The 144,179-nt window shown below is 36.3% G+C and overlaps 5 protein-coding genes and 1 pseudogene across 7 annotated transcripts in view; 3 read left to right on the top strand and 3 right to left on the bottom strand.

The window, feature by feature from the left end:
* LOC143616520 (putative LRR receptor-like serine/threonine-protein kinase At1g63430) overlaps nucleotides 1-182 on the top strand; it is a 7,669-nt gene extending 7,487 nt beyond the window's left edge. Inside the window, exon 13 of the mRNA XM_077089331.1 lies at nucleotides 1-182. This exon is cut by the window's left edge and continues 184 nt beyond it. Within this exon, the coding sequence (XP_076945446.1) occupies nucleotides 1-62 (62 nt within the window). The 3' untranslated portion in view covers nucleotides 63-182.
* Nucleotides 183-4,321: 4,139 nt separating this feature from the next.
* LOC143616509 (uncharacterized) lies at nucleotides 4,322-13,335 on the bottom strand. Its single transcript, XM_077089325.1, has 16 exons — nucleotides 13,242-13,335; nucleotides 11,587-11,682; nucleotides 11,364-11,501; nucleotides 10,168-10,317; nucleotides 9,951-10,091; nucleotides 8,782-8,895; nucleotides 8,611-8,697; nucleotides 8,391-8,519; nucleotides 7,263-7,397; nucleotides 7,042-7,164; nucleotides 6,851-6,949; nucleotides 6,433-6,549; nucleotides 6,232-6,324; nucleotides 6,013-6,141; nucleotides 5,741-5,804; nucleotides 4,322-4,831 (listed from the first exon to the last, which is right to left on the bottom strand). Exons 1-16 carry the CDS (start codon nucleotides 13,323-13,325, stop codon nucleotides 4,434-4,436), a joined length of 2,097 nt encoding a protein of 698 aa, XP_076945440.1. The 5' UTR covers nucleotides 13,326-13,335; the 3' UTR covers nucleotides 4,322-4,433.
* A 36,776-nt stretch (nucleotides 13,336-50,111) lies between these two features.
* On the bottom strand, nucleotides 50,112-54,378 carry LOC143616042 (protein IQ-DOMAIN 22-like). 2 transcript variants are annotated; one of them, XM_077089004.1, is made up of 4 exons: nucleotides 53,974-54,378; nucleotides 51,239-51,433; nucleotides 51,092-51,160; nucleotides 50,112-50,682 (listed from the first exon to the last, which is right to left on the bottom strand). In XM_077089004.1, exons 1-4 carry the CDS (start codon nucleotides 54,352-54,354, stop codon nucleotides 50,128-50,130), a joined length of 1,200 nt encoding a protein of 399 aa, XP_076945119.1. In that variant the 5' UTR covers nucleotides 54,355-54,378; the 3' UTR covers nucleotides 50,112-50,127. The 2 variants fall into 2 exon arrangements, with proteins under 2 accessions (XP_076945119.1, XP_076945123.1); XM_077089008.1 differs by lacking the exon at nucleotides 51,092-51,160.
* Nucleotides 54,379-74,440: 20,062 nt separating this feature from the next.
* On the top strand, nucleotides 74,441-85,878 carry LOC143616505 (putative NOT transcription complex subunit VIP2). Of its 2 annotated transcripts, none has more exons than XM_077089321.1 (14): nucleotides 74,441-74,527; nucleotides 74,636-74,753; nucleotides 74,825-74,997; nucleotides 75,578-75,626; nucleotides 75,693-75,842; nucleotides 76,342-76,545; nucleotides 76,637-76,732; nucleotides 77,986-78,074; nucleotides 78,159-78,293; nucleotides 79,161-79,574; nucleotides 85,095-85,147; nucleotides 85,228-85,269; nucleotides 85,387-85,531; nucleotides 85,616-85,878. In XM_077089321.1, exons 1-14 carry the CDS (start codon nucleotides 74,510-74,512, stop codon nucleotides 85,673-85,675), a joined length of 1,746 nt encoding a protein of 581 aa, XP_076945436.1. In that variant the 5' UTR covers nucleotides 74,441-74,509; the 3' UTR covers nucleotides 85,676-85,878. The 2 variants fall into 2 exon arrangements, with proteins under 2 accessions (XP_076945436.1, XP_076945435.1); XM_077089320.1 differs by having other exon boundaries at nucleotides 77,983-78,074.
* An 891-nt stretch (nucleotides 85,879-86,769) lies between these two features.
* LOC143615169 (receptor-like protein EIX2) lies at nucleotides 86,770-89,539 on the bottom strand (annotated as a pseudogene).
* Nucleotides 89,540-107,245: 17,706 nt separating this feature from the next.
* Nucleotides 107,246-114,382, top strand: LOC143616496 (plant UBX domain-containing protein 8-like). The gene is made up of 10 exons (XM_077089313.1): nucleotides 107,246-107,377; nucleotides 109,631-109,692; nucleotides 109,790-110,375; nucleotides 110,447-110,565; nucleotides 111,682-111,892; nucleotides 111,970-112,185; nucleotides 112,273-112,404; nucleotides 113,108-113,251; nucleotides 113,392-113,448; nucleotides 114,199-114,382. The coding sequence occupies exons 1-10, from the start codon at nucleotides 107,294-107,296 to the stop codon at nucleotides 114,304-114,306; spliced, it is 1,719 nt and encodes a 572-aa protein (XP_076945428.1). The 5' UTR covers nucleotides 107,246-107,293; the 3' UTR covers nucleotides 114,307-114,382.
* Nucleotides 114,383-144,179: the final 29,797 nt, after the last annotated feature.

The following is a 144,179-nucleotide window of genomic DNA, read 5'->3' as shown; positions in this document are numbered from 1 at the left end:
CGGTTTCTTCAGAGCTCAAGGCATCCTCGTTAGCTTGGGCTGAGCTTGCGCTTTCTTCTTGATTTGAGTAATAAAAGCTAACATACTGTAAATTAAACATATATAATGTGTTGTTAACTATTAATACCCGATTAAAGATTGTTGTTTTATTGATCGTTCGGTATATTTATGTAAATTTTCGCCTAATGTAAGAGTGAGTATAAGGTGAGTTACATGCTGACAAAGCTCCTTGTCTTTCTTTGTATTCTACTCTACTTGTCAGTTTTAAAGTTATGAAATTTTTGTCACTTATTGTTTCGTAAAAAATGTTGCATGTCATTCTTTTCTTCTTGTTAGATATTTGACTCCAAATAGCATGATTGTCAAAGCAATAGGAGATTTATGTATTTAATAGAAAAGGCTATGGTTAGCCTACATTCAATTTACTCATCATGGCAATACATTATTGGGGCTATGAGGGAGGTCAAGTTGTCCATTTGCCTATGGCTTTTATTGTTAATATAATTACTTTTTCATGTTACACCTAACAACACATTATTGGGGCTATGAAGGAAGGAGCACTAACCTACTGTCGATAAGCCGACTCAATTGGCTCTAATAAAGGAGGGGACGCGTGGCAATGCTTACTGGGTGATAAGGTTAGAAACCTTATAGAGAAAAGAAAGCTAAGAGATAGAAGAAATTGACTCAAATTCTGGATACCCTCCAGTAGGTGATATTCATTATATAAAAACTAGAGTTACAAATATAGCCCTCAAACAAATAGAAAACAACCCATATTACCCCTATAGAATGCAAACTACTTAAAACCCCAATAAACTAAAAATGACACGTAACAATACTCCACCCTTAAACGATTCTTGACCCCAAGAATCACAAAAGAAATTAAAATAAAATAAACTGCAGCATCCGCATACTCTTTGGTTCAGCCCGTTCCATGGTGCACGCCACTTAGTTCCTCTAATGATATTTGGATAAATTGTCACACAATACCACGGGGATGCCACTCGAATCTTCCTTGACATTCGGAGCTTTTTTTAGTTACACGCCACGGAGGGTACCATTCACGTTCCCTAACTACACCAACAATGTCTTCATTCATCTTATCACCATCAGGTGCCTCATCCCTTAGCAAGTAGTGTACCATAAAATGTAATATTACAACCCATGTTGCAAAGAGTAGGTCTCTCACCATAAATATGAGCACAACTCCAACAAAGAATACAACTCCAACATTAGCCGTAAGTTGTTTATCACCAATTCCTAATTGAATCTTAGAATGAGTAACATGAATTAGATGGCAGCGGGCGGAAATAAAGGCTGCAATATCCCTTACTTCATCTTTGTCTCCATCATACCATGCCAAAATAAAATAAGTTTCACCAACCAGGAAAATCTTAACTAGTGTACCATTGAATTGTTCTGAATTTAACCTAATAAGAGTGGACTTCCCTTGATGCAAGCAATCTGATGAATTAAAGAACAAAAACCCAAAATTGCAAGTCATATTTTTTATTCTCGATCGCTGCTCTCTGGTGTACTTTTCCAATGACTTGTTGACTAGATGATCTTGAAATTTCCAACTATGCTCGGTAAATTTAGCATATAAAATAATCTCTTTCTTTTGAGGAAGCGTATGCTCAACATCTCCTTTATTTCTTTTGAGAAAATATGTACACACTACCACATACAACCTCCATGCTTCAGCAATTTCCTCGTTAATGGATTTGTCATAGAATGCAAACGATGACTCACATTTTTCATGGAATAAAAAAATATAAGGCATGATGAAGTTGAGCGATGACCAGCATTCTGCTAAATTGTTAGTGTGGTTGAAGTTATTTGTGACTAGTTCCTGTTCAGTCACAACTTTTGTTTTGCTATCAATTAGCATTCTACTTTTCCAAGCAAAGTTTCCTCTCATGTACGCTCCCACAAATTCAATATGAGCTTGAGGTGCATGCCTAATCTTATTAGGTGAGCTGATAACCGTGACTTCCTGACTTTCCCGTTGACTAGTAGCTGAACAATGGTTATCTTGTAAGTTCAAATCTAATACTTGTAAGTCCATATATTTCCATTGTTGTTCCAGGACTAGTTCCTGCTTATAAACTGTTTGTGTTATCCCAACAAAATACCATGTTGCCTGTATTAAGCGCTTGACCTCAAGCAACAAAACTCTATTATCCCAGGTCATATTGGCTCGGTATCTTGAGGAGTGAATTAAGCCAAAAGTCTGACCCAGGTACAAAAATCGCTTTGTTGCAAATGTTGTCACCCTTACAAGCATACCACATTCTACTGCAAACTGAATATTTTTTCCATGCATATCATTTTGATCTGTAGACATATTTAGTGCATTCCTTGCAATTAGATAGGCACTAAAACTTGGTACACCACATTCAACGCCTAGTGCAACCAGAGTAGGATTTCCATATACAATATCTGGAATCATCTTTGAAATCAGATAGAAGTACTGTTATATTCTGTTAATAAACTGTGCATCACCTTTTGAAAACCTAGTTTAATCCTTGTCTACTGTGTTGAGATTTCTACCCGAATTTTCAAACCATCCCCATCCTGTATCAGTCCAATTCAAACATTTAGTCCATTCCCATGAAGGTAATTCTTTCATTAAACCCAAGACTCCAATGTTTTCATCAGATTTAACATGACTATCTAACCCAAAACTGAACTTATCTAACCAGGGGCTAAATTGCACCTTCCCATAAATTGTATTTTCCATATCCTTTTCATATTGAACGTTCTTGTGTGTAACAACCCAATGTTCTAAATTAGTATCAAAAGAAACACCAATGGTTTCTTGAATCTTATCCCTAATATCAAATTCATCAATAAATTCTTTGAATGGCATTTCATCGAACACCTTAGTTTTTGTAAATTGAGATGATTCAAAAATTCTTTCGTTATTACGTTCATTATCACTAGAGGTAACTGAACTATTTTTCTGATGAGAAACAGGTATGCTTACTTGAGAATACGTAGACACTTCTTGTATCCAGGCTAAGGAAAACGCCTCCTTCAAAGTTAAATTGCTTCCGATATTGTGATACCCCTCAGCGATTTCTGGTTTAAGACCCGAGATATACGGCATACACATCGCAGATATTAAACCAGGCCTCAAATGCATCGCAATACTCTTGGATTGGATTGTTCCTTCTTGACTAATTAAGGGATAAAACTTCCTCAAAATCATTTTCCATTGTATTGCAATACCGTGTGTTGCCAAGAGGATAGATAGGCTCTCATACCCTTGATAAGGTTATAGAAAAAGAAAACTAAGAGATAGTAGAAATTTACTCGATTATATAAAAACTAGAGTTACAAATATAGCCCTCAAACAAATAGAAAACAACCCATATTATCCCTATAGAATGCAAACTACTTAAAACGACACGTAACACTGGTGTCGGTTAACAAGTAGCCATCGTCCCACGTGGTTTTTTTTTTCATTAGCTCCTAAAAGCACCTGCTAATGTTAAAAGTCCTGTGCCTGCGGCTAAGGGTGTGCCCACATTCCACTTGGTTGATTTTGGTTGGTTCTAAGGTGGGTCCCATAGGAGAAGATAAGCATAAATTTACGGCCAACATCATACACATGAATCCACATATTATTTTTTTCTTGAACGACCATTTGAATCACTGACGGGCTGACCCGATCATCTTCATTTTCCAAGTATGGAATCATGGGGTGCTAGACTGGCACGTCCCTAAAAAGAAGCTCATGCAGCCCCATCAGTTCTGACCCAGAGAGAAGAAACCCACCATAAAAATCTACTTGAACTTGAGCTCACAACCTCCCCTCTATTTAAATGGAGTTTTTGAGTACCTTATCTTAATTATTGGAGTTTTTGAGTACCTTATCTTAACTATTTGCGTTAGGGATCATTGGCAAAGATCTCTAAATAAATTGTGTAAGAAATTATTTGTTTGAAATACTTATTTAATCAACAAATAAACTTAAAGTGCTTACACATCATTCAATCCACATAACAATTAAAATGAGTTGAATTAAAATAAATCTATAATCATTTCTACTTTACTAATGTTCCATCATGATTCACCATTTTTAATCTTTCCTACCACATTAAACTCCTTATTACACCTCATGATTCTCTATTATAATCCTCCTACAACATTGCACTAAAAGGTACTATATTGTATGATAATTAAGATCAATACTCAAAATAAGACGAAAGAAAACTTTTTGTTCGACACTTCATCGGTCATACCAGTACTTCATATTCAAACCTAAGACTCGGGTTTCCTCAGCGACAGTGACACAAGTTGGTTCATTATTATACAAACACCAATTACACTACCTTATGTTAACCACAAATCCATAATCATATTTAACTAGATAATAGAATCACTAATCACTTGAGAAACCCACAGTACGCCATCATCACACATCAGTTGACCTTAGTTGGAGTCTCATTCTTGTCCTCCTGAAAACCACTAGGCCCATTCAATGGTTGACCATTAAACAAGATTTCATTTGCAAGTGTTTTGACTGCAAAGTCAATGCACTGGTCAGTCCAACCATCATCCTCTGGGATGTCATAGGCCAGGTTGCCATCATCAGCAGGTTGTTTTTCCAGATTCACCCATGGTGCCGGTTTTGCTTGACCCGACTTGTTACCCTCACTTGTGGGGTTAGGCCCGGGATCTATCCCTTTTTGGCGTTTTGAAGAACGTTGTCCAGGCGAACTGGCTGCGGGGTTGTTTTGCTGCTTTGTGCTCTTGCGCTTTGCGTTGTCGGCAGTTTGATTCTCTTCGTGATTTTCAGTTGGCGCGTCGCCGTCTTTGTCTATTATGTTAACAAGTTGATATGAGAACCAGATATGAGAACCAGATATATAAATCGATTAACCAAACCTAAAGAACCAAACCAAAAACAGACCTAAACGAATAGCAGATGGTTCGGTTTCGTTATGACTCGCCTCAATGAACCAAATTCCAAAATTGAACCGCACGTCAAGTTTATTATTTTTGGCCAAAATCTTCAAGTCCAAATTCATTGATAGGTGGCTTAAAAAAATTTAGACCAAAAGTTTTAGGCCAAAAGTTACTATTTTGGGCCTATTTTTCAGGCCAAACAGTTTAAGCTCAAATGCAAAAATCGAAAGCCAACCATAAACTGAACCCATACGAAAAACCAAAGCCGAACAGTTTTCCTAAACCAACCTATGCACACCCCTAGTTAATAGCATAAAAACCACTATACTTTCTTATTGTTTTGCAAAAAAGTTTGATTGGTTAAATTCCTACTTCTAAAAAATAAAAAATAAAAAGCCACTAAACTAGTCCATAAATCAGTCGAAGATACACAAACTTTTTATTTAAATTAGTCTAAGATGCACATACTTCTGCCTCTCTTTAAACAATGACTTGTAATTCTGAAATTGAATAAAATAAAATAAGCCCGTATATCTTTTTTGCAAAAACGTTGAATGTCACTTAACCAAATTTTATTAATTTAAGTATTAACAAGTCACTATTTTATAAAAAGTACATGCATTTAAGACATGTTAGGGGACTTAAATATACAACAATTAGTGACTTTTTCTTGTATTTCTACAATTTGATGGATTTTAATATCAAAATTGGGGGACTTTTTCATGAAAAATGAGATATATCCTGGATTTTTATGATACTAAAAGCATAATAAACACAATAATAGCATCTAAAGGGAAGATTTGAATCGTTTATCCCATACCTTCAAGGGGCTGTTTCCCTGTTGTGGGTTTCGCTGGTTTCTGCGCAGCATTTGTAGATACAAACTGCCAAATAAAAAGTATTTAGTGTCAACCAAGCAGAATTCCCACCCAATCATTCTTTTTTTAAATATTTAGTGTCAAGCATGATTACAAAACTATATTCAACAGTAACCTAACTTCTATAATAACAGATTATAGAAGCTTTGTGCATTAAGAGTACACTTTAGGTGATGCTCAACACATTTGACCAGATTACAAGTGGAGGACTTACAACTTCCTTTCCATTTTCATCCTTAACTTTGGGTCTAATAGCACACAAGTTCACATCTCCAGTGTCCAAATAGCGCATAGCATCCATTTTTGAGCGAAAGATATACCCACTCTCAGGGTCCGTGTAGAACTGCATGATACACAATGATAAATTTGCAGAAAGGTCTATCAATATCAGATTTCATAAAATAACAAAAAAGAGTAAAAAAATTACAAGTACCGGATCGCTTCTTTTGTGAGTTGCATATATTTTAGTTCTGACTTCTTTTATCCATCCCGGCGGCAGCCCATCTGCTGCTGATGTTGTGATAATCTAGACATCGTTCCAATATCAGGCGACTAAGAATAAAATTAAAATAATAATAACAATAATAGCAGTAATAATATATTTTGCATTATCTGCAAGGGAAAAGAAACAGACTTCTTGGAAATCAGAGTTCTTGTTGTCATCAGTCTTCTTACTGGATCTTTTGGGGCGTGTGGCATCAGCAGGTGTCGGGCTTGAGGTTGAACCAGGCACAGCAGAGGGTTTACGTTCCTTGAATATTGAGACAAAAATGGAGTAATAACAAGTCATGTAAAAACAATGCGACAAATGAAAATTAAAATATGCGATGAACGAACCGAACATTCAGAAACATTTTAGTGAACCAACATAAACAAGTTTTATTTTCGTTTAGTAAATGAACGAGCACGAACAAGTTTAACGTTCACTCAAATATGTTTGCGAATGTTTTTCAAATATTATATGCATACATAACAAGTATATTAATAATTTTGATGATATATTATTTATGCCTATAGGTGAACATGCAAATAAGAAAATGAATATAACATACTTTTCTCTTTATGGAATTGCTGCTACTGCCACCACCAAGATAGTTCAACACCTGCGGTTTAGAATAGAACTTTTTCCCAGTTGCAACCTCCTTGAAAACCTACAACAAATAAAAAAATTTAATTATAACAAGTCAACGAAAACCACAATGTTTATAACATTATCAAGATTGAAACCATAGTTTATGATTACCTTAAATTTCATTCCAGAATTTTTATAGTTTATTTCAACAGCCCATCCATCAGGTAGCCAATCAGAATTTTTCTCTTCATCTGGTGAATTGAAAACTCCTCCGGTTATAGAGCGAAGCCGTTTCTGAATCACAAAATTATTCTTGTTCTTTTAGTTTCGCGAAGTAAATAATGTATGCGTTATTATATAACAAAAATGATCCAAAATAACTTGTGCTTTACCGGGCTCTGTGTACCGCTTTCGTTTGTTTTAGACTCTTCTACAGAAGCATTTGGCAACTTTTTGGGCGTTTCAGTTACTTTGGGTGGACTAGGTGGAATCAATTCTTCTATGCTCGCACTCAAATTAGCATTATGCTGAACACAAAAAGAATTACTTGGACTATGTTAACAGAAATAAGTTAAAAGCAATTCAAGTACAGATAACTCAACTAGTTAAAAAATGGGGTAAAAAGTATCAACTTAATGCCCTAAATCACTGGAATACTCTAATTTTCATGAAAAAGACTCTCGACTTGTAAATAATACAAGTAGAAGTCACTAAACTAACTTTTTTACATTAAAATCCCTAAACTTGTCTAAAATGCAAGTACTGTATTCATCAGTATTCATCATTAACAGATACAATGAATCTATGTCGTCTTCCAATACCATTGCATAACAATAGATGAATGTTAAATATTCACGCCTGATATTGAAAAAAGTTCTTTTACATGTCCTTATTGGTTCTTCCTATTTTGAATATTCCAATTATTTGCTTACATTTTGAATATTCAAAATAGAAAATACCAATTAACAAGGACAAATAAGAGAACTTTTTTTCAATATTAAACGAGGATGTTTATACTAACTATCACTTGTTTAGCATAATGTTAGACGAGGATGTTTATAATAACTATCATTTGTTTAACATAATGTTGTTGGGAGACAATGAGGAAACATTGCATCCATTAGCAATGAATTTAAAGCCAAAGTATTTACATTGTAGACAGCTTTAGGAACTCTAATATATAAGAGTTAGTTTCCTGACTTCTACATGATTTTCACAAATTACGGTACTGTAAATCTGTAATATAAAAATGTTAGTTTTACTGGCATCAACGTGTACTTTTACAGTTTGCATGACTTTAATGTACCAAAACTTGGTTGAGAGACTTCTTCATGAAAAATAACAAAGTATAGTGGCTTTTATGGTAATAACCCAAAAAATATGAAGTAAAAGATCAAGATATATAAATATAAAACTTTACACGTAACCTTCAAAAAGAAGGAAATTCAGTTAAACAAAATAAAATAAAAAAATAAGTAACAAAAACAACAATTTTCTTTTTAATGTAACTAAGAACTTACGATATCATCATTATTCACATCCCTTAAAATCGGTTTCATGACGCAACTCCTTACATCCCCAGTTTCCAGATAGCGCAAAGCATCCTTTTTCGAGAAAAAGGCGTATTCACTTAACGGGTCGAGGTAATACTGCACCGATACAAACACATAATTATAGAATGTTGCATTATAAAATTTTATTGCCTTTAAAATAAAGTTTATTTTAATAAACAATGATTACCGGATCCTTTTTATTGGTATTTTTTCTTAATCGGTCTTCTTTTATCCATCCTGCAGGCAACCCTTCTACAGGAGTCCTTGAGATGACCTATATACATATATAAACTTGGCATTTGACAAATGCAAAATTCAAACTTAAAAACATGTTTTTGGGGGGTTTAATGGAATAAACCTCATAGTCCGAGGACAAGCGGACACTTTTTACCGTGATTCCGGTTCCAGTCTTCTTGACTTTAGTGGCTTCATTTGTCTTGGACTTGTCAGGTTCTGTAGTGGATTTCCCTTGCTTTAAGAGTTAAGGTGCATGTTAGCATCAATCGGTTTGTTAACCAAATTAACAATAATTAACATGTTATAACTTGAACAGTTGATAGGGTGGCAATTTCCAACACACGAAAATAAACAGTTTTTGGGCTGGCATATCTAACCTGTTTAAAAGACAGGTTGCATTTGGGTTGGCCTTTTTAACCTGTTTAGTTAAAACAGATCGACAAGCCAACCCATTTGGTTAAACAGGTTTATGTACTAGCCCATTTATGACCCTATTTTTTACAGCCCGTCAGCTGATTAACACGTTTACATGATTATTACCCGCCAACTCGTTTGGCGCGTTTAGATAAATGGTTTAAACGGGTCGTGTTTGAGACTTTGGGTTACATGATTTCAAGTGTGTGTGGGTTACGATTGATGTTTTTGACGCTAATAAGTCAACCAACCTCACACGATTGGCACCCCTAGTTGGTACCAGAGCTGGCAAGATGAGCAATATGGGTTACGGGCCGAAACAGATCATGTTTAAACATGACATAATTTATTACGGGTTAAAATGGGTCATTTGTCATTTTCGATGTTATAAAAGTGTGTAGGTTGAATATGATTAAAAAATAATATCACTACAATAATGATCTTAATCACCAAATGAAACGATTTAGTAGGTTGTACGCATAATAGTGTTTTACTTGTTCAACCCCTTTAGCGCTATCCTAATTTAATATTGTTTCATCTGCATTTTCATTTCTAGATAATTAGCTACTTTCTAGTTTTACAATTAAATTACACGGTTAAATAAAAGTTAGATCACTATGGGGTAGTAATTAGATAGCAACTGAGATTGCTTCTGTATCACTGTATGTCAACATAATCACAAGTTTAACTATTAATGAAAAAACAATCTGCTTCCTAGCTCTTAAAAGATAAAATACTTTACCCGTTCCAATTAGCTAACTTTTTTAATTGACCAGTTAGAGCTAAACAAAGCCGAAATCGACCCATTTAAATTGCAACCTCTAGTTGACACTATGGTGGGATAAAAATGTAAAAATGAAACAAAAAAATGAATACCCAAGCTGATATCGGGGTAGCGATAATAGGTTCCGTTAACACTTCTTTCTGTTTACCCGCACTCCTGTTTGTTTTGGCAAGATGATGCAGAACTTGCGGCTTTGAGAAGAACTTCTGTCCAGTTTCAGGATCCGTGTAACACTACAATAACAGCACAGTAAAAACTGTCATAAAAAGTCCTAACAGAAAAAACATTTGGCGTATCTTTTAAAATTACCTTATATCTCATTCCAGTACTGCTACCACCTTGCCTAACCTTCACTTCCACGGTCCACCCTTCAGGTAGCCAAGAATCTTTATCTGTTCTTTCGGATGATAAAGGCTCAGACGCAGATCCATGATTCGCCATTGCATCTTCAGATAGATTCTATAATAGATGACATGGGTGAGTATAAAAATGAATAACTGAACCATAACCGAAATAACCAAGCCAGTTGAGGAATTATTGATGGTTCGGTTATGGTTTTTTATAACCAGTTTTTGTGGGTCTGTTATGGTTATATGCATATGAATAACCGAGCCAACATTAAAACCAACCTTTATATATTTTTGTTTTTATAAATAATAGATTATGTATCGTGAAAGTTTTGTCTCATTTTGTAATAAATAACATCATCTGTCACTCATTCTCCTTAATAAATTATCATGTTTGTGGCTTTTTTTATTTGAACCATAACCGAACCAGTTGAGAAACCGCTGATTGTTAGGTTTTGAATTTTTGATAACCAGTTTATGGTTCAGCTATAGTTATATGTGTAAGAATAACCAAATTACATGAACCAACTGAGAAACCACTGATGGTTCGTTATGGCTTTTTGATTACCGTTTACTATAGTTCAGTTATGGTTATATATGTATAAATAACCAAATTAACCGAACCAACATTATAACCAACCTTATGCTTTTTAGTTTTTATAAATAATATATTATATGTCGTAAAAGTTTTCTTGATAAAATAAATATTACTCGCCCCTCAATCTCCTTTATAAATTATAATATTGTTTTCTTATTTGAACCGAAGTATAATTGGATTTATTAGCTGAAACGAGCTTGAATCGACGCACATCCGAAACCGGTTAACCGAATTAACGAACTGCCATTAAAACAAATCTTTATATTTTTTATAAAAGTTTTGTTACAACTTTTTTATTACCAACATATTACTCGACCCTTAACTCTCCCTTATAAAATAGCATGTTTGTTACCTTTTTATTTGAACCAAAATATAACTAGATTTATTAATTAAAATGAACTGGAATCGACCCACGTTTAAAGCAGCGGTTAACTGAATTAACTGAACCATTTTTTTATATAACCAGACTGTTTTTAACCGAAACATCGGTCAGAAGTTCAGTTTTGACCCATAAAATGAATTTAACCGATGACACGAGTAAGTAAAGCCTGGTTTAATACCCTTGAATTGGATTTCCGTCTGCTAGTTCTAGGTGTCAGTTTTGTGGGCCGTCCGCCAGGTAAGGATTCAGAAGCTTCATTAGTATGGGGAGCATTTAGATCAGCAGATAAGTCTATAGTTGAGTCATCTGCATTTTGCTGAACAAAATATAGGACTTTAATGCTAGGGGTAAACAGAAATATGTTAAAAGTGAAAACTAACTGAAAAAAATGTGGGAATTACAGTATTCTCATTAGCTGCACTTTTGCCGATCTTCTTAAGATAGGCGAGCACATCCGGCTTAGAATAGAATGTGTGCCCTTTAGAATCATCATAACACTGCAACATCAACAATGTCAAAATGGCATATTTTCAGTTTCAAGTTTCAACGATAACGGATTCTTAAAAAAAAAATAGCATGACACCTGTTCAAAACTTCAAATATAATGATGATTTTGATGCAAAGTGGAAGCATGAAAATATAAACTTTTGATAGAAACCGGTATATTATTGAATGAATAATAAGATATTATATCAACGTCCTTTTTTGTCTCTTTGGAAGCAGCACCTCTATCCTCATGGATAGAGGTAAGGTCTGCCTACATCACACCCTCCCCAGACCCTACCAATAGTTTTTGCTATTTGTGGGATTTACTGGGTACGTTTGTTGTTGTTTCAAGGTCCTTTTTATAAAAAATTATGAATTGGTAGGTTTTGTCAGATATTCAAAATTGAAAACTAATAACTAATTAGTGAAATTAAAGACATAAATAAACAGGTAAATTTAGATAATCAATTATTTATGTGTTTTAACAGTAAAATTAGAATGATCAGAACCTTGCTAAAATTGGGGAGATTCTTCGATATAGAAATTTGCTAAATGATGGAATCCGGGTCTACTAGTTTGGTCAAACCATCTACGACCATTTGCCACATGATCCGGCTCGTTAAGACCTTTCTGTCCACTTTCCACTGCTTATGGGCTTGTATGGCTGCAAACAAGCTGAGCTGCTCGCGAGCTACTCGAGCTACGATCTATAAAAGGCTCGGCCGAGTTCAAGCCGAGTCTCGACCTCAAATACAACTTGTTCAGTCATCGAGCCCAAGCTTGAGCCTTGTATGGGAAGATCTTTTAGACTGGTCGAGCCTTAACGAGCCTTGTGTATTTCTAAGTTGTACCTATTTTGAACTTCTATGTATTAATTTCACACTCCACACCCGAGCTTGAGCCAAGCTTTGGCTTGTTTAAGGTACGACACAAGCACTGCCTCGTTTATGGTTTTCTCAAAATATATAAAAATAATTAAAAACATATATAAATATTAATAAATAATAAACAAGCCGAGCCCAAGCTTGAAAAAAGAAATCACAAGTTAAGCTCGAGCTTAGGAAAAGAGCTCGAAACGAGCCGAGGTCGGGGTCGGATGGGCTTGTTTACACTCCTAGGGCTCATAACTCCAGTTGTAGAACAAGTTATCCCTGTCCATCCTATCTATCCGGTCCAGGTAGGAGTCTGCTAACTCTTGGATCTACTTAGTATCGCATCTACCATTTAATAACTTTGTAATGTACATTTGGTTTACATTTACAGGACGCCGATTCAAGAGCTAGCAGACTCAAATGCCGGAGTCAAGACCCCTAAATAGTGGACGAAAACGTCTCATCGTGCCGGATCCCAACGCGTTCCATCCCCTAGATCCCCAATTCCACACTCAAAACCATTTCCCCCAATTTATTTATAATATTATCAATTTCCACAAAAAAGCTAGATTCACCCAAAATGGAAACCGATCAACCTTCGGAGTTACACAATTCACAAGGAAACACAGTAAACACCGCATGCAAGTACTCGTATGTCTAAACCAAACCAAATCAGATAAAAGACAAGAAGCAATTACCTTGACAGTTCGTCCATCGATCTTCCTAATATTAACCATCCAGTCGAAGGGAAGCCAGTCCGGCCAGTCGTCGTCGGCACCCATTTCCGGTGGAATTTGACGGTAGGAGATTGATTTTTTGTGAGTGAAAGAAGGAAAGGGGGTAAAAGAAGAAGGAAGATGTTTATCCAATCCAGGACAGGAGCTTAAGTTGGGAAGTAGGTGTATTTATTGTGTGTGTAACCGGTAACGGACAGAAATGACTGGCACGTGTCCGGTATAACTATAACGTACGTGTCAGATTTAGTTGCAACTCAAGTACTGTATCACAGATGTGTTTCTTTGTTATGGTAAAAAGTATCTTTTTTTTGTTATTAAAAGAGAGATTGTTGGATATTAATAATAATTCTAACCGAGTTTCAAATTTAAAAAGGTTTACCCTTAATGTTCTCTCTTATTAACGATGTTATATTTTTTTCCAAATTTTAAACTAATGTTTTTAGGTTTTTAATCGAAAGGATAATACGAGTTAAAATTTACCTCGAAACAGTGATTCAAACTGTTTTGGTCAAAAATTGCCGAAGCAAATTAATGAACAAATTCGATAAGTAAGTGTGATAAATGTAAAGGGTTGATACACGATGTGGCGAGGTAAAACCTTAGATCCCGGTGAGGATCCTTGGAAAAAAAATACTTTAGGAGGGAAAAAATATCCATTGCCTCAATTTATAAGTAAAAAGATAGGCTACAGCTCGAGAACTGATTGCAAGCGACGTCTAGAGTATAGAGAGCAGTGTTGTTGGTGAGCACAATGTGTCCTATATCATTTGCAAAGCCCCTTTATATAGAAAATAAAAATAACTAAAAGTCCTACAAATCCGGGAACCCTAGCTCATGTGACTGTTAGGAAGACTTATTATTTTTCCCACATGTGCTTCAACTGGTTCTCCGAAATTCAGGCGAGACTTGGTCATCTTAGTCGTTATAAGCTGTTACACATTAGAGTAGCCTGTAAGCAAGAATAAATATAATTTATAGTCGGTTGGTTCGTGATCCTTTACAACTTAACTAATCTTAATTGGTATTTTAAGTATAATACAAAAGTTATTTTTACTAAAAGATTAAGGAAAATTCACTTAGTCATTTAAGGGATCGTCTCATCTTTAAAGTAAGTTATCTTATGAATACTTAATATAAACCACTTGCTTACATAAAATGATGTTTTAATGGAGATCATGAAGTTATGCATGTATCTTTCTTTAATTATTATGGAATAACATGAGTTAAAAATAAGGTGTTATTCTCACATTTAATTACCAAAGTAAGTTTATATCACGTGTTTACCAATTAATTGTTAAACTAAGTTAAGAGGAGTTTTAACCAAGATGATACACTTTTATTTTTGATCATCTCGATAAAAATATAAAAACCCAAAAATATTGTTTTTAGTTTATGTCTTTAAATTTATTTTAAAATTACTTGTTACACCAAAACTACTATAATGTTCATTTCCGAATAAACCAAATACGACGATTTAGTAGTAAAAATCAAACAAGTGTGTCCGTTGATCGATACTTAGTTCTTACTCATACTATACCACATATACGATAGATACACTTGCCTAGTTGTGTGTGGTTTATTTAAGATAGAATCATTTTTATAAATTTAAAGTTCTACTTTGTGTGAAGTAAAACATTTTGAAAAACTAACAATTTTTCATACCACTCACACATCACATCAGCTACACATCAAAGTATATTCAATGTGATTACTATGCACTTATGTTGTATTTGATTTCCACTAGATGGTTACAAACCTCAGTGTGTGTCTCTTCATCGATCATTGATTGAAAAACCCTAGAAATTAATGGCTGGTAGGGTTTTTGTCGTAAGTATTTTTTCTTGCCTCATTGAATTTAATCAATTAGTTGTAATGTTGATTCACTGAATGATTCGGTTCATAACTGATTTGTATCACCAATTACATTGGTTTTCAGTATCCGTATTATTTTTGATTAATTCTTGGAATGTTGTACTTGTATTTTAGAAGTTGTGATTACTTCGGCTTTTACTGGTTTTGTTTTTTTAGGTCAAGAGAAACTGTTTGAGATGATGGGTATGATGGTTGGAGTGAATAAGGAACTTCATACATTTAACTTGTTTAAAGACATTGGATTGGTATAGAGTTCACTGATTTCTGATGGCAGTTATGATGTTGACGCATCAAGATCTCATATTAGCCATGTGTAAGTTTCTTTAGGTTACTTTTACTAAACCTTATTGCTTAATTGGTTTAGCTTTGAGCTCATATATCCTTTCTAAGTTCATGTCAATTAAGAAAGACAAAGTGGTTTATTATATTAACTCTATAACTTTACTTGAAGCTCATTTGATTAACCACTGTAACTTTGCTTGAAAATAAATAGTGTATATAGAATAAGATATATTGAAAAGTGACAACTCTGTGCTCAATCGTCCTAAACGGTTGAGCCAAGGTTTTCATTTTTCATGCATTATTAAGATCCTTAAAAAATAGTTTGTGTAGGGGATCTTATTGTTTCATACTTTTATGATCTTAGAAGTTAACACCATGCATATTTTTATAAACTCATTTGAATGTATATAAACTTTTATTGTGGCTACTCTACGTGATGATTTCTTGTGAGCATGTTTGTTGTGGTTGTAGAAGAATCAATCAAACTAAACTTTCTTCACAAGCAGGTTGGACAAATCACGAGGTTCATTACTGGCTATTGGATTGAAGTTTCATTATTGGTTTGTTTATGCAGTTTAATAGTAGCGGGAACAACTTTAGTAACATTTTTGTTGTAGCATAATCACATGAGAATTTAAACAATCTAATATTAGAACCCGGGGAAAAACCGGTGAAAACAATACCCGGCCAGGGAATTCCGTGAACCCACTTCAATGGTCAAATGACCGTTAACCTTAAAAAAAAATTAATTAACCCTATACATATAAGATCAGGATGGAAGAACTTTTTAGGAATTGAGAACTATGAAAACTATTTTTGACAACAAAAAAACCCAAAAATAAAAAAAATCATAAAACAAAAAAAAAACACAAAAATAAAAAAAGTAAAAACACCAAAGTTCTTATTTATCATCCCGGTTTATAAAAAAACGTAAAAAAAAATTTCTCGGTTTAGCTAAATTAAACATATATGTATAATATGTACACACATGTTTTTTTTTCCTATACACATATGTATAATTTAAGGAAAATGATAATGTACATATGTGTACATTACGTAACTAGAGATTAAATGAAAGTATACATATGTATATAGGTATAACACGAATTAAAAAAAATCGGTTTTTTTTATTATACTTATATGTATAATATGTACACACATATTTTTTCTATACACATATGTATAATTTAAGGTAAATGATAATGTATGTATGTGTACATTACGTAACTAGAGATTAAATGAAAGTATGCATATTTGTATAGGTATAATACGAATTAAAAAGAAAAAAAATTCGGTTTTTTTTCATGAAACCGGAATGAAATATAAGAATTTTGGTTTTTTTACTTTTTTAAAATTTTCTTTTTTTTTTATTTTATAATTTTTTAAATATTTTTTTAGTGGTCCAAAATGGTTCTCAAAGTTCACAATTTGTCAATGGTTCTCTTAAGATCTTTACCCTATATATATATATATATATATATATAGCAGTCATTTTACTTGATATTTTCACATATTTCTACTATCTCAGCTCTCTACCCTTAATTTACAAAAATCTATATAGAGCAACCAAATCCCATTCCTGAACCGAGAATTAGGAGAACTCCGCGAACATGGAGCTACAAAGAAGAAGTGGCGTTCGGAAAGGCTTGGGTCCATGTTTCCGAAGACTTGGATCCCATGGACCAACGAATGCTGAGTTTTTGGCAACGGGTTTTCAACTATTTTGAGAGAGAGAGAGAGAGAGAATCAACATATCGCAACGTGGACTAAATGTATTCGAAATGGCAAAATATGATGACACAAATTAACACTCGTGATAAGAACATGCTAGAATTGAAAACGAAAGTTAAAAGCTGATAGAATTGAGAATAATGTTTTAACGTATTTTTTATTAATTAATGAATAAGTATCGTTTAATTGTTCATGTACTTTTTTTAATCAAATACTTTATGTATTTAAAAAAATAAATCAAAACGGTGAAAACCGGGACAAAATGGGACAACACCCGAGCTGCTTGGGGAAAAGTGGGAAGAAGTTTGGGAAAAAATGAAAATTGCTGATGTGGCATGAATGATAAACGGGGGAAATGGAAACTTTAGGGACCACTCCCTGTGCTCTTATGTATATGCTAAATTTAACATAATAATTAGAGAAAATTATTTTTTATGTCCGTATGGTTTTATGACGGATGCACAATGAGTTTTCAGAAAAAATGAACTGGTTGAGTCTCTTTGGTTTCATAAATGAACTATTTATATCCTGATGTTACTTAACTGTGTTAATTTCAGGGTATATTCAACATTTCACCTCTCTCTATATATACATGGTCACTTTGAGTCTAATAACTTTCATAATTGGTTACCTTGAGCCCATACCCCTTTAATATAAATAATCAAACCAAACTGCTTTTTAACAAAAATAAACAAACCGAACTAATTTTTTAACAAAAATAAAAGAACCGAATTACTTTTTTTTAACAAAAATAAATGAACGGAACTACTTTTTTTTACTAATATAAACGAATCGGACCACTTTTTTAACATGTAGTTCAGATCGTTTAACAAAAATAAATGAATCAAATTACTTTTATAGCAAAAATAAATGAACCAAAATTATTTTTTAACAAAACTAAATGAATCGAGCTACTATTTTAACAAAAATAAATGAACCAAACTTATTTTTTAACAAAAAAACGGACCGAACTACTTTTTTAACAAAAGTAAATTAACCAAACTATTTTTTTTACTAATCTAAACGAACCTACTTTTTTTAACAAGTAGTTTAGTTCGTTTAACAAAAATAAACGAATCGAACTACTTTTTTAACAAAAATATATGAACCAAACTTATTTTTGTAACAAAAATAAACAAACCAGACTACTTTTTTAACAAAAATAAATGAACCGGAATACTTTTTTAACAAAAATAAACGAACAAGACAACTTTTTTGGCATTACTAAACGAACCAAACTACTTTTTGACAAATATAAATGAACTGAAGTATTTTTATTTTTAAAATAAACGAACCAAACTATTTTTTACTAAACCTAAACGAAACAAAAAATAGTTCTTCGTTTATTTTTGTTAAAAAGTAAGTTCGGATTGTTTATTTTCGTTAAAAAAAAGTAATTCCGTTCGTTTACTTTTGTTAAAAAGTGATTCGATTAGCTTGTTTATGTTAAAAAAAATAGTCTGTTTCTTTATTTTTGTTAAAAACATAAGTTCTCTTCGTTTATTTTTGTTTAAAAAAAAGTTTGATTCCTTTATTTTTGTTAAAAAAAAGTATCCTGGTTCGTTACTTTTGTTGAAAAAAGTCTGGTTGGTTTATTTTTGTTAAAAAAAAAGTAGTTCAGTTCGTTTATTTTTGCTAAAAAATTAGTTCGGTTAATTTTTTTTGTTACAAAAGTAGTTTCGTTCATTTATTTTTGTTAAGTTTTTTTTTATTTAAAAAGTAGTTTGCCTAGTTTATTTTGTTAAAAAAAAGTTTGGTTAGTTTATTTTTGTTAAAAAATATAGTTCGGTTAGTTTACTTTTGTTAAAAAAAGTTTGGCTCGTTTACTTATGTTAAAAAAAAAGTTCGTTCGTTTATTTTTGCTTAGTTGATTATGGTTTGGTTGGTTGATTGTTGGTTAATTATAGGTTGATTGGTTATAGTTTGAAGGTTAATTTTTGAATTTCAAGAGAATTTTTTTTGTAAGGGACTAAACTGAGCAATTACTTTAATCACATGAACTCATACAAATCATAAGAAAGGGCAAACTAGTAATTCCACATTTTCCATCAATGGTTAGTTAACGGCAGGGACTCAAATAGTTCATTTTTTGAAACCACATAGACTCAACCAGTTCATTTTGTTTCTAGAATTTATTGTGCCTCCGCCCTAAAACCATAGGGACGTAAACAACATTTTTCTCTAATAAATATTGCTAATTCAAAAGCAAAACACGTACACTCATGTATTTATTTCAGGATAATTTGTTAACTGTGGCAATGCAGAAATATAAGGGGGCATTTGGTTCGTGGATTATATGGGAATTGGAATTGGAATTTAAATAGGAATGGAATTTGAATTGGAATTTAATGGATTCCTTAAGAATCCATAATGTGTTTGGTTTATATAATTTGTTAATGGAATTGGAATGTAAAAATACCCAAAAAGACAAAATTGCCCCAATAAATTAATTCTGTTGGGGACACCCCAGACACCCCTTTATATGCCGTGTATAGCACTATACGTGGCGTATAGGGTACAATCAAACATAGGACTGATTATGACAGTCCTAGGTTGTCAAGTCGTACCTTATACGCAGGGCGTATTATGCCCATTTGAATTACTGAGCACACCGGCTCTCCATCCCTTCTCTTTATTATTATATATCACAACATACACACATATCGCATACACCTGAGAATCACATACACCCGAGAAGCGAGAAGCAAAAAAAATGTCGTTGTTCAACCATTTATTTCCATACTCGAACGAGGAGGAGCCGGGTTACGCGCTTAACGATCAGCCTAGCACGCCGGCGTTACCAAATTTGAACCAGGTTTCGTTGTATATTTATTTAGTATTAAGTCGTTAGTTGCTTTTTTAACTAAGACATGTTACATTAAGTTTGTCAGGAGTATTTCGGTTATGATATCCAACCTGAACAGTCTTACGGTCAGTCTAGTATGCCGGGGTTACCAAATAAACAAAAAATAGTTCTTCGTTTATTTTTGTTAAAAAGTAAGTTCGGATTGTTTATTTTCGTTAAAAAAAAGTAATTCCGTTCGTTTACTTTTGTTAAAAAGTGATTCGATTAGCTTGTTTATGTTAAAAAAAATAGTCTGTTTCTTTATTTTTGTTAAAAACATAAGTTCTCTTCGTTTATTTTTGTTTAAAAAAAAGTTTGATTCCTTTATTTTTGTTAAAAAAAAGTATCCTGGTTCGTTACTTTTGTTGAAAAAAGTCTGGTTGGTTTATTTTTGTTAAAAAAAAAGTAGTTCAGTTCGTTTATTTTTGCTAAAAAATTAGTTCGGTTAATTTTTTTTGTTACAAAAGTAGTTTCGTTCATTTATTTTTGTTAAGTTTTTTTTTATTTAAAAAGTAGTTTGCCTAGTTTATTTTGTTAAAAAAAAGTTTGGTTAGTTTATTTTTGTTAAAAAATATAGTTCGGTTAGTTTACTTTTGTTAAAAAAAGTTTGGCTCGTTTACTTATGTTAAAAAAAAAGTTCGTTCGTTTATTTTTGCTTAGTTGATTATGGTTTGGTTGGTTGATTGTTGGTTAATTATAGGTTGATTGGTTATAGTTTGAAGGTTAATTTTTGAATTTCAAGAGAATTTTTTTTGTAAGGGACTAAACTGAGCAATTACTTTAATCACATGAACTCATACAAATCATAAGAAAGGGCAAACTAGTAATTCCACATTTTCCATCAATGGTTAGTTAACGGCAGGGACTCAAATAGTTCATTTTTTGAAACCACATAGACTCAACCAGTTCATTTTGTTTCTAGAATTTATTGTGCCTCCGCCCTAAAACCATAGGGACGTAAACAACATTTTTCTCTAATAAATATTGCTAATTCAAAAGCAAAACACGTACACTCATGTATTTATTTCAGGATAATTTGTTAACTGTGGCAATGCAGAAATATAAGGGGGCATTTGGTTCGTGGATTATATGGGAATTGGAATTGGAATTTAAATAGGAATGGAATTTGAATTGGAATTTAATGGATTCCTTAAGAATCCATAATGTGTTTGGTTTATATAATTTGTTAATGGAATTGGAATGTAAAAATACCCAAAAAGACAAAATTGCCCCAATAAATTAATTCTGTTGGGGACACCCCAGACACCCCTTTATATGCCGTGTATAGCACTATACGTGGCGTATAGGGTACAATCAAACATAGGACTGATTATGACAGTCCTAGGTTGTCAAGTCGTACCTTATACGCAGGGCGTATTATGCCCATTTGAATTACTGAGCACACCGGCTCTCCATCCCTTCTCTTTATTATTATATATCACAACATACACACATATCGCATACACCTGAGAATCACATACACCCGAGAAGCGAGAAGCAAAAAAAATGTCGTTGTTCAACCATTTATTTCCATACTCGAACGAGGAGGAGCCGGGTTACGCGCTTAACGATCAGCCTAGCACGCCGGCGTTACCAAATTTGAACCAGGTTTCGTTGTATATTTATTTAGTATTAAGTCGTTAGTTGCTTTTTTAACTAAGACATGTTACATTAAGTTTGTCAGGAGTATTTCGGTTATGATATCCAACCTGAACAGTCTTACGGTCAGTCTAGTATGCCGGGGTTACCAAATAAACAAAAAATAGTTCTTCGTTTATTTTTGTTAAAAAGTAAGTTCGGATTGTTTATTTTCGTTAAAAAAAAGTAATTCCGTTCGTTTACTTTTGTTAAAAAGTGATTCGATTAGCTTGTTTATGTTAAAAAAAATAGTCTGTTTCTTTATTTTTGTTAAAAACATAAGTTCTCTTCGTTTATTTTTGTTTAAAAAAAAGTTTGATTCCTTTATTTTTGTTAAAAAAAAGTATCCTGGTTCGTTACTTTTGTTGAAAAAAGTCTGGTTGGTTTATTTTTGTTAAAAAAAAAGTAGTTCAGTTCGTTTATTTTTGCTAAAAAATTAGTTCGGTTAATTTTTTTTGTTACAAAAGTAGTTTCGTTCATTTATTTTTGTTAAGTTTTTTTTTATTTAAAAAGTAGTTTGCCTAGTTTATTTTGTTAAAAAAAAGTTTGGTTAGTTTATTTTTGTTAAAAAATATAGTTCGGTTAGTTTACTTTTGTTAAAAAAAGTTTGGCTCGTTTACTTATGTTAAAAAAAAAGTTCGTTCGTTTATTTTTGCTTAGTTGATTATGGTTTGGTTGGTTGATTGTTGGTTAATTATAGGTTGATTGGTTATAGTTTGAAGGTTAATTTTTGAATTTCAAGAGAATTTTTTTTGTAAGGGACTAAACTGAGCAATTACTTTAATCACATGAACTCATACAAATCATAAGAAAGGGCAAACTAGTAATTCCACATTTTCCATCAATGGTTAGTTAACGGCAGGGACTCAAATAGTTCATTTTTTGAAACCACATAGACTCAACCAGTTCATTTTGTTTCTAGAATTTATTGTGCCTCCGCCCTAAAACCATAGGGACGTAAACAACATTTTTCTCTAATAAATATTGCTAATTCAAAAGCAAAACACGTACACTCATGTATTTATTTCAGGATAATTTGTTAACTGTGGCAATGCAGAAATATAAGGGGGCATTTGGTTCGTGGATTATATGGGAATTGGAATTGGAATTTAAATAGGAATGGAATTTGAATTGGAATTTAATGGATTCCTTAAGAATCCATAATGTGTTTGGTTTATATAATTTGTTAATGGAATTGGAATGTAAAAATACCCAAAAAGACAAAATTGCCCCAATAAATTAATTCTGTTGGGGACACCCCAGACACCCCTTTATATGCCGTGTATAGCACTATACGTGGCGTATAGGGTACAATCAAACATAGGACTGATTATGACAGTCCTAGGTTGTCAAGTCGTACCTTATACGCAGGGCGTATTATGCCCATTTGAATTACTGAGCACACCGGCTCTCCATCCCTTCTCTTTATTATTATATATCACAACATACACACATATCGCATACACCTGAGAATCACATACACCCGAGAAGCGAGAAGCAAAAAAAATGTCGTTGTTCAACCATTTATTTCCATACTCGAACGAGGAGGAGCCGGGTTACGCGCTTAACGATCAGCCTAGCACGCCGGCGTTACCAAATTTGAACCAGGTTTCGTTGTATATTTATTTAGTATTAAGTCGTTAGTTGCTTTTTTAACTAAGACATGTTACATTAAGTTTGTCAGGAGTATTTCGGTTATGATATCCAACCTGAACAGTCTTACGGTCAGTCTAGTATGCCGGGGTTACCAAATAAACAAAAAATAGTTCTTCGTTTATTTTTGTTAAAAAGTAAGTTCGGATTGTTTATTTTCGTTAAAAAAAAGTAATTCCGTTCGTTTACTTTTGTTAAAAAGTGATTCGATTAGCTTGTTTATGTTAAAAAAAATAGTCTGTTTCTTTATTTTTGTTAAAAACATAAGTTCTCTTCGTTTATTTTTGTTTAAAAAAAAGTTTGATTCCTTTATTTTTGTTAAAAAAAAGTATCCTGGTTCGTTACTTTTGTTGAAAAAAGTCTGGTTGGTTTATTTTTGTTAAAAAAAAAGTAGTTCAGTTCGTTTATTTTTGCTAAAAAATTAGTTCGGTTAATTTTTTTTGTTACAAAAGTAGTTTCGTTCATTTATTTTTGTTAAGTTTTTTTTTATTTAAAAAGTAGTTTGCCTAGTTTATTTTGTTAAAAAAAAGTTTGGTTAGTTTATTTTTGTTAAAAAATATAGTTCGGTTAGTTTACTTTTGTTAAAAAAAGTTTGGCTCGTTTACTTATGTTAAAAAAAAAGTTCGTTCGTTTATTTTTGCTTAGTTGATTATGGTTTGGTTGGTTGATTGTTGGTTAATTATAGGTTGATTGGTTATAGTTTGAAGGTTAATTTTTGAATTTCAAGAGAATTTTTTTTGTAAGGGACTAAACTGAGCAATTACTTTAATCACATGAACTCATACAAATCATAAGAAAGGGCAAACTAGTAATTCCACATTTTCCATCAATGGTTAGTTAACGGCAGGGACTCAAATAGTTCATTTTTTGAAACCACATAGACTCAACCAGTTCATTTTGTTTCTAGAATTTATTGTGCCTCCGCCCTAAAACCATAGGGACGTAAACAACATTTTTCTCTAATAAATATTGCTAATTCAAAAGCAAAACACGTACACTCATGTATTTATTTCAGGATAATTTGTTAACTGTGGCAATGCAGAAATATAAGGGGGCATTTGGTTCGTGGATTATATGGGAATTGGAATTGGAATTTAAATAGGAATGGAATTTGAATTGGAATTTAATGGATTCCTTAAGAATCCATAATGTGTTTGGTTTATATAATTTGTTAATGGAATTGGAATGTAAAAATACCCAAAAAGACAAAATTGCCCCAATAAATTAATTCTGTTGGGGACACCCCAGACACCCCTTTATATGCCGTGTATAGCACTATACGTGGCGTATAGGGTACAATCAAACATAGGACTGATTATGACAGTCCTAGGTTGTCAAGTCGTACCTTATACGCAGGGCGTATTATGCCCATTTGAATTACTGAGCACACCGGCTCTCCATCCCTTCTCTTTATTATTATATATCACAACATACACACATATCGCATACACCTGAGAATCACATACACCCGAGAAGCGAGAAGCAAAAAAAATGTCGTTGTTCAACCATTTATTTCCATACTCGAACGAGGAGGAGCCGGGTTACGCGCTTAACGATCAGCCTAGCACGCCGGCGTTACCAAATTTGAACCAGGTTTCGTTGTATATTTATTTAGTATTAAGTCGTTAGTTGCTTTTTTAACTAAGACATGTTACATTAAGTTTGTCAGGAGTATTTCGGTTATGATATCCAACCTGAACAGTCTTACGGTCAGTCTAGTATGCCGGGGTTACCAAATAAACAAAAAATAGTTCTTCGTTTATTTTTGTTAAAAAGTAAGTTCGGATTGTTTATTTTCGTTAAAAAAAAGTAATTCCGTTCGTTTACTTTTGTTAAAAAGTGATTCGATTAGCTTGTTTATGTTAAAAAAAATAGTCTGTTTCTTTATTTTTGTTAAAAACATAAGTTCTCTTCGTTTATTTTTGTTTAAAAAAAAGTTTGATTCCTTTATTTTTGTTAAAAAAAAGTATCCTGGTTCGTTACTTTTGTTGAAAAAAGTCTGGTTGGTTTATTTTTGTTAAAAAAAAAGTAGTTCAGTTCGTTTATTTTTGCTAAAAAATTAGTTCGGTTAATTTTTTTTGTTACAAAAGTAGTTTCGTTCATTTATTTTTGTTAAGTTTTTTTTTATTTAAAAAGTAGTTTGCCTAGTTTATTTTGTTAAAAAAAAGTTTGGTTAGTTTATTTTTGTTAAAAAATATAGTTCGGTTAGTTTACTTTTGTTAAAAAAAGTTTGGCTCGTTTACTTATGTTAAAAAAAAAGTTCGTTCGTTTATTTTTGCTTAGTTGATTATGGTTTGGTTGGTTGATTGTTGGTTAATTATAGGTTGATTGGTTATAGTTTGAAGGTTAATTTTTGAATTTCAAGAGAATTTTTTTTGTAAGGGACTAAACTGAGCAATTACTTTAATCACATGAACTCATACAAATCATAAGAAAGGGCAAACTAGTAATTCCACATTTTCCATCAATGGTTAGTTAACGGCAGGGACTCAAATAGTTCATTTTTTGAAACCACATAGACTCAACCAGTTCATTTTGTTTCTAGAATTTATTGTGCCTCCGCCCTAAAACCATAGGGACGTAAACAACATTTTTCTCTAATAAATATTGCTAATTCAAAAGCAAAACACGTACACTCATGTATTTATTTCAGGATAATTTGTTAACTGTGGCAATGCAGAAATATAAGGGGGCATTTGGTTCGTGGATTATATGGGAATTGGAATTGGAATTTAAATAGGAATGGAATTTGAATTGGAATTTAATGGATTCCTTAAGAATCCATAATGTGTTTGGTTTATATAATTTGTTAATGGAATTGGAATGTAAAAATACCCAAAAAGACAAAATTGCCCCAATAAATTAATTCTGTTGGGGACACCCCAGACACCCCTTTATATGCCGTGTATAGCACTATACGTGGCGTATAGGGTACAATCAAACATAGGACTGATTATGACAGTCCTAGGTTGTCAAGTCGTACCTTATACGCAGGGCGTATTATGCCCATTTGAATTACTGAGCACACCGGCTCTCCATCCCTTCTCTTTATTATTATATATCACAACATACACACATATCGCATACACCTGAGAATCACATACACCCGAGAAGCGAGAAGCAAAAAAAATGTCGTTGTTCAACCATTTATTTCCATACTCGAACGAGGAGGAGCCGGGTTACGCGCTTAACGATCAGCCTAGCACGCCGGCGTTACCAAATTTGAACCAGGTTTCGTTGTATATTTATTTAGTATTAAGTCGTTAGTTGCTTTTTTAACTAAGACATGTTACATTAAGTTTGTCAGGAGTATTTCGGTTATGATATCCAACCTGAACAGTCTTACGGTCAGTCTAGTATGCCGGGGTTACCAAATAAACAAAAAATAGTTCTTCGTTTATTTTTGTTAAAAAGTAAGTTCGGATTGTTTATTTTCGTTAAAAAAAAGTAATTCCGTTCGTTTACTTTTGTTAAAAAGTGATTCGATTAGCTTGTTTATGTTAAAAAAAATAGTCTGTTTCTTTATTTTTGTTAAAAACATAAGTTCTCTTCGTTTATTTTTGTTTAAAAAAAAGTTTGATTCCTTTATTTTTGTTAAAAAAAAGTATCCTGGTTCGTTACTTTTGTTGAAAAAAGTCTGGTTGGTTTATTTTTGTTAAAAAAAAAGTAGTTCAGTTCGTTTATTTTTGCTAAAAAATTAGTTCGGTTAATTTTTTTTGTTACAAAAGTAGTTTCGTTCATTTATTTTTGTTAAGTTTTTTTTTATTTAAAAAGTAGTTTGCCTAGGTTTTTTTGTTAAAAAAAAGTTTGGTTAGTTTATTTTTGTTAAAAAATATAGTTCGGTTAGTTTACTTTTGTTAAAAAAAGTTTGGCTCGTTTACTTATGTTAAAAAAAAAGTTCGTTCGTTTATTTTTGCTTAGTTGATTATGGTTTGGTTGGTTGATTGTTGGTTAATTATAGGTTGATTGGTTATAGTTTGAAGGTTAATTTTTGAATTTCAAGAGAATTTTTTTTGTAAGGGACTAAACTGAGCAATTACTTTAATCACATGAACTCATACAAATCATAAGAAAGGGCAAACTAGTAATTCCACATTTTCCATCAATGGTTAGTTAACGGCAGGGACTCAAATAGTTCATTTTTTGAAACCACATAGACTCAACCAGTTCATTTTGTTTCTAGAATTTATTGTGCCTCCGCCCTAAAACCATAGGGACGTAAACAACATTTTTCTCTAATAAATATTGCTAATTCAAAAGCAAAACACGTACACTCATGTATTTATTTCAGGATAATTTGTTAACTGTGGCAATGCAGAAATATAAGGGGGCATTTGGTTCGTGGATTATATGGGAATTGGAATTGGAATTTAAATAGGAATGGAATTTGAATTGGAATTTAATGGATTCCTTAAGAATCCATAATGTGTTTGGTTTATATAATTTGTTAATGGAATTGGAATGTAAAAATACCCAAAAAGACAAAATTGCCCCAATAAATTAATTCTGTTGGGGACACCCCAGACACCCCTTTATATGCCGTGTATAGCACTATACGTGGCGTATAGGGTACAATCAAACATAGGACTGATTATGACAGTCCTAGGTTGTCAAGTCGTACCTTATACGCAGGGCGTATTATGCCCATTTGAATTACTGAGCACACCGGCTCTCCATCCCTTCTCTTTATTATTATATATCACAACATACACACATATCGCATACACCTGAGAATCACATACACCCGAGAAGCGAGAAGCAAAAAAAATGTCGTTGTTCAACCATTTATTTCCATACTCGAACGAGGAGGAGCCGGGTTACGCGCTTAACGATCAGCCTAGCACGCCGGCGTTACCAAATTTGAACCAGGTTTCGTTGTATATTTATTTAGTATTAAGTCGTTAGTTGCTTTTTTAACTAAGACATGTTACATTAAGTTTGTCAGGAGTATTTCGGTTATGATATCCAACCTGAACAGTCTTACGGTCAGTCTAGTATGCCGGGGTTACCAAATAAACAAAAAATAGTTCTTCGTTTATTTTTGTTAAAAAGTAAGTTCGGATTGTTTATTTTCGTTAAAAAAAAGTAATTCCGTTCGTTTACTTTTGTTAAAAAGTGATTCGATTAGCTTGTTTATGTTAAAAAAAATAGTCTGTTTCTTTATTTTTGTTAAAAACATAAGTTCTCTTCGTTTATTTTTGTTTAAAAAAAAGTTTGATTCCTTTATTTTTGTTAAAAAAAAGTATCCTGGTTCGTTACTTTTGTTGAAAAAAGTCTGGTTGGTTTATTTTTGTTAAAAAAAAAGTAGTTCAGTTCGTTTATTTTTGCTAAAAAATTAGTTCGGTTAATTTTTTTTGTTACAAAAGTAGTTTCGTTCATTTATTTTTGTTAAGTTTTTTTTTATTTAAAAAGTAGTTTGCCTAGGTTTTTTTGTTAAAAAAAAGTTTGGTTAGTTTATTTTTGTTAAAAAATATAGTTCGGTTAGTTTACTTTTGTTAAAAAAAGTTTGGCTCGTTTACTTATGTTAAAAAAAAAGTTCGTTCGTTTATTTTTGCTTAGTTGATTATGGTTTGGTTGGTTGATTGTTGGTTAATTATAGGTTGATTGGTTATAGTTTGAAGGTTAATTTTTGAATTTCAAGAGAATTTTTTTTGTAAGGGACTAAACTGAGCAATTACTTTAATCACATGAACTCATACAAATCATAAGAAAGGGCAAACTAGTAATTCCACATTTTCCATCAATGGTTAGTTAACGGCAGGGACTCAAATAGTTCATTTTTTGAAACCACATAGACTCAACCAGTTCATTTTGTTTCTAGAATTTATTGTGCCTCCGCCCTAAAACCATAGGGACGTAAACAACATTTTTCTCTAATAAATATTGCTAATTCAAAAGCAAAACACGTACACTCATGTATTTATTTCAGGATAATTTGTTAACTGTGGCAATGCAGAAATATAAGGGGGCATTTGGTTCGTGGATTATATGGGAATTGGAATTGGAATTTAAATAGGAATGGAATTTGAATTGGAATTTAATGGATTCCTTAAGAATCCATAATGTGTTTGGTTTATATAATTTGTTAATGGAATTGGAATGTAAAAATACCCAAAAAGACAAAATTGCCCCAATAAATTAATTCTGTTGGGGACACCCCAGACACCCCTTTATATGCCGTGTATAGCACTATACGTGGCGTATAGGGTACAATCAAACATAGGACTGATTATGACAGTCCTAGGTTGTCAAGTCGTACCTTATACGCAGGGCGTATTATGCCCATTTGAATTACTGAGCACACCGGCTCTCCATCCCTTCTCTTTATTATTATATATCACAACATACACACATATCGCATACACCTGAGAATCACATACACCCGAGAAGCGAGAAGCAAAAAAAATGTCGTTGTTCAACCATTTATTTCCATACTCGAACGAGGAGGAGCCGGGTTACGCGCTTAACGATCAGCCTAGCACGCCGGCGTTACCAAATTTGAACCAGGTTTCGTTGTATATTTATTTAGTATTAAGTCGTTAGTTGCTTTTTTAACTAAGACATGTTACATTAAGTTTGTCAGGAGTATTTCGGTTATGATATCCAACCTGAACAGTCTTACGGTCAGTCTAGTATGCCGGGGTTACCAAATAAACAAAAAATAGTTCTTCGTTTATTTTTGTTAAAAAGTAAGTTCGGATTGTTTATTTTCGTTAAAAAAAAGTAATTCCGTTCGTTTACTTTTGTTAAAAAGTGATTCGATTAGCTTGTTTATGTTAAAAAAAATAGTCTGTTTCTTTATTTTTGTTAAAAACATAAGTTCTCTTCGTTTATTTTTGTTTAAAAAAAAGTTTGATTCCTTTATTTTTGTTAAAAAAAAGTATCCTGGTTCGTTACTTTTGTTGAAAAAAGTCTGGTTGGTTTATTTTTGTTAAAAAAAAAGTAGTTCAGTTCGTTTATTTTTGCTAAAAAATTAGTTCGGTTAATTTTTTTTGTTACAAAAGTAGTTTCGTTCATTTATTTTTGTTAAGTTTTTTTTTATTTAAAAAGTAGTTTGCCTAGTTTATTTTGTTAAAAAAAAGTTTGGTTAGTTTATTTTTGTTAAAAAATATAGTTCGGTTAGTTTACTTTTGTTAAAAAAAGTTTGGCTCGTTTACTTATGTTAAAAAAAAAGTTCGTTCGTTTATTTTTGCTTAGTTGATTATGGTTTGGTTGGTTGATTGTTGGTTAATTATAGGTTGATTGGTTATAGTTTGAAGGTTAATTTTTGAATTTCAAGAGAATTTTTTTTGTAAGGGACTAAACTGAGCAATTACTTTAATCACATGAACTCATACAAATCATAAGAAAGGGCAAACTAGTAATTCCACATTTTCCATCAATGGTTAGTTAACGGCAGGGACTCAAATAGTTCATTTTTTGAAACCACATAGACTCAACCAGTTCATTTTGTTTCTAGAATTTATTGTGCCTCCGCCCTAAAACCATAGGGACGTAAACAACATTTTTCTCTAATAAATATTGCTAATTCAAAAGCAAAACACGTACACTCATGTATTTATTTCAGGATAATTTGTTAACTGTGGCAATGCAGAAATATAAGGGGGCATTTGGTTCGTGGATTATATGGGAATTGGAATTGGAATTTAAATAGGAATGGAATTTGAATTGGAATTTAATGGATTCCTTAAGAATCCATAATGTGTTTGGTTTATATAATTTGTTAATGGAATTGGAATGTAAAAATACCCAAAAAGACAAAATTGCCCCAATAAATTAATTCTGTTGGGGACACCCCAGACACCCCTTTATATGCCGTGTATAGCACTATACGTGGCGTATAGGGTACAATCAAACATAGGACTGATTATGACAGTCCTAGGTTGTCAAGTCGTACCTTATACGCATGGCGTATTATGCCCATTTGAATTACTGAGCACACCGGCTCTCCATCCCTTCTCTTTATTATTATATATCACAACATACACACATATCGCATACACCTGAGAATCACATACACCCGAGAAGCGAGAAGCAAAAAAAATGTCGTTGTTCAACCATTTATTTCCATACTCGAACGAGGAGGAGCCGGGTTACGCGCTTAACGATCAGCCTAGCACGCCGGCGTTACCAAATTTGAACCAGGTTTCGTTGTATATTTATTTAGTATTAAGTCGTTAGTTGCTTTTTTAACTAAGACATGTTACATTAAGTTTGTCAGGAGTATTTCGGTTATGATATCCAACCTGAACAGTCTTACGGTCAGTCTAGTATGCCGGGGTTACCAAATTTGAACCAGGTTTCGTTGTATATTTATTTAATACAAAGTCCTTAGTTGATTTGTAACTAATATATGCTACCATTACGCTTGTCAGGAGTATTTCGGTTACGCTAGTGAGCTTTCTTACCAGTTACCTTATTGTCGGGTCGGATTATGGAAGTCGCTCTTCATCTTCGTACCACTTACCAGTAGTAGAGGCACCGTATTACGGAACCCAGTCTTCGTACCACGTACCAGTGGAAGTGCCACCGTATTACGAGGGAAACGAACATGATGTTGATAATTATTATGCTGGGGGGAAACTCACATGATGAAGATAATTATGATGGTGATTACATATGCGAGCCGACGATTTCGTATAAAACAGATATTATAAGACAGCATATGTTTTGTTTAAGTTATTATTTTTTTGAACATGTTTTAAAAATGAGCTTAAAACTGTTTTAGATTGAGTCCAACAATGAGTTGGAGGATTTGGCCAAAAAGAGAGAACGGGAGCATAGGCGTGTTATGGTGGTCCAACGGTCAAGGAAAAACGGTGTGGATCTTGCATGCAATCGTGGAGGGGAACCGAAACTAAAGGTCACGGTCAGGCGTACCGGTAATGTTAAAAGGTGTTGTCCATTTAAACTCCTAGGGAGGCATAATGCGGCAGGTTATTGTTGGAGGCTTGAAGTAGTAACCAAGACACACAACCACGATCACATTGTCTTTGAGGAAGGGTACGCGCAGCTCAGGAAAATGACAAGCGTTGAACTTGATCTGGTTGCCGCGTTAAACCGGAACGGCTTGAGGCCCAGTCAAATGTCACACCCCAATCCAAGGCCTAGGAGTGTGACCATCAGTTGGTATCTGTTTTGTAAATATATCAGAGTAGCGGGTTTATTTTAGCTGAAGTCTTTAAATATTAAAATATTAATTTACATTATCAAAATTACTCGGGAATTAAACAACCGAGTTTCAGTTTACAAAACCGTGATATTAATAACGCAAGGATTTATAATATTCAAAAACGAGCCATCTCAAGCGACCTTCTATGACTCCAATCCTTGTATATCATCTATTATCATGTAGTTACCTGCAAGGGTGGGAAAAACACGTCAGCTATATGCTGGTGAAACGTTGACTCGATAAAACATTTATAACAGTCGTTAAATACAAACATAGTTTTCTGTTTCACAAACTCAGCAGGAATGCCTGTCCATTCCCGGGATTTGTACCACTGCCCTACACACACAATTCAAAGGTTCCGTGAGTATATAGCCCCTGTTCGAAGACAACCTTCCCCTAGGCTATATAACCCTGTTGGGGAACTGACTAGGTTTTGTATGCCAATTATCAGTTATGTTTGGATCCAGACACATGTGTATTCGGTCTGAGTTGCTTTTTATTATCTATTTTGTATTATAACAATTTTAGAGATTATATCTCATGCAAACATTTATCAGACTCTTTGTAATAAACAACCTTCTATTACAAGAGTAAAATCAGTTCAGACAGTAAAAAGGTTCACGTGTTCACCTCGTATATCAGTGGATAATATCAAACTCCTCTTCTCAGTATGCTTAACAACCTATATTCATAATAGGCATGCATAAGTATCTAGTTGATACTATTCAACAGACTTTAAGTCTGTTTCAGTTCAGCAGACTCAAAGTCTGATCAGCAGACTTAATGTCTGATTCAGTTCAGCAGACTCGAGGTCTGATCAACAAACTTAATGTCTGATTCAGTTCTGCAGACTCGAGGTCTGATCAGCAGACTTAATGTCTGACCTAACCTTAATATAGTTATAGTCGTTTTATGAAAATACCTATAAATTTACATATGACGTTTGGAATAGCACACTTTGGCCTAATAAAGGATATCACGTTGGCAAACTTCTCTAGGTAAGCAAACAGGTCCCGCGGTTGATTGGGATTTGTACGAATTGCTTTCCTTAGGCAAGAAGAGTCTACTAATGATACCCCCCTTCCAGTTACTACATGCCCGTCAAAATAATAATTTTAATAACATTACTTCACGTGGAAGCAACGTCTTTGCTTTAAAAAACATCACTTGAAAATAATTACGGTTTAACGACTATAACTATAACCAGGTGTTATGTTGGGACTTATATTTTAGACCGACGTATCGAATTATTATAATTATGATACCAATTGTGAGAACCGAGCCCCGGTGCAGAAGCGTGAATAAAGGTCGTTATTAACGGTGGAGCTCGCATCTGAGCAAGGATCGAATCGTATTCGCTCTTGAAAGGGGGTTTTGGACGGATGAGTGGTGTTTGGGAGAGAGCCTGAATCGATTACAATAAACAATAGACTGGATGAACAAACATATGCAATCGATTCACAAAGATAAAGAGGTGGCAGTATGATTTTATTAACCAAAAGATTGTCATTACAAATCACTCATACATACACATATACATACAATAAAGATCAGCCACCTCCAGGATAGCTCATCCTGGAGGCGGTGGCTCACTCAAAGAGATAAACCCTAGATCTCACACAATACACAATACACTCATGCTAGACAAATTAGCAAATACATCTATTTATACTAGTCTAGCATGTCTTGGTCTTCAATCCATCCACTCTTGGTTGAGACCAAAAATATTAATTATTTTTCACCCATAATTATAATAATTCGATGCGTCGGTCTAAAATATAAGTCCCAACATGTTAATAACTATATAACAGGCTTACTTAATCCTAATCCTACCTTATCCGGCTAGACGAGAACAAAACATGAGAAATTCAGCAGCAGTTCAGCTCGTATCTTGATTACGAGATCAGCAGTTCGTTAAACAGCGTAACAACGCCCTGTTTCTTTGTGAAATCAGCTCTCGACACTTCAGCACTTCCTGGCACGCTTACCGATGCTAAATGTGTGAAAATGAGTATGAAAATTGGAATGAATGGGCTGAACCCGTAGCTGCCCTTTTATAGGCAGATTTTGAAGAGCATCCCGTAGAGCGATGGCCTTTTTCCTAAGGCCGTCGCGTAGCGCGACGCCGCAATTATCAGAAGCTGCCACGTGGTTAGCCACGTGTCCCGGGTTACTTAACCTGGTCATCGCGTAGCGCGTCGCCCCCCTTTTTCTTGAATTGTGTGATTCTCTGTCGCGTAGCGCAATGAAGTTAGTCAGAGGACCATCGCGTAGCGTGATGGGTCTAAAAACCCAAAATTTTCATTTTCAGTCCTTTAACTTTCGGAATTAGCAGTTTTAGCCCATTAACTTTAAAATCTTGACATTATTGGCCCAAAACTAGATGAGGTATTTTCACGGTGTTACATCAAATTCGCACAGCCGTACGTGAGCAGTTTCCAAGTTCCAAATGTAAAAGCAAGGGCACATACAACGCCTTAAGTAAGATTAAAGATCAGGAGAAAATTGGCGATACCCCCATGAAGGTAGTTGAAAACCTTCCTTGTTTTACTATATAAAATTTGTGTTTATAATATTTATTAAAGTTTTATTAAATCCAATGCAGGTACTGGAAAACTTTTTTCATAACAATGGTTTTGTGTTCTATACCCGGGAAAATTCTTCCACCGACAAAACGGAGGGTATTTTCTTCTGTCATAACAAGTCGCATAAAATTTGGCGTGCATTTCCCGAGGTGTTGTTGTTTGACACGACGTATAATACCAACATGTACAATTGGTCGTTGGTTCAGTTTGTTGGTGTGACGTCGACATCAAAGTCGTTTTGTATTGCCCACACATTTTTAATTAGGGAAACAGAGAAGAACTTCACATGGGCCTTCAAGAAACTTAGAATGCTCGAGAATTGTATGGAGTCATGTGTGATAGTGACTGACGCGGACTGAGCCCTTATGAAATCGTGTAACGTAATCTTCCCTAATGCCACAAAAAATTTATATAGATGGCACATCTCCGAGAACATAAAGAACAAGTTTAAGAGTTTTTATAGAACAGATTCCAGGGAGACTTCGTGTACTGGTGGAAAGTTCTATGCAGGTCTCCGACGACCGAAGACTTCAACAATAATTGCCGTCAGATTGAACGTTATCTAAAAGAACATGAGAGACACGGTATGCCTTTCATGCGTATACAGTTACTAATAGTCTAGATTGACATTTTGTTTAACATTTCCTTTTTATTTTGTTAGAGGTCCAGTTTTATATTCGTGACAACTGGTTAGAGCCATACGAACAAAAGTTTGTAGCTTCCTAGATTGACGACCACCGAAACTACGTCGAGCACACAACAAACCGAGTTGATCTCACACCCCAACCTAAGACGGAATGCCGGGGTGCGAGCCGTTGGTTCACAGCTCACAAGGTATTATCATATAATATAAAATATTACAATATCTATTAATTCATTTATTTCAAACTTTCATATCAAGTGCACAAGTTTCCAAACATAACAATAATAATCCAAAACAAATAAACAATCCCAAACAAAATAATAGAGCAAAAATTCTTTATTTTATTGTCTAGGGTCTTTCTATGCGTTCTTCAACTTAGCCTCAAATCAATTGGTAACCTGCATATGCGTAGAAAATAAACATAGATTTTGTAAACACAAGGTTGAGTGAGATAATTACCAGCTTTTCATCATACAATAATATATATGAGAAATAAGCAAACAAAATAATTGCGAGTAAAAATTCAATAAAATATCGAGCAAATAATGTGTCAGTTGACCGTTGCCTTGCGAATCGGGTATTGGCTACTGTCGGTTGACCATTGCCATGCGAATAGGGGTTGGCTACTAAGACGGCGTATGATCATGCTTTAATGTGATTATGATGGGCCACTCCGAATGAGATAAAATAAACACTTAAGCAAATAGCAATTAGCATTTAATTGGATGCACACAATATTTGCATTTGCTAGTTTGTGAATATATATAATATAAAAATACGAACTAATACGCATATGTCCCCAAAAGTTATTAAAAATCAATAAAATTAGAGGGGAATGATATCTCACCTTATTGCTTAGGTGAGTGTGTAAGAAATAAGAATAAAAGATAGTAAAATAAGCGAATCATTTTTTAACGCGTCGTCTGAGATAAACCGAACAGACATGAAACTTTGAGACAAATAACTACAGTTAAAACCGAGAACATAGCTGCTGGAATCGATCCAAACGGATGTCTAGAACTCCGGTTATGAGATATTTATACTAACCAGAATCCAAACATCAAGTCAGAAGTCGGCTTTTGATCACTAGCCTTAAAATCTCGAAACAAAAATAAAAGTCTTCTGGACCGAAAGTTTGTTTCGACCAGAAGTAACATAAAACAATTGGTCAAAGTTGTAGACCAATATGCCCTTAATGGATTAGAGTCAAATTGACCCGTTAATTCCCCTCAATCTTAGAAATTGATTGAGGGTTGTTGAATAATGAGTAATAATGAACAACTTACAATAAACAACTTACCCAAAAAGTACTTGAATCGATGAGAAAGAAGAGTCAAAGGCCGATAATAAAGCAAAGTCAACACAAATACTTGTAACTTTGAGTAAAATAGCAAGAACGGAGGTGAAATCGGGTGTTTGATAAGGGTGACGGCTGAGAGAGCTTTTATTAGGGTTTAGGGAAGAGTTTGGAAGATGATTAACAGCTTGTTAATATAGGATAGGTAAGCACACGTTAATTTTAATTAAAAAGCTCATTTAAGTAACCGAATATCGTTTAATGACTAAATCAACTGAAAAGTCATCAAATTTTGTTCTTGTTGAAGGGGTTAATGAATGTGGACATGTACCAAGTCTAGATTAGTTTTTTTGGGGCTTAAAACATGCGATTTAATCTAAAAATAACCAATTTTGCATCAAAATATGAACTAGTTGTTAAAATAACAAAAATGAGCCGTGCAGACATGTGGCCACGCCACGCTACCTCCTCACCGTCCATGGCCATGCGGCGCGGCGTGGTCAAGGTGGGGAGGTTTCGTGTTTTGGCAATTTTTAGTCCTTATGCTTTAAAAGTTGTTAATTTTTGATATTTTAGAGGTTTTTGAGCACTAAATGACTAGTTTGAATAACATAAAGGGTACAAAATGAAAACACATCCATGGATACTTATAAATGCATGATTTTATTAATAATAAAGATCCATATTACGTTCTTGAATTGGTTTAAACATAAATGAATACAAATACGAAAAGTCCGAGATGTTACAGTTGAGAGCCAGTACGCCAACTTGAAAAGGTACATCCGAGAAACCAACAATATGCTCGACACCATTGTAAGGTATGCCCTTCAAGTGGTTAATATTCAGATGGCAGAAATCGGTGGAACGTTTGAAGAGTCTCGTTCTAAGGTCATGGATGATCATCGAGTGAGCAACTGGTTACATAAGTTACTTAATAGGGTGTCAATTACGGCTCTTAACCTAATTGTAAACGAGTATGAGTTGCTAGAAAAGATGCGTGACGGCGGAGCTTCGTGCGGCCACCATTTGTTTACGTCTACGAAGTTGCCGTGCGCTTGTCGGATGGAGGGATAGATAGTTAACAACATATGTATTCAACTAAAAGATGTAGACCCATTTTGGAGTAGGCTAAATTTTGATCTAGCGTATCCACAGAATGAAGAAGAAGACTATGAAGCAGGAGTAGATGATATCAAAAAATCACTTTCATTAATAAACGGCCGGAATCAAAAGAAAAGTATATTCTCGAAGCTGATGTCTGTTTTTCCAGGCAAATCAATTAAGAAAGAGCCTGAGAAACGAGAGGACGCTTCGGGGCGTCCAAAAAAACCGGATCTCCCGAGACATAGTTCCTACATCCCTTCATCGTCACGGGTGCCCACACATGAAACTCCTATCCCTACGTTGTCTCGTTCGATGTCTCAGTCTCAGTCCCGGTTTAAAAGCCCGAGCATGCGTCCTAAGATATAGAAATGTTCTTCTATTGAGAAACTGTGAGGAGCTCACCTCGAGTTTCCTTTAATGGATGATCCAAAGCTCGTCCCATTGATAGAAAGGTTTAAGAGCGTTATTCCCAGGTGGACACACCGGTTAATCTCAGACAAAAGAGACGTACAACCAGACGGTAATTGCGGATATCGAGCAGCTGCTGTGGGTTTAGGGATAAATAAGAAACACTGGCTGATGTTAGGCAAAATTGTTGAACGAGATGGACACGAACGAAGCGTGGTGGAGGCTCGTGTTTGATAAAGAGCATGACGAGGTTTATGATACGGTTCATTCCAAACTAGATTGGTTCAATACGGTTAGACTGGCACCAAAGGGTCATTGGTTCCACGTACCCCCGCATGGACACTTGGCAACTCAGGCATATTGGTGTGTTCTAGTGAATCTATATGGCATTATGTAACACCCCAGCTAAAGCGGAAATGCCTGAGTGTGACGTGCAGATTGCTCAAACACACGTGACACTATTAGGTGACCATAAAAACATTATTTCATTTAAATCTTCATGTAACACAAGTTTATCAAATAATACAAGTTGTAACAACTAAATAAACAAAATGATAAGTTTTCTTTGAATATCCTATAAGCATGCTATATGTCTTCTAACTTTCATCCTCGTATCTCTACGCCTGTAACATGTGTATAAAATAAAGTCAGCTACGAACATAGTTGGTGAGATTCCCACAGTTTGATATAATACGTAAAAATCATACAATTCATGGATAAGTGATAAACGAGCAAGTAAAGTCCTTTCTAGTTGGTATCAACCAACGTACTCGGGTAATCGCGCAATTAAGGTCCTTTCTAGTTGGTAACAACCAATGTATTTGGATAATGAGGCCCTTTTCCACTCGATACAATGGAATTGAGTGCAAAGGGGAGCGTATGATCATACTTATTGAGGCTACCACGTGCAAGTAAAATTCGAGCAAGTAATCAAGTAACACACAAGTCCATATAGTGAATTGTAGTTTGAAATCGAAATCGTAATACTTGAATATGTAATAGATACATATGCTACCTCAAAATATGAAAACGTTTAAAAAGGGGTTGTGAGAAACTCACCTTGAAATTGAAGATAAACATTGCAATGACAACCGAAAGCATGATAACGAAACCGAAGTTACTTGTTAAACCGATCTCTCCGATTATTCACGACACTATCTTTCAAGTTACTTGTTAATGTGGGTACTTTTTCATCCCCCGTTTTACATCTTTCGTTTTGGGGGTGACATTGCATACTTATTCAAATTCAAATGATTTATACTTGAGTCTTAAACCACAACACGTATTGTATATGTTTACTTAAATAAATGCTCGATTTGGTGTTATATGCTTTACATGATTATGTGCAAATTCTTGAATGCTAAGGCGGGTAGCCTCTTGAATGCTAAGGCGGGTAGCCTCATCAAAGTATGATCATACGTTAATTCCGAGTATATATGGTATCCCCATATAGAAAGGTGTCGTCAATGTATTCTTATTGACGATTTCATTATTGTCGTCAATGTATTCTTATTGACGGTTTTATTATCTAAATTGTTGCTATTATTTATTGTTTTCATATACTAGTTGTGGATTTCATACTATATATTTATTGTCCAAAACTATGAAAATTGCTCACCAACCTTCGTATTGACAAACTCTATTTTATGCAATGTTACAGGTTTGATGTTAGCTTGATTGGATTACTTGAAGAAACTTATTATCTTGGCTTTAGGATATTAGAAAATAAAAGAACAGGTTATTTGTTTATCTATCTATTTGGCATTTTGTATGAACAATTGATGTGTTATTTATGATGATATGGATTTAAATGAGTTGTTTAAATATTGTAACTTTATAGTGTCATTGTGCAATGAGCAATCATGTCGCGCCTCGATGTTTCCGCCTTCATTGGTTAGGGTGTGACATGTTTCAATTGTATTAAATTGTTCAAAATACTTAATGGGTCATGAATGCCATTGAAGACTTTTAATTGGTCATAAAAATTAAATTGTAACCGACCATTTATATTCAAACACATTTATTATCATCATAAAGAATTTTTTACCAAGATTTAAATATAGTAGGAATGTATTTTTCTTCATCTTTTAAAACTAATAAAGTAAAAAAAAAATGTGACATAATTAAATAATAAAAAATGTACTTCGGTTATGCATAAGTAATGTTATCTATGCGGTATTTGAATAAAGAAACATAATGAGTGTTATAAATTTTGTTTATATATATATATGTAGTGGTTAATATATTTAAATAATATATAACATATGATTGTATTTATAACTAAATGGATCACATTAACTAATAAAACGGATCAATTTTCAAAATACATTTACTCTTTAGTCCTTAAACTTTGAGATGCGATCTATTTGAAATAGAATTTATATAACCTGGATACTTTTATATATTACCCGCATAGTTTGTAAATTGTTTTAACTTTAAAACGTTAACTTTCGTTAATTGCGCAAAATGAATTGAAAGCGACAAATGATAACCGTAAATCCTCGGAATTCAATACGGATAGAAAATGAACATATGATAAATGACGAACAAGCTTACGTTAAAATGACAAACTGGGTCGGTTTAACGAATGCAAATGCAAATTTAAATTCAAATAAAATAAAAATTAACAAACGTTACATGAAACGAAACTTGAGAATATTATATATATATATATATATATATATTATATACAAAACCGAAAATTCGAAATGGGTTGGGTTTTCGGGTTTGAAAAGTAATGAATGTTGCACAGTATTAGTCATTCTTATTTCCCGATGAGACTTGGTCCTAACCAGCTGTCTGAGATTCCGGTTTATAACCATCGTTAATTATGGAGGTAACCACTAGATCAATGTAAAATTGGAAAGAGATTTCAAAATATCGTGGCCAGTAAGTAATTGGGCAAGGTACGCACAACCAGAGGCACAACAGTGGGAAAGATGTTACGAAGACCACATAAATCAGCACAAGAATCTAAGCAAAACTTTGCAAGCCCCCAAAGGTTTCATAGATTTAGGATGACTTAATTATGTATTAAAATTTGTAATATCATTTGTAACAATGTTCGGGTTTTCATATAATCATAATTAAAGGGTTTTCATATAATAATAATTAAAATAATAATAATAATAATAATAATAATAATAATAATTAAAATATTAATAACAATAATAGTAATAAAAATAAAAATAATTATTATTATAATAATAATATCAATAATAATAATTATTAACAACAACAACAATAATAATAATATAGCCCGTTTTAATAAAACGGGAGGTTAAAAGGGGCCATATACGCCGCGTTTAGGGCCCCTTTTAACCTCTCGTTTCCCTATCTGGATCTGCCACAAACACAAACACAAACTCACCAGATTCCAGCCATATTATGTCAACTTCCGAAGCTTCTGACAACCGACACTAGGTACCTTTCATTATTTTATACTTCGATATTGTTATCTCGAATATAGATTTTAGGGTTATAGGGTTCGGGGTTGAATATTATTAAAATTTTGATGATTGTGGATGGGTTTTGGAAGGGACGACAATACGCGGCCGGATTCCGACCAGTCGTTTGGTAGGGAAGATAAGAGGCGGCGTACAGTGCTATACGCCGCTTCTGGTCTATAATATTTTATTATTATTGTTGTTGTTGTTGTTTTTATTATTATTTTTATTACTTTTATTATTATTACTATAACTATTATTATTATTACTGTTATTAATATTGTTATTATTATTATTATTATTGTTATTATTATTATTGTTATTGTTATATTATATTATATGGAGAATGAGGATGTGGAGTAAGAGCAAAAGCACCAGATAGAGGGTGACGGTGTTTTAATTGATTACCCACATCTACAATTTTAGGTCGGTACTGACCATTCCGTCTGGTATCTGCGCCTCCTACGGATGACCCCGCGTTATAACACGGTCATTGTTGGCAGTTTTTAGACGATTGTGTCGTCCGGGATCGGGCGACCGACTACATTGGTGAGGGTACGCCCTAGAGTCGATGTTTATATTATATTATATTATATTATATTATATCAGGCCGCGCGCGGCGGGTACGGGGGAGATCCGAATGAGGCAGCCAGGTGCAGATGTTCGTCACGCGGATTTCGCATGTTCGGGGACGATATCCAACTCTCTATGGAGGAGTTCGTCGTGGCGCATGATTTATACACGGAGGCCGAGGTACGGCTTCCGCTTTACACGGAGAGCATACTCCAATTACCGGACGACGACTTGCAGATCTGGTGGAGCACGATTAGTGATGAGGCTTTCGGGGTTAGGGCCACAAAGAAAAGGTCTCCGCCATCAAGGTCTCATTGCACAGGTACGTGAACATGTGTCTTTGCTGGGTGGCCCGTACGTTACCCAGATTACGATCTCGTTGAGGTACGGAGGGTAGGTAGATGCTTTATCTATCCTAGGGATTCCTCCGCGGCCGTTGCTCGAGCATGCATATTGTTCTGTCGTTTGAGGGGCCAACGGCCCGTACTATCATCTCGTGACCGGGGTTGGGGTGTGCGCCCCCTCCCGGTCCTTTAGTCCAACCTCCCCCATTCACGGCGGCTGAGGTGCAGATTGTCGACTAGCAAGTCGACGAGGGTGCTGAGGCGGGGGCCGGCGCGGATGCGGGTGATGGTGGGAGCACGGCTCCTGATCTGGACACACATGAGGTACGTATATTATATTGTCGTTTAGGGTTATTTTAATTCGTTTAATTATTAAACGTTTTATTATTATTTGACATTAGCCGCCGTCGCAACACGTCCCCCATAATTATCGCGTCGTGCGTTTGGATACCAGCACTAACACCCAGTTACAGCTCATTGAGCGGGGGATGCTACAGATGCAGGTCAGATGACATGGGTCGTTATTTACTTGGGCGCAACTCAACGTGGTGAGATGTACACAGTACCCCCCCCCCCCAACCTAGTTTTGACCACAAGACGAGCACGTGGACGAAGACGATCAAGGATCGGGCGTCAGGCGCGGGGCGACGACCATAGCGACGATCACGATGCGGCGTTTACGGGCAACGACGTTACCAACAATGGGGCGTTTAGATAGATTTTTATATTTTGTTTTATTTGTATGAACTCGTTGTTTTGTATAAAATGCATGTTTTGGTGATATAAGTGTTTATTGTTTTGGTGTATACATGTGTTTATTGTTTTGTACGAACTCCTAGAAATCAAGTTGATTGTTAATAACAACTATTTAAAATTTATTAATAATAAATCAAAAAACAAACCTTTTTAAAAAAAATAGAATATAAAAGCAAGAAATTAGTGGAAAGGAAAAAAAAACATAATAAGACGAAAAAAGATGGGTTTTTGCTAAAAAAAGACTACCAATACGCCGAGTATAGTTATATACGCAGCATATTATGTCCCTAGAATTTCTGATATAAATTCTTATTTAGCCAAGGTAATCTTGACATGGTCTTTCTCTTTAAAGTCGCCAACAACAACCCCCACACACCACAACAACTTTAATCTCTTCGTTTTTGTTCTCTCATCTCAATTTATTTGTATCTCAAAAGCTATCTTATTCTGAAAACCTAATAACTCCGACCATTACTGGAAATCAAAATTGATAACCGGAAAATAAGGACTTTCGGAGGTTCAGATTTGCCGGAAACGCTGGTGGTGCTGGCTGGTGTTTCAAGGTAGGTTTGACAAACCAAAGGGGGCTTGTCGGAAAAACGTGTGTCAGTCACCGGAATTACGCTGGTGGTAGAGGTCGGAGAAAATCTTGGTGGAGGCCGGAATAAAATTTAGTTGACGGTAGAGACTAGGAGATGATAGCCAACCATCTTTCAACTATCAAGGATATTTTTGTAATATTGTAAACATTTCATGGGTTATTGTAACGTCCTTATTTTGAGAATGACTAGATAATAAAATAGGTTTTCGTTTAATTAAATGTCGTGTTACATTATTTAGTATAATTAAATAATATGAAGAGAATGGATAAGATTAGGAGATTTGTATTAGACTTGAAAATGATTATGAGCCCAAAAGCCTTTAGGCTTTTCCTATTTAAAGCCTAAAACCCTAAAACCATTTCTATCCAAGTTCTAAAAGAACCATTTAAGATTTCCAAACATCCAAGACCTAGTTTAATCACATCGAAAGGTAAACATTATAGGTATTCATTTTCATTTCATTCTCTTTTCGTTAAGATTAATAACAAACGAGCCTATAAACCGACTTAACAGAACTCAAAATGAACCAAGCAAAAGAATGGGGTTTTTGGTCAAGACTGATTACACATAATGATATAAGTAATAAAAAATGAATCTGGTTCTCTTGAATGAGGTCTGAGTAACCTCGGGTTAAACTCATTTAGCTCGACATGGGAAGGGGGTTCTAGTCCTACGGCGGTTGAGTGGAGATAAACAAGGAACGGTTCAGGCCACTGGCTCGAGTAGTTAACGTGAAAACATAGAACTGGATCCCAATGGATCGGCCAAAGGCTAAGGAACTCGAGTCATGAGAGGACTCGAACCAAGAAGGGCTGACATGGAACCCAGAACGGCTCGAGTCGCAGGGGAATCAGGTCAAGATACGACTGAACCGGTATGCGACTCGTCTGAGAAGAACCAGTCGCTCGAGCCCCTGTGCAACTCAATCAAACCATTCGCGTGACTTGTTTTCATGCGAATCGTTCTCGTGTGAATTCTTTTATGCGAGTCATTTTCGTGCGAACCCTTTTCATGCGACTCAATTGAGCCTTCCTATGCGAATCGATTTAGAGCTACACTTGGTCCACCCAGTTCCTGTTCACTGTCGTCAAGTGGCCGGAAATGGAGGGGGCGGCGATGGTGCAGAGAGTGAATGATGAAGAAAGAGACGGGGTGGGGGTGGGGAGCATTGGGACACGGGTTAAATACCTAGGTTTAGGAGGGTATTATGGTAATTTCATAATACTAATATTGAAAATAATAATAAAACAAATATGTAAGCTACAAGGACTTAGCCCAAACCTGTAACCCGACTCGTTTAACAACTCGTGACCCGTCTCAAGTAAAAGAGTGGGAGTGGAACATAATAATGAAATAAGTTAAGAATGTGAACTAATAGTAATGAAATAATATAATAATGAAATATGTATAATAATAAATATTGTTAAGAATGTAAACTAATGAAGTCGGTTCAATAATAAAATAAGGTTAAGTATATTGAACTAATACGATCAGTTTAAGGAGGTTATATGTTCGATTTAGTTAACTTAAAAGTTAACTTTGTTAACTTAAGAAATAAATAACAAACAAATATAGAGATTAATACGTGTACGTTATTAACAGTTAGTCGAGCACAGTTGAAGAAAGACATTACAATTAACTCCAAGCGGAACCGACTACAGGTGAGTTCTAGCCCCTTTTCTATGATACGTTTTTCGGGGTTGTGTGCATACTATGATATGTTAGATTAATACACTTACCTTAAATGATAAGTGTATATTAGATATATGATTGTGCATGTGAACGTTATTGAATGATTAATCTAGTATGCATGTAGTTATAATTATTTATATTATAATTGAAGAATGAAAGTATGAAACGAATGAATGTATGATTGTATGGTTGAATGGTTAGTAAGGGTTGCGGACCTTAATAATATATGCGAATAATAGAGGGTTGCGGACCCTAATAATATCTGCTAAGAATAGAGAGATGCATGCCCACATAATATCTGCGAAAAGTAAAGGGTTGCGGACCCTAATAATATCTGCGAAGAATAGAGAGTTGCAGACCCTAATATTATCTGCGAAGATTATAGGGCGAAAGGCTCTTTAAAATATAGAATGAACACGTATGTGTTAATTAAAGAAAGTAAGATAAAGTATGAAGATTGTATGAACGTATGTATGTATTTATGTATGAACGATAGATGAACAGGTAAGTAATTAATACGTATCTTCGGACGCGTGTTAATAAGTAAGTGAATATAATGTATGTTAATTAATTAGAACTAACTCAGCGTAGCTGACTTTAAGTATGCACGCAGGCAAGTTGCTTATAGGGAGACACGTGGCAATAAGACGAAGACTGGCATCGAAGATAAGAGAATACACGTGTTATTTATGTTAAATATTCAAGACTTATGTTATTTCCGTTTAAACAAGTACTTATGTTATGTAAGATTGGTTGACTTTATATTTCGCAATTTGTTTTAATTAACTCTAATTTACGAATTACGTGAATAGGTAAATCTAACCCGAGTAAAAGTAGAGCACCTGAGGTCGGGGGCCTTACAGTTATTCAAGCATTCAATAGAAAAAAAATGAGGGATTTGGAATTCTGTGGATGGGATGATTTGGTTGAAATATAATTCAATTCCAATTTCTTCTTTTAACCAATCAAACATGTTAAAGAATGGAATTTAAATTCCAATTTCCTTTAAAATCCTATGAATTCCTACAAGCCAAACACTTCCTAGAGAAAGAAACTGGAAAAAGATTGGTGAGCTTGCCATCATGCAACAAATATATGTGTGCATAGTGGTTTTTTAACTTTAGTTTCTTCTTTTTTTGTTTTTTGTTTTGTGAAGCTAAACAGATTCTGGGGCGGACAAATGTTCAGTGTTTACATGGAAAAAGTTCTTAATCCTAAAATTATCAAAGGACCATGGACCAAAGAGGTCAAATTAAACTATTTGTTTGCCTGTATTATAGTTATTTTAGTTTATTAATTTTTCATTTATGTTTAGTAAGATGATCATACTATAAAGTCAGTTGACACGCATGATTGTATGAAAATTTATTTTATAATTATCTCAAAATATTAAATAAAAAATTAACTATTAATTTTTTATTTTTATTTTATAGACTTTTTTATATATTTTTGTTATTGATTTTATTATTTTATTTCTTTAAGATCTTATTAAAAGTTTGTTAACTTTTTACATGCATTAAAAGTTTTGCATACTTTCTCTGGATAGTTTTTTATTTTTTATGAAATGTGTTCAAAACAATTTGAAATATATTTTGTTAGATTCGCGTACATGAGATTAATGTTACCCGAGAAAAGAGTTAAATTTGTTTATCAAGTTATATGTTATTTAACCCTTTTATTTAAAAAGAAAAAAGCAATGTGATTTTTTTTTAAAAGAATGTAAACCATCTCATAATTTAAAAAAAAAACGCTCACCAAAAACTCAAAAAGATTAAAATAGGTATAGAAAAAAAAGCATTTTATAAAACAAAAAAAAACAATGTTTTATAAAAATAATAAAAAATGTTTTTCTAAATAAGAAAAAAAATGTTTTGGGTTTTTTTAAAAAATGCTTTTTAATATACATAAAAAGATAAATAGAAAAAAAAACTTTTAAATAAAAATATAAAAAACATGTTTTTTAAAAATAATGATAATAAAAGATAATAAAATGACAAAAGAAACAACAAAAAGGTCTAAGGTATTGTTTGTTATGGAGGAATGAAAGGTTGAATGTAATAAGCCATTCTAAAGGAATGAAAAAAAACTTGTTTGATTACCATGCATGAATGGAATGGATCATTCTAAATGGAATGAAACTCCTTCCATTTTTAGGATTTTCATTCCTTTGGGTATAGGTGTTTTTTTTTCATTCCTTCAAGGAAAGAAAAAGTCAAAAAGTCAACATCATTATTACTATTATAAAATTATAATTATATTATTATTATTTTCTAATTATAGTTATTATATTATCATTATCGTTGTGTATATTATAATATAACTATTATTATATTAGAACTATTACTACATTATCAATATATTTTATTTTTAAATTATATGAGTTAACATTTCACAACGCATATACAGTTTAACGATCTCGTTGTAGCACGAGATCCTAAAAATACTTATTATGAATATTCATTTATTATTAATATTATTTATTTATTTATTATTATTATTACTAATAAAAATATTAATAATGATAAAGTGATTAATCATTCCATTCTTATATGGTAACCAAACATGATAATGGAATGGTAATGATCCATTTCATTCCTTTCTCCATTCCATTACCACGTCCATTCCATTCCCTCATCTATTCCATTACTCCGTACCAAACATACCCTAAGTCTTATTAATGTAAAACTTGAGGGATGAGGTATGTTTAATAAAAATAGACCGGAGGACGGTGCGTTTAGCAGCACCATTGTAATGTACACAACTTGATCACTCGTATTAAAAATGACCTTATTGCATGAAAATGTAATAAACTTTAGCCTAATTACTGAAAAGTTTAATGAACTTTAAAATTTAGCATTTAATGTAACGAAAGTTCATCACATGTTTAGGTAACTATGTTTAAGTTCATTCCATTTTCATGCAGTAGTACCTTTAGAAAGAGATTTATAAATGTCACAACGTATTTTTTTTAATCAAGTTTAGCATATTATATTTGCCAAATCTGTTTGGGCGTTTTTTATTTTTATAAATTGGCAGGTCTTATAATGCAATCAAAAACCATTGGAACTGCTATTTGAAGATCAGGAAGTTGGATTTTAAACACGCCTCCCTTTCTGCCAACTAACAATCAAAGAAAAGTATTAGAAAATGATTCAAATGTTTGCTCAACCAACTTGGCATTAGGCTTTGCTCGATTTGCAAAAGGTTACATAGTTAAACCGTCCCTTATGATGTCTGAACCCTTTAACAGGCGTAAGGTTAATGGTGTCAGTGATTGGAAACTCGGGTCTTAATTCGTTCGTTAGTTCATCTACACTCGGGTTTATTGAAAATGGTGACTCCCCAACTTTTGGAAGCAGTTTTAGACATGAAAACAGTTGGTTTTCGTTCTCGACTCCCCCTGACCTTACATGATTAAAGATAGCGTTTAGCTCAAAAGGCACCTTCGAATGAAGTTGACCATTCCTATCAGTGTACATCTCGTCAACCAAAAGATTACTGGACAAAGTTTAAGGTTGCTGGTTTAGGAAACATGAAGCAAAGTTCAGAATTATGGGTTCATAGACGTCTGGACTATATGTTTAGTTCATACCTAACCATGGTTAAAGGCTACAACTAGCGCTCCATGGCTCCATCACCACATGTGAATACGAGACTATTTGATTCAGTTTAATTAGCGAGTCTTTCTCTAAATTTGTTTAGAGTTAACAGTGTTTGGATGCTGTCATAAACTAATTAACATCCAAACATCGCTTTAATATGTATTGTTTTCTTTTATAGTTTTCATTTCCGGTTATGCTGTGTGCAGATAATAATGAACCACTGAACCCAAATACTTTGGTTCGCTTGTGAATTCAAGGTTTCGAATTGAATGATAAGTTTGTTATCAACCACAACCTCTATAAGGCACAGTGTTTCATACCAAACCGGCTAAAATAACCAAAAACAGTTTAGTTTGCCCAGCCGGGGTGGTTTGACGGTTATGAAAAACTACCAAACAAAAATACAACAAGAAAGAGCTATGCATTTAGAGAGCACCACACATGTTTACAGTAAGCATACTATAGCATCAATTCTGATAAGCAAAAGTATCTTGAATAGACATAGACATGTCTCCTCATGATACAACAAACAAAACATATATATATAAACCTATAACGTACATACAAATTAGCATCAACCACCAACTCCGTTCTATAAAACATTAATTCCAATAACCAACACAAAATTCACTTTCCTTATCGTAGACCGACATCTCAACCGGATCAAGCCGGCCAGACCCATGATATATCTTCTTAGTGTAACTATCACGCGTAGTGGGTCCCCGTTGCATGCCCATAACATATTTGTAACCCAAATCCCTTTTTGTTGAATTAGAAGCCTCAAGTTGAGGCCTTAGTCTTGGAGCACTAACAGACCTTACTTTAGCCCGTGACGACTCTGTGTTAGCCATGTAGTTTGGGTGGTCTGAGTAGCTGCTAATGCAACTTCTGGAATCATAAAAAGAATTCACTTCACAAGATGCACAAGGGCTTGAGCTTGTTGGTTGTTGAAGTGTTGATCCTCTTGATTTGGTCAAACTATGACTATTCCAAAAATTGATTTGGTCAGGTTGATAGAGCTTTCTTCCTTTTGTCATTACATGGGATGTCCCAGTATCTACTTCAACTATCTTGTCAATTTCATGGTTAGTTGAGCTGTCTAGAGACATTCTTTCTTGACCAGTTATACCTCGAACATAAGATTTTGAAGCGTTCCTCTGCATTCAATGGTTGGCTTATGTTAGTATCATGTCTAAGATATCCAAAATCCCACAAAAAAGTCATGTTTGGAACATGGATGGTTCGTACTTCGTGAGTTAACCTGTTTAACACGTTTATATCTATACACGTACTCATAAATAAATATTTTATGTCTTAACTTAAACTGGTGGCTAATTTATGATAGAATTTAAATGATAAATGACTTTGATGTTTTATAGTTCAAATGTAATTATATTATATAAATTTGTAGTTTTTGTTGTCAATTTATAATGTTGTAATAATATGCAAAGAGAAAAGTAAATTAAAGTTTCAGGTAAATGAGTCGTGTTGCATGCATGTCCATGAACACGACCCATTTAACACCCGCAGACTCTTTATGAATGATTATACTTATAGTGAATGTACCCTTGATATGGAGCGATGATAATGTTTCGTATGTGGAAAATGTTCAACCTTTTCCGGAGTTGGAGGTCCCTGAAAATTCAAATTTAGAATATCTGTTATACCAGATTTAAAAAGTTGTGGAGGGTGTAAAGGGTGAAGAAGGCTTACATGTTGCTGAAAGTGAGATGGTTGTTTGGTGGTTGAACCATTGACCTGGGATCGCACTGCGCGTGCACGCGTTTGGGCCCGGATCAAAGCCTGCAAACGTCGCATCATATCCGTGGTTTGCTTCCTCACAATGTGACCTCTCACCACCGCCTGCAACTTCACCAATGCCTTCAAAGCCCTTAGTGCCCTCCTTGCCTGCAAAATCCAATTCAAAATCAATCTTTTGCAGTTTGATTGTTGTACTATACAATAATGTTACAAAATTTTAAAGTAAAAAATTAATATTGTCACAGGCACACAACTTTTATAGTACAACAATAATTACTAGCGACATATAGCGGCCATGATGTAGGAATGTAGCCATGTAGGTGTGTAAATTGTTCAACCAGAAAAAATATTGTTGTATGAATATCTTTTTTATTTAATACACTTGTTATATTGTTAACTGCTTTTTAAAATTTACTAAATGATAAAAATTTTAACTAAACTTATAGATAATATTTGATATGTTAATTATTAGCTCGTTAGATTTAAATAGCGTTTTGATTGTTTTCTAAACTTAATTTGCGTTTTGATTAATTCACTGCAGTTACAGATTTTCTTACTCGATATAAATACTAAATGCAAATAAACTCGTTAAATAACTTCAAAATGCATTGATCAAATATTTATCAAAATGATATGATAATTAAGAAATTAGACACCAAACTTGTAATTTTATCACTTGACATAAGTACCAAATGCGAATAGAGTCGTTATAAACTTAAAAATGTACTAATCAAGTATTTCTAAAAGTGAGATGAAATTGAAAAATTAGACATTAAACTTGTTATTTGTGGTGCATTTTTAACTTATTTTTGTGATTATTTAACAACATATATTTAATATATTATGTGTATTTCAGATAAAAAAATATTTTAGTTTTACAAAGAGAACAATTTGTTTCGTTTTATATAGAAAACAAATGAATCAAAATAAACCACCAATCAGAATTTGATAAATAGTTATATAAACGTCACATCATGATATTACAAATACGCTCATGGAATTATTTGTGCATTTAATTATGGGATATGGTTTAAACCAGAAAGACGATAGTGACCATACAAAAGTTAAGGGTAGTCAGTTTGAGTTGAAAACCATCACAACTTACCTGTCAACTTAATAAAACAAAAGGTATTAAAAGTCATGGGTCATAAGTCATCATGTCTTCCAATAATTTCACACATCATACATCCATCAGTATTAAATTGAAATATTTGCATTTAGACTTGTATAGCGTGGTTTTTATTTTATTTCTAACTACTAACCAGGTTCTTTTTATAAGATTAATTTATAAAACAATTAAAAATAAATCTGCAATCTTGTAAGGGTGTAAATGAGTTGACTAATCTCCAGTTTGACTTGTTTAATATAACTCAAGCTTGACTTATTTAATTAAAGCTTCATATTCAAATATCAAACTCGACTTGTAAGTTTTCAAACTCATTAGCTCGATTAGATATTTAAGAAAATCGATCTTGAATTGCCCACAAACAAGTCTGCTTATTTACGCCCATACAATGTTTTATTAACTAGTGAACATATTATCGGTTAGAAAAAGATCAATGTTCTTGTTACATTATACGGACCGACCAATCAAACTAGAAACGTCTATGTAACACATTTGGTCGATTCGACCTTTATTTTGATTGACCAGCTATCAATCCAGCCGGTTGAACAGATGAACATGCGAAATAGAGAAGTGGTTAATTGGATCGGACTTTCAAATTTTATATTTGTTCTATCTGTTCTTACAAAATCTCTTTTCCTAATAATTATATTACATTACTACTTCAGGCCAGGGGTGTTCTTCAGGTTTGTTTTTTGGGTTTCGAGTTTTTCGGGTCAGGTTCTTCGAGGGTCAAAGTTTAAATCAATACCCGAAACCCAACCCGAATCTCTTACGGTTTTTTCAGATTCGGGTAATTTGGGTTTCGAGGTGGGCTAATTGGGTGTTGAGTATCATAGAAAACAAAACTACAAAATTTAAAAACTACAATACTAAAATTAAAACAACATCTTCTTCTACACCCGTAACATAAATAACCATATAATAAACTAACATCACTCAATCAATCCCAGAAAGTGTAAATTTAACAAAGTCCAAACATAATAAAAATTAGCAAAAATATCGTTTTCAACTGTTTGGATTAGGGTGTTCGATAATAAATCAAGACATAAATTAATAATAAGCAGTCGATCCATTATATATGAAATAGGAACGTAGATTTGGGCTGGATTATTATAACCTTAATGTCCAAGGTTTAATCTATTTATACCTAAAAATATATTTGGTTTTATTATTAAAAATTTATACGGGTTTTTCGAATGACCCGAAACGTTGAATTGAACCCAAAAACCAACCGAAATTACTTTAGTTCGGGTTCGGGTTTTTCAGTTCATGTATGAATTTTCTCGAGTTGGATTTCGGATCAAAGTATACCCTACTTGAGGCTAGATCCTACATTCTTACGTTCATGACACTTTTCATATTTCATGTTAGCATTGTAAATACATATCAAAAGATTAGTTAGTCAAAATTTTTATCTTAAATTCGTTATATATATTTATTTATGAAGTCATCCGTTTCTTAAGCTGGTTGAATATATTCAATACGGTAAGCAATCCGGTTTAAAAAGAATCACAAAAAGACTAGATTAGCCTTATGTAATTATACATACATACATACATACCAGATAAGCTCGGAAACATGACTGAATTTTGACGGCAGCCATTTCATGACGACCACCGTAGCCGACACTTCCACCGGTCATCCGCACCACCTCCGCCGCCGCGTGAGCCGCAGCTACGGCAGCCTCAACTACTGCAGCCGTGGCAGCAGCCAATGCAATCGGTTGCTCGATAGGATCTTCATTCGTGTAGGAATTACGATGATTACTACGAAGCGAGGTTCCATCGATAGATTTGGTACGACGATTATGAGCGTGTGCAGCTGTTCGGGGTTTTCCAAAACTCCAGCGTCGGTTTAGAGGCTTTTTTGGTTGATCTGGTGGTGAGTCTGTGGTGGTTTTGAATCCCAGGAGTGATTTGAAGAACCTTGAAGCCTTACCCATTTGGTGGTTTGGTTACTGGTGGTGAACTGATGGTGGCTCTGGTGACATTTTAGTGAGAGAAGAAGAATATTATGTTTAATGTTTGTGTGTGTGTGTGTGAACTGCAAGAAGAAGTTAGTGTTGGTTGGGGAGAATTTGGAGGCATGGTTGTTAACTTTCTATAAATAAATAAAATAAATACACTTTATTAATTTTTGGCTGTTGAGATTTTTGGCTTTTTTTTTAATTATAGGTTTTGGGTTAAAAAGAATTTTATATTTTTAAACTTTAATAATTAAATCATGAGTATTAAACTGTGAAAGAAGTAGCCACTGTTTGTGACGATACTAGCTTATCATGCTTGAATTTTAAGTGTGTGCCACGATTTATAATTTTATGTCATGTTTATATACAATATTAAGGCTCTACATCTAATTTGATTTGTGAGTATGTAAACATGATGTGATGATGGTCGGTTTATGGTTTTAAATATTACTATATATTTTTTATTAATTGATGAAGATTTAACTACCTCGCTAATATTAATTTGAAGAATCCTTCTGGCTTTAATACTAATTATTCCATATATTAATTTACAAGTTTCTTTTAACTCACATTATCACTGTTGTTTGTATTTGGCGCTATATTTTGTTATACTGTTAGCTTTAAATATTGTACATATGTTTTTCCAAAACATTTTTGTTTTGCGTGCATTTCAAACTCCACTCTAAACCTCTTCCTTCTCCAAGTTCTCAAGAGTCCGTCCAAATCCAAATCCAAATCCAAATCCAAATCCAAATCCTCTTTATCCTACCTCTCTCATCTCAACAATGATGTAGTCAAGGCATAGTTTGATGATGGCGATGGCGATGACAAGGACGAACCATTGTTACCTCTCACCGATATGTCTTTCTTCGAACCTTAATTAATCTTAATTAATCTTAGAAATTTATATATTCTCTTTTCAATGAAAGAATAAAATTGATGATGTTGCAACGACATAAAAAAAAACATATAGAATGACATCCTTTACATTCTTTCTAAACTTGACAATCACTTTAAAAACTGTTATGGAGATTGGATATATTAAAATACTTTAAATTGTTGTGCATTGTTACTTTAGGACACAGAAGATAAATAAATATTAAGAAAGGTTATATATTTGGATGATATAGCGGCACCAAGGCAAAGCATACTAAATGCTCGATAATTGCTTATGTTCTTGACTTTACTTTTAGTATCGCTCGCTGAATTGCTTATGTTCTTAACTAAATTTTTTGACCGCAGCTCTCTAATGGTATTCCGATTGGGCCTTCATTCTTCTTGGTGTGCGACTTTTGTTACCGACGAGCGATGATGGCGCTTTCGTGTAATGATTTTCCTGAACGTCAAGGTAAGTACGAGTTTTTGGTGTATGTTTTAAGAATCTGAATGTATTCCTTTTCAATTTAGTGATGTGATTGTTGTAAAACTGAAAGTTATAATCAATTAATGGGTTGACAATTGAGAATCATCTATATGGGGAAACAATTCTAATCGAATATGGTTTGTATTTGACCCGATTCAGAGAAAACATAACCTAACTACCGAAATAAATCACATTGTATATAAAAGGGTCAAAATGACCATATCTAAAGTCTAATATATAATAGTCAAAAGACTTGATTTACTGTAAATTATTATAGTTTATTTGTTGCTTAATATCTTTATGTATGTTTTTCACATATTCTTTCATGATATTTGCAGTACATGACTGCATGACATAACTATGCACTAAGTTTTCAGGATAGAGTTGAAGATTCATCGAAATTTTACAAAATTTGTTCCTAGAAATTTTGTATTATATTGCATGATCCTATCCAGCAAAAAGTATTCAGTACGTTTTACATGTATGGTACAAGTTAATGGGGATAAACTTTATGCCATCGAGCTGAAGAATGAAGCGATGATAAGCCGCGTACATTCATGTAAGTGGCATCCCTTAAAACTACTGTTTGGTGACCCGTTATAAAGCAGCAAACGGGTCAGTTGGGTTTTATTTCTGAACCCGTTTTGGCCCGTTTTAAAAATACAAACGGGTTGATTTGCATTAAGTTTTACTCTTGATCCAAGTGACGACACCCGTTTTAACATGACTTTTTTATATATTGGTGATCAGGTATGTTAATAATAGAGAGCCTATGAATGCAATGGTTGATTCAGATGGATAGCTTTCTATATCAATATATTTTTCACAATTGCACAAGTTGAAAACTCTATATACTTCAATAGTTTAATTTATAAAAGTATTCCCAAAATGTTCTATAGTATACATGAACTGATAAGCACAGACTCCACAAACAACAAGGTAACAATCCGTCATTAAAATTTTAACATTCCTTAACTTACTATACATTACAATATCATGCCAATGATACTCCTCTAAAAATGGCAGCATCATGGCCCGCATCAAAGCATTGCACGATGCACATTGCTCATAGTGTCCAAAAGATCTTCACCAGGAAGACAGTAACTTTGTTTGCTTCGTCTATGAAGTTCATGACAACGTTGAACCGATATTGAAGCATAGATAAAAGCCAAGGGAAAAAACAAATGAAAGGATAAAAGACATCCGCCTCAACAAAAAAACGACTCTTTTGACAGTAGATTAACACTGTAGCAGTAGACTAAATACAATATGCTTTGTACAACTAAGTAAGGTGTGTCTGTGCATAATATTCTGAAGAATGCACTACCTTTTTGTATAATGCAAAATACGTCTGGTCAGATTTTTTTTTTGTAAACTGCAATATTATAAAACAGCATTAAATGTGAAACAATCAACTTTGAATTACTTTGTCATTTTTCAAAGCCATGATGACCAACATTAAGAAGTTTCGATTGAATCTCAATCACCAAGATCTAAGCCTCGACTATGGTTTCATAACCCATCGCAACGCGTGGGGCGAAAGACTAGTTTAAATTAAATGGAGAAGAGATCCGGCCTCAAATGTTGAATGGAGTGAAATAGGCAAATTGATGGCACCACTTAAGCAAATCACAATAAATGCAAAGGAGGATGTGTGGGCATGATCGAAAGTTTCACATTAATTCTGTCTCTTAAGGAACAAAGTGGTCTTTGGAATTGCTGGGAGCCAACCGTCATGGATATACTCTCTTCAATCAATTGGATACCGCTTAAGGTAAATTGGGCAGGGATGGAAAGAATCCTTATAAAAGATGTTTTGTTATATAGCGATATATACCTTTTAAAGTGGAATGCGTGTTAATGGCAACAGGAGTCGGCAAATCAAATATGTGATTTCTGATTAGCTTGTGAAATCGATCGGAAAGCAAATATGTGCTTGGCTGAAAATCTCAATCGTGGCAGGATTTTCTTCGACCAGACAAATGACGGAAGATCTGAAGATAAGAAAAATGCTATACAGACGTTCATCAAACTACATTTTGGAGATTATGGAAAGCTATAAACGACTGAAAAAGGGAATATCCAATTAGTAATTTTGGTTAGCATTTGTTTGAATTGCCATTTAGTTTGATTGAACCGAGATAATATGCATTTAAATTAACTCCATTTAAGTTCATAATGAATATAATTTGGTTTAATATGGGTCATAATAGTTTTATGTTCCCTAATGTACAACATAACACCATTAATTTTCTTTTACCGATCTATATACAGCCATACAGCTGTTTAAGTAGTCAAGTGTGACTAAGTGACTTAAGAGCTAGTAATTGGAATTGTTAAGGTTATCAGATTTGAAAATATTAAAGTAATAAACTTTGAAATAAATAAAATTATTCATATATAAATTTAAGTAAATTATAAAACCTAAATAATTTTAAAGCAAGATAAAATAAACCAGTGAAGTTAAAAGCATAGAGAAGACACGATAATACAACTATTTTTTTAGAATAATTTAATTTTAAATATGTCCTTTAATTAATCTTCTTGTATCTGTTTACCGATTACAAATAATATTTAAGATAACCTGAACAAAATAGACAACGATTTTTCTCCTTTTGATAACAATAAACTAACACTCAGGTCTACAATTGCCGCCGCCACCTTTCGTGTCTATCACCACCTTCCATCACCAAAGTATTGGCTGGAAATATTCCAATAATGTTTTGAGAGGATATGTGCCGCTCCATGTCAACACTATCAAACTTGACCGAGTAATTCTTTCTAAGACGCCTCGCCTCTTCTCTCCCCTGCCCGGCTCCCCGTCTCACAAATCAGTCATCCTCTCTCATGGCGCACCCTTCCACACATGTGGTCGCGTCCTATGTCCTCTCCACATTTACAAACAAGTTGTTTCTGTCAAGTTTTTTTAATATTAAACTTGACCTAAAATTGATTAAACTACTTATAAATATTAATAAAAATAAATAAGAAATAACAGAAATGTTAAGTTTTTAATGTTATCGACATAATCTTAAATTCAAAATTTATGTCTTTTAGATCTATTTAGGATTTAAGGCAGGTCTTGCTTTTATTAACAACCTTCAGCTTTAAGTGGTAGTTTGAGCTACCAACTCCAACTCAAACATGCTGCGAAAGCATGCGGTCCTGATCTTAACACGAATGTTTGACCCATGCACCTATGATACATCACCGTCACATGCAAATCCAATCCAACCTCTTCAAGTTAATCATGTTCTCATATTTATTTATTTTATTAAATCATCTCCATGTTATATAAAAATAAAACAAGCATAAGTGCATAACAACCAATGATTACGAGATAATATTAACAATAAGAACATATATATATATCCAAAGTCCTGACATGTCCTACTGTCGTTGTAAACTGTAGCTAGTCTTTGTGAGAAAGACCCAAGGAAAATTAATTATTAATGCACCTATAGAAACTTTTTGGTTTGATGTTGGGATAAGATTGGATCACGACACTTATTACAGCTAATATTATTAAAGTTTTAGAGTCTATGACGTTCATACCTTTAGTTATATTAATTTTAAGTGGCGAGTAGAAATATTAAATCTATTATAATTAAATATTAGCTAGTTTATATGTGTGTGTTCATGATTGCTTGCTTTTTTTCTTTTTAAAGGTTAAATCATAAATCAAATCATTAGTAGGTGTTTCTAACATAAAAAAGTTGAACCACACAAAACACTTATACCGGTTTTTGTTTCATATTACGGTATGGGATTCTTCTGTTTTCGTAACACATACATTAATGCTAGCACAAGATGAGCTTACCCAGAACTTCGAAAACTATGTAACATCAAAACGAACATGCTTTTTTTTCCAAAAAAATAAGTTAGTTAACTTATTAAAATGAACAGAAAAAATAGTTTTACACGAATAGAAAAAAACTTCAAATGTAGCGTTTGTAACATATTAGATGCAAAAGGGGGAAATATATATCTTTTAGCGCTCCAAACATAGTTTTTAATTATTTTGTGTTATTCGAATATTTTCTTTAATTTAGTATGTACGATGGAAAGCATGACTAAAGTCATTCACGTGGGAGTGAACCCACATCGTTTTGACTCAGCCCATAAACGTTGATTCACGGTGTCTTGTTATTGGTTATTGTTGTTCCAAGTCAACGGTCAACATCAATTTTATTGAGGCAGGTTCTCGTGGTTGATTATAAAACTACTTTCCTTTAACGTTTGTTGACAAAAATTCTTTTTGAATTTAGTCGGTTTATAAGATCAAATAGAAGATATTTTTTATTCTTGTTTGCTATTTGAAGAAAACTGTGCATCATAAACTGGGGAAGAAACCCTTAAACTCAATTTAAAATTCTAACTATTTTTTTAATGTAATTGTAGGAAGCAAAGGTGTCAATGGACTGGTTAGTGCACCTAGATTGTATAAATCTGTTATTTTGTTGTTGGTCTTAAATTTGTACTTTGAAAAATACGAAATCTTGAATTGACTATGAAGAGAAACGAGAGAATAATTAGATACCTTATAGCAAATTTATATAAAATTAAAATGATACTTCATTTAATAGTAACCAAGTTTTTTTAAAGTGTCTTTAAAAAAAAATTATACCCTTAAATTCACTTAGCTTTCAATATTTCATCTCTTTTTTAAATGTTATAATTTTTTAAAAGTAAGAAAAATAAAATATATAAATCTTGACTATAATTTAAGTATTATTTGAAGTTTATAAACAAATACAGGTTTATTCGGGAACCCCACTCAGATTGAGTTTGTCATGCGGCTAAACCGCCGGCACACATTTTCATTCGGGTATGTCAGGCAGGTAACGCATCGGGGTTCTTTTTGCCGATAATTTGTGAGTGCATGAGCCATTGGAGAACGACTATTATTCCGTTGTAATAATAAAAAAAAGGTTTTTAATCTTTTAAATATCACACTCTTTTTGTCAATTCAATTCACCAAAATCCTATATTTTCTACCAATATTTTACACACACAAAAACTTATCTCTATGCATTCAAAAAAAAAACACACACACACGTTGGTGCTAGTAAGAGGTCTCAATGAGTCAGCGCGAGAAGAGGTGGTTCTAGATTGAGAGGAAGTGGTTCCAGGTCGACTCCAAATCAAAGCCAATCACAACCAATGTTTACACAACACAGGTACCCGTACCCGCACCCGCACCCGCACCCACATCCACAAATGTATCTATTCCAGCCAATTTGCTATCTGATAGTGCCAAGACCTCCTACTCTCATTGTACTAGGCCAATATTAATATTCTTTAGAAGACCAAATGACATTTTTACCATTTAACCCGTATGTGATAAGAAGCCTGACCCTATTAAGGTTTGGGTTTGTCGGGTTCGTGCTAATCAGGTTTCGGGTCAGTTCAGGTTAGTTGGGTTACTCCATATTTTGAGGTTAAATAACAAAAAGGTCATAGATACCCCACACCATGTTTTAATTACAGTATAGTTCAATAATGTCATATTTTAGCAACTGTTAGTCAAATTTAAATAATATCTATATTATATATTAGTGTTACTTGATGAAGACAATGATGGGAAATTTAAAAAATAATAGAAAGCTTTCATGTGTGCCAATGTGCATAATATGCAAATTTTAACCTTTCAGTCGGGTTAAGTCTAACACATGAGGTTGTATGTTTGAAGGTGGCTTGGGAGTCACAGGTATATGGGCGTGGCCTCACACTCAGTGAGTGCCTAGCGGTCTCAGCTATCTACTCTATGAGATGCGGGCGTATGTAATTTATTTTAATGTATACACTGTTTTCTAAAATGGAGCAAAAAAAATTTCGTAACCGTTTGTTTAACCTTTTTTTTCAGTTTAACTGGGCCCCTTATGATGAGAAGATGGACATGTTACCGGAGATGTCACTAGTGACATTGCTAGTTGGAGGTGCCAATGCCCTTTGATTTATTGGGGTGTTGAATTTCATTGCTCACAACGAGTATTAAGACAAATTTTTCATGACTCAACAAATCCCATAACATACACAGATTGAAAAGGAGTATCAAAGGTTATACAAAATAACTCGTTTCGGGAAGTCATACAATGACTGGTTCACTTATGCTTCTATGTGTCTCAACTCTCAATGGGTCACACGTTTAGAAAACATGGTATAGGGACCAAGAAAATATACACCTACGGTAGCGCCAGATTACACCCAATGGTATTAGGATTGTACGGTTCTATATCTTATTCCTCCAATCACCAATGAGGTCCCGCCACCACAATTTGAAGATGACGGAGCCAAATTCAACACCTTGGTTTGTGCACTTGATTTTATTTACCATATTGTTTTATATACATGATAAGAAATTTATAATATTTGTTTTTTATAGGTTGATGGGTTTACTACAACATACCAACATGTTGGTGACTACATGCACATGGCTGCTCCACCATATTCACAACAATTCCAGTGGATTTGGAATACGGCGGATCAAGTATTGGGTATGGTTAATGAACCCAATAGGTTATACTATTCTTCACAGCTTCAGACGGAGCCGGTTGAACTAGGTTCAGATGAAACTCACCACAACATTTGCATAGAGAGGTAGGCGACGAGATGGTCAAAATAATGAAGTTGGTTCCTCTACCGCCCAAAATTGCAAGGGATGGTTACCGTGGGAAAGCTGGCATCGGGAACAACCGTCAATTAACCCACTTACGCCTGCATTTTATTTGGGTGTACAATATCAGAGTCAAGGATCATCAACACAACAACAAGCTTCTTCATTAATGTCAGGTTTCTCCCTAAATTCTCAACCGTTAGATTATCTTTTGATTCCTCAAGACGAGTAACGGTCAAACTATTCAAACATTTCAACAGGTGTTGTTGAACTTGGAATCATCTGGTTGCAGCAATCATTTGACTCGTGAATCTCAAAACTTAATGTGAGGTGAACCGAGACCAACTTAGGAAGTACAACCCCCTAATGGCAATTATTACCCGAGAAGGACAACATGTCCGAACACTGGCGTGGCACTTGATTGTGGTAGCTATAAAGGAAAATACCATCAACATCGTTGATTGCATTCTTGATATTTAGTTATGTAGTTTATTTGAATTTCTAATGTTAGTTGTTTGAATTTTTAGTGTTTATATATTTGCTTTTATATTCTGTTTTATATTTATTTTAGTAAATAAAAACGTATAAAATAAAACATATTATTACACAATAACTTAAACATACAATAAGCAAACTTGTTCATGAGAAACGAAATATCTATACTATTTAATAAATAAACGTTTTGATTTGCCACGTGTCTATCTCTCATCCCTCCTCAATTGTGTAATCCCGCTCATTTTCTTGAACCGAAAAATAGTTTCTCGCGGTCTTCTTATGATCCATACCCGCTTTACATAAACCTTCTTTCAATCGAAACCCTAATCCATCTTTCTATATCTCGCTCCCTCATCAAAGACAACTGCCGGTATCTAACCCTTACCATCTCCGGAGGTACTAATTTTGAATTTATCTTCCTCAAACCCAGGGTTTGGATGATTCAACTTACCCTAAATTTTGATTGTTTTCTCCGTTCGCCATATTATTTTTCAACTTGGATTCAGTTCGTAATTGTTTGTTGCAGTCAAAATTTAATTTGCGGATTTTATTTTAGTCCGTTATTGTTTTTATTTGGATTCAGTTCAAAATCATTTGTTTCAGTCGATTAGGTTGCTTTACGAATTTATTTAGGCATGCTTGATTCTACGATTTGAAAATTAATCTTTTTTTTTAATTTAAGTTGTGTTTGTATTTTCAAATTGAAGCCTCTGTTCATTTAACGCTTTAGCAAATTGGGGGCTATTACTATTGGGGTTGGTTTTCTATTTTTCAATTGAGGATTTCGTTCAATATGCTTGTGCTTTGCTTTGCATAGTGATGAATTCTTTTTTTTTTGGATATTTGGAAACTACTCCACCAAGTATTATGTGAATTTGTTTCTTAGGTGATTTTGTTTCGTTAAGTATATGTTATAGTTATTAGTTGCTAATCATAGTGAAATATAAATGCAAGTAACACTAATATATATTCATCTTAGTTTTTTTTGCCCAGATACCTAAAACCATAGTAGTATTAAATACAGCGATGTTGAGTTGTGTTTTCTTTCTTTCTATTGACTCCCTTTATTGACCACACACTTTTGCAGGGGGGTTCTCGGTTATGTGGTTGCTAACTGACTTCATAATTAACTCTTTTTTCATTGGTGACTCATGTATAAATATACCCTAAATTATAGGTAATTTACTTTTGTTTTTGGTAGTTAAATTTGTTTTATTTGATCATATATATGTTTCTTTTAGTATTCAAACTTGAGTAGAATATGTTGTTAAGTTGGTATGGACCTTCTGTCCTGATGATTTTGATGTTAAATGGCCTAATTAATATATTGGTTTATATCATGGTGTGCTTTTGAAAGCAATTGGTTAACAATGTTTTGTCTGTTGATATAGAAGCCTCTAAGGAAGCATGGGATGGCAACCATAGATATAAATTCGAATCTGTCCACATAAAAATGAATAAATATTATGATGTTTGCATATTTGATCTCAAATGTTAGTTTGGTCATGTTATAGTATACCTGAAGAGAAACATTATGTTATTATAATGTCTGCCACAAATGAATTTATGGGATGATTTTGTAACATTAATAAGCTTTTACTATTCCGGTTAATATTTTAGCTTAACCCATTTGACCGTTACTGTTATTTTTTTAGTTAGATGAATTTTTTGTACATCTAACATGGTAGCTAAAAACTTTGCTCACCATTTTTAACCTTATTGCAAGTTCACCTGCAACATTCTGAATGATCAGACAGCACATGCTGCTCATTATGGACTCAACAACACCTCAGCACCTAAGAAGCCACCACTTTACAGCTTAAGGTTAATTACCATAGTTTTCATACTGGTAATCCAAAGTTCAGCTTGAAGTAATGAAGGATATGAAACTTATGAAGACTCCCATATTGGTTATCATTTCATTTATATTTACTTTCAGTTCAGTCAGGTACTCCCAAATTTGTTAGATTCAACTATATTTTACTTGCGTTTCAGTTCGGTTTGTGATGTATGCCAGCTGTAACCGAACCAATATTGGCCAATCTCAAATCTAAAAGTTGAATATTGGTTAATCGTTTGGTTTGGTTAACCTCAACATTCTTTAAGCTCAACTTTTGTTGTGAGTGTAAATCATTGGCTTGATGTAAGACAGAACTAAAACAGAGCGGATGACAACGTTCCTTCTCAATCTTTATGAGGCTAGGTGAATTACTATGAGTTAGCGAGTTACCGAATTTGCTAGCCCGGGTGAAATAGTTTGTATTTAAATTAAATAATAATAATAATAACATTTAACGACTAAAGGATGATTCAATTCCGGTGTGTAAACTTTTTAATTAACAAAAGTCAAGCTATTTGGAACACCGTTTCGAGGTAAGTTTTACATCAATAGATTCGTATCCTCATTCCGATCAAAAACCTTAAAACATCAATTTGAAATTTGAAAAAAAACTTAACGTCGTTTATTTTTTTTAACAGAGGTCCAATGAAAACAAATTGTGTGAAAGTTGGGACCGATGACAACTATTTATTAAGTTGAGATTATTATCGGCAACTGCATTAAATTGGGATTATTAAAATCCAATTCGTCTTTTTTCAATATATATATTTATGAACGTGGTATACAAAAAGGTTTTTAGAGATTATGATTTCTTTATAACTTTGTTAAATATAATTTTAACAAAATATGATTCTTATTTAATGTAATACATTATCTTTTATTCTTTTATCATAAAATTAAAAATTATATAATTTAATTGGTTTACCCGTGTTCTACATGAGTACCTAACCTAGTTACATAATAATTGAAACATACACAATAATTAAATTAAAACACACATTAAAGCTAATTTAGGATACCACGAACACATGTCACTGATAAAGATTGGGACATTTATTTTTATTATGACCGTCTTCTCTACGTACGCCACATTTACGAACTCTAGGTTCACCATCATAATGGTCATCCATCTCGCTATGAATTCTTCTGTCACGTCTCCTCCCTCGTTGCATGGTAACTTTGGGCGAGTCACCTCGAATTCTCCAACCCAAATCCCTCCAATAATCACAGTGTCCGACGGGGGTACCAGTGGCCTTCGTATTGTTAAAGGTATGTTGCAGTGTGGAATAAAAATCAACAACATTGTGAGGTTGTTCACGTCTCCGGTGGCAAATTGCAATGGTGTGGGAACACGGGAATCTATTTAGTTGCCACTTAACCACATGTGCATTTTCGTTTCTTATACTCAACCTTATATTCATTGCCACCATCATCGATTGTTTGAAGCCTTGATTCAACTCTATATTGTCTCTTTGTAACATAAAAAAGAAACACCATATGTTCTTATGATCGATGATCACGCTCATTGAACAACCCCCATAAGCGAGGGGGTAACGCCGTATTGCAACCCCATGCAATCTGAGTGTGCATTACATACGGGGATACATCTCTATTAAACGTGTACTCAATGTACGCCTTTATACGCAACAATCTAGCATAACGTAGGACGTTATTTAAACTTTTCAGAGATGTTTGTAGTGAATAAAGTTGATATTTTTAATTTTTTTAAATACTATTTTACTTTTCACCCATGAAAAAATATAGAGACTCATAATTGTGAGTTTAAATACTATTATAGCGTGGTAAGAAAAATTAAAAAAGTTGAAGAAAGTGTCAACGGCATCAAATCAGTTCTGATGACAAGTGTTCACTTATACCAATTGAAATGGCGGAACTCAATTTTATACGTCATTATTGGTAATTTTAAAAAATAAAAAAGAGTTTTCTAAAATCCCTAGTTTTCTAATTGCATTAATATTAATAAAATAAATTATGAGGATTATTATAATTATTATTAGTTGTTTTAAAACATAAAATAAAAGATAAAAACAAATTAATAGAATTTAGAATAAAAAAATAAAAAATGAAACATAGCCTAAGTTGTTAAATCTTGGTCAGATCTGGTAGTACGGGTATTGTTCACACTTGCCATTTGAAATGGCGGTTGTTCAGACGACACTTGCTTTTCAAATGGCTGAACTAAATTTTATCAAAAAAACCATACCGAAAAAAATAAGGCTGAACTCAATTAATAGTATATTTATTAATAAAAATAATACTAATATCAGTAATTAAAACAATTAATATTAATAATACTAATCACAATTTTTAATATAAAAAGATTAATAAATAAAATAAAAACAAATTAATATAAAAGAAAATTATAAAACATTAAAAGCCTAAGTTGTCAAATCTAAGTCAAATCTGATACGAGTACTATTCATACTTGCCATTGAAAATGACGGATGTTCATATGGCATTTGCCATTCAAATGGCATAATTCAATTTTATATAAAAAAAAACCCTACCGAAAAAAACATGACTGAACTCAATTTTTATATTTATTAATAAAGGTAATATTAATATACTAATTAATAATAATAATTAGTCTTTTTGATAATACTAATTAATTATTAATAATTAATAAAAGTATATTATTTTATAAACAATACTAATTATTAGTCATTTTAAATAATAAAATAAAAGTAAACAGATTGATACAATAAATATAAAAAGAAAAATGAAACCTTAAGAGTTGTCAAATCAAAGGTCAAATTTGTCAGATACTATATACTGTTCACATTTTTCATTTGAAATGAGGGATGTTCAGACAATATTGTCATTTCAAATGACAGATGTCTGTCAAAAAGACATTTTACTGATAGGGGCATGCTACTTTGGGTATCATGAACCACCAGTCAAAGTGATAAAGTGATGGACCAGAAGAAGTGACATCCGCTATTTTAAATGGTGGGTCACACAAAAAATGTAATATATCCGTCGTTTCAAATGGTTGAACACCAGCTATTTGTCCAACACACCCAACGGAAACTAACAAGCCCTAGATGTAATCAGAGATCCGTCATTTGAAATGACTAATCACTTAGAAACCATTATCACTCTTTCTCTTTTCTATAAACCATTTCTAACTTCTTAAATTTCCTATTTTGAAAAAAAAAATCACAGTTTTTGAATTTTACGAATTTGTGTTGGTGGAAAATGCATCATATGTGACAATTCTGTTGGAACAAAATGGATGATATGAAAAAGAAATGAGTTTTTTTATCAAGTACAAAAATATATTTTTCATATTTTGAACACAGTTAAATTATATGTTACCGAGGTTAATATAATTGCTAACTATTTCGTTTGCGTTCTATGTTGTGAGTGCTTCGCAACAAACTAAACCATATCCAAAACAGATATAAGATGAATGAGATATCGATGTCTGAAGTTTGGTGTTTGGAATGTTAAAGTTACCTTTAACAAATAAAGTGAAAGAAGTGGGAACTTGTCTCACATTGGTGGAGAGACAAACCCTTGAATGGTAAGGTATGAGCACTCCTCACTTGATTATTTATATTTGAAACCTTCAGATATGCATGCGCGTGCGACCTTACAGCAAGCCAATTGTTAATATTTTTATAATGATGCGTCGGGTTCGGTCCTGAATTGATTTCTTGCGTTGTGCTGTTGGTGCGATCGTTCCGTATGTCCAGGTACTGGTCACGCGACGGTGTGGTGTGTTTGACTGGCCAGGACGCACAACTTTTCGGGAGCATTTTTGTGACGGTTGGGGTTATTCACTTAATGCAACATATGAAAGGTCGGGAGTTGTGACTATAATTTATTAAACTAATAATGGCTTTGAAGACACTTAATGACTATTTATTTCATTTTTAATTCTGTATCCAACTTAAAAGCCTCTCACCCACTGTATCAACAAGAGAAGTCATGTTTGAAAAAGATGCTTACACGATTACCAATTTACACCAAAATACAAACACTCATGCTTCCTTTTCTACTCCTATCTTTGAGTTTTCCAATTCTGGTGCTCTGTTCTCCTGGACAGTACTAACTGCTTCGGTTGCTGTATCATGAGAAAAATGTATTATCTTGGGAGATCCACAATCTATTTTAAGCCACCTGTGTTGAACACGAATCCTCAGCCCATTGACTGTTTTATTCGATTCCCTTGTACTCATTTTAATTAGTTATATATAGGGTAGAGGTGCACAAATCGGTTTTTTTGAAAAAACCGGTTCGGTTATTAACCGGACCGGTTTTTTTTATCCAGAAAAAAACCGGTTCGGTTAATAACCGGACCGGTTATTAACCGGTTTTTATTGCTGAAAACTCAAACCGGCCAAACCGGTTTGGACCGGTTTAAAAACCGGTTAGAACCGGTTATTAAACCGGTTTTTTATAACCGGTTTTTAATAACCGGTCTAACCGGTTAACCGGTTTTTTTTTTTTTTTTTTTTTTTTTTTTTTTTTTTTTTTTTTCTTTAGGGTTTAGGGTTTAGGGTTTCGTTGTTAGCATTCTTTGCTTGGAAGATTAAAAACACATAACTTTCATTTATAGCTTTTACATTAAAAATACAAACATTAAATCGTTATCGCATATTCGTAACTCAAAAATACAAACATTAAAGAATGCTTAGACACGATTACATTAACAAGTTGATGTTTGTTACTCATTTTCTTCGCTACCCGATCCCGAGCTATTCCTTAGGTAATCGTCGTACGCGGCTTCTTCATCGGTCATTGGTTGAATGTGTCCTTGATTGACCTCGTCTTCATACAAGGCCGCCTCATAGTCCATTTCCCCCTCGAGTGAGCGTTGATGTTGTGCCCTGTCTAAAGAGTCCAAGTAATCCTTGTAGCAAATCGACATCTCTACAGCTGCTGGAGTGAGTCGAGTCCTCCTAATCGATATAACCCTGCCAGAAACAGAAAAAGCAGACTCCGAAGCTACCGTGGAAGCTTGGACCGTTAGTAAATCTTTGGCCATGGCGGCGAGGATCGGAAACTCATCCTCCTTACCTCTCCACCAAGCCAGCAAATCAAGACTTCTAAATTCATCCGGAGTCATGTGTTTCACAAAGTTGGTACCACCATACCTTCCAAGTTCACTGCTTGGGGTGTTTACCCTTTGACGTTTACCGGCGTCTTCCCAAATCATGTAGTACATCCCCATTTCAAGGTCGGTTTGGGATTGGGATTGGGCAACAGCTCTTAACGAGTCATGAATTTGGGAAGACGACCCGTGTTTTGTAAGGTAAACATCATACATGTTTGCCAATGTGGTGTTGAAATCATTCTTTAAAGTTTGGCTATAATAGGGGTTTTGATCGTCGTTTAACCCTAGCTCATCACAAATTTTTTCTATTAAAGCTTCAACACCACCAACATTGATGCAAGGGTTTAACGCAGCCGCACAGGTCAAAACAGCGGGTAGTTGTTGAAAATATTTTATAAATTTTTCTTTCATTTTTGCACCCATATCAAAATAAGGTGCACCCCTACAATGAATTTCAGTCAACTTTGTGCACATGACAGCAATTTTTGGTAAAGCAATGGGGCTTGTTGGATAGTAAACCCCGGATAAACTAGTTGTGCAAGATTTAAAAATTTGAAGAACCTCCGTAACGATCTCAATCAATAACCAGTTTCTAGGATCGTACGGTGCACATTTACCCCTACTTGACATTATTTGATGAAACGCAACTAGTGATTCTTTTTGTTGGATGGCTTTCTCAAACATATCACAAGTCGAGTTCCATCTTGTTGGACAATCCCAATTGGGCCCCAACCATTGACAATTAGCTTCATCACAAAATTTTTTGTATCTTGAAAATGTTTTATTGTTGCTAAAAACATCTCGTAACATTCTTTTAAAATTGTTTCTTTGCGTTTCGATCACGTTTAACCCATCTTGCACGGCCAAGTTGATAATATGTGCAATGCATCGGCTATGAAAAAACGCTCCATCACAAATAGGTTTATACTTTAATTTTAAATGGCCAACCGCGGCCGTATTGTTGGACGCGTTATCAAACGATATTGAAAAGATTTTATCTTCAATCTTGTATTGTCGAATGACTTTATCCAAGAGTTTAAAAATATTTCTACCCGTGTGCGGGTAATCAAACAATTGAAACGCAACGGTTCGTTTCATCATTTGCCACGACCGGGGGTCAACCCAATGAGCCGTCACACAAATGTATGAGTCGGGCGAACCATTAGGTACCGACCACACATCCGTTGTTAAGTTCACACCAGTTTGTAAGTTTGAAAAGTATGAAATTAGTTCGGATTTAGCGTTTTTCCATGCTTTAAGCATATCTCTTCTAAGGGTCGAACGACTTACGTGTTGGTAGCGTGGTTGAACATACTTTTGCATCATCTCCGTGAATTGAGGGTTGTCGAAGTGGTTGAAAGGAAGTGATTGTTGAATCACAAAGTTGCCAAACTGTTGACGTACCGCTTCAAGGTCGTACGTAAACACCGTTCCTTGATTCGTCATCTCCGGCTGCGAACTACTTCCGGATTCGTCCTTCAAGACCTTGCAAGAGGGCCTTTCTACATGAGCTCTTAAACTGGAGTTTGCTTCTTTGTTATAAAACTTCAAACAATGTTTGCATCTAGCTTTTTGGGTTCCGTTAGACATTTCGCATAGGTCGAAATGTTGCCAAATATCTTGGTTTCGTTTCGTGGGGATGACCCGAACGACGGTTTCTCCCGTGTTCGAGGCACCCATGTTGACCGATGAAGCAGCACTTTGGGAGGCCATGATAATCGACTACGAATTAAGAGTGGTATACTCGAGTATGAAATAAACGACTACGAAAGAAGAGCGTTTGGAGTTATAATCGCGTATGAAATAAACGTTTAGAGCTTTTGGAGTTGTATAATCAAGTGTGATCTAACCAATACCCAACCTAAACTATATATAGATGTTTGTGGGGGTAAAAAAACCAAAAAAACGGCTAAAAAAACGGGCAAAAAAAAAAAAAACGGCTATAAAGCCGTTTGGTAACGTTCGAAAACCGGTTTAACCGGTTAACCGGTTATTAAAAAACCGGTTAACCGGTTTTTTTATAACGGCTATAAACCGGTTATTTTAAAAACCGGTTAACCGGTTTTTTAATAACCGGTTATTAAAAAAAACCGGTTTTTTTTATAACCGGTTATAAAACCGGTTTTGGCTCCAAAAAGTATAACCGATACGTAAACCGGTTACGTAAACCGGTCAAACCGGTTTTTAAAAAAACCGGTTTTTAAAAAACCGGTTTTCCGGTTAACCGCCCAAACCGGTTCCGTAACCGGTTTTTTTGAACACCTCTAATATAGGGCTGTAAACGAACCGAACGAACACGAACAGGGCCTTGTTCATGTTCGTTCGTTCGTTAAGAAAATAATGTGTTCACGAACGGTTCACAAACACTTACTGAACGAGATTTTATGGTCGTGTTCGTTCATTAAGGAGATGAATGTGTTCACGAACACAATCGAACATAAATAAAAATCAATAGAGCCAAGAAATTGAGACCAGCATATTTATCAATGTGAATAATTAAAGTCTATAAACAAATCAAACATACACAAACAAGGGTATGTTCTTGTTCGCTCATTTAACTTTAAATGAATACGAACACTTAATCGAACAAATATTTATATTCATTTTCGTTTATTTAAGAAAATGAACATTTGTGTTCATTTATGTTCATTTGTTTATAATCTCAACGAACATAACTGAACAAAGATAAACAAATATAAATGAGCATAGATGACAAATGTAAATGAACACAAACAAGCATAAACGAACGTAAATTAAAACAATTAAATGAACTCAAATTAAAAAATGTAAAAACCTTTAATTAGATTACTCATCTAGATAATAAGTAATTATTTTCTATTAATACATAAACGGACATAAATAAACAGATACAAACGAACATAAACGAGCGTTCGTGAACATAAATGAACGAACGGAACATGTGTTCATGTTCGTTCGTTTAATTAAACGAACACAAATATTTTGTTCGTGTTTGTTCGTTTATTAAATAAACGAACTTCCTGTCGAACGGTTCACGAATAATTCACGAACATTTGGTTCGTTCACAGGAGTTATATAAACACGGTGTGTGTAAGATAATATAACTCGAGGACTAAAACCGTAATTTACGCAAATAATATTAAAAAGGAAAAAAAAAGTATAATAAGATGCCAAAAGAGGGGCCTAGTGGGTTGGTGATGTTGGAAAATCGAAGCAAGTAAAGTACGTTGTTCCATATAATAAAACCACCACCGAACAAGAGCAAGAAGAAGATCAATCAATCGCGAGTGACTGTTGTGTTTACTTTGCATTCTTCATCGATCAATCAATCAGTCGGTATATTATATATTTAATCCATCAGTTTCAATCAACTACCAATTATTAGGTTAAAGTAAGTGAATCAATGATCTTCGAATAATGCACAAATTGTTGATTCTTAGCTTTAATCTGTTAGATGCGAAATGTAGTTTATAGGTTTTCAGTTTATTTCACTGATTTTTTAAAACATCTTTTTGCTATTAATTTATTTCAACCTGTCTTTTGGAGTTCTGGTAATTTATTTGATACTATTTTATAAATTTACAATTTCCAAGTGTTCCAGTTTGCTGTAAATAGCAGTTGAACTTTAGCTTACTCGCAACTCATTAAGAGTAGCTTCACTATTCTATAAATTTTAAAGCAAAGGGCGTGATTCATTATACCAAGTTAAGAATTCAGATGCCATTCTAAATGCGAAACTGGTTTAGCGTTTATAAGTTGTAACTGACTTCTGTTATCTTATTGTGCTTGAAAAATATATGTTTCCAAATATTATGGATCATCCACTAGAAGTCATTTTGAGCCATTAAGATATGCTAAAAAGAACGTGAAAAACTTAAATTCATGGAGGAGTAAGGAGTTATAAACATATCTTTTTAGTTTTTAACATCATAAATGTTTGATTGTTATATGCCGAATTGTGGATATGTTGCATGTATCATTTATATCACGATGGAGAAATATGCAACACATTTTAACAATAAACAATCTAGTAATTCTCATGTGCCTTCAAATTGTTTTTTTTTCTTTTTCATGTTTTCTCAAGCCGTATACTTGTTTTGTCGTGTTATTACACCCAACATATTTCTACAAGTCGACAAAGGTGTGTGTGACCTTATTATCTGACTATGTATTCCCCTTATAACCAATAAAGGAAAAAACCTATTTCTGTAACAGATCTTTTTTTTTTCTTCAACTATCATGAGCAACCTTTTGTGACAATTCTGGTAATTTGTTGAAAAGTTGATCTCTTTGAGAGCTTTAGAGTTTAGACTATTCTAAGGCATATACATTGGTTTTGTTAAAGAGTAGGAATATTTTTTTGAATAATAAGGTTTATATTTAGGACTTATTCTCTTCCTTATATAGAGTCTAGCATGCGAATATATGTGCGCGCGTAATCATGTATATTGTTGAGTTAATTCATATCATTATTGTTAAACTTTTCATAACGATCTGGTGTGTGCCCCGAAGACTAGGAATAACAAGTGTTAAGATTGGCGAGCATAGTAACATAGTAGTGTCCCATTCAAGCTCGTTACTGCAGCAAAATAGGGCCATCAGTCACATATTTATAAGTTATCATGTAGCTTTATTAATCTCCGCGCATTTCTACTCTTTCTTATTTCAGAGTTAGTGGTGCTGCAATATTAAAATCCTAAGCAACGATACTCGGGAGGAATGATTTAAAGCCTTTTGTCTTGGTTTTCCTCAACAATGTCTGGGATACTTAATGTATTTATCTGTTCTCTGCTTTTGTCTTTTTTATACTGGTTTCTATAGATATCATGCATTTGCATTACTGTTAATTTTTGTATTCTCCATTTGTTTTTTGGTTTTCAGTCTGGTGTGAATGGCTCAACATCAACTTTTCCAGACGCTACTGGAAGAGCTTTTAATACAGCATTTTCTTCTCAGATAGGTTCTTCTGCTGCTGATATGAATCAAAACGATGGAATAGGTATGCTAAAGTTTTTCAACTTTTTACTCGTTTAATTCTTAGATGACTTTTTTACACTCCGCTTGTTAAAGATTTACTAGGGTTACGTAGTATAAATGGGAACTTCAACATTCCCAGCATGCCAGGGGCATATACGCCAAGAAACTCTGGATTAAATGGTCTTTTGAATGGTGTACAGCAACCTACAGGAAGTATATCTAATGGACGATATGCAGTAAACAATCTTCCTGTTGCACTTTCTCAGGTACTATACTTTTAAATTTCAATTTTGTCAATTATAAGTCATTCATTATTACCATTATAATGGAGTGGAGGGAAGAAATAAACAAAAAATATGTTCTTTGTTTGTTTATTTGTATTAAATGTAACTTTATGAACTTTTTTCATACTATGTTAGCCTGTTGAGTTAATTACATGGATGCCTTCCTTGGGATGTGGCAAGGCCATCTTGTGGATTTGGTCCCAACTATTTTGCCACAATGTAATATGTTTAGTTGGAGCATCAACAGACGTTGAAAATGATTGTTGCGTTTATGTGAAATGACCATTTTACCCTTTTGCTTTAAAAAAAATGCCCAAATCAGAAGTGTGTGTTGTGGTCATTTCACGTTGTCTTAACGACCATTTTTAATGTCTGTTGGTGTTAAGTATCAAACGTGATACAGTGTGTAAACGGTTTGGGGCCAAATCTGTAACTTCTCAAAGAAAGGACCAAATCTGTAATTTCAATCAACTCTATAATGTATTATCTCATATTTCTTAATTATATGACTGTGCTGACTTTAATGTGCACATTGCTTTTGTGTGTGCTTACGTGGATTAAGCATTCTGCTGTCAGCTCTCTTGGACTTTCTGGGATTACAAACAATGGAGGTACGGTGTGGTATCGGTTTAACTAAAGTTTTTGCATTTTTTGTTATTCTTAATGTATAATTTCAGGTTCATGTATAGGTCAAAGTTTAGGAAACAGAGAACACATGATGAGCTCAATGGCAATGAATAACCTTGTTAATGGTGGAAACATTGGGAGAAGTTTAACTTCCGGTGGACTTAACATGCCTGCGGTGGCTTCTCGCTTGAATCTAACTGGTAAAAGTTGGACCAAAACATGTTACAAAATCTCTATTTTTGAAAATTAGTTAGTAACTTGGTGTACGCCCTGCTTGCGGTGCGCACATATAATGTATATATGTGTGAACCCTTGGGTGGGCAAAAGTAAAATTGCACTAATTTTGACGTTATTTTACTAATCACGTGAAAATAACGTTAAAAGTGGCGGAAGGTTAATCAGGCATCATGTGGTGGCGTTGATAGCCGAAAGACAAGGGCACATGCACCAATCAGCCGGTGTCCCGAGGATTGAGTGTTATGTGTCTTATGTCCAAGGCTTGATTCAAAACTACTATCGAGCCGGGGGTCTCACCGGAAGCAGCCTCTCTATCCCTATGGGATAGAGGTAAGGCTGTCTACATCTTACCCTCCTCAGACCCTACCATAGCATTGCTATTGGTGGGATATACTGAGTACGATGATGATGATGATGAGTTAGTAACTTGGTGTGTTGTTTGAATGACATGTGGAACTTTAGCACCGCAGATGGCATCTCTGTTAGGAAATTCTTACTCTGGTGGTGGAGGGCAACTTTCACAAAATCAATTTCAAGCGGGGAATAATCACTTAAATTCAATGGCTTTATTATCTGAGTTGAATCGTGACCATTCGTTTGACATGAATGATTTCCCTCAGTTAAGTGGACATCTTAGCTCTGCTGGTGGTTCTCAAAGACAGTTAGGTATTATGGCTATATGATACGTGCATCATCTTTGTGTTTAATCTTTTTCATTGATTAACACAGAGTAATGTTTTTGACTATTGTTATGTAGGCGGTTTGACACGTCGACAAAGTGTGGGATTTATGCAACAAAACCAAGAATTTAGCATCCAAAATGAAGATTTTCCAGCTTTACCTGGATATAAAGGTATGCTAGTCATCTTCTCTATCTTTCTTGCAACTAGAATTTGTTATAGGAGACTATGATTCAAGACGGACTTGCAGTATATATTAAATGTCAGATGGAAAATAGTTTAATGATCAAATTATTGCCTTTGAATGGTGGCATTGGTACCTTTTACATGTGTTAAAGACTTGAAGGCAACGGAAGGACTATTATTACAAACCAGAAAATGTATGATAACATATACTGAAATACTCCTTCTCCATATAGTAAGTTTATGCAAAGTTGCAAACACACTTAAGTTTCGGTAGACTAGTTTAAGATAAAAATACAATATAGTCATGGTCAAATAGTCAATGTGATTATCTGGCAGTCTGACGTGTCTCAAGATGACAGAAAGCTCAAATCGTACCGACACTCAAACCGTCCACGTGTAGCATGTTAAGAGAAAGCTCCAAAATTCACCGAGCACGCTGATCTTCTGAGAAACCTAAAGTTTTGATCACCATTTATTTTCCCTTTTAGAGACTCACTTTACCTTCTTCACCTGAAACTCCATTTGGGGAAAACTTTAATCCAAGAATCTCTTGTTACATTTATGTATATATCATTTACCTTATGGAGGCTTGGAAACAAATCGCGTGGAGGGATATATTAAAGCCCTAATTTTTCATTTTGCGTGATAGAAGTATAACAGTCCTGGTTTTCTTCAAGGCAGTTTCGATTGTTTGATTACTGATCTATCGGTTTCAAAGTAATATCCTGTCCCATTTTGAAAATATGGGAGGTATGCTTATTATTGTGCATTCATAATCAAATAGAAAACTAGATCCTGTTTCAAACTATTCTAGTATCAAGGATTTACCCCATATTTCCCATTTTGGATCTGATAGTCCTGTGCCTATACTTAATGATGATTAATTTTTTAAAGATTTGAGGTATCCTGATATTGAAAGGGCTGCAATGTTTTAACTTGTTCCCAATTGTTTTGGTTCTTAATATTTGGTTTAGTCCCTTATATATGTCGAATTTTTGAATAAATTGTTGAGCATAATCAAGAGTAAAAACATTTGTACTCAAAACTGGCTTACTAAAAGCTGAACTGTTGGAGTGGTGTTACAATCCATTAGTATTATTATGATTACAGCTGTTCTCCTAACGTAGTTTTTTAAACACAGATGGAATTATTGTGATTAAACTTTCTATTTGTATTATTATAATCAAGAATCTAAAAATTTATACTTAAACTGTTACGAATAAGCCATTTTTTATAGCAGGTGGCAATGAGTTTCCGGTTAATATGCACCAGAAAGAACAGCTTCGTGATAATGCAGTGTCTATGATGCAATCTCAGCAACATTTGCCTGTAGGCCCCACTGTGAATAGTTTATACTGCACCAAGTTTCTCATAAAAACAGCTAACTAATACTACTTTAATCTTGATTGTTAGGTCGGAAGATCGACTATATTCAGTTTAGGAGGAGGTGCATATTCATCGCATCAACAGCAGCAGCATGCTCCAGTTAATGGTGGTGGGTCCTACATTCCTACAAACGGTCAAGACCTTCATTTTCATGGTTCTGAGGTGATTTATACTCCCATTACAAGCTTACTTTCAATTTTGATGCAACATTTGTTACTGGTCTATTTTTACGATGTCGATAATCCTCAACTGGAGGTCATAATTTTGATGCATTTTTTTATGAATGGGTCGATCTGAGTTATGTTTTATCTCTCATTGGGTCAAACAGGGAAAATAAAACGTTAATTTTTAAAATGAAACGGGTTATAAGTCGGCTAAAGTTCATTCTTATTGCATAAACTCGGCTCGTTTCAAGCTCATTTTCTAAAGCTTGAGTTCGTCTCGTTTATTATTTACTAATTAACTTGTATTTTTATATAATTGTTAAATATTTTTTAATATAAATTTTATATTTTACATAATATATGCTATTTAGTTATCATAATTCATGTATAATAAATATTATTATATAAACATATATCTAATATGTTAAATACAAATTATATAAATAATAGGCTCGTTTAGGCTCGCGAGCCAGCTTAAGCTCGATAAGTGAAGCTTGGGCTCGTGCTCGTTTATTAAACTAATTTGTTGCAAGGCTCGAGCTCGTTGAAGCTCGGCTTGGTTCGAGCTTTTAACGAGCTGATCTTGAGTAGCTCGCGAGCTCGCTTGGCTAGTTTACACCTGTATTCCCAAATCATTTATTTATAGATTAGTTTTTATGGAAATAATGCAATATTTGTAATCACATTCAGTACTAATTATTTATATGAAAAGTTAAATTTATCTAACAGAAGGTGTTTTGGGCCAACATGACCCATTACTACCCACCCATTTTTCGCATGTATTTTGAACACATTTAGAGCATTAGTTCTATAAATCTGTTAAATAGTCTAAACCTCTTACATACTAATATACTAATTCTTGCAGACAAGAAACTCGGGAATGCTTGCCACTGGCTCAAGGCCTGTAAATCTATCCAACACAGTGCCAGGTGGTGGGTCCTATGATCAACTGATGCAACAGTATCAACACTTTCAGAAACAGTCACAGATACGCCACGTCAGCCCATTTAGAGACCCGGATCTGAAGCCCACACAGCTATCCCAATCTGCTGCTGATAGATTTGGGTTGTTAGGGTTATTAAACGTCATAAGGATGAATAATCCTGATTTGACCCCACTTGCTTTGGGTATTGACCTGATGACACTCGGTCTAAACTTGAATTCCCCTGATAATCTTTACACGAAGTTTTCCTCTCCGTGGTCTGAGGAAGCTGCAAAGGGAGAGCCCCATTACTCTATTCCTGAGTGCTTCAATACCAAACCACCGGCTCCTCTAAATGTGAGATTTTCTTAATTTGGGTTATGTTTTATTTATAACGGGTCAAATGGGTTGAAAGTAGGGGCATAAACGGGCCGAGCCGAGTTGAAACTCGTATAAGCTCGAGCTTGGCTTGAGCTTTGCTTGTTTATTATTTATTAATGAATTTATTATTTGTTATATATATATTTATAATTATAGATATAGTTTTTGTGTATAAAGTAATATTTACATTGTCTAGTTATTTTTTTATCATAATATTATATATACTAATAATTAATTAATTAGTATGCAAATATGTATATGATGTATTACATAAAGTTACATAAATGATCGGTTCATTTAGGCTCAGGAGCCTACTTGAGCTCGACAAGTGAAGCTTGGGCTCAAACTTGTTTATTAAACAAGCTTATTACCAGGCTTGAGTTTAGGCTTTCAAGCTTTTAGCGAGCCAATCTTGAGTAGCTCGCCAGTGGGGTGTGTTAATAGTATATTTAGTTAGTAGTCCTTGCATGTAAACTAGTATTTACATGCAGGTCCTTGCATGTAAACTAGGTACCTATGTAATTGTTATTTATCAAGAGCCCCCTCTCCACCATTATAAATAGAGTGGCTCTCTTCTTGTATAATCATCAAGTAATCAATAAAATACCAGTCTCTTTTACATGGTATCATAGCTAGAGCTCTTGGTACAAACCCCTGTCTGAATATCAATTCCCGTTTAAGTTCCAGAAGTTCAAGACCTGCTACTTTTCACCATCACTGTTCATCACTTACTGTTCATCCCTGCTACTGTTCACTCCTGTTCCAGTTTCGGCCAAAACCGTTTATCTCACCTCCACCACCACTGAACTCGTCACCCCTCGACTTGCCGACCCTAAAAAAAATCACTGCCGCACCACCACTGACGCGCCACCACGCGCCGCCGCCATTTGCAGCCGCTCTCCCATGCGCTGGCGCGTGAAGGAGCGTGCGACGCCGCTGCAGCCGGTTTTTCTTCCAGTACTGTCGGAATAATATTCCGACTAACCTCCTGCTCCGCAACCGCCTTTCGCCGTCTGCCACCACCACCTTCTGCCATCACCCGCCACCTGCTGTTCCGACAAGTTTTATTTCAAACCTAAATCAGTTCTGGTCCACGTTGTGCGTTTCGGTTCCACAAATATTGTTTGAAATCACCTGCCTAGTTTTGAGTTTGTTGGGTATTGTCAAGTTCACCATCACTTGTTCCCAATTCCGTCTTTTACAATGGAAGAGAAATACACCTGTACATTTACTAAAGATGAGTATGATTTGCTACAACGGTTGCTTACCTCTCATTCGTTTGGACCTCAAACCAACTCGGCACATTCGGGTAAGTTTTCATGCCTCGACTTTTCGTGGGTAATCGATTCTGGAGCCACACATCACATGACTGGGAATCGAGGTATTTTATCTAGCTTGCATCATGTTTCTCATGCATCGGTTCGTCTTGCGGATGGATCTTCAAGCCCCGTACATGGCATAGGATCCATCAATAACTCGAAAGCCTTAAACATGTCTTCTATCCTTTTCGTTCCTACATTTCCTACAAGCCTTTGTTCCGTTAGTCAAATTACCAAACAAAACAATTGTTCAGTAACCTTTTACCCAACTCACCGTGTCTTTCGGGAACTAGGAACAAACTAGATAATTGGTACCGGTTTTGAATCAGGAGGCCTCTACTGTATGTCACCACTATCATACCCTACAGCAAACTTATGTGATTCCGCTGTTAGGGAGACTCACTGTCGGTTAGGCCATCCTTCTGTAACAGTTCTAAGGAAAATGAGACCAGATATTTCTATTCCTAATGATTTTCATTGTGAGTCGTGTCAACTTGGTAAACACACCAGGCGTCCCTATCCTCCTAGAGTGTCTAATCGAGTCAGTTGTTTTGAACTTTTGCATTTTGATGTATGGGGTCCTTGCCCTACTAAATCTACATTGGGTTTTGAATATTTTGTTACATTTATTGATGACTATTCTCGTGCTACTTGGGTTTATTTATTGAAATCTCGTAGTGAGGTGTTTTCCACCTTTCGTGAATTTCATGCTCATGTTCAAAACCAGTTTAACACATCAATTAAGACTCCACGGTCTGATAATGCAAAAGAATATTTTTCCGCCGAATTCTCTTCGTACTTAAACACCCATGGCATTATTCATGAATCCTCGTGTGCGTATGCATCCCAACAAAATGGTGTCTCTGAATGCAAGAATCGTCACCTATTGGATGTTGCTCGCACAATTATGTTCCAATCTCGTGTTCCACATCGCTTCTGGGGGACGCCGTTCTCACTGCCACATATCTGATAAACCGCATGCCCACATCCGTTCTTCATGGTAAAACACCATTCTCTATCCTTTTTCCTACAGGCACTCCATTTCCTCTTGCACCTAAAGTCTTTGGTTGTGTGGCCTATGTTCATGATCATCGTCCGAAGGCCACTAAACTTGACCCCCGAGCTATCCATTGTGTCTTTCTTGGTTACTCACGGGTTCAAAAGGGGTATCGGTGCTATAGCCAATCCCTTCACCGGTACTTTACTAGTGCCGATGTCACCTTTCATGAGTCATGTCCCTACTTTCTCGAGCCTTCCACTCCTGTTTCTGACCCTTTCCCAGACCTTGATTTACCCACCTCCACCTTCATCCTCACCTTTCCCATTCCTAGTGTACCAGATCCCCCGGCCTTCACTGCTTCTGATCATGCTTCTCCCACGGGTCCACCGACAGAACCTCCACCCTTACTTTTCACATATAGTTGTCAACATCGTAATCACTCGTCACAGCATCCTGATTCCCATCCGGACCATGATATGTCGTCACAGCCTGAACCCTCACCACTCACTCCCGAACCCACTTCTACCTCCACTACACCATATGATCCTCCAGGTGCTCCTTTTCCCGATATACCTATCGCCTTTTACAAAGAACCTTGAAGTTGCGCCCGTTACCCGATTCAGGATTATGTTGCCTATTCTCACATGTCCCTTGAATCTCATGCCTACACCACTACCCTTGATTCCTACCCAATTCCTAGGAATGTGATGACAGCTCTTGCTCATCGAGGATGGAGGCAGGCTATGGAGGAGGAAATTGGGGCTCTTAGATTCAATCATACATGGGATCTTGAAACGCTTCCTGTTGGGAAGCGTGTTGTTGGTTGTCGTTGGGTATTCACAGTCAAACTACACCCGGATGGCTCTTTACATCGCTTAAAGGCGCGGTTGGTCGCCAAAGGTTATTCTCAGGCATATGGCATTGATTATGATGAAACTTTCTCGCCGGTTGCTAAAATGCCATCTGTCCGTATTTGCATTGCCCTTGCTGCCATTAGTCATTGACCGCTCCACCAGCTTGATGTCAAGAACGCCTTCCTTAATGGTATTCTTGAGGAGGAGGTATATATGGAGCAGCCACCAGGGTTTATAGGGTTTATTGTTGAGGAGGAGGCCTCAAAAGTTTGCAGACTACGTCGTTCTCTCTATGGTCTTAAACAGTCTCCCAGGGCATGGTTTGGTCGATTCTCTAGTGATATGGGACAGTTTGGGATGACTCGTAGTGCATACGATCATTCTGTCTTCTTTAGACATCAAAAAGGGAAAAGAATTATTGTAGTTGTTTATGTGGATGACATCATAATCACAGGCGATGATGAGACCGGGATCACCGAACTGAAACAGTTTCTTCAGTCTCAGTTTCAGGTGAGCGACTTAGGTCGGTTGAGGTACTTCCTTGGTATAGAGGTATCTTGCTCTCCACAAGGAATACTTCTCTCTTAACGAAAGTATGTCCTTGATATGTTAACTGAATGTGGCTTGCTGGGTTGCAAGCCAGTTGATACCCCAATGCTTTCGACAAAGAAGTTCCTCTCGAAAGAAGGGGATCCGATGAAGGATCCTGAGCGATACAGACGATTGGTTGGTAAACTTAATTATTTAACTGTCACACGACCGGATATTTCTTTTACTGTCAATGTTCTGAGCCAATTCATGGCTGAACCATACACCAGTCACTCACTAGCTGGGATGCTGCTCTTCGTGTCTTAAGATATCTCAAGGCCGCACCAGGCCTTGGCATCCTATATTCTGATCAGGGTCATTGTCGAGTAGGAGCTTTCACGGAAGAAGGAGATGGTCGGATATCGGGTTTCTCGGACACAGATTGGGCAGGTTGTTCGATTTCACGACGTTCTACTACCGGGTATTGTGTGTTTGTCGGAGGAAATCTTGTATCATGGAAAAGTAAGAAACAACACACGGTATCTAGATCGAGTGCTGAATCGGAGTATAGAGCCATGGCAGATGTAACATCGGAAATGACATGGATTCGTCGTCTTCTCATGGAACTCGGGGTTGTTTCTAAAGACTTGATGCGGCTATACTGTGACAACCAATCAGCTATACATATAGCAAAGAATCAAGTCTTTCATGAAAGAACAAAGCATATTGAGGTTGATTGTCACCTCATCAGAGATCGGATAACTGGCACAAAAAAGGATCCTCCATCCATTCAGCTTATTCATGTTAAGACAGAATTCCAGCTTGCAGAAATCCTTACCAAACCTCTCCGGAAAGCCCAGATTGAGTTCATTTGTAACAAGTTGGGCATGATAAACATCTATGCTTCAACTTGAGGAAGAGTGTTAATAGTATATTTAGTTAGTAGTCCTTGCATGTAAACTAGGCACCTACCTATGTAATTATTATTTATCAAGAGCCCCCTCTCCACCATTATAAATAGAGTGGCTCTCTTCTTGTATAATCATCAAGTAATCAATAAAATACCAGTCTCATTTACAACAGGGTGTAAACGAGCCAAGCCACTCGTGAGCTGCTTGAGATCAGCTCGCTAAAAGCTCGAGTCAAACCGATCTTTAGCGAGCTCGAGCCTAAATATAAGCTTGTTTAATAAATGAGCCTAAGCTGCATTTATCAAGCTTGAGCTGGCCCGCGAGCTTAAACGAGCCTATTATATATAACTATTTTAAATATATTAAATATATATTTATACAATACTTTTAATTATACACAAAATTACGATAGCAAATATTATAAATAATATAATATTATTTCAAATCTAAAAATTATATTTAAAATATTAAAAAAACAATAATAAATGTTTATAAATTATTTGATACATAATAACGAACCGAGCTCGAGCTTTAGAAATAGAGCTCGAAACTCGCCGAGCTCAAGTTTTCGTAGGTTAAACGAGCCAAGCCTGATTGTTTACACCCTACTCATGAGCGGCTTGGCTTGTTTACACTCCTAGTTGCAAGTGACCCAATATATAACGCATAAAATCTTCCAAATCATTTTGCTAAGCAAAATAAAATTGTTATTGATATAATGTAATTATCAAAATGTATTTTACACTAATTTATATAATTTTTTTTTGGAGAGTGAGTGTGCCGGAATTGGGTCAAGCCAGACCGACCTGCTCATATTGCCACCTTTACTGATAAACTTTAGATGCTTGCTTCAATGGGTCTAACTATTTCGTTGTTTAACGCAGCAAGATGGCTTCTCAAGATTTTCTCCCGAGACTCTGTTTTATATCTTCTACAGGTGACATTTTCTCTTTTCTTCCTAATATTTGTTTTGTCGTATGATTTTTCAGACAGTTAATGTTTACTCTCGTTTTACAGCATGCCAAAGGACGAGGCTCAGTTGTTTGCAGCTAATGAACTGTATGTATCCCTCTTCACATCTTTTGTCGTGTATTTATGATACTTTGGATACTTTTTTTCAAAACTTGTTTTTTGCTCATAAATAAACTTAAACGTGCATATGACATTGTGTTGCAGACACAACAGAGGATGGTTTTACCACAGAGAGCTGCGTCTATGGTTTTCTAGGGCTCCAAACATGGAACTACTAGTGAAGACAAGCACATATGAAAGAGGTTGTTACTACTGTTTCGATCCCAACTCATGGGAAACAATTCGAAAGGTACACGCTTAAAAGAATGAGTATATATATATATATATATATATATTTTAAATAATTACTATGATGACAAGTTTAATATTGCAGGACAACTTTGTGGTTCAATATGAAATGGTAGAAGACCGACCGGTGGTCCCCCGTCATTAGTTTATGATAATCTAAGTAAGAGAAGTTGGGGAGTTAAATCTTTTGGAAGTTATACTAGAACTAAGAACGTAAGTAGATCCAAGTGGCAGGGTGCATAATGCATAAAGTTTACTAAGCTATGTGATATGTTTAAATCTTTTTGTATTTTAGTCCTTGGTTACAAATCTATTAGAAATCACAAAAATGTTGGTATTTTGAATTTTGTTTTTTATGGTTGCGTTATTGCTTTACAAGTTGTAAATTGTGCATTAGACGGTTGGACCGCTCGCATGGTTTCTCTATTCTAGATACACGTAGGGGCGTAAATGAGCCGGTTCCAAGCCTGACTAAGCTTGTGTTTGGCTCGTTTAAAGCCTTATGTCTAAAGTTTAAGCTCGGTTAGTGACTGCTTTTACTAATATTTTTTTGTTATAAATTATTTTTAATTTTGTATAATAATAATAATAAAAAAACTTTAAATATTAACTAATTATATATAATTTTAGTTATATATAGTAGTATTTATGTAGGTATTTATCATTTTATATAAATAGTATTTACATTACTATTTTTTTATCTGGGTTAAATGCATTAACTTCATTTTCTATATAATCTTTGCAACCCGATATTATTATTTGAGAAGGCAGTCATAATTTGTCATGGCCTCTCTTGTCTTTCATGGTTTCAAATGCGGCAGCTCCGGAAACCCATAATTTCATTTTCTAAATAATCTTTGTGGAGATTTGTTGGCTTGATGCACCTCAAACATGGAATGCTTATTTGATATTTGATTGGCCTGTTTCAAATTCGCTGTTCGCTTGGCGAGATAATTGATGGGTGGATTGATAATGGCTTGGAACTAGTCATGGGAAAATTGGCAAATTAGTGAGTTGAGTAAACGGGTCGAAACAGGTAATTTTTTCTGTTCATGTCAAAACAGGTTGGCCAGGCTGGTTCACAGTTTCGGTTCATTACCAACAAAATTACAACGTTGTGAAATTGATATGCTACCTTACAAACATATTAACACCGCCTTTACCTAGAACATGATGCTGATATTCTTAAAAATTCTACACATTTCATGGTACCTCATTCGATCCTTAGGCTAGCAAGATTCAATAGAAGTAATACATTGATACCGTTAGCCAACTGTAAACATTTTCGAGAGTCTCAAAGTGCAAGCTCCCAAGTAGTACCATGAATCCAACAGCAAACCCTGGGCCAATGCCAGCATAAAACCACAAGCCTACACAATCATCTTCACCTTCATGCTCATCTACATGATTGCATGATACATCATTTACACCGCAACTCCTCGAAATTGGCGGCCCACATAGACCATTGTTTCCTTCATAAAAAGACATGTCATCTAGAGTCTGCATCTGATTTCCAACCGGAATTGGGCCAGATAAGTTATTGAACGACAGGTTCATGTAGCTTAGGAAGTTCAAGCTAGTTAAACTTTGAGGAATCCGACCAGACAACTTGTTCATCGACAAATCTAAGGATTCCAATTGCTTTAGATCTCCAATCATCATTGGAATCCATCCTTCTAAAACATTTCCAGAAAGATTCAAACCCTTAACCCGACAAGATTCGTTAATGCATTAGGAATTTCCCCAATGATATTGTTGTTTGAGAGTCTAAGGATGTAAGAAACTTTATTGTCTTGGTGTACAACAACTGCATTCCCTTCATGGAAGCCAAAATATTTTCTTCATAATATGACCTATAGTAATCTCTAGACCATACCATCGAAGTCGTGATCATCATGCAACTTAAATTACCAAGGCAACGAGGGATCGTCCCTGTTATGTTATTATGCGCCAAGTTTAAATATTGTAGAGCGCTGAGTTGACAAAGCTGTAGTGGAATATTGCCAGTAAACTTATTTGATTTGAGATTCAAAATTTCAAGGTTAGATAGCTTTTCACCAATCCAGAAAGGTATAGTACCCATGAACAAGTTGTTCCCTAAATCCATAGTAACCAGATTCGTCAAGTTTTGTAAGGACACCGGAATACCCCCCTCAAACCTGTTGTTACGAAAGTGCATCGTGCATAGATTTTTAAGAGAACCCAATGAACTTGGGACAACACCACTTATGTTATTATTAGTAAGAACTATCACAGTTAAATTAATCAAGTTCCCTAAACATCTAGGAAGCCTTCCAGAAAACTTATTTTGTGACAAATCTAAGATCTGGATGCTAGGAACCTTGCGTAGATGTACCGGAATTTTTAGAGAGATTAACAACTTCCAAACTTGGGTTCATTTCATTTGTTTGAGGAACATGTCCCGAGAGTAAGTTATCTGAAAGATCTTAATATTTCACATTTGATGGAAATGTAACTAGTGATCCCTCAAATTTGTTTTGAGTTCATCTTCAGGATCTTGTTACTACTACTGCTAAGAAATCGTAGCAGTTTGCCGCTAATTTGGTTATTGGACAGATCCAATTCAAGAATACGAAACGATATGTTCTCAAACCACTCTGGTATTGCATCTCTAATACTCGAATTTGAAAGATCCAACCTTTGAAGATTTTTCTGTGATTGAAGCCAGTTCGGGAAGTGGGGTCCGATGTTGCAAGAACTTGCAAAAAACATTTGAAGTTGAAAGGGAGGAATCCATCGAGAGTTGAAATTCAATGCAAGCGGATTCGACGACAATGCCAAATAATTCAAACTATTTAGCTTGGTGAAGTGAGTTTCAGAAAGAACCCGGGCAAATGAATTATGGGAGACATCTAGATTCTTTAGCTTTGAAAGTTGCCTAAGACTCATGGGAATGTTCCCACTCAATTGGTTATGATTAAGATACAAGTCTTCTATCCGCAAGAATAGTCCAAGGCTTGCGGGAATAGGACCATAAAACATGTTTCTTGAAAGGCGCAAACGAATGAGGCTGCTCAAATTAGACAACATATCTGGCATCGAAGTATCAAAGGAATTGGACGAGAGGTCGATGGAAGCAAGAGCGTTGAATGTTCCAAGAAAGTCAGGAATTTTACCATGGAAGTCGTTCAAGTGAAGGTTAAGATGCACGAGGCTTGTAAGGTTCGATAACCAGATAGGAATGGTGGAACTAATGCCATTTATTGAAAGGTCTAGTGAATTAAGAGACGTAAAATTGATGAATTTAATGGAAGGGCTATCGATATTAGACCATGCTAGGTTTAAAGTAAGCAAAGAAGTGAGCATTTTAATTGGATGAAACCAATCAACATGCTTACCAATGGCTATACCTGATAAATCCAAGTGTCATAATGACGGTACTGAAGACACCCATCCCAAATCGTCCATGATGGACATTTCTGCAAATTTAATAGAACGGGTGCCGCTCTTATGGTCTTGATAGGTGTTATCTAGGTCAAAACTATTCCTGAGATCAAGATATTGTAACCTTGAGAGGTTTCCAAGATGTTGCAGAACTACACCGTCAAAACCTGAGCATGACAAGTTAAGATATTCCAAACGTTTGAACGATCCTAGGAATTCCGGAATGCTTCCTGAAACCATTCATGCTCAAGTCCAAGTAACGCAAATGCTTCAACTTCCGTAACGAAGGACTCAACTCACCCTCGAGCAACATGTGATTTTGCATAATCGTTTCCAAAGACACCGAAGATCGAAGATCAAGTTTGACAACATGACCATTTCGGCTGTCACATCTAACTCCATGCCAATTACAACATTCCATCCCTCTCCATGTTGACAAAAGATTAGATCTGTCTGTGAGGCTTTGTTTGAATACTAGAAGGGACCGCCTCTCCCTTTCGATACATGTAACATTTGAAGAAGCCATACTCATGGTGTTGCTGCTTGTGCCAAATCTTTGGAAGATGAGGATTGTTAAAATGACAAGAAAACTGCTTTCCATTTTGGAGGATGTATTCTAGTGTATCATAAAACCCTTTTTGTAATGCAAAAAAGTATAAATAATAATAATAAATACTGGACATGATTTTAATTTCTAAATTATAAGAGCATCCGAAGACCTGATCGGTTTAGAGTTTAGAGTCATCGGTTGGTGGTCACACTAATTAATAATCATTGGTGGACTTTGATTTGTAGCTGTCCATTGAAACATTTGCCCAAGGTTTGAACTCCAGTACGTTGATTATCACTGTTAAATTAACAGATATACCAGTCGATTAATTCTTATCTGTATAACTTTGTAATCACAGTTTTATATAAACATTGTTTGTCTTTTAAAAATATCACACATCCTACTATCTATCTATATCTTTATCTTACTTACAAACCCTTATTGTTTTCTAGTTCTTGATTTTATACACTCATAAATAAAATTATATAGATTGATAGATAGTAGCCTTCTAATTATAAAGGGTCACAATTCCTTTTATCAAAATTTTCTTTATTATAGAGATTACAATGAGGAGAAAATATAAGTTTAGAGGCTCCAAGACCTGTAAATGAACCGCACATTCAGTGAACTGTTCTTGAACCGTTCGACGGGAAGTTAGTTTATTTAATAAACGAATGAACATGAGCACGTATATTTGTCCGATCAAGTGTTCGTTTATAGTTAGATGAACAAACACGAACATAGACATACCCTTGTTTGTGTTTCGTTGATTTGTTTACATGTCTAGAGGCTCCAATATAAATGTTTTTATAGTTTGATAAGAGAATTAGAGTTTAGAAACTTAGATTTGGTTTACATATGATGTGGGTAGGCCATGTAGAAGCAAGTTGGGCCGACCTAGGTAAGAAGGCCCAACATAAACTTCACAAAGAAGAAAAAAAGACCGGCGTGGTCGTTGGCCGATGTGGTACAGTACAGAGCCGGCTAAATTTTTTTAACTATTCTCGAAAACAACCTCTAACGTAACATACAGAAAGGGAAAGGAATAAAATTTCTTTTTACATAAACTAAAAAATGGTTTACTCGACTCCACGTGCTAAAATTGGCGTAGTTATTTTTATTTTTAATTTTGCCAATTTACTAATCAAACAAGATTTGATGTTATGAATCCATTGTAATACAATGAAGTCGATCTTTTGCCAAGATGCAAAAGTCGGATCATCCTTCTTTGGGGATGGAGTGCCATTAATGTGGAACAAGACCTCGTATCCACGAGCATGTAGTTGAAATTTTGCCCATGAAGAGTAGGAAACTTTCTTATCATCCAACTCACGAACTTTATGTTGGATGCTTGAGACAGTATAGACAGGGTGGAGTGGGTGACACGTTTTGTATGTCACTTGTCATGGAAAACAAGCTGGGTGACCAAAGTCGACAATGGGTTTGACAGAACCGGTTTAGGATTTGACGCTTGATACCATGAAAATACAAAACTCGATGACTTGTTTCATCGATTAGCATCAACGCATATACAAATAGCTTAACTTACAAAGAGCAATCTAAGGTAAATAATAAGTACAATAATTACAATAATAAACATAATTTTATTTACATAAATAGTCGTTTGATTAAGAGTTCCCAAAGGGACATTTTAGTGGGAAAATGGTGTATTCCCCAACCAAGTTGTTGTAGTTACAAATCGCAAAGTGCATATATGCTCATTTTAGGTGTACAACAAATACATAGTAGAAAACGTGTGTTTGCTGGTAAAAAGAAACAATTTTCCACTTTATCCTAACTTTCTACTTCATATCAAGTCTCTTTTTGGCCTCAATTGTAAACAATTTCACTTTAAAGTGTAATGTTGTGATTTTGTCTATGAAGAGATCTTTCAAATCTGCTACTTTTTCTGCACCTATAGTTTTCGTTTATTTTCTCCAGATTCAGTCAAAACCGACCAAATTAACCGATCTAGCCATGATCGGCGGTCTTCGGTTCAAGAGTTTCCATGGTCTTGATATCGGTTCGGGCCTTTCAGTCTCATCCGGTTCAAGTCCCATGAAATCATTACATTTTTTCTATTTGTTCTTTTTAAAATATTAATTTAATTAAAGAAATATCATTTACTCCCTCTCCACATAGTTCAAAACTGAACAACAGTCCAACAAAAGCAAATCTACTTAGGATCATCGAGAAAAGAAGTGTACTATAGAACAATGGAGAAACACCCAGGGGGTTGATACTATCTAGTATCTACAAACAAAAAATTGTTTTGCACCCTGTACCACGAGTGGATGGCTTTTCTAACCCTTACTGAAGAAACGTGGATCGACTTGCTAGTAGACGATCAACTTTCCTCGGGTATGAGTATGCTATATCACCGATGGTTTTCCGGAGTATGAATTCTTCCACCTACAAAACGAGCAGCACCGTGAACTTACCCTTCAGAAAGGGACAGAGGGGTCCTCTTTGGGGTAACCCTCCGGTGTGAGAATAAGATATTGTAGGAGAAGATAATAATAATCTGAAAGTGAGTAAGGAATTAGAATGTATTTTCTTGCTTACCTCCCCTTGTGGAGGTGGTGTGGTATTTATAGTGTTAGGGTTTCCAATGATTGGGCTCAGACCCAATTAGGGCCTTTTTGGCCTCCTCCTATTGTTTCGCGCCACGTGTCCTTAGGACACCTGGTGCTTTTTCATTGATTATTCTCTGACCAAGGTATTTCACCTGACCCATGTGCAATCACGTGGTAGCACATGGGTTTTGCTGAGTTGTCCACCCTTCATTGGCAGCTGTCAACATCAGCATATTCTTTATTCCTTAAAGGATACCTTCTGGAAGGTTGTCTGATGAGCACAATCATGGTTGTCCTTATCCTGATTTGGATAAGGACGTGGTTGACTATGTGCATGTGTGATATGCGCCTATCCTGGGGATGCGCGAGGTCTTCTCTTTATTCTCACGCGCAGATGTTTCATGCACAAGCATATGTAATATGCGTGAGCATATGTGATATGCGCCACGCGCAGATGCGCCACGCGCAGATGTGATATGCGTGAGCATATGATGCGTGAGCGTATGTGATACGCGCCACACGCAGATGCGCCACGCGCAGATGTGATATGCGTGAGCATATATGATGCGTGAGCGTATGCGATACGCGCCACACGCAGATGCGCCACACGCAGATGCGCCACGCGCAGATGTGATATGCGTGAGCATATATGATGCGTGAGCGTATGTGATACGCGTGAGCATATGTGATATGCGTGAGCATATGTGATATGCGCCACGCGCATAGGTTTTGGCTTTGTGTCTTCATGACATCCTGATTTCAAGCCTCTTGTCTATATCTTGTGGGTTGACCCGCCCAGCTCGATGTTAAGGCGGGTGCATACCTCTTCAAGCCCCCCCAGTCTAATGTGTGTCTTGTCTCGCGCGAGCGAGGTAAGATAGATATTAGACTTAATAGTTTGCTCTTTTAATAGGGTTTGTCTTTTCTTTTTTATTTCTCATATGTGCGTTGCGCGAAATTCTATCCTTTTGGTTGAAATGAATCGTCCATGTACGTGGTTGGTTGGTGCTGACATGCGTCAGAGATGGAGACGTTATGTGTCAGACTTTTCGTGTGCTCGAGGTGCTACAGTGGCCTTTCATGTCTCCTCATACAGTGTTAGGAACACGTGTCGCGCTCATGTTGGCCTGCACCTGCGAGTGGGGGCGCGTGAGCGTAACTCTGATCAGTACCTGTTTCTTTCTCTCTCCTGGGCCTATAAAAGCAAGCCTTTTGAGTGGTTTTTCTTCATCTTCATTGTTATTTCAGAGCTCTTTCTCCTTCAATTTTCATTCTGATTAAGAGCCTTTGTCTTTTGCTTCCAGATTTCCGTGCTTAAAGTAACCGCTGTTTGATTCACAATTGTATGTCTGATAACCCAGACACCACAATTTCCCCCAGCAAACACCGTGTAAAATCATTAGTTATGTCCACTTTGAAGATGACCGGCAAGGGTAAACGGGCTGCCAAGGCCTCGTCGGAGGAGGTGGGGAAGAACAAAACAGTGAAGAGATGGGATGAGATTCCCTGCAAATTGAAACAGTCTGACTTCGACAATCTCGTCGCCTCTCAGGGTTTTCTCCCTGAGTACAGCTGTCTGCTCCCGGCGGCCGGGCAAACGGCGGCAGATTCGCCCACCGGCTATATCTCTTTATACTCTCACTTTTTCACTCACTGTAATCTTCGTCTCCCGATGACAAGGTTTATGGGTGCGCTCCTTCAGTTTTATGGGATTCACATATCCCAAGTCCATCCTTGTGGACTAGTGCGCATGACTCATTTTGAGTTCATGTGCAAAGCTCAGCGCGAGGAGCCCACCCCTCGGCGCTTTCAATATTTTTACAAGCCAAAAATCCAAGATTCTTGGTTCTCATTCATACCGCGCAGTCAGAAGGTTAAGTGCTGCACTGTTTCCTTCAAAAGCCTTCATGACTGGTCTGAAATTTTTTTTTTATATTAAGGCTGGTGTGATTCCCATCCGCATGACCATGCGCGCGATCACTTCTGTGCCCGCGGATGAGAATGTTCTTAAGAACCCAACGGGCGCATGGGTTAACAAGTTAACTGCTGAACCATCCCCCGCCAAGAATATTTGCGAGGAGGCGCTGGTGGGGGTTGGTAGGAGCAAGAAGTGGACCAACAGCGCGACTGAGCCTGTCGTCCAAGTTGATGGCTTAGGTGAGTTATTTAGCTCATTGCATTATTTCTGCGCGAATATAATTCGTTTTGCTGATATCATTTGTCTTGTTTTATGCAGTAAGCAAGGAATACGTCCACGCCGCCTATGACGAGCATATGGAGGGTGGCTCTGTCGCGCTGAGCGCTGGGGAAGTTGCTTTCCCCGATCGCTTCGATGATATGTTCATCCCTGTCGATTTAGGATTTTGCTTTGACAGCGATGCGCCTGGTAAGCCTTTGTACTTATGCTTATGCCTTTAGAATACCAAATTTGGTTAACATTTCTGTCGCACGTATTGTAGATGCGCTTGAGAACTATGAGTTGGAGCTTGCGGAAGAGGAGGTAGAGGAAGAAGCTGAGGTGCCACAACTCAAGCGCAAAGCTAAAGGCAAAACTGGCGCATGGGCCAGTAAAAAACAGAAGAAAAATGATGCCCCTGTTGCCCAGGATCCTCCTATCCAAGCGAAGGGACTTGAGAAAATCAAGGGATTTACTTCCAAGTTTTCCTCGTCTTCTTTGCCTCGAGGTGTGGGCAATCCTCCCGTCCACACGAGGTATGGTGCTGCCACCTCATCTCTTCGCGCGGCGGACAAGGGAAGCGGCGCTGTGCCTGATGTTTCATCTTCTCCAACAGGTATACTTTGTTTATATTTTGTGGTTTTATGAGCGTGATTCCAATAGAGTTATTGATGAATCTTTGCTCACTCAAATGTTTGTAGAGCCGGCGACTTTGGTGGCTCAACCTCAGGCGCAGCAAGGTACCGAGGCTGCGCCGAAGGTTGCTTTGAAGTCCCTGTTTCTCCTTGTTGGTTTTTTTATAGGAATTATTGCTGGCACACAAGCTGCTGGTGGCACTGCTGGCGTCGGAGCCGGCGCCGTTAGTTCTGCTCCTGCTCCAACAAGCACTGAATCTCCTCTCATTGGGATTACTAAGGAGCAGGAGACTATTTTACGCGCTGATCTAACGGCGTCAAGACCTCCCTCACCTCCTCCTGCGCGCAGCCCTCCTCGTGAGACTGTTTTTGATTTTTCCAAGTCGCAGGAGAAAAGACCTGTTACAGAGGATGATGAGGAGGTCAATTTTGAAGATTCCGATGGTGGCCGCGCAAGCCCTGTAGCGCCACGAGATTTCGTGGCGCAGCCTTCTTCTCGTGGGGCTGGCGCTGACTTTTCTGCCGGTTCTCCGCAGGTATAAGTTTGTTTTTCTCCGCTGTGCGGACTTCCAAATTAGTGTCTAGATAACTAAAACGTTTCTTTTGCGTTGCTTTGTGTTTGCAGGAAGCCGATCACATATACCGCCCGAGCTGGAATATTACTGAAGATAGCTCATTTCAATCCATGGGCGTGTGTGAAGACTTCTGGGCTCACTCTGTGCCTCCGGCTGAAAGGAGGTTTCAGGAGGACCGCGCTCGCGTGGACTTGCTCAACGACCACCTTTTTGCTGGGTCTGCGTACTTTGCTGCCTCCCAAGAGCTTCGCAATGTTATATAAAAGTGCGTGATGCCCTTGCGGAGGCCAAGCAAGAGGCTAAGATTTCTGCTTGGAATCTTTCTGATGCTCGAGAGAGAGCTGAGAAACTCCAAGCAGAACTTAGCGAGAACCGAGCAAGTGCCAACGCTGCCTTTGTGAAGCGCGGGCATGAGCTGCAGGCTGCGCGGGAGAAGCTGCAGGCGGCAGAAGCGGATGCGGCCAGGTACGCGCGCCGAGCGCGTGACTTGGAGTTGGAGGCAGAGGCGCGTGATCAAACTCTTGTGCAGGCTAACACTGACAAATCTTTATTAGAGAGTGAGGTTGCGCGCCTGAAGAAAGAGCTCGATGCTGTGCGAGCAGAAAAGAATGAAGCCTTGGCGGCAGCAGCGTCTGACAGAGAAGAGCTCGATGCTGCGCGAGCAGAAAAGAATGAAGCCTTGGCGGCAGCAGCGTCTGACAGAGAAGAGCTAAAACAAACCAAGGAAACTGTTGAGTTGTTAAACTCTCAGATTCCTGCTCTTGAGACGTCTGTTTCTTCCCTCGCGCAGGATCGTCAATGGCTAGTTTCACAGGGTGTGACTCGTTGCGCTTATGCGATGAAATACTCAGACGAGTTTCAGACCCTTGTGATGGATTGCAATGCTGCGTCGCGCTTGGTGGGTCGAGCTAAAGGGTTTAAGGATGGCTATGAATATGGCATGCTGAAGAAGAATCCATCCGACTACCCTTATCAGCTCGACGTTGTCTGCGCTGACATGGCCGAGGTGGGGGAGAAGTATTTGAATACTCCAATTCCCATCCTTGAGCAGGTATTTTAACCTTAATGAGTTTACCTTGACTTATTTTCCTAATCTTTTGTACTCATACTTTTCCTTGTGACTTGCAGATAGCCGCGCTTGCTGACCAGCCCGATCATGGCGTGCTAAAGAAATTACTTGACGAATGTGAAGGGACAAATGGCAGCGATGATGGCGCGGGCAATGCTGCCTCTGCTAGCGGCTCTGGCGTGGCCAAAGGACCTACTCCTGACACTATCGTGATAGAAGACGACTCCATTCAAGACGAACAGCTTGATTATGGTAAGTTTGGAGATGACGAGGAGCGGGCTGCGCCAGATGCTGAGGGAGGAGGTAATGATGAGGGCGATGAAGAGGCTGATGTTGATATAGAGACTTGAAAAGCCCTTCATGTTTTTTTTTTGTTTGTAGTTTTTATCTCATCATTTTGTAAATTTGTAAACTTCTATGTTTTGGAATGAAATTTTGTTTTTCCCTTATTCGCATCTTGCGCATTCCCAATTCATCTCTTTCTATTGCATGTGTTTGCTTGTTGAATATAAGATATGCTTGCACATTGAAACTTGAACAAGGTTGTAAGGAAATTATTTTACTTAATCCTTGTCATATTTCAAGTTATTTTGCAATATTCTGAATATGCTGACACGTGCCTTGGCATTTCATTATTCCTCTTTTGCGCGACGTTATCGCGCATTTGTTATAGGGAATTATGAATGAGTTTTTTAGCCTTTACGTGTCAGTATGTGTTACTCTGATATCCATTACAATCCCATGCGCGACCTCGACCGAGACCTTAACAACTATGTTTTGGCATGTGCTTTGCCTTAGATGTGCTTAGGTATTTTTATGGTTTAGCTGCGCAGCATGTAGGATGGATGTTGTGAGTAATTTGAGCTAAGGCTCGTATTATTGGGCTAAGGCCCTGAGCTAAGGCTCATATTATTGGGCTAAGGCCCTGACGTTTTAGAGTTAAAACTCGTTAACGCGTTTGAGCTTGAAGCTCGCGCATGTATGTTTTACTTCGTTTTATTTTTAGTTTGATGTCAATACAATGTTGTCATATTGCTCAAAATTAATAAAGGGAAGTGTGAAACATGTATGCAAAAGGTAATAGAACACACATTAAGAGAAAATAGAGCGCATCATTATTCATAATGGCTTAAAGGGCCTTGATTACAAACTTGACAACTTTTACATGAAACATTTTCTAAGCTGTGCTGCGTTCCATGTGCGCGGGATCTTCTTTCCATTCAAATCTTTTAAAGCGTATGCGCCTTTTCCCAATTCTTCCGAGACTTGATAAGGTCCCTCCCAGTTGGGAGACATCTTTCCCGGGGGTATTGCGCGACTAGCTTCATTGTTCCGAAGGACAAAATCATTCTTCTTGAAGTGGCATTCTTTCACGCGCTGATTGTAATATTTTTCTAGTTTTTTCTTGTATTTGGCTTCACTGATGATAGCCGCCTCTCTGTGCCCTTCAAGTAAGTTGAGATCCAACCTCCTTTCTTGCTCGTTGTCTTTTTTACTCATCATGAGCACTCTATAGGATGGGCATCCAATCTCTGCTGGAATCATAGCCTCTGTTCCATAGGTTAGGCTGAACGGGGACTCGCCATTGCTGGTTTTGCTTAATGTCCTGTGCGCCCACAGGACATTAGGTAACTCCTCGACCCATGCATGGGATTCTCCCTCCAACCTTTTCTTCAGCCCATTCAGCAAGCTTTGGTTCGCGCGCTCCACTTGGCCATTCCCTTGAGGGTGGTATACTGAAGTGAAGACTTGGTTGATGCGCAATTCCTTGAGCCAACTGGATATCTTCCTGTCAGTGAATTGTTTGCCATTGTCGCTCACAATTTCCATTGGCAGGCCAAAACGGCATATGATGTGGCTCCAAATAAATTGCTTCATTGCCTCGGCTGTGATTTTAGCTAGTGGCTTGGCTTCAACCCATTTTGTGAAATAGTCTACTGCCACTACCAAAAACTTTACTCGCCCCGGCGCTTGTGGTAGGGGACCCACAATATCGATTGCCCACTTGTGGAAAGGCCATGCGGAGGTCACCGGAATCAAGTTGTTCTTTGGCCGCATGGTGTTTGGCGCATAGCTCTGACACGCTTTGCATTTTTGGATTTCTTTTAACGCGTCCAAGTACATGCCTGGCCAATAGTAACCTGCGTTCATTGCCTTGGCAACCACCATGCGCAGGCCAGCATGTATTCCACAGATTCCTTCGTGTATCTCTCTGATCACATAGCTTGCTTACTCAGCATCCAGGCATTTCATGAGCGGTCCAAGATAAGAGCGTTGATATAACGTACCATCAAGCAGTTCGTAGTTCTGCGACTTGTGTCTTATCTTCCTCGCCTGTGCGCGATCGTCCGGTACCTTTCCCTCCTTCAAGAATTCCATTAATGGAGTTATCCATGATGAAGGTGTTGTATGAATTACAAGGACAGACTTCGCTCCCACCGACGGGTTGCTCATTACTTCCACCCTGACATCTTTGCCAAAGTGATCGAAGCTGGTTGATGTCATCTTGCTCAGCGCGTCGGCAGACTTGTTTTCACTGCGCGGAATATGTATGATTCTGAAGAAGTCAAATTGCTCGGTGAGTTTCTTCGCCTGCTCTAAATACAGAGGCATAGTGTTCTCCTTGGCATCATAAAGGCCATTGACCTGTGCTGCTACCAAGTATGAATCGACATGAGCCTCTAACTTTTTAACTCCGAACTTGTGCGCGATGCGCAAACCAGCCAGCAGGGCTTCATACTCAGCTTCATTGTTGGTGCTCTTGAAATCCAACCTGATTGCGTAAGTATACTCATGACTTTCTGGATCCACCAGTTTGAGGCCTGCGCCGGACCCTTCGTTGTTTGAAGCTCCATCAGTGAATAATCTTCAAACATTTTCTTCATTATTGGCTTGCGGAGGGTCTACTTCGCGCTGAGCCTCTTCGACTTTTCCTTCAGGGATTTCTGCAATGAAATCAGCTAAGACTTGTCCCTTGATTGCTGGACGAGGTTTGTAGGTGATCGTGTGCTCCCCTAATTCCAGCGCCCATTTTGTCAGCCTTCCTGAGAGCGCGGGACGTCACAAGACTTGCTGGATGTTGTAATCAGTCAGGACTTCAATGGGATGACCATTGAAATATCTATGAAGCTTGCGCGACGCATGTGTTAGTGATAAAACTAACTTTTCTATGATGGAGTAGAGCGTCTCAGGATCTGTCAGCACCCGACTTACATAATAGATTGGTGTTTGGATTCCCTTGCGATCCACCAACAACACTGCTCCAATGGCGCGCTCTCCTGCTGACAGGTACAACGTTAGAGTTTCACCAGGTAGTGGAGCTGTGAGCGCAGGCAGATTTATCAGACATTCTTTTATCTCACTGAAAGCTTGCTCGGCCTCAGGCGTCCACTTGAATTGGCTTTTCTTTAAGCAATTTCTCAATGTGTTAACGAATGGGGTAGATTTGCTTGCATGGTTCGCTAGGAACCTGTTAATTGATACCAATCTACCATTCAACTTTTGAACTTCCTTCATGGTGGATGGTGAGGGCATGTCAAGGATAGACTCCACCTTCTCTGGGTTCACCTTGAAACCATCCTTGGTGACCATTACACCGAGAAATTTCCCTTCTTCCACGCCGAATGTGCATTTGCTCGGGTTGAGCTTCATGTTTACTTCCTTTAGGCGCCAAAGGGTTTCTTCGATGTATTTGAGCATTTGTTTTTCCTCCCTGCTTTTAATCACCAAATCATCCACGTAGACTTCTAAGTTTCTTCCAATTTGCTCGTTGAAAACCGCATCCATGAGTCTTTGGTAAGTGGCTCCTGCATTCTTCAAACCAAAGGTCATTTTTGTGTAACAGAAAACACCATTGTCAGTTCTGAAGGCAGTCTTGTCCTCATCTTGTGGTGCCATTTGAATTTGGTGATAGCCCTTATAGGCATCCAGGAAACATTTGAGCTTAAATGGCGCCACAGAGTCCACCTTCGCGTCAATGTTTGGGAGGAGGTAACAATCTTTTGGACACGCTTTGTTGAGGTCCTTGAAATCAATGCACATTCTCCATGACCCATTGCTCTTCTTTACCATCACAGGATTGGCTTCCCATGTTTGGTATCGTATTGGGCGGATGATATTTGCGCGCAGTAGATCTTCTACTTGCTCATTCATGGCCCTTGCCTTCTCATCCCCCATGACTCTTTTCTTTTGAGCAATTGGCTCTACAGACTTGAATGTGTTGAGAGAATGCTGCGTTAGGTCTCGCGGAACCCCAGTCATATCGGAATGTTGCCACGCGAAGACCGATATATACGTTGTGAGAAATCTTTTCATTCTCACCCTTGTGTCATCTGATATCGTAGCTCCAATTGTGATTGTTTGTTCTGGGAATTTTGGGTTGAGAATCCATTCCTCTGGCGCGTTGTTTGCCATTGGAAGCTTCACTCTCCCTTCTCGCGGTATACTTGTTACTGCGCACAAATGATCCGGTATACAAATGTTACTCCTGTTGGTGTTGGGAACCCCAACGCGCCGTGCGCTGGTGACGGTATGACATTGAATTGGGCAATCGTTCCTCTACCCAAGATCATATTATGGCATGAAGTGGTGGGTAAGACCAAGAAGTTGACAATTTCAGCTCGCTTGTGTTTCTCATCCCCCATAGTTAGTTCGAATTGTATCTGACCTAGGGGGTGAATGATTTCGTTTGAGACACCCGAGATTGGTGCATTCACAATTTCGAGCCTTGCTTGGTCTGCTGGATCCAACTTCCTGAAACATTGCTCATACATGATGTCTGATTCACTGCCGGTGTCCACCAGGACTTTTGACACCTCATAATGAGCGATGTGTGCAGTGATGACTAGAGGACTGCTGATAGACGGGCCTCCTCTGATTCTTGGGAAGATTACTTGTTGCTCGCGCCAATCCCCTTGGACTCGCGCGCTTCTCTTCCTCGATCTTTGCCCTTGCCTTCCTCCTTCAGCTACACAGATTCTTTTGAATTTTTTACTGGCTGAGGCTCCATCTGGTTGTTCATTCTCTGGTCTTGGGTTTTTCACCAGGTGAGCCAACTTGCCTGATTTCACATCTCTTTCAATCGCATCCTTCAAATGGTGGCATGCATCGGTGTTGTGCCCTGTGGACTTGTGAAACTCACAATACTTGCTACTGTTTGGTGGTCCCTTATGGAGTAATGGTTTGGGGCTTTTAAACTGGACATTCTCTGTGCTTAACACTTGCGAAGGTGTTTTGGTGAGGGGAGTCCATATTCTTGGTAGAGGTCTGTTAGGCTCTCTGCCGCCTTCCCTCTTGTCACCTTCTCCGCGATTACGAATGTCTTTTTGGGGCTGGGGCGAACTTTGTTGCGCTTGCTTTTCAGCGGGAGAATAACTGGTTTGTTGCAACCTGGACCATACGGAGTTTTGTTTGCCCCTCCCTTCATTGTTGCGTGGTGCTTCTGTTTGATGCCCTCTATCTCTTGCTCTGTCTTGGGCAATTTGTTTTTCATTTCGCGCGAAGACTCGCGATGCTTCCATAAGCTTAGCCCAAGTGGTTGGCATGCCATCTCTGCTCACGAGAGCTCTGCGGAGTTGATCACTGCGCGCACCTTGTATAAAGGCCACGTGCAAGAGTTGTTCAGTGATACCTCCAATTGCATGAGATTCCTGATTGAAACGAGTTATGTAGTCTTCAATGGTTTCATCATTCCTGCGCACGCAGTGCATGATGTCATCGGGGTCGCGCGTGTGTCTGCGCTGCTGTACAAAGTGAGCCTGGAACTTCTCCAATATCTCTTCGAACCCATCGATTTGTCCTGTCGGTAAGCTTTCGAACCAGACACGCGCTGCGCCCGTGAGGCAGCGAGCAAACATGTGACACCATGTTGGCATCGTCCAGCTTTCTAGGTTTCCAGTGTTGTAAAAACCTTGTAAGAAATCATCTGGATCTGTTGTACCATCGTACTTGCCTAGACCACTTGGCATCTTGGTTTTGTGTTGAATAGGAGCCTTCGCAATGCGCTCAGTGAATTTTGAATGCTTCACCAAGATGGCTGGCCTATATGGTGTGGTTACGTCCACTTGCCCTCTCGTTTGTGGGTTGTACGGTGTGTATAGGTCCATATCAACTTTGGCTCCAGGCGCTATGTTTATGTGCGCGCGAAGCTGTAACCCTCCTGCATGAGTATCTCGCGTCTTCCTCATGCTGTGCACCTCTTCCTCATCACTAACATCAGCGTATTCGGTATGAACAGAGTGACCATCTTCCGGCGCCCGCGCCCTTTTTGTTGTTCCCTGAATGGTTTGTTTATCAAATGCGAGCCTTTGTGTTAAGTCGGCTAACTTTTTGTGTTTGACCAGCTCATTGTATTTGTCCATTAAACGCCATTGTTCGTTTATGAGCCATTCTTTAGGGTCATTGGTTTCAACTTCCGGACCCATTGGTCCTTTTTGTTTTGCACCAGTCAGATTTTGGAACGTGAGATCGTCTGGAGGAGTTTCAGTCTGGCTATGAGGTGTTGTGATGAAGGGATGGTTACTGGTGGTGCGCGCAGTATCACGCGGCGCCCTCAGAAACTGCTGTCCCTCATTAACATCCTCAAGCTCATTATCCTCCAGAACTTGATCGCTGTTTCGAACACCGGAAACCATGGTGAAGATTTTTAGAGAGAACTGATGAGATAGTGGTTTTGTTGCCGTTGTAACGTGGTCGTGGGTTCGAGTCCCACGGATGGCGCCAATGAAGAAACGTGGATCGACTTGCTAGTAGACGATCAACTTTCCTCGGGTATGAGTATGCTATATCACCGATGGTTTTCCGGAGTATGAATTCTTCCACCTACAAAACGAGCAGCACCGTGAACTTACCCCTCAGAAAGGGACAGATGGGTCCTCTTTGGGATAACCCTCTGGTGTGAGAATAAGATATTGTAGGAGAAGATAATAATAATCTGAAAGTGAGTAAGGAATTAGAATGTATTTTCTTGCTTACCTCCCCTTGTGGAGGTGGTGTGGTATTTATAGTGTTAGGGTTTCCAATGATTGGGCTCAGACCCAATTAGGGCCTTTTTGGCCTCCTCCTATTGCTTCGCGCCACGTGTCCTTAGGACACCTGGTGCTTTTTCATTGATTATTCTCTGACCAAGGTATTTCACCTGACCCATGTGCAATCACGTGGTAGCACATGGGTTTTGCTGAGTTGTCCACCCTTCATTGGCAGCTGTCAACATCAGCATATTCTTTATTCCTTAAAGGATACCTTCTGGAAGGTTGTCTGATGAGCACAATCATGGTTGTCCTTATCCTGATTTGGATAAGGACGTGGTTGACTATGTGCATGTGTGATATGCGCCTATCCTGGGGATGCGCGAGGTCTTCTCTTTATTCTCACGCGCAGATGTTTCATGCGCAGATGTGATATGCGCAAGCATATGTAATATGCGTGAGCATATGTGATATGCGCCACGCGCAGATGTGATATGCGTGAGCATATGATGCGTGAGCGTATGTGATACGCGCCACACGCAGATGCGCCACACGCAGATGTGATATGCGTGAGCATATATGATGCGTGAGCGTATGTGATACGCGCCACACGCAGATGCGCCACGCGCAGATGTGATATGCGTGAGCATATATGATGCGTGAGCGTATGTGATACGCGTGAGCATATGTGATACGCGTGAGCATATGTGATATGCGCCACGCGCATAGGTTTTGGCTTTGTGTCTTCATGACATCCTAATTTCAAGCCTCTTGTCTATATCTTGTGGGTTGACCCGCCCAGCTCGATGTTAAGGCGGGTGCATACCTCTTCACTTACATTACTATATGTTTGCAGTGACGGAACCAAATTTCTCATGTTATATATACGGTCTATATGAAACACGAAAGGGGATGGTGTCAGTTGTTCCAGCTTTCTTAATGTCTTATTTTATCTATTTGATTATAGTAAGGGTGTGTAAAACTCAATTTTGATTTTCAAAACCAATGAACCAAAACCGTGCTAGTACTACACGTTGTTGGTATCTTAACGGTTAGATCAGTTAGAATATATAGTTGAATATTGTGATCTATGTCTATGTGAAACCAAACCAAATTATACTTACTAGTTTACACTTGATCTGTAGTTATTCACTTATTTGCAATTTGGATCATCCTTAATAGCTTAGCTCGAATCATCTTGACCTCAAGTCGGAAATGCTTTACCAAATACATGAGAACTGTCTGATCACCACTTATTGTTACACTTAAGTAAAATATTTAAGTTGGAAAGAAACTGCTTATTATCTGTTATCAAGTTAAATTCAAGTCGTTCCTTTTGTCCACGCAATTTCATCTTCACACAAACAAACTAATGCAAAAACAACATTTCAAGAATAAAAGATATTTTCATTTTCTACTAAAAAGATTGTTCTATTAATTGGTTTTCGACCACATTTGAGTAGCATATGAGTTGATGTTCTACTCATATATATCTTTTAAGAATAAAAATATCTTATTCTTTTTAGTCTATATAACTATATTTGTTGACACGACTAAGTTAAAGTCGATTTTGACTAATGACATCATAGAAGTTTTGGTATATACTTATTTTATCTATCTAACAAACTTTATAATAAAAAACACATCTAATTCAAATAACATCAGATATGATGAACCCGAAATTTCCGACTAGAGTTCACAATAGCTTTTTCTTACATGCATCTCAACTAGTTTACAACCGACAATGTGAAAAAATAAACCGCAATACAAAAAAGGCATTAGATATCATTATCTATATAGTATAATTAAGAAGTTTGATGTCAAAAGATTTTTTTTTTGAATATTTTATTAGTTTTGTTTTGTTTTTATGTAAATCATTTTGATCTTTAACCAATTATAATATCTTGGTGTGTTGGTTGATGCTAAGTTCGTTAATGCACACTCTATGCAGGCTCGAGACACATATAAAGTAAAATTTCTTGATATTATTTTTTGTTATGTAGAGACTCCTACTTTCTTTGAATATCTATTTTTTGGTTTCTCTTTTGATTTTTTTTAGTTATTGTATTTGTGTTTTTTGCTTAAATATGTTAATATAAAGGTTTATTGGATTTTAATAATCCCTATTTATTTTATCGCCACTGGCGGTCCCAATTTTAAAAAAGTTGGCTGCCAATGGTCCCCCGTTAAAAAGGACTTAATGGCGTTATATTTTTTTTCCGAATTTCAAATTAATGTTTAGGGCTTTTGATTGGAAGGAGGATACGGGTCGACTGATGTAAAACTTTGTTCGAAACAGTGCTCCAAAACGCCGAAACAATGCTTTAATTCGGGCGTTTGAATTTCCAATTAACAAAAATCAAGTCGTTTGGATCAATGTTTCAAGCTAAGTTTTATATCAATCGAGTCGTATCCTCCTTCCGATCAAAAGCCCTAAAACATTAGTTTAAAATTCGGAAAAAATATAACGTCGTTAAGTCCATTTTAACTGAGGACCATTGGCAACCAACTTTTTTAAATTTAGGACTACCAGTGGTGATAAAATGAATAGGGATTATTATCGTTCAATGCTCATCAATAGGGATTATTAAAATCCAATAAACCTAATATAAATAAGAGTTTTGGTGCCACAAGTACCCTATTAGGCCACTTGCCTGAAGACATTTTTTTTGGTTTTGTTTTGGTTCCGGTACTGTAACGAGCGTGACGGAAACTAATCGAATTCACGTACACTCACTGTGTTTTGTTTTAGCTCCAGGTCCGTAACAAAAGTAATAATAACCGACGACATGCTGATTTCGTTTGTTTGGTTTTTAGTTCCAGTACCGTAATGAACGTGATGGAAACCAACCGAATTTTCACAGACTCACCGTCTCAACACCCGGGATAGACAACGATCGGGTTTTTACCAACGCTCGAGTTTTATCAACCGACGCCACCCCATTGGTGATTGGTCCACCTAAATTTTTAGATTTTTTAGTTTTATTTTTTGTTTTAGTTCAAGTATAATAATGTACGTAACAGAAACCGACCGAATTTGTGTCGGCTTACTGCCTCAACGCTTGAGATTTACCACAATTCTGATATTACCGACTTACCCCAAGTCCCCGACGCAACACATCAGATAAAACACTAGTTACTAATATAAAATTTAACTAGTTAACATATCAAATACCAATAAATCTAGTCTCTCTAATTACTTCCACCAAAATTTACTTTAAAACTATATTTTAGAATATATTCTTTTCCGTTTTCTATAAGTACACAAATATACACAAAAAACTATTAAATATAACTTATTACTTAATGAGTGGTCCAATGGTTAGTTGGCCTGCCGTTTCTTCTAAAGGCACATATTCGGATCTCACTTGGGTTATTTCATGGATATCTGGATAAAAGGACGAATCATAGCTTTAATCCAGGTTCGATCCTGATAGGGGGAGAGGATTTACGGATTTCATCCGGTTTCCGCGCATCATGGAGGCATGGGCTCACGCCAGTCGAGAATTCAACCTTAGACATTGCCTTGAAAATTATAGGTTTACACGTGAGATTCTCTTCCGTTAAAAAAAAACTTAAGAAAAGTGTGAAAAAGCAAACTACAGGGCTAAACATGCCAACAAACAAAAGACCATTTCTGCATAATTTACACAATATATAAACTTGTTCCTTCGGCAACAGATATATACCCTAACCCAGATTTTATATTAATCCTTATATATATATATATATATGTCTTCTTCTTCTTTCTTCAGCTGAACAATAATAATATTATTATTATTAATAACTTGTTGTGCAATATTATTCCATCGATGGCGACACCTGATCAGGAATCAATCAACACATTCATCAGCATCACCGGCGCATCTGAATCGGTTGCTATACTCAAACTCACGGTATTAATAATAATCATTTCATCCAAATCACACACCTTTTGTTCTCGATTAATCGATAAGATTTCCTTGATTGATTACGTAAACATCCGCAGTGTTAATTCGTGTTCGTATGCTTTATAGAGCTTGTCTTTTGATTATACAGTAGAATGTAGGGGTTTGTTGTCAATTTAGCCCTAATTTGTGGTTTAATTTGTTGCTTGTAATAAGCTAGGGCTTGATTTTGATAATTAGTACTTTTAGGAAATTGAATCCCTAATATTGCTTGTTGTGAAGTTTAATTAAGGATTTTGGAAAAGTATACTTGTTTTGTTCTGTTAGATCGTGATTAACGGATTTAGGTATTTTATTTTTGCTTCAATTAAGGTATAGTTTCTGTATATGTTCTTTAGATCGTAATTAACGGATTTAGAAATTTGATTTTAGTTAGTGGTAATGCATCAATAGTTATTGGTTATATATGGTTTTCACATGATTTCAAGTAGTCTATGCAGTTAATGCGGAAGTACCGATATATGAGATATCGGTCATTTTAATATCATGCAGAATATATATATATATAGGATCAGGATTATGTGAGAACTTTTTGGGAATTGGGAACTATGAGAACCATTTTGGACAACAAAAAACCCAAAAATAAAAAAAAATCATAAAACAAAAAAAAACACAAAAATAAAAAAAGTAAAAAAACCAAAACTCCTATTTATCATCCCGGTTTCTAAAAAAAAATGAAAAAATAAATTCTCGGGTTAGCTAAATTATACATATATGTATAATATGTACATATATGTACACATATGCTTTTTATACATATATGTATAATTTAAGGTAAATGGTAATGTACATATGTGTACATTACGTAAACTAGAGATTAAATGAAAGTATACATATGTGTATAGGTATAACACGAATTAAAAAAAACTTTTTTTTTCGGTTTTTTTTATACATATATGTATAATATGTACATATACGTACACATATGTATAATTTAAGGTAAATGATAATGTACATATGTGTACATTACGTAAACTAGAGATTAAATGAAAGTATACATATGTGTATAGGTATAACACAAATTAAAAAAAAACCTTTTTTTTCGGGTTTTTTTTAATGAAACCGGAATGAAATATAAGAATTTTAGTTTTTTTACTTTTTTAAAATTTTCGTTTTTTTTTTGTTTTATAATTTTTTAAATATTTTTATAGAGATTTTTTTAGTGGTCCAAAATGGTTCTCAAAGTTCTCAATTTGCCAAGGGTTCTCTTAGGATCCTTACCCTATATATATATAGCAATTTAACACTAACAATTCAGTATACTCTCCTATCATTAACAAATTAACCTTTTGCAGCTTACAAAATACTAACAATTGTAGCAAGCCCGGGAGCGGATTCCCCACTGGCGGGGGGGGGGGGGGGGGAGGGGGGGGGGGGGGAGGAGACGGCCATCTCCACGTGTGGGCTGGTAGCAACTGATTAAGACTTAAAGTACTAACATTAAACACTAAAAATTGTCAAATAAGACTTAAATAACTGATATCGGGAAAGCCGGTGATATATTGGTCAATATCGCCGATAATATCTGGACCGATGTTTTGCACCGATATTTTACCAATGATGTATTACTATAATATCCTATTCTCAAATTAGTATTTTATAACGTATATTTAGTATTCATTACTCATATCACTATTATTATTTATCTATTTTTATTACGACTACTTTAATTATCTTACTATCACCTATTTATTTATTTACTATAGGTATATGTTTTCCCTTTATGGTCTAAAGGTTAGTGTTGAGTTCACTGTTTCTTTTACTTGATCCCATGCATATGGTTTTCGAGCCTGGGGTCTCTCTGGAAGCAACCTCTACTCGGTATGGTTGTCGTTGTTGTTTGCTTTTACCAAGGGACCGATTATCCAATATATCGGTGATATATCGGCGATAACGACTGCATAGTAGTCCTTGGTCTTTAAACGTGGTCTCATGTAGTTTTGGGTGAAAATTGGTCGAAGTTAGGGTTTATGTTGTTAATACTAATTAATGATAATATTGATGGTCAATCGGTATCTGTCATTAACTGATACGACTATAGAAGCACCATTGTCAGATTGTTAATTGATATTCCTTTTCTGTATGTCACGTGTGCACGCTGTAATTATTCTTTACTCAAACTTCGAAGTATCTGCCTATTAAGTATACATTAACATTTGGAAGTTATGCGATACGCTAACTTCTTAATTTGGTGTTAATCAGGAACATAATGGTGATCTCAATGCGGCTGTCAATGCACATTTCACTGAAGGAGATAGAACCATGTTAGTTTATTCTTTATGTATTAATTTTAAACGTCAGAAATAATAAACACTAACGATAAGTTTTATACACTTTTTTCTTACCTTTTGACATATTCAGAAGACATGAACCGCATGTTGCTGCTCCACAAGATGATTTCATGGAAATGGATGAACCGATTCAAACCGCATCGAACCGACCTCCTTTCTCACTCTTTCCTTCAGCCAACCCGTTTTCTCTTCTCGACCCGAACTTCACCCGAAGTGTATTCGATAGCGGGCCCAGGTTCAGTACTGGTGAACCGTTCGTATCCCATCCACGAGAAGTGAGACAGATTCCCATTGAGGTGAAGGATGGGCCCGGGCCTGCTTCAGAATCGGAACTTGCTGGACACGCTCCTAGAATCGAGGATGTCACCGAGACCGCATCAGAGAATGTTCCAGAAACTCATGGGGTTGTGATTGTTGATGAAGATGATGATGATAATGATAATGATTTTCCAACTTCTGATTTGAGGCCAAGTGCTCCACAAGTTGGAGATTTGAATTTACCCGATTATGGTATTGAAGAGGAAATGATTCGGGCTGCAATAGAAGCTTCTAAACAGGATTCACAGATGGGTGTAGGAGATGAAGGTGTACCACAGCCCAGGCAATCTCAGATTGAGGATCCTGAATTGGCACAAGCGGTTTCTTTATCTTTAAAGGTTTGTGTTTTATTTTTAACTTTTTTCTTATAATGTGACAAAGCACTCATGCTAACATTGATGTTTACCAGACTGCCGAGCAAGAGAAAGCCTTGCGTCAGCTAGGATCTGAAGTGGGACCATCAGAACCGACAGGCTCAAAGTTGGTTGATATGGATGATTTGGAGACATTGACATCGTTAAATGGAAGGTAAAATTCTAATCATTCATGCCAATAATGTGAAGAAATGGGTGAGTTGGGACTTGGGGTGATTAGAAAAATGGGTTTGTGTTGATACAATTTAAAAAGTTTTATTGATATTGAATGTGCTAATTGTGAGTAGAAAAATGATATTATTACAATGCTAGTCTGTATCTTCAAAATAAATGACTTTGGAGTATGTGCAGGGGGTATGCATGGGTCGGTTTTGGGCTCAGGGTGACCAAAAACTGAAAGTCAATTTTGGGTTTCTAAAAACCACACGGTTTCTGTTTTCTTGGTTTTGTCATTTGGGCTTGAATTTCTGGGCCGAAAATGGCCCAAAACAATGGAATTGGGCCTAATTACTTTTGTTAATTAAAGATCAATTAAGTATCACACATTTGGGCCTAAAGTTTTATTGATATTGAATGTGTTAATTGTGAGTAGAAAAATAATATTATTACAATGCTAGTATGTATATTCAAAATAAATGACTTTGGAATATGTACGCAGGGGGTGTGCATGGGTCGGTTTTGGCTCAGGGTGACCAAAAACTGAAAGTCAATTTTTGGGTTTCTAAAAATAACATCGTTCTGTTTTCTTGGTTTTGTCATTTTGGCTTGAATTTTTTGGGCTACATCAGTTCTTTATAAATGATTTAACATTCAAATTAAACGTTATATTCAGTAACAAACATTCAAATAAAGTTTTTAACCGATGCAAAATTGGTTTTTGCGGGCTTGATTTGGTTTTTTAATCTTGGTTCAGTTATAAAAGTCGATTTGGTTTTTCAGGCTTGAGTACATGCAAAACTGAAACCTAATTGGTAATTCAGGTTTTGAGAAAACATAAAAGCGTCAGTTTTTGGTTTAATTGGGTTACAGGTCTGTTATTTTGGTTTCATGCACCGTTCTAGATGTATGCGTTATAAATAGAATTTGGATGTGTGGATGACGTTGAACCTGTTTGACTCTTGATCTGTTTGTGATAAAAGCACAACCCAAGCTGACCCATACATAAATAGGTTGAATTTGACAACTCTAGTTTCTGGTGCATTTTACTGAGACCTTAAAACCGGGACACACAAAGTGAGATACTAAACAGTTTATCTGTAACTTACAATAGGTTGGAAGCAGGGATCTCATCAATTCCAGATGAAGTTGAAGAACCAGAAGAACAACCTCTGGTTAGAAACAGGAGCCGCCTCACGTCCTCTAGATCCATTGATTCTTCTGAAGAAATTGAACAAGTAGACTTAAACTTAGCACCTGGTCTTCAACAGCCACCAAATATTAATCACCCTGTGAACAGCACGAGCGACTTCCCATCCGATGAAGTATTATAATTATTCACTAAATGCATATTATACACGTGCGTACTTTTTTTCTATCATAATTGATTATATATTTACAGTGGGGAGGGATCTCATCTATGGAACATGATGAAGCGGTCATGCTTGAAGCTGCACTGTTTGGTGGAATACCCGAAGGAAGTGGATATCGTGTACCATTTGCGTCACATCCGTACATGCAAAATGGCTTAGATGGAAATGTTGGACCGTATCCCCGGCCAACACCTCGTCCTCCGTCACCGTCTTTAACTGCTCAGCGTTTAATAAGAGAACAACAGGTATATATTTGAACATTGAAGTATGGTTTGATTATTTAACACGAAACCACATTAAGTTTGTAAGAAGAATATAATTTTTGCTTACAGGATGATGAGTATCTTGCTGCATTGCAAGCTGACAGAGAAAAAGAGATACTAGAGCAGTCAGCTAAAGAAGCTGCTATGGAAGAAGAAAGGCGTAAGGAAGAAGAAGCACGCATAAAGCTAGAAGAAGAACAGGTAATTTGTGTTTAAAATGCCTTTTTAAGTTTATTGAAGTCTGATACAATTAGTCTTTCTTTAACTAGTATACTAGTCACACTAAAAACATAAGATGCCAAATCCAAAAAGTAATGAATAGTGACATTATTCCACTTCAAATAAGTTTTGTTTGCGGATATTATAAGGACATGAGTTAAGTTGGAGTTGGTGGTTATTGGTTAATATGCTTTTGATTTTAAATTTAATGTTAGCAGTCTGTTCTGTAATGTTAATTGAATACCATCTGCTTACTGATGTTTATGTTAGTGTGAGATTGTCAATTGATGTTTTTAGTTTTAGTTGAGTACCTGAATGGCTCTTAATCTATATGTTATTAACGTTAGTTTTGTCTAATGTCATTGATAAGTTGCTAAAAAGTTCTATACTTCAAGTATATATGCTTTGTCCCATAAAACTATTCAGTGTGTACAAAAACATGCATGCATATATACACGAATCCTTACATAGATATACATATATATTTACATATTCAAACAAGTACATAGTTATAAGAATGCACATACATATTTCACTTTTTGCTCCTTGATGTTTTCATGTCTAAAGTAACACTGGTTTGTTACTACTGGCTTTATTCATGCTTCATCTGTTATAAGATCACGGCATAACTTCAATCATCAAACAGTAAATACTTGTTTTTGATTTTGTTATATTTTTCTTGCAGGAACTGGAGAGGCAGTTAGCAGGAAAAGAAGCATCGCTTCCTCAGGAACCGACATCTACTGATGAAAATGCTGTCACACTTCTTGTGCGCATGCCTGATGGAAGCCGTCGTGGACGCAGATTTCTCAGGACTGATAAGTTACAGGTATAATACTTTTTAAAAACATAACTTTTTGTGTTAACCTAACTACAACACTTCCCAAAATGCCAAATTAAAAGGTGTTTTAGTCTTTTAGCATTGTTACTATCACTCTTAATTGATTTGTTACATTTTTTTCTTGGCAGCATCTTTTCAGCTTCATTGATGTTGCTCGGGTGGTCAAGCCTGGAACTTACAGATTGGTAATTCCTCACCCACTTTTTTCAAAACGTTCTTTAAGTTTCTGTTTTTTCAGTTTGCGTGGTGGCTCGTATATGAAAAAAAACGTTTTTCATTCATTTTCTTGAGATTACACCCTACACCCTCGTATATGTTAAAATTAGGGGTATAAATGAGCCGAGCTCGAGCATGGCTTATTTAATTTAAGAGAGCTTGAGCTTGGCTTGTTGTCACATACTCGAGCTTGGCTTGAGTTTGGCTCGGGTTCGGCTTGCTTATTATTTAGCAATTAATTTCTATACATTTGTATATATTTTTAAGTATAATTTTTATATATAACATAAGATATCGTTATTTGTTGTTTAAACAAGCTTATTTTGAGGCTCGAGCTCTTTTAAGCTCGGCTCGGTTCAAGCTTTTAACTAGCCGATCTCGAGTAGCACACGAGTCACATTATAAATACTATATATACATATAGTAAAATGTTAGTCATTTAGTTATATTTTATCATTAGTTTCATATATTAAATTGTTTATTATTTAGTTATTTTATTAGAGTTTACACCCCCTAATAAGAACAAGCTTTTGTCCAAAATTTTAAGTTTTATTAAGAAATGGTATGTTGAATGTCGTACAAATGTTTATATATGTCCAGTAATGACCTAATTTCTTAAATAAAGTGAAATGAGATTCTAAAAATACACACAAATGACTTTCCATCTGTTTGGTCCATGTGGTTCCTTATAAACTGACCATCGTTGTATTTTTATACAGGTGAGACCCTATCCTCGCCAGGCTTTCAGTGATGGAGAAAGTAACTTAACGTTGAATGAACTCGGTTTGACTAGCAAACAGGAGGCCCTATTTCTTGAGCCTATTTAAATATGGTATCAAAATAGTTAATTGCTCAGAAAACATAGATACTTAAATTACATATAAACTTTGTTGGTGGTTCATGGGTCGTTTGTACGTGTCGTGGAGATTGATCTGGAGCTATTAGATGGTTTGGTTTGGACATGTTACATGGTGGGTTGGGTTTGTTATAACTTTTATATTTACAGATTCCCGATTTCTTTTGGTACCTTTATGTGTGTTGAATTGTTTGGTCTGATTTGTTCTTGGTTGCCATGCAAGATTGCAACTTTGCAAGTTAGCTATTTCTGTTTGTTATGTTTGATTAAAATGTGCGACATGACCTATTGATCATTTTGTAGTATGGAATCATTTATGGTGTTTCAGATGGGTATGACTGTATGAGCTCTCCACTTGTAAATGACCACATTAGATTCGATCCTAGTCTCCACCAAGCTATCACCGTTGACAACCTTCCAAGGTCTAAATCCTGTAGATACAAACTCAATGCATTACTTGTAGACCATGTGTTGTTGTTCGAGTTCAACTTCTTCTCATCACCAAGAACTTGGAATTCAATCATGACTAATGGGTCTGGCTCTTGCACTGCTTGTCAAACCTTTACAAGTGAAATCTAATGCAAGCCAAGGAACACCGACACATGGTCTTGCTCAAAACAAACGAGCGACACTCTTTGTATTTACTTGACAATTGAATTTAACTTAGGGCATTACTTGAATGCTACTGCGGGTACATGCGAAGAAATGATGAAAAGGGCTATATTTGCAAGAGAAAACTAACAAGGTTTATAGAATACCCTTGCAAGACTAAACATACTTGAACACAATTTGTAATTCGACTCCAAAGGATAAATTAAATTCAAATAACACTTTGCAAGGGTAGGCGTGCAATTGTTACCCGGTCAAATATGGTTGTTGCTTTAGTCTTGGCAATTGGAGGGTCTTCCGTCTTCTACTAACTCGAGGTGGTCACTTGTCCACTAGCAACCAGTCAACCACATAAATCGCCACACACACTTGTTTGTAACTACGCGACTCACAGGCAGTGACGTAACCAACCATCAAGTCTGTTCATAGGTAGTTGAGGCCGGCTCAAACAATTTGTGGCCCAAGGAATGTAACAAAACCGGGGCCCTTGTCGTTAGATAATATCTTTTCGCAATCTATGATTCTTGTATCATCTTTATGTATGGATATTCATAGCCCACAAAAGCAATACAGCGCGCAAATCATCTAACATATGTTATTTACTTTTTAGAATTGAAGAGACCCTAGGAAATTTGGAGCCTAAAACTATCCCTTTAATTCACTTCTCTTTAATCCATCCCTACATTAGAACGTATACAAAATAAATGTATTCAAGATATTATAAGCAATGTTGTTGAGACGGATCGGACCGGCCGGTCGGACTGGTCCGGCCGGGATTCGGTCCACAGACCGGTCCGGTTCTATGATCGTTTGGCTTCCAGAAAACCGCCGGTTCGAACCGATTTACCGGTCTGATAGGGAAACCGGACCGGTTGAACCGGTTTATTATGAAAAAAATATATATTATTTGTCATTTCTTTTTTCCAGCCTTAATAGTCGTTTTTGGGAGAAAAGTTGTTCGGCCGGTCCATCTGGTTTGACCAGTTGAACCGGTAAACCGGTTGCCCGTCCGGTTCGCTGTCCGATCTGATTATGAAAATATTGATTATAAGATTATCTATTATTTGTATTTGATTCATTGTTAACTAGTTTCCAATATAGCTCGTGAAAGATTGCATTTCCTTAGTTTGTGAATTATATTCAAGAAATATCAAATCATCACCTTAGTTGCAGTTTTGATGATTGTATGGGAGTCAATGGTAAAGCTAGAATGCAGAGGGAGATTAATAAGAAATGTAAGAAGGATTTGTGATCACATAAAAAACTCTTAAAAGAAATTAAAAAAAAATAATAAAAAATCTTAACTTAGTATATAAATAAAAAACAAAAAATATAAAAAACCAAAATGTTTCCCCCGTCATTCCCGTTCCCTCCCCCCCAAACAAACGACGAAAAGACACAATGCCGAGAAAAAAGACAAAATGCCGAAAATGAACAAACAACACAATGATAAACAAAAAAAAGACACAATATATCGCAAAATATAACACAATGCCGAACAAAATATATCACTATGTTGAGTAACATAACACAATATCAAGAAAAAAAGACACAATGTCAACAAAAAAAGACACAATTAACTACAAAAATAAACACAAAAACAATGATAAATAAAAAGACACAATGATCTTTTTCACTCAACATCGTGCCTTTTTTTTTCCTAGAACGGTGGAACATTTTTGTGTTTTTACATTTTTTGTTTTTTATTAAAATTTGAGTTATGATTTTTTATTAATTTTTCATTTTTTTAAGATTTTTTTTTATAAATTCTTTTCATATTTTTTCATTTTTGTCTCAATTTATTGAATAACTTGATCAAACCATGATGACTACTTGATATTTTTTGTGTGTTTACGAAAGAAAGAGATTCTAGAAGGTTGTCTTTTATGCAATCTTGTTACTTTGCAAATATATGAGCTCCTTATCAGGACATCTGTCTCGTATTATGAGAACAGACAATGTTCCTTGTGGATAAATTATTCGAGCTAACTTTGGTATTGATAGAGCTTTCATAATAAGTTGTAATCTTATAAGAATCACAATTATAAGGGTCACCGGTTGTCACATATATGTTTCAAAAACCCTTGTATATTTATTTTTAGAGCATCCATAATAATAAGTAGTCGAAAAAAAAAGAAAAAGAAAAAAAAGACTATATATAGTCACTAGTCATCATAAAAACACCATTATTATATCACCACCTTTTATATTTACTTTTTAATTATCTATTTAATTGTTTCATTAAATTATATTAGAAGCCTTTTAAATATTTTTAATGACGAAATATTATAACCTTTAAAATTTAAAAATTTAATTAATTTTATATTGTCAATTTTTAGTTTAATATACTATAAAAGAGTTTGCTAAATATTTTGATGCAAGGAAAACTATAAAAGTTGAAAATTTGAATTTATTTTTCAGTTTTTTTAGTAAACTATACAAAATACTATCTAAATATTTTCTACGGAGGAAAATTAGCCGAGCTTGAGCCTGACCTCTATTAGGCGAGCTTGGGTTCAGCTTATTTACACCTCTAGTTATAATTAATTTTAGAATATGTTACAAATACATTATCTTTCTATAACATAGTATAAATTGAATAATTTATTTATTCAACCCCCAACCCCTCATCTGGCCCACCACCTGCAAAACGACTCGTTTTTTATAGATTCTATGAAAGAACTTGGTTGAAAAATGCCTTTACAATGGATAAAAATGAGTGACATGGAAAGCAGCCCATAAAACCTCCTAATTGTAAATGCTTTTAGTTCTACATCCTTCACGACATCTTTACGCTTCAAAGTCATCACCTATCATTTATATTTATTTATGTGATAAACTGGTTTTTTAAGTTATTGCTATTTAAAAATTTTTTTTTTTAAAAGTATATCATCTTTTACTCTTCGTGGTTTTCATTTTTTCGTTTGAGTTTTCATTTGTTTGTTTGAAAAATGTTGCTTCTTTTTTCAAAACACGAGGCTAACAGCGACTGGTGTGACTTTGTTTTTACTGAAAGGGGCTATTAGGAACTCATGAGATGATTTTGGAGCCGAATCCCGCCTTCTTGTCATCTTTTACTCTTTGCGGTTTTTATTTGTTCGTTTGAAAACTATAGCTTCTTTTTTCACTGAACGGGGCTAACAGCGACTGTTTTGGCTTTGTTTTTACTGAAAGGGGCTATCAGGAACTCATGGGATGATTTTGGAGTCGAAACCCGCCTTCTTGTCATCTTTTACTTTTTGTGGCTTTTATTTGTTCGTTTGGGCTTTCATTTGTTCGTTTGAAAAATGTTGCTTCTTTTTTCACAAAACGAGGCTAACAGCGACTGGTGTGACTTTGTTTTTCCTAAAAGGGGCTATCAGGAACTCATGGGATGATTTTGGAGTCGAATCCCGCCTTCTTGTCATCTTTTACTCTTTGTGGTTTTTATTTGTTCGTTTGGGCTTTCATTTATTCGTTTGAAAAGTGTCGCTTATTTTTCACAAAACGATGCTAACAGCGACTGTTGTGACTTTGTTTTTACTGAAAGGGGCTATCAGGAACTCATGGGATGATTTTGGAGTCGAAACCCGCCTTCTTGTCATCTTTTACTTTTTGTGGCTTTTATTTGTTCGTTTGTGTTTTCATTTGTTCGTTTGAAAAGTGTTGATTCTGTTTATCACAAAACGAGGTTAACAGCGACTTGTGTGACTTTGTTTTTACTGAAAGGGCTATCTGGAACTCATGGGATGATTTTGGAGTCGAATCCCGCTTATAAGTCATCTTTTACTCTTTGTGTTTTTCATTTGTTCGTTTGAAAACTGTAGCTTCTTTTTTAACTGAACGGGGATAATAGCGACTGGTTTGACTTTGTTTTTGCTGAAAGGCGCTATCAGGAACTCATGGGATGATTTTGGAGTCGAAACCCGCATTCTTGTCATCTTTTACTCTTTATGGTTTTCATTTGTTCGTTTGGGCTTTCATTTGTTCGTTTGAAAAGTGTTGCTTCTTTTTTCACAAAACGAGGCTAACAGCGACTGGTGTGACTTTGTTTTTATTGAAAGGGGCTATCAGGAACTCATGGGACGATTTTGGAACCGAAACCCGCCCTCTTTTCATCTTTTACTCTTTGTGGTTTTCGTTTGTTCGTTTGGGCTTTCATTTGTTCGTTTTAAAAGTGTTGCTTCTTTTTTCACAAAACGAGGTTAACAGCGACTAGTGTGACTTTGTTTTTACTGAAAGAGGTTATCAAGAACTCATGGGATGATTTTGGATTCGAAACCCACCTTCTTGTCATCTTTTACTTTTTGTGGTATTCATTTGTTCGTTTGGGCTATCATTTGTTCGTTTGAAAAGTTTTGCTTCTTTTTTCACAAAGAGAGGCTAACAGCGACTAGTGTGACTTTTTTTTTACCGAAAGGAGCTATCAGGAACTCATGGGATGATTTTTGAGTCGAAACCCGCCTTCTTGTCATTTTTACTCTTTGTGGTGTTCATTTGTTCGTTTGGGCTTTCGTTTGTTCGTTTGAAAAGTGTTGCTTCTTTTTTCACAAAACGAGGCTAACAGCAACTGGCGAGACTTTGTTTTTACTGAAAGGGGCTATCAGGAACTCATGGGATGATTTTGGAGTCGAATCCCGCCTTCTAGTCATCTTTTACTTTTTGTAGTTTTCATTTGTTCGTTTGGTCTTTCATTTGTTCGTTTGAAAACTGCAGCTTCTTTTTCACTGAATGGGGCTAACAGCGACTGGTATGAATTTGTTTTTACTAAAAGGGGCTATCAGGAACTTATGGGATGATTTTGGAGTCAAAACCCGCCTTCTTGTCATCTTTTACTCTTTGTGGTTTTCATTTGTTCGTTTGGGCTTTCATTTGTTCGTTTAGGCTTTCATTTGTTCGTTTGAAAAATGTTGCTTCTTTTTCCACAAAATGAGGTTAATAGCGACTGGTGTGACTTTTTTTTTTACTGAAAGGGGCTATCTAGAACTCATGGGATGATTTTGGAGTCGAAACCCGCCTTCTTGTCATCTTTTACTATTTATGGTTTTCATTTGTTAGTTTGAAAAGTGATGCTTCTTTTTTCACAAAACGAGGCTAACAGCGACTGGTTTTGCTGAAATGGGCTACCAGGAACTCATGGAAAGATTTTGCAGTCGAAACCCACCTTCTTGTCATCTTTTACTCTTTATGGTTTTCATTTGTTCATTTGGGCTTTCATTTGTTCGTTTGAAAAGTGTTGCTTCTTTTCTCACAAAACGAGGCTAACACTGGTGTGACTTTTTTTTACTGAAAGGGGCTATCAAGAACTCATGGGATGATTTTGGAGTCGAAACCCGTCTTCTTGTCATCTTTTACTTTTTGTGGTTTTCATTCATTCGTTTGGCTTTCATTTGTTCGTTTGAAAAGTGCTGCTTCTTTTTTCACAAAACAAAGCTAACATCGACTGGTGTGACTTTGCTTTTACTGAAAGGGGCTATCAGAAAGTCATGGGATGATTTTGGAGTCGAAACCCGCCTTCTTGTTATCTTTTACACTCTGTGGTTTACATTTGTTTGTTTGGGATTTCATTTGTTTGTTTGAAATGTGCAGCTTCTTTTTTCACAAAAGGGGGCTAACATCGACTGGAGTGACTTTGTATTTACTGAAAGGGGCTATTAGGAACTCATGGGATGATTTTGGAGTCGAATCCCGCCTTCTAGTCATCTTTTTCTCTTTGTGGTTTTTATTTGTTCATTTGGTCTTTCATTTGTTCGTTTGAAAATTGTAGCTTCATTTTTCATTGAACGGGGCTAACAGCGACTGGTGTGACTTTGTTTTTAGTGAAAGAGGCTATCAAGAACTAATGGGATGATTTTGGATTCGAAACCCACCTTCTTGTTATCTTTTACTTATTGTGGTATTCACTTGTTCGTTTGGGCTATCATTTGTTCGGTTAAAAAGTGTTGCTTCTTTTTTCACAAAGCGAGGCTAACAGCGACTAGTTTGACTTTGTTTTTATAGAAAGGAGCTATTAGGAACTCATGGGATGATTATGGAGTCGAAACCCGCCTTCTTGTCATTTTTACTCTTTGTGGTGTTCATTTGTTCGTTTTGGCTTTCATTTGTCATTTGAAAAGTGTTGCTTCTTTTTTTCACAAAACGAGGCTAACAGTAACTGGTGAGACTTTTTTTTCACTTAAAAGGGCTATCAGGAACTCATGGGATGATTTTAGAGTCGAATCCCACCTTCTAGTCATCTTTTACTCTTTGTAGTTTTCATTTGTTCGTTTGGTGTTTCATTTGTTCGTTTGAAAACTGCAGCTTATTTTTTCACTGAACGGGGCTAACAGCGACTGGTATGAATTTGTTTCTACTGAAAGGTGCTATCAGGAACTTAGGGGATGATTTTGGAGACGATACCCGCCTTCTTGTCTTCTTTTACTCTTTGTGGTTTTCATTTGTTCGTTTTTGCTTTCATTTGTTCGTTTGAAAAGTATTGCTTCTTTTTTCACAAAACGAGGCTAACAATGACTGGCGTGACTTTGTTTTATTGAAAGGAGATATCAGGAACTCATGGGATGATTTTGGAGTCGAAACCCGCCTTCTTGTCATCTTTTACTCTTTGCGGTTTTCATTTGTTCGTTTGGGCTTTCATTTGTTCGTTTGAAAAGTGTTGTTTCTTTTTTTCACAAAACAAGGCTAACAGCGACTTGTGTGACTTTGTTTTTACTGAAAGGGGCTATCAGGAACTGATGGGATGATTTAGAAGTTGAAACACGCCTTCTTATCATCTTTTACATTTTATGGTTTTCATTTGTTCGTTTGGGCATTTATTTGTTCGTTTGAAAAATGTTGCTTATTTTTTCACAAACAAAGGCTAACGGCGACTGGTGTGAATTTGTTTTTATTGAAAGGGGCTATCAGGAACTCTTGGGATGATTTTGAAGTCGAAACCCGTCTTCTTGTCATCTTTTACTGTTTGTGGTTTTCATTCGTTCGTTTGGCTTTCGTTTGTTCGTTTGAAAAGTGCTGCTTATTTTTTCACAAAACAAGGCTAACATCGACTGGTGTGACTTTGTTTTTACCGAAAGGGGCTATCAGAAACTCATGGGATGATTTTGGTGTCGAATCCCGCCTTCTTGTCATCTTTTACACTTTGTGGTTTTCATTTGTTTGTTTGGGATTTCATTTGTTCGTTTGAACTGTGCAGCTTATTTTTTCACAAAACATGGCTAACCGCGACTGGTGTGACTTTGTATTTACTGAAAGGGGCTATCAGGAACTCATTTGATGATTTTGGAGTCGAATCCCGCCTTCTTGTCATCGGTTTCTCTTTGTGATTTTCGTTTGTTTGTTTGGTTTTTCATTTGTTTGTTTGAAAACTGTAGCTTCTTTTTTAACTGCACGGGGATAACAGCGACAGGTGTGAGTTTTTTTTTGCTGAAAGGCGCTATCAGGAACTTATGGGATGATTTTGGAGTAGAAATCCACATTCTTGTCATCTTTTACTCTTTATGGTTTTCATTTGTTCGTTTGGGCTTTTATTTGTTCGTTTGAAAAGTGTTGCTTCTTTTTTCACAAAACGAGGCTAACAGCGACTGGTCTGACTTTGTTTTTTCTGAAAGGGGCTATCAGGAACTCATGGGATGATTTTGGAACCGAAACCCTCCCTCTTGTCATCTTTTACTCTTAGTGGTTTTCGTTTGTTCGTTTGGGCTTTCATTTGTTCGTTTTAAAAGTGTTGCTTCTTTTTTCACAAAACGAGGTTAACAACGACTAGTTTGACTTTGTTTTTACTGATAGGGGCTATCAGGAACTCATGGGATGATTTTGGAGTCGAATCCCGCCTTCTAGTCATCTTTTACTCTTTGTGGTTTTCATTTGGTCTTTCATTTGTTCGTTTGAAATTTGTAGCTTCTTTTTTCATTGAACAGGGCTAACAGCGACTGGCCTGACTTCGTTTTTAGTGAAAGAGGCTATCAAGAACTAATGGGATGATTTTGGATTCGAAACCCACCTTCTTGTCAACTTTTACTTTTTGTGGTATTCATTTGTTCGTTTAAAAAGTGTTGCTTCTTTTTTCACAAAGCGAGGCTAACAGTGACTAGTGTGACTTTGTTTTTACAGAAAGGGCTATCAGGAATTCATGGGATGATTATGGAGTCGAAACCCGCCTTCTTGTCATTTTTACTCTTTGTGGTGTTCATTTGTTCGTTTGGGCTTTCATTTGTTCGTTTGAAAAGTGTTGATTCTTTTTATCACAAAACGAGGCTAACAGTAACTGGTGAGATTTTTTTTCACTTAAATGGGCTATCAGGAAATCATGGGATGATTTTAGAGTCGAATCCCGCCTTCTAGTCATCTTTTACTCTTTGTAGTTTTCATTTGTTTGTTTGAAAACTGTAGCTTCTTGTTTCACTGAACGGGGCTAACAGCGACTGGTATGAATTTGTTTTTACTGAAGGTGCTATCAGGAACTTAGGGGATGATTTTGGAGTCGAAACCGGCCTTCTTGTCATCTTTTAGTCTTTGTGGTTTTCATTGGTTCGTTTGGGCTTTCATTTGTTCTTTTAGGCTTTCATTTGTTCGTTTGAAAAGTGTTGCTTCTGTTTTCACAAAACGAGGTTAATAGCGACTGGTGTGACTTTTTTTTTTAACTGAATGTGGCTATCTAGAACTCATTGGATGATTTTGTAGTCAAAACCCGCCTTCTTGTCATCTTTTACTATTTGTGGTTTTCATTTGTTTGTTTGAAAAGTGATGCTTCTTTTTTCATAAAACGAGGCTAACAGCGAATGGTGTGACTTTGTTTTTGCTGAAAGGGGCTATCAGGAACTCGTGGGATGATTTTGCAGTCGAAACCCGCCTTCTTGTCATCTTTTAATCTTTATGGTTTTCATTTGTTCGTTTGGGCTTTCTTTTGTTCGTTTGGAAAGTGTTGCTAGTTTTTTCACAAAACGAGGCTAACAGCGACTGGTGTGACTTTTTTTTTGCTAAAAGGGCCTATCAGGAACTCATGGGATGATTTTGGAGTCGAAACCAGCCTTCTTGTCATATTTTACTCTTTGTGGTTTTCCTTTGGTCGTTTGAGCTTTCATTTGTTCATTTGAAAAGTTGATTTGTGTCGGATAACCCTCACAACTAAGCTTTAATATTAAAACAAAAATCCTAAAACCACACACAACTGGCAAGTGTACCGATCGCAAGTAGTATAGACCTAGGAAGTCCGAGTATCGAACATGTGGACACGTCGGAACGCTAAAGATCACTAACCCTAGACAAGACCTACCTAAGAATAATATTTAATTGATTTTGGATTTTTAATTACTTAACTGAACTAACTGGACTAACTAACAAAAGTTACCTAAAATAGAAAACTTAACGGAGAACTAACTGTGTTGACTTTGGATGGAGAAAAACGTCTACCTAGGTCTGAATCAAACTGTAGGCCTAACAAGCTAATGGATTGGATGACTTCAAGACACCGGTCCCTGAAGATGACACGACTAAGGATCGCTCGAGCTCACTAGATCACCTCTCGGTCTCACTCAACAAGCCTAAACTACTCACAATCGGCTAAAACGACCAAACCGGAAACAATTGTTAACGTGTTCTAATGTTGACTCACCTCTCGGTCTCACCAACACTCGACCCTAATGGCAATGAATACTACACAACCAAGGATAGAGGAACAATTCAACTTAAACCAAAATAGATCCGCTAATCGCTCAAAACACCTAAACCTGACAAGAAACGAACTCGCTCTCACGCAATCCTTATTCTAGCATGCAAAGGCAATGAGACAACCCTAACTGCTTATCACCTCTCGGTCTCAAAGAAGGTGTCTAACCGCTGTACTTTAACCAAATAATCATGCAACAAAACCCTACGGTGGAACCTATCGCAAACAAACCCTAAACACAAAGTCTAGAATCAAACAATGCACCGATCAATCAATACAAAACTAATCAACCGACACAAGAGGTTTATGCAATGAATTACCAAAATTTCCAGCTCTTAAACACAGCCTATTTCATGTCTAAATCAAACTTTACAATAACAATTAAAGTCTATTAATCAAACAATCTAATAAACTCATCAAAACCTAACAATAATCATCATTCCTAGGTAGAACTAACAAGTTTAGCCTCTCATATTATTTGGACAGCAGCAAACACTTAATAAAATCATCAATAAACTCATCCCAATCATCTTAACAATCATTCAATGATCAACAAATATCAATAACAAGTCAATATCTCAAGCAATTGCAAAACTACTAATCAATTGAACAAGTATATTAAAGATGATGAACAATGTTATGAAAGAAAGGATATGTAGATGAATAGGGGCTGTTCTTGGCTGCCAAAACCGATAGTAAATGATCCCGAGACTTGTCCTTGCCTTCTTCTTCCTTCCCTAGCCTCCACAAGACCAAACCCTAGCCACCAAACTTTTTTTTCTTTTCTCCTTGCTTATGGCCGATCGCAACAGGTCCCTCCCCTTAGGGTTTTTTTTGTTTTTTATAATGTGATATAATATGAGGCTTGGGCTTTGAGTTTTAATTGAAAACGTATGCGTAAAAGGCCTTTAAACTGCTCAAGAAGCTCGGTTTTTCTTCCTTGTAACCCATAGCCAACAATATGATTAAAACTATGTAAAACCTATATAAAACAAATTAAAATACATATAATATAATATAATACGTAGATAAAAGGCGCGGGAAATACGTGTGTTTTAAAACACATCAAAAGTGTTGCTTCTTTTTTCACAAGACGAGGCTAACAGCGACCGGTGTGACTTTGTTTTTACTGAAAGGGGCTATCAGAACTCATGGGATGATTTTGGAGTCGAAACCCGCCTTCTTGTTATCTTTTACTCTTCGTGGTTTTCATTTGTTTCTTTGAAAAGTGTTGCTTGTTTTTTTCACAAAACGAGGCTAACAGCGACTAGTGTGACTTTGTTTTTACTGAAAGGGGCTATCAGGAACTCATGGGATGATTTTGGAGTCGAAACCCGCCTTCTAGTCATCCTTTACTCTTTGTGGATTTCATTTGTTCGTTTAGGCTTTCATTTGTTCTTTTGAAAAGTGTTGCTTCTTTTTTCACAAAGCAAGGCTAACAGCGGCTGGTGTGACTTTGTTTTTACCGAAAGGGGCTATCAGGAACTCATGGGATGATTTTGGAGTCGAAACCCGCCTTCTTATCATCTTTTACTATTTGTGGTTTTCATTTGGTCATTTAGGATTTCATTTGTTTGTTTGAAAAGTGTTGCCTCTTTTTTCACAAAACGATGCTAACAGCGACTAGTTTGACTTTGTTTTTATTGAAAGGGGCTATCTGGAACTAATGGAATGATTTTGGAGTCGAAACCCGCCTTCTTGTCATCTTTTACTCTTTATGGTTTCATTTGTTCGTTTGTACTTTCACTTATTCGTTTGAAAAGTATTGCTTCTTTTTTCACAAAACGAGGATAACAACGACTGGTGTGACTTTGTTTTACTAAAAGGAGATATCAAGAACTCATGGGATGATTTTGGAGTCGAAACTTGCCTTCTTGTCATCTTTTACTCTTTGAGGTTTTCATTTGTTCGTTTGAACAGTGTTGCTTCTTTTTTCACAAAACGAGGCTAACATCGACTGGTGTGACTTTGTTTTTACTGAAAGGGGCTATCAGGAACTGATGGGATGATTTTGGAGTTGAAACACGCCTTCTTCTCATCTTTTACTCATTATGGTTTTCATTTATTCGTTTGGGCATTCATTTGTTCGTTTGAAAAATGTTGCTTATTTTTTCACAAACCGAGGCTAACAGCGACTGGTGTGAATTTGTTATTAATGAAAGGGGCTATCAGGAACTCATGGGATGATTTTGGAGTCGAAACCCGTCTTCTTGTCATCTTTTACTTTTTGTGGTTTTCATTCATTCGTTTGGCTTTCATTTGTTCGTTTGCAAAGTGCTGCTTCTTTTTTCACAAAAAAAGGCAAACATCGACTGGTGTGACTTTGTTTTCACTGAAAGGGGCTATTAGAAACTTATGGGATGATTTTAGAGTCGAAACCCGCCTTCTTGTCATCTTTTATTCATTGTGGTTTTCATTTTTGTTTGGGATTTCATTTGTTCATTTGAAATGTGTAGCTTCTTTTTTCATAAAACATGGCTAACAGCGACTGGTGTGACTTTGTATTTGCTAAAAGAGGCTATCAGGAACTCATGTGATGATTTTGGAGTAGAATCCCGCCTTCTTGTCATCGTTTTCTCTTGTTGTTTTTATTTGTTCGTTTGGTCTTTCATTTGTTCATTTGAAAACTACAGCTTCTTTTTTCACTGAACGGGGCTAACAGCGACTGGTATGAATTTGTTTTTACTGAAAGGGGCTATCAGGAACTAATGGGATTATTTTGGAGTTGAAACTCGCCTTCTTTTCATCTTTTACTCTTTGTGGTTTTCATTTGTTCGTTTTGGCTTTCATTTGTTTGTTTAGGCTTTCATTTGTTCATTTGAAAAGTGTTGCTTCTTTTTTAACAAAACGAGGTTAATAGCGACTGGTGTGACCTTTTTTTTTTACTGAAAGGGGCTATCTAGAACTCATGGGATGATTTTGGAGTCGAAACCCGCCTTCTTGTCATCTTTTACTCTTTGTGGTTTTCATTTGTTCGTTTGAAAGGTGTTGCTTTTTTTTTCATAAAAAGAGGCTAGCAACGACTGGTGTGACTTTGTTTTTACGGAAAGGGGCTATCAGGAACTCAAGGGATGATTTTGGATTCGAAACCCACCTTCTTGTCAGCCTTTACTCTTTGTGGATTTCATTCGTTCGTTTAGGCTTTCATATGTTCTTTTGAAAAGTGGTGCTTCTTTTTTCACAAAACAAGGCTAACAGTGACTGGTGTGATTTTGTTTTTACTGAAAGGGGATATCAGGAACTCGTGGGATAATTTTGGAGTCGAAACACGCCTTCTTGTCATCTTTTACTCTTTATGGTTTTCATTTGTTCGTTTGGGCATTCATTTGTTCGTTTGAAAAATGTTGCTTATTTTTTTCACAAACCAAGGCTAACAGCGACTGGTGTGAATTTGTTTTTTATTGAAAGGTGCTATCAGGAACTCATGGGATGATTTTGAAGTCCAAACCCGTCTTCTTGTCATCTTTTAGTCTTTGTGGTTTTCATTCGTTCGTTTGGCTTTCATTTGTTCGTTTGAAATGTGCTGCTTCTTTTTTCACAAAACAAGGCTAACATCGACTGGTGTGACTTTGCTTTTTCTGAAAAGGGCTATCAGAAAGTCATGGGATGATTTTGGAGTCGAAACCCGCCTTCTTGTCATCTTTTACACTTTGTGGTTTTCATTTGTTTGTTTGGGATTTCATTTGTTCGTTTGAAATGTGCAGCTTCTTTTTTCACAAAATAGGGCTAACAGCGACTGGTGTGACTTTGTATTTACTGAAAGGGGCTATCAGGAACTCATGGGATGATTTTGGAGTCGAATCCCGCCTTCTTGTCATCCTTTTCACTTTGTGGTTTTCATTTGTTCGTTTCAAAACTGTAGTTTCTTTTTTCACTTAATGGGGCTAATAGCGACTGGTTTAATTTTGTTTTAACAGAACGAGGTTATCAGAATCTCATGGGATGATTTTGGAGTCGGAACCCGCCTTCTTGTAATCTTTTACTCTTTGTAATTTTCACTTGTTCGTTTAGGCTTTCATTTTTTCGTTCGAAAAGTGTTGCATCTTTTTTCACAAAACGAGGCTAACCGTGACTGGTGTGACTTTGTTTTACTGAAAGGGGCTATCAGGAACTCACGGGATCGTTTTGGAATCGAAACCCGCATTCATGTCATCTTTTACTCTTTGTGGTTTTCGTTTATTCGTTTGGGCACCGACGATCTGGTGGTTTATTCTGATGCCTCTTATCAGGGGCTTGGGTGTGTTTTGATGCAGCGAGGTCGAGTAATCGCTTATGCCTCACGGCAGTTGAAGCCTCACGAGGCAAATTATCCTACTCACGATTTGGAGCTTGCGGCCGTTATGTTTGCGCTTAAGTTGTGGCGGCATTATTTGATACGGTGTTCCCTGCGTTATTTATACCGATCTTAAGGGTTTAAACTATTTCTTTGAACAAAAGGAACTGAATATGCGCCAGCGTCGATGGTTGGAGTTGATTAAGGATTATGATTTGGAGATTATGTACCACCCAGGTAACACTAACGTGGTGGCTGACGCGTTGAGCCGGAAGGAGAGACCGAATCCGATTCGTGTAAAATCTTACCAGCTCATCCTTAAACCCGACATTTTGAAACAAATAGCCAACGTCCTGAATGAAGCGTTGTAGGTGGAATGGATTATGTCAGAGCGTATTTGGGGTCAGGAAAAGTTGTTGGAAGACGTCGGTGATGGGGTGAAGTATAAGGATGGGCGTTTATGGGGACCGAGGTATGGAGGTTTCAGAGGTAAAATTTTAGATGAGGCGAACAAGTCGCGCTATTCCATTCATCCGGGCGCGACCAAGATGTACCAAGACTTGAAAAAGAATTATTGGTGGCCTGCGATGACGTTTGAGGTGGCTCAGTATGTAAGTAAGTGTTTGACATGTCTGCAAGTTAAGGCCGAGCATCAGAAGCCGTTTGGGAAACTTCAGCCATTGGAATTACCTGAGTGGAAATGGGAGCATCTTACTATGGATTTCGTGACTAAACTGCGTCATACTCCTAGGGGTAATTATGACACCATTTGGGTAACCGGGGATAGACTGACCAAGAGCGCTCACTTCTTGCCGATTCGAGAGACTTTTAATTCTGAGCAGCTGGCCGATGTGTTTATTCGTAAGATCGTCTCTAGGCACGGGGTTCCGGTATCTATTTTTTCAGATATGGATACGCGTTTCACCTCCAGGTTTTGGAAAAGGTTTCACGAGGAGATGGGTACCAAACTCCTTATCAGTACTGCCTATCACCCACAGACGGATGGTCAATCCGAGAGGACCATTCAGACTCTTGAGGATATGTTGCGGGCCTGTGTAATCGATTTTGGGAGCAGTTGGGATCGTCACTTACCGTTGGTAGAGTTCTCGTATAATAACAGTTATCACGCCACAATTGGGATGCCATCGTTTGAGATGTTGTATGGTAGGAGGTGTTGGAATCCAGTTTGTTAGGGTTCATTGGTCAGAAACAGTTGGGTAGTTTGGAGGTAGTTGAGGCTACGACCGAGAAGCTCGATAAAATTAAGGCGTTGATGAAGGCCGCGCAGGATCGTCAGAAGTCTTATGCAGATAAAAGGTGAAGGCCTATCGTGTTTGAGGCTGGGGACCGGGTTATGTTGAAGGTTTCTCCTTGGAAGGGCATTATTCGTTTTCGTAAGAGGGGGAAGCTTAGTCCGAGGTTCATTGGTCCGTTTCGTATATTGTCCCGTGTTGGTGAGGTAGCATATAGGCTGGAATTGCCTGATGAGCTCGCGGGGATTCATCCTACCTTCCATGTATCCCATCTGAGGAAATGTTTAGCCGATGAGGAGGCCCATGTGCCTCCTGATGTTATTGAGCTGGATAGTAAGCTGACTACGTTGAACAACCAATTGCTATTCTTGACCGTCAGGAGAAGCGTTTGAGGAATAAGGTGGTTAGACAGGTGAAGGTGCAGTGGAGGCACCGTAGGGGCTCTGAGGCTACTTGGGAGTCCGAAGACGAGATGATGAAACTCTACCCGCAGTTGTTCCTGTCGCATCGGGATTCGGGGACGAATCCCATTGTAAGGGGGGGTGGACTTGTAACGCCCGTTAATTCCGGTTTCAAGAATTAAAGCTTGTAGAGTATGTATAATTCTCGGGATTTATCCGACGTTTCTCGGAAGCCTTTACGTTATCCCGGTACGTTAAAGAACTAAACTTTTCCTTCTATTTTCCCTTACACTTCAATTTGGAGGGACTTGGATGTAACTATTTTATTTATATCATAAAACAAATAAACCCTAACCCCTAACCCTTTCTAGCAGCCGATCGGACATCAAGACCCCTCCTGCTCGTTTTTCTTCTGCCCAGCCAAGTTTCATCCATGAAAACTTCAATTCAAGGTCGGTTTTATGATTCCCCATGTCTTTTACACCTTAATTGATCATATTAACGCGCTTATTGGTCGTTAAGGTTGAGTTTTGATGATAACAGTTTGCTGACAGATTCGTATACGTTTATTGTAGGGTCTGTAACGCGATTATAATCCATTTTTTTGATCTATTCTTGATTCCATGATGTTCTAATTTGAGTCTAGTTTCTAGAAATGTATAATACGTAATTTTTGGACGAGATTTGAATGGTTTTTATGAATTTATAAAATCAAGTGTCAAAGCTGATGCGGGATGACGGATTCTGGTCAGTTTTCCCGACGTCATAACCTTTATTGGACAGGTCCAAATTGGTTGGTTCCACATCTGGAAGTTAGTATTTTGAGTTAGTAACCAAACTCAATTGGAATCGTTTAATTTGGTTCGGTAATGAATTTTATAAAAATAAAACTATTTTGTTGCGCACTGAAATTGCTGCACGTACCTTGCTGTGTTGGAGGAATTTTTATAATTTTTGTGTCCAATAGAAAAATATAATAAAAATATTTTTATAAACCTAAGACATTTATTAAAGTCTGGTAAAAATTTAATAATTTATTTCAAAGGTTATCCTATGTAATTAAATGCATCTTCGCATGCTAAAATCTACACGTTTTACTCGTTTTTAATCGATAAGTTCGTTTTAGGCTTAACCGGTGGATTTGGTTAGTTGAAAGGTTTTAGGGTCTGAGGTAAAGTAATTTGGTATGGGTTGGGCCTTGGGCCAACGTGTTGGGCCTTGGGCTAAGTTGTTGGACCTTGGGCCAAAGTGTTGGGCCTTGGGCCAAAGTGTTGGGCTTGAACGGCCCATTAGGCAAGAGTGTTCTTACGGTCTAGTTTAGTAACGCGTTGTGTATAATTTACAGGCCCTTGCTTGTGATTGTGCACTTAGGGATTTCCTAGCTCGTTGCAGATGTTCGATTGATTTCAGGTGAGTTCATGATGCCCCCTTTTTAACTCCTTTTAAATTTTGGGCTAGCATGCACACCTAAGTGTTTTTCTTACATGATGAAATGTTTTAAACGATTTTATATAGGCTTGCTAGTATATGGTAGGCCTTGGGATGTTAAATATATATATATACACATTATTGCTTGGCCTATATTTGGCGATGTTGTAGTCGTTTCGACTACTGATGTTGCGTATGCCTACTTTGTGTTTGCATGCATTGATGTTACGTGTTTGGGTTGTACGTTTGCTCGACCCTGATGTTATACGTGGATGTTATATATATATGTTATTATATATATAGGTATGTACTTGAAAGGATGTTTATATATACATTTTGTATATGTATGTATAAGAATATTTAGTTTTCGGTAATGATGATTTAATGGATGCACTCTTTTATTTTTAAACTTTTGGTATGACTATCATAATTGTTACTACTGATATTATTTACTTAAAACTTGAACTCACTCTGCTCAAGCTGACTTTCTGTGCATGTTAGTGTGAGTTTCAGGTTAGGAAGAGGATGTCTTATCGCTTGGACGTGCACGAAGCTACTTGGACGGTGAAGGGCATACGTGGATGGAAGAATGTAATTTGAAAAATTTTTATTTTAAATGGTTTTATGAATTATATTTAAAAAATTGGTTTTAGGCAAAATTCCCGGGTTTTAGGGAACTTACTTCACTATTTATGTTTTCCACTGAATTTACACTCTGAGATGTTTGTTTTAATGGAAGAAACCGTTTTCAAGTTTTAATTATTTTATTAAGTATCTTGTATGAATACCAACTGTGGGGCTCCCGGGGTTCGGGGCCTTACATACCAATACTAGCAAGTCTATGTAAAATCGTTTAAAACATTTCATCAAGCAAAATCGCTTAGGTGTGCATGCTAGCCCAAAACTTAAAAAGAGTTAAACGGGGCATTAAGAACTCACCTGAGATCAACCAAACACCGGCAACGAGCTAAGGACTCCCTAAGTACTCACTCACAAGCAAGGACCTGTAAATTGCAAGCAACACGTCACTAAACTGGACCGTAAGAACACACTTGCCTAATGGGCCGTTCAAGCCCAACACTTTGGGCCGAGGCCCAAAAACTTGGCCCGAGGCCCAACCCATACCCAATTACTTTACCTCAGCCCCTAAAACCTTTCAATTAACCAAATCCACCCTACGATTATGGTCGGGGCTAACTTTGATGCACAACTCACCCGCCAGAAATCAAATTGAGTCGAATACGCGCGTAATAAATCTTAAAACCAATTGCCAAACAAATCAGCCCCAAATGGACCAAATTCCCATTTTAATCTTTTCATACATCATAATTATGTCACCCGAGTTGATAGGGTTGACGGTTCCTTTTTACAACTCTCAATTTAACATTTAAACGAAAATTCACGCACCGCCGACTCGATTGACCAATCACCAACCAAAACAGCCCCGAGTATCAAAAAAATAATTTTCCCACAGCCCTTAGGGGCCATGAAAACTGATCCGGTTGGTCATTCAATCGATTAACGCATCAAACTCAACAATTGACAATTCTACACCCGATAAACCCTATTTTTCGAACTAAAATCGATTGACCGACCTAAACACCTCCAATGGCCACGAAATTTTAATATGATGTAAATGCCATACCTGGGAATCTTTCTACACCAAAAACTCTAATTTTTATCCACGGGAAGTGGGTCAATTACACCTTGTCCGAAATCTGTCCAACGAAAAGTATCGGCTAAATTGAGCATCAAAACGATTAGGGGTGAACGACAAGAGTGTTAGGGATTGTAGTACATACCATGAACTACTTCTAGGAGCTTGGAATTGATCAAAAAGTCGAAGCAATGAAGGGGGGAGGGGCTGGTCTTGCGCCGATCGGACAGCAGCTAGGGTTAGGGTTTAATTTTTTTGTTTATTGATATAATACAAATATGTTTCATCCAAGTCCCTCGAATTTGTAAGATTTGGCAACTTGTAAGGAAGATTAAGTGTTTTAACTTAGCGGGATGACGAACAGGTTTCTGGGAAACGTCGGTTAAGTCCCGAGAGTTATACATACTTTACACGCGCTAAATCATTAAACCGGAAGTTGACGGGCGTTACATATCAGAAACTCATGTGAAGATTTTGGAGTCGAATCCCGTCTTCTTGTCATCTTTTTCTCTTTATGGTTTTCATTTATTCGTTTGGTCTTTCATTTGTTCGTTTGAGAACTGTAGCTTCGTTTAACTAAACGGGGATAACAGCGACTGCTGTGACTTTGTTTTTGTTGAAAGGCAATATCAGGAACTCATGGGATGATTTTGGAACCGAAACCCACCCTCTTGTCACCTTTTATTCTTTGTGGTGTTCATTTGTTCGTTTGGGCTTACATTTGTTCGTTTGAAAAGTGTTGCTTCTTTTTTCATTAAACAAGGCTAACAACAACTGCTGAGACTTAGTTTTTACTTAAAGGGGCTATCAGGAACTCATGGGATGATTTTGGAGTCGAATCCCGCCTTCTAGTCATCTTTTACTCTTTGTAGTTTTCATTTGTTCGTTTGAAAACTGTTGCTTCTTTTTTCACTGAAAGGGGCTATCACCGAATGGTGTGACTTTGTTTTTACTGAAAGGGGCTATCAGGAACTTAAGGGATGATTTTGGAGTTGAAACCCGCCTTCTTGTCATCTTTTACTCTTTGTGATTTACATTAGTTCGTTTGGGCTTTCATTTTGTTCGTTTGAAAAGTGTTGCTTCTTTTTTCACAAAACGAGGCAACAGCGACTGGTGTTACTTTGTTTTTACTGAAAGGGGCTATCAGGAACTCATGGGATGTTTTGGAGTCGAATCCCGCCTTCTTGTCATCCTTTCAATTTGTGGTTTTCATTTGTTCGTTTGGTCTTTCATTTGTTCATTTAAAAACTGTAGCTTCTTTTTTAACTGAACGGGGATAACAGTGACTGGTGTGACTTTGTTTTTACTGAAAGGCGCTATCAGGAACTCATGGGATGATTTTGGAGTCGAAACCCGCATTCTTGTCATCTTTTACTCTTTATGGTTTTCATTTGTTCGTTTGGGCTTTCATTTGTTCGATTGAAAAGTGTTGCTTCTTTTTTCACAAAACGAGGCTAACAGCGACTGGTGTGACTTTGTTTTTACTGAAAGGGGCTATCAGGAACTTAAGGGATAATTTTTTGTAAGACCCCGAATCCCGGGAATCCTACAGTTGGTAATCACATCCACAATTTCACAAAAATTTAAAACCAAACGATTCGTTTTTATTTAAAACAAGTTCAGAGTAAATAACAACGGAAAAAGTGTAATTATTTAAAGAAAATCCCAAACATGGGTACAAGTGTCCAATAATCAAATATAAATATAATATCCGTTTTATTTGAAATTCTCGACCAGAAATGTTCAACCTTCCGAGTAGTCCCCAGCACGTCCATGCGATAACCTCCAATCCTTAACCTGAAAATCAATCTAACATACACAAAGTCAGCTAGAGCTGAGTGAGTTCAAGTTTTCATAAACAACATTCATTAAACAATCTAAATTCCATGAGTAAGAAATGTAGGGGAAAATCATGAGTAATTCGTTACATAATTTCCCTTGGTCAAAACATAAGTCCATAAAATCATAAATAGCTTTTCTTATTCAAATCATAAGTAAATAAAACATTAAACATCTTTTCGCACAGCACGGGACTCCTCACCCCGGGTCTTCCCCATGTAGTATATTTGACCCAGCCGCGGTTTAACAAAACCATTAAAATCATGTAACACGAGCCTCCTCACCTCGGGTCATCCCCAAGTAATATATTTGACTCGGTTACATTTAAAATAAAACAATTCACGCAACACGAGCCTCCTCACCCCGAGTCATCCCCAAGTAATATATTTGACTCGGTCGCGGTTTAACATACCCAAACACGTGATACGGGCCTCCTCACCCCGGGTCTTCCCCAAGTAATATATTTGACCCGACCACAGTTTTTAGAACGGCGGGCCTCCTCACCCCGGGTCTTCCCTAAGTAATATATTTGACCCAGCCGCGTCATAAAATGCAACACGGGCCTCCTCACCGCGGGTCTTCCCTGAGTAATATATTTGACCCGGTCATAGTTTACCAACACATACACATTCACATACACACATACAAACATCTAATTCAAACATCCAACCAACAATATCACCACATACAATCCATAAATAATGGATAATCTAGGCATTCAATACTAAGCCTAATAGCAACCTCGAGGCTTAGAGCCCAAGTAATATGCATAACCTTAAGGGATATATGACCCTATAACGAGTCTAAAATATTCTAAGGCATAAAATATAATTTACACATGTCTTCTTAAAGGCACAACCATAAACAAGATCATACAATACCAACCCAATAGTTTAAACGAATAAAATCGGTTAAAATCATAATAAGGTGTGTATGCTAGCCCAAAACGTAAAACGTTAAAAAGGGGCATCATGAACTCACCTGAAACGAGCCAATAAAATACCAATAAGTATGAGAACTTCAAAGCCAATCCACAGTTTACAAGCCTGTCGGATTGCACACAAAGATTACTAACTAAAGGTACCGACTCGTTTATCCTACGAGACGTTCTAACATGATTTGATTGACCTAAAGCCTTGACATTACCAAATTCAATTACATCAGCCCCCGAGGCCATGTATTTACCAACACCACCCTTAGTTAATACCGGGGACAAAGGGTTCCCAATTTACCCCCGATAGTTGTTGACTTTATCGAATACGCGCGTTAACGGGTTGTTTATGCACTTAGATACTTACTCAGCCCCGTGTGGACCAAATTTAGTAAAATCAAAGCCAACAAGTCCACACGACGCTACACGAGTTGAATGGGTCGGTAATTCGCAAGCACGATGCACAAATTACCAATAAACGCGAATTTGCGCCGTACCGACCCGTTCAAGTAACCAACAACCAATTCACCCCAAATACTCAAAAAAATCAGTTTTTCACAGACAACATAACATGCCGAGTCTACAACATTCGAATTGGTTATCAATTCCCTCAAACAACGCGTTAAACACAACAACTCACAAACTAGTCACCCGAATCCTAGTTTTCAAACTACTAACAATTGGCCGACCTAACCAATTCTAATGACCATGAAATTTTAGTATGTTTGTAAGTGACACCTATTAAGTTTGTGGTGCAAAAACCTTAGCCGAAACAGCCCCGAAACAGCCCAATTGGACAGCCACCCGACAAGCCAAAAAACAACCGAATTTCGACGAATAAACGCGCCATATGGATGAATTAAGGTGAAAGAGAGATGTAGACATATAATACCGACCTGGAATTGAAGTTTGGATGGCCGGAAATGAGCTGGTCTTGCACGAAAATCGAGAAGGGGGAGTGGATAGGGGCGCCGATCGGAATATGGTTAGGGTTAGGGTTTAGTTTTTTTTTTTTTTTTTTTTTTTTTTTTTTTTTTGTAAATAATATATTAACAATAATACATCCTAGCCCCTCCACATTACAAATGGTTGAACTTGTAAGAAAAGTCAAATACGTTTACGAGGGTGGCAAGGAGCTCTTGGAAGAATGTCGGGTCAAGCCCAAAAGGTATACACAACACTACAAGGTTAAACCTTTTGTCGGAAATTTACGGACGTTACATTTTGGAGTGGAAAACCGCCTTCTTTTCAACTTTTATTCTTTGTGGTTTTCATTTCTTCATTAGGGCTTTAATTCGTTTGAAAAGTGTTGCTTCTTTTTTTCACAAAACAAGGCTAACTGCGACTGGTGTGACTTTGTTTTTACTGAAAGGGGGTATCAGGAACTGATGGGATGATTTTGGAGTCGAAACACGCTTTCTTATCATCTTTTACTCTTTATGGTTTTCATTTGTTTGTTTGGGCATTCATTTGTTCGTTTGAAAAGTGCCGCTTCTTTTTTCACAAATCAAGGCTAACATCGACTGGTGTGACTTTGTTTTTACTGAAAGGGGCTATCAGAAACTCATGGGATGATTTTGGAGTCGAAACCCGCCTTCTTGTCATCTTTTACTCTTTGTAGTTTTCATTTGTTTGTTTGGGATTTCATTTGTTCGTTTGAAATGTGCAGCTTCTTTTTTCACAAAACAAGGCTAAACAGTGACTGGTGTAACTTTGTATTTACTGAAAGAGGCTATCAGGAACTCGTGTGATGATTTTGGAATCGAATCCCGCCTTCTTTTCATCGTTTTCTCTTTGTGGTTTTCATTTGTTCGTTTGGTTTTTCATTTGTTCGTTTGAAAACTGTAGCTTCTTTTTTAACTAAACGGGGATAAAAACGACTGCTATGACTTTGTTTTTGCTGAAAGGCGCTATCAGGAACTCATGGGATGATTTTGGATTCGAAACCTGCATTCTTGTCATCTTTTACTCTTTATGGTTTTCATTTGTTCGTTTGAAAAATGTTGCTACTCTTTTCACAAAACGAGGCTAACAGCGACTGGCGTGGCTTTGTTTTTACTGAAAGGGGCTATCAGGAACTCATGGGATGATTTTGGAACCGAAACTCGCCCTCTTGTCATCTTTTACTCTTTGTGGTGTTCATTTGTTCGTTTGGGCTTACATTTGTTCGTTTGAAAAGTGTTGCTTCTTTATTCACAAAACGAGGCTAACAGCAACTGGTGAGACTTAGTTTTTACTTAAAGGGGCTATCAGGAACTCATGGGATGATTTTGGAGTCGAATCCCGCCTTCTAGTCATCTTTTACTCTTTGTAGTTTTCATTTGTTTGTTTGAAAACTGCTGCTTCTTTTTTCACTGAAAGGGGCTATCACCGAATGGTGTGACTTTGTGTTTACTGAAAGGGGCTATCAGGAACTTAAGGGATTATTTTGGAGTCGAAACACGCCTTCTTGTCATCTTTTACTCTTTATGATTTTCATTAGTTCGTTTGGGCTTTCATTTGTTCGTTTGAAAAGTGTTGCTTCTTTTTTCACAAAACGAGGCTAACAGCGACTGGTGTTACTTTATTTTTACTGAAAGGGGCTATCAGGAACTTCTGGGATGATTTTGGAGTCGAATACCGCCTTCTTGTCATCCTTTCACTTTGTGGTTTTCATTTGTTCGTTTAGTCTTTCATTTGTTCATTTAAAAACTGTAGCTTCTTTTTAAACTGAACGGGGATAACAGCGATTGGTGTGACTTTGTTTTTGCTGAAAGGCGCTATCAGGAACTCATGGGATTATTTTGGAGTCAAAACCCTCATTCTTGTCATCTTTTAATCTTTATGGTTTTCATTTGTTCGTTTGGGCTTTCATTTGTTCGATTGAAAAGTGTTGCTTCTTTTTTCACAAAACGAGGCTAGCAGCGACTGGTGTGACTTTGTTTTTACTGAAAAGGGCTATCAGGAACTCACGGGATGATTTTAGAGTCGAAACCCGCTTTCTTGTCATTTTTACTCTTTTTGGTGTTCATTTGTTCGTTTGGGCTTTCATTTGTTCGTTTGAAAAGTGTTTCTTCTTTTTTCACAAAATGAGGCTAACAGCAACTGGTGAGACTTTGTTTTTACTTAAAGGGGTTATCAGAAACTCATGGGATTATTTTGATGTCGAATCCCCACTTCTAGTCATCTTTTACTCATTGTAGTTTTCATTTGTTCATTTGAAAATTGCAGCTTCTTTTTTCAATGAACGGGGCTAACAGCGAATGGTGTGACTTTGTTTTTACTGAAAGGGGCTATCAGAAACTAATTGGATGATTTTGGATTCGAAACCCGCCTTCTTGTCATCTTTTAATCTTTGTGATTTTCATTTGTTCGTTTGGGCTTTCATTTGTTCGTTTGAAAGTGTTGCTTCTTTTTTAAAAAACGAGGTTAATAGTGACTGGTGTGGCTTTTTTTTACGGAAAGGGGCTATCTAGAACTCTTGGGATGATTTTGGAGTCGAAACCCGCCTTCTTGTCATCTTTTACTCTTTATGGTTTTCAGTTGCTCGTTTGAAAAGTGTTGCTTCTTTTTTCACAAAACGAGGCTAACAGAGACTGGTGTGACTTTGTTTTTGTTGAAAGGGGCTATTAGGAACTCATGGTATGATTTTGGATTCGAAACCCGCCTTCTTCTCATCTTTTACCCTTTATGGTTTTCATTTGTTCGTTTGGGCTTTCATTTGTTCGTTAAAAAATGTTGCTAATTTTTTCACAAAACGAGGCTAACAGTGACTAGTTTGACCTTGTTTTTACTGAAAGGGGCTATCTGGAACTAATGGAATTGTTTTGGAGTCGAAACCCGCCTTCTTGTCATCTTTTACTCTTTGTGGTTTTAATTTGTTCGTTTGGGCTTTCATTTGTTTGTTCTAAAAGTGTTGCTTCTTTTTAAACAAAACGAGGCTAACAGCGACTGGTGTGACTTTGTTTTTCCCAAAAGGGGCTATCAGGAACTCATGCGATGATTTTGGAGTCGAAACCCGCCTTCTTGTCAGCTTTTACTCTTTGTGGTTTGCATTTGTTCGTTTTGGCTTTCATTTATTCGTTTGAAAGTGTTGGTTCTTTTATCCTAAAACGAGGCTAACAGCGACTGGTGTGACTTTGTTTTTACTGAAAAGGGGCTATCAAGAACTCATGGGATGATTTTCGAGTTGAATCCCGCCTTCTTGTCATCTTTTATTCTTTTTGGTTTTCATTCGTTCGTTTGGCTTTCATTTGTTCGTTTTAATAGTGTTTCTTCTTTTTTCACGAAATGAGGCTAACATCGACTGGTGTGACTTTGTTTTTGCTTAAAGGGGCTATCAGAAACTCATGGGATGATTTTGGAGTCGAAACCCGCCTTCTTGTCATATTTTACTCTTTGCGGTTTTCATTTGTTCGTTTGAAAAATGCAGCTTCTTTTTTCACAAAACAAGGCTAACAACGACCGGTGTGACTTTTTTTTACTGAAAGGGGCTATCAGGAACTCAAGGTTTGATTTTGGAGTCGAAACCCGCCTTCTTGTCATCTTTTACTCTTTATGGTTTTCATTTGTTTGTTTGGGCTTTCATTTTTTCGTTTGAAAAGTGTTGCTTCTTTTTTCACAAAACGAGGCTAACAGCGACGGTGTGACTTTGTTTTTACTGAAAAGGGCTATCAGGAACTCATGGGAGGATTTTAGAGTCGAAACCCGCTTTCTTGTCATTTTTACTCTTTTTGGTGTTCATTTGTTCGTTTGGGCTTTCATTTGTTCGTTTGAAAAGTGTTGCTTCTTTTTTCACAAAACGAGGCTAACAGTGACTAGTGTGACTTTGTTTTTCCTAAAAGGGGCTATCAGGAACTCATGCGATGATTTTGGATTCAAAACCCGCCTTCTTGTCAGCTTTTACTCTTCGTGGTTTGAATTTGTTCGTTTTGACTTTCATTTGTTCGTTTGAAAAGTGTTGGTTCTTTTATCCCAAAACCTGGCTAATAGCGACTGGTGTGACTTTGTTTTTACTGAAAGGGGCTATTAGGAACTCATGGGATGATTTTCGAATCGAATCCCGCCTTCTTGTCATCTTTTGTTCTTTTTGGTTTTCATTCGTTCGTTTGCCTTTCATTTGTTCGTTTTAATAGTGTTTCTTCTTTTTTCACAAAATGAGACTAACATCTACTGGTGTGACTTTGTTTTTGCTTAAAGGGGCTATCAGAAACTCATGGGATGACTTTGGAGTCGAAACCCGCCTTCTTGTCATCTTTTACTCTTTGCGGTTTTCATTTGTTCGTTTGGGCTTTCATTTGTTCGTTTGAGAAATGCAGCTTCTTTATTCACAAAACAAGGCTAACAACGACTTGTGTGACTTTTTTTTTACTGAAAGTGGCTATCAGGAAATCAAGGTTTGATTTTGGAGTCGAAACCTGCCTTCTTGTCATCTTTTACTCTTTATGTTTTTCATTTGTTCGTTTGGGCTTTCATTTTTTCGTTTGAAAAGTGTTGCTTCTTTTTTCACAAAACGAGGCTAACAGCGACTGGTGTGACTTTTATTTTAGAGAAAGGGGCGATCAGAAACCGATGGGATAATTTTGTAGTCGAAACTCTCCTTCTTGTCATCTTTTACTCTTTGTGGTTTTCATTTGTTCGTTTGGGCTTTTATTTGTTCGTTCTAAAAGTGTTGCTTCAATTTTCACAAAACGAGGCTAACAGCGACTAGTGTGACTTTGTTTTTCCTAAAAGGGGCTATCAGGAACTCATGCGATGATATTGGAGTCAAAACCCGCCTTCTTGTCAGCTTTTACTCTTCGTGGTTTGCATTTGTTCGTTTTGGCTTTCATTTGTTCGTTTGAAAAGTGTTGGTTCTTTTATCCCAAAACGAGGCTAACAGCGAGGCTAACAGCGACCGGTGTGACTTTGTTTATACTGAAAGGGGCTATCAGGAACTCATGGGATGATTTTCGAGTCGAATCCCGCCTTCTTGTCATCTTTTATTCTTTTTGGTTTTCATTTGTTCGTTTGGCTTTCATTTGTTCGTTTTAATAGTGTTTCTTCTTTTTTCACAAAATGAGGCTAACATCAACTGGTGTGACTTTGTTTTTGCTTAAAGGGGCTATCAGAAACTCATGGGATGATTTTTTAGTCGAAACCCGCCTTCTTGTCATCTTTTACGCTGTGCGGTTTTCATTTGTTCGTTTGGGCTTTCATTTGTTCGTTTGAAAAATGCAGCTTAATTTTTCACAAAACAGGGCTAACAACGACTGGTGTGACTTTTTTTTTACTGAAAAGGGCTATCAGGAACTTAAGGTATGATTTTGGAGTCGAAACCCGCCTTCTTGTCATCTTTTACTCTTTGTGGTTTTTATTTGTTCGTTTTGGCATTCATTTGTTCGTTTGAAAAGCATTGCTTCTTTTTTCACAAAACGAGGCTAACAGCGACTGGTGTGACTTTTATTTAAGAGAAAGGGGTGATCAGAAACCGATGGGATAATTTTGTAGTCGCAACCTGCCTTCTTGTCATCTGTTACTCTTTGTAGTTTTCATTTGTTCGTTTGGGATTTATTTGTTTGTTCAAAGAGTGTAAGACCCAGAATCCCGGGAATCCTATAGTTGGTAATCACGTCCACAAATTCACAAAAATTTAAAGCCAAACTATTCGTTTTATTTAAAACAAGTTCAGAGTAAATAACAGCGGAAAAAGTGTAAGTATTTAAAAATCCCAAATGCAGGTACAAGTGTCCAAAAATCAATCATAAATAAAATATCTGTTTTATTTGAAATCCTCGACCAGAAATGTCTTCAACCTCCCGAGTAATCTCGAGCATGACCAAGCGGTAAGCATCCTCCCGTAAACCTGAAAACTCACACTAACATACACACAAAGTCAGCTTGAGCTAAGTGAGTTCAAGTTTTAATAATAGACAATTAAATAAATCATTCCAATGGTTTTAAAACTGTAAATGGAAATACATCAGTTAGATCATCACATTTAATAAATAATCATCCTTACGTATGAACATCTCTATACGTGCATTCCTATATATATATATATATAACATTCAATAATAACATTTAGGGCCGAGCACACGTATAACCCAAACACGTAACATCCGATGTTGATCATGCCACACGAGCCTCCCCCCTCACAGGCTTTTCAGGGCCCGCAACAGGATTTAAGAACCTGAGTCGTATAGTTTGGCCCGGCAAAGATCACCATTCAATAATTACATTCAGGGCCGAGCACACGTACAACCCAAACATGTAACATCTGATGTTGATCATGCCACACGAGCCTCCCCCCTCACAGGCTTTTCAGGGCCCACCACAGGATTTAAGAACCTGAGTTGTATAGTTTGGCCCGGCCAATATCACCATTCAATAATAACATTCAGGGCCGAGCACACGTACAACCCAAACACGTAACATGCGATGTTGATTATGCCACACGAGCCTCCCCCCTCACGGGATTTTCAAGGCCCGCCACAAGATTTAAGAACCTGAGTCGTATAGTTTGGATTGGCCAAGATCACCATTCAATAATAACATTTAGGGCCGAGCACACGTACAACCCAAACACGTAACATCCGATGTTGATTATGCCACACGAGCCTCCCCCCTCATGAGCTTTTCAGGGCCCGCCACAGGATTTAAGAACCTGAGTCGTATAGTTTGGCCCGACCAAGATCACCATTCAATAATAACATTCAGGGCCGAGCACACGTACAACCCAAATACGTAACATCCGATGTTGATCAAGCCACACGAGCCTCCCCCCCTCACGGGCTTTTCAGGGCCCACCACAGGATTTAAGAACCTGAGTCGTATAGTTTGGCCCGGCCAAGAT

The sequence above is a fragment of the Bidens hawaiensis genome, unplaced genomic scaffold (genome assembly GCF_021521415.1).
Source record: "Bidens hawaiensis isolate Kalapana, Puna unplaced genomic scaffold, B.hawaiensis_p1.1 tig00002306_1, whole genome shotgun sequence".
Lineage (NCBI taxonomy): Eukaryota > Viridiplantae > Streptophyta > Magnoliopsida > Asterales > Asteraceae > Bidens > Bidens hawaiensis.
The sequence above is the reverse complement of the archived record's forward strand: the minus strand, read 5'-3'. Positions and strand labels throughout refer to the sequence as shown.

Coding starts and splice junctions, on each gene's coding strand:
- LOC143616496 (XM_077089313.1), top strand. CDS start 107,294: ATGGCGACACCTGATCAGGAATCAATCAACACATTCATCAGCATCACC. Junction 107,378..109,630: donor TTGCTATACTCAAACTCACG/GTATTAATAATA, acceptor GGTGTTAATCAG/GAACATAATGGTGATCTCAA. Junction 109,693..109,789: donor ACTGAAGGAGATAGAACCAT/GTTAGTTTATTC, acceptor TGACATATTCAG/AAGACATGAACCGCATGTTG.
- LOC143616505 (XM_077089320.1), top strand. Junction 76,546..76,636: donor TGGTTCTCAAAGACAGTTAG/GTATTATGGCTA, acceptor ATTGTTATGTAG/GCGGTTTGACACGTCGACAA. Junction 79,575..85,094: donor AACCACCGGCTCCTCTAAAT/GTGAGATTTTCT, acceptor TGTTTAACGCAG/CAAGATGGCTTCTCAAGATT.
- LOC143616042 (XM_077089004.1), bottom strand. CDS start 54,354: ATGGGTAAGGCTTCAAGGTTCTTCAAATCACTCCTGGGATTCAAAACC. Junction 51,434..53,973: donor CATGTTTCCGAGCTTATCTG/GTATGTATGTAT, acceptor TGGATTTTGCAG/GCAAGGAGGGCACTAAGGGC. Junction 51,161..51,238: donor CATCTCACTTTCAGCAACAT/GTAAGCCTTCTT, acceptor TTGAATTTTCAG/GGACCTCCAACTCCGGAAAA.
- LOC143616509 (XM_077089325.1), bottom strand. CDS start 13,325: ATGGGTGCCGACGACGACTGGCCGGACTGGCTTCCCTTCGACTGGATG. Junction 6,950..7,041: donor ATTCTGGAATGAAATTTAAG/GTAATCATAAAC, acceptor TATTTGTTGTAG/GTTTTCAAGGAGGTTGCAAC. Junction 6,325..6,432: donor AGAACTCTGATTTCCAAGAA/GTCTGTTTCTTT, acceptor AACGATGTCTAG/ATTATCACAACATCAGCAGC.